The sequence below is a fragment of the Pezoporus wallicus genome, unplaced genomic scaffold (assembly GCF_028554395.1).
Source record: "Pezoporus wallicus isolate ANWC-B61680 ecotype Strahan unplaced genomic scaffold, APGP_CSIRO_Pwel_v1 contig_4055, whole genome shotgun sequence".
NCBI lineage: Eukaryota > Metazoa > Chordata > Aves > Psittaciformes > Psittacidae > Pezoporus > Pezoporus wallicus.
Window position 1 is genome coordinate 48,221 of NW_026642952.1, and position 128,296 is coordinate 176,516.

At 38.9% G+C, this 128,296-nt stretch overlaps 1 protein-coding gene across 7 annotated transcripts; it reads right to left on the reverse strand.

The window, feature by feature from the left end:
• Positions 1-25,307: 25,307 nt before the first annotated feature.
• CSNK1G3 (casein kinase 1 gamma 3) lies at positions 25,308-85,569 on the reverse strand. Of its 7 annotated transcripts, none has more exons than XM_057433300.1 (13): positions 85,312-85,514; positions 80,619-80,659; positions 72,817-72,886; positions 62,352-62,500; positions 60,166-60,400; positions 50,805-50,890; positions 50,589-50,673; positions 45,694-45,842; positions 44,562-44,657; positions 43,848-43,943; positions 38,275-38,381; positions 37,887-37,910; positions 25,308-26,390 (listed from the first exon to the last, which is right to left on the reverse strand). In XM_057433300.1, the coding sequence occupies exons 1-13, from the start codon at positions 85,487-85,489 to the stop codon at positions 26,336-26,338; spliced, it is 1,371 nt and encodes a 456-aa protein (XP_057289283.1). In that variant the 5' UTR covers positions 85,490-85,514; the 3' UTR covers positions 25,308-26,335. The 7 variants fall into 7 exon arrangements, with proteins under 7 accessions (XP_057289283.1, XP_057289278.1, XP_057289282.1 ...); XM_057433301.1 differs by lacking the exon at positions 25,308-26,390 and adding an exon at positions 29,515-30,049 and having other exon boundaries at positions 85,312-85,569; XM_057433295.1 differs by lacking the exon at positions 43,848-43,943 and having other exon boundaries at positions 85,312-85,569.
• Between the last annotated feature and the right edge of the window lie 42,727 nt (positions 85,570-128,296).

Consider the following 128,296-nt stretch of genomic DNA (forward strand, 5'->3'; position numbering starts at 1 on the left):
CTTGTGTTTAATTTGCTCAAAGGCTTGTTGCTGCTCAGGGCCCCATTTAAAATCATTCTTCTTCCGGGTCACATGATAGAGAGGGTTTGCAATCGAACTGTAATTTGGGATGTGCATTCTCCAGAACCCCACAGCACCCAAGAAAGCTTGCTTTTCTTTCTTATTAGTTGGTGGAGACATTGCTGTTATCGTGTTGATCACATCTGTGGGGATCTGTCTACGTCCATCTTGCCATTTTATTCCCAAAAATTGAATCTCCTGTGCAGGTCCCTTGACCTTACTCTGTTTTATGGCAAAACCAGCTTTCAGCAGGATTTGGATTATTTTCCTCCCTTTCTCAAAGACTTCTTCCTCTGTATCGCCCCACACAATAATGTCATCAATGTATTGCAGGTGTTCTGGAGCTTGCCCCTGTTCCAGTGCAGTCTGGATCAGTCCATGGCAAATGGTAGGGCTGTGTTTCCACCCCTGGGGCAGTCAGTTCCAAGTGAACTGGACACCCCTCCAAGTAAAAGCAAACTGTGGCCTGCACTCTGCTTCCAAGAGCCTCCTCCAAAGGCTGAGGGACTTTTTCTCTCTTGCAATTGCTTTGTCAATTCCCCCTTCTCTAGCAAATGATCCCAGCTGCTTGGCTTCTGTACCTTCTAGTTCGTGACCATCGGCCCCATTCTCCCAGCATCGGAGTAACCAGGTGATGATGTGCTCCCCTGGTTGACGGGTAAAATCTTTTTGCATATTCCGCAGCTCGGTTGAGGTCCGAGGTTGAGAAGTTACCTCTTCTTCTTCTTCTTCGTCATGTGATGATGACTCCTGATCAGATTCTGGACCAGGTGGTGAATTCATTGGTTCTTCATCTCGCTTCACCCTTCTTGCCTCCTTTTTGCTTGTTCTCTTGAAATCAGGAGTGGGCAAAACACACTCTGTATGCGTGTTAGCATGGTGATTCCCATCACCATCAGCAAACAAGTCTCAACAGCATTAAAAGGCCATTCAAAAAATTCAAAACTCTCAAATGTAAATGGTCTGGGGGGATGACTAGGAGGGTAAAAGGATGTCTCCTTCACAGGTTGAGCACCTGAGGAGGAGAAAAAAGATGTGTAATTGCTAAGCACCTCCGTCATATACCTCCCAAAGTATAAAGGTGGTGACCACACTGGGAACATAAGCCAGATCAGTTTCATGATCAATGATTCTATTGTATTACAAGTCATTACCATAAAGTACAATGGGATAAAAACCTTAGCCCAAGCCCCACACTTGAAAAACACTAATACAGCAAATACCGGATGGACGTAAGATATGATATACTGAAACTGTGAGATCAAGAGGAAAAACCTTGAGAGCCAATAAATCAGCATTGTGACGAGTGACTATCAATCCAGTCAGATCTGTTCTTATCTCAACCCCTCGTGCCCCACGTTGGGCGCCAAAAAGAACTGTCGTGGTTTAAACCCAGTCAGGTAACTTGTTCACTCACTCCCAGTGAGTGGTGCCGAGCTGACAACAATCGAGGTCCGTGTCCGTCCCCCCCCCCCCCCCCCCCCCCCCCCACCGGGGCTCTCCCCTTCCCCGCTCCCAGAGGAACGGGGAGGAGGATCGAGAGAGTGCAACTCCTACGGGTTGAGACAAGAACAGTCCAGCAACAAATCACCACCGCTACTATCAGCTAAAACAATGATAAGGGAAAATAACAAGGGAAGAGAATACGATACCACCGGCCAAGAAAGCGAGTTCCACCCGGAAGCCCCTGTCCTTCCGGGTAACTCCCAGTTACCCCCACCCCGGCCATGACGTGCTGTGGTATGGAATACCTCCCCGACTAGCCCGGGTCAGGCGCCCCGTCTCTGCTTCCTCACAGCTTCCCCTCCTCCCTGGCAGAGCATGAGCCTCACAGAGTCCTTGGTCAGGGTAAACATCACTTAGCAACAACCGAAAACATCGACTTCACCAACACTGTTCTCAAACTAGAAGTCAAAACACAGCACTGCACCAGTTAACACAAAGGAAAAACATGACTGCTACTGCTGAACCCAGGACAGTAAGATATAAAAATAATCAGAAATAGCTCTGATATGGAAAAATGATTGCCAAATGTCCTCCTTATGGATGATATTATTCTCAAAATAACTAAGGGGGGGGGGGGAAGGCATTGTACTCCCCTTCAGTTTGACATCTCATTTACCCTCTTAATGCCTCTCATTCATTTTAACCTTGTTTAATCACGATATTGATTTTAAATATTTTGTTTTCTGAGAATTCCAATGAATGTGACAGTCCTGATAATGGTCTATGCTATGTGAATCCCTGTCAATTATAAACTAGTTTCAAAGCACTAATGACACTGAAGTACATCAGACATTAACTGTTCTTAACCTAAACCAAATACGTAAACGCAGTGTCGAATAGTTGTATTCAGGTTTCTCACATTTATTTTTTTTCAGTGAACATTTCTAGAAGATCTTTAAAATATGGCAAGCTATTCATCAGGATTTTTGAAGTTGTACAAGAAAGGATAACATAAACTGAAAAAGTTTAAAATCAGGAGTGGACTAGGAGTCAATAGATCTTTGGAACATATTTCAGCTCTATCCTGCATCAGAAAAAATACACTGAGGGGGGAAGGGAAATCTCATTTCTGCCTTTTTTTTTTTAATTAGTCTTTCTTTTTCACAGTTTAGAAAGTTTCTGATAAAACATGTGTTTTCTTCTGTCTCAATTGTAAAACAATAAAGCTACACGGAAAGAAGCAGATAACTAAAGAATCTTACATTTCTTCTTTGAAAATAAAATGTAATAAATATTACAGGGATTGAATTTGTTCACTTTAAATTGTGCATTAGAGGCAGATTTATTCCCTTTCTCCTCAAAAATAAATATGAATACAATGGCAGGTCTTAAGCCCTCAGTATTACTCCTCCATGCTGTTTCAATGCAAATAGTGAAACTATTTCTAGAAATTAAAATCACTCTTATAAATGGTGGTTAGTAAAATCAAACGTTGTCAAATATTGTTTTATTCTTCTTTTGTTCTAAAACGGGCTCAAACTTAAAGAGGGGAAGTTCAGGTTAGATATAAGGAAGAAGTTCTTTACTGTGAGGGTGGTGAGGCAGTGGCACAGGTTGCCCAAAGAGGTGGTAAATGCTCCATCCCTGGTAGTGTTCAAGGTCAGGCTGGACAGAGCCTTGGGTGATATGGTCTAGTGTGAGGAATCCCTGCCCAGGGGGGTTGGAACTAGATGATCTTAAGGTCCTTTCCAATACTAACTATTCTAAGATTCTATGATTCTAGAAAACTTTACCCGAACAAAATTCAAGAAGGTATATGCTGGTTTTGGTATAAAAATGCAAATCTGCCAAAATGCTATATGCTATTTTGGCTTCATAGAGACCAACTGTAATCACAAATTCAATCAAATTTCCTAGCACTGTCTGCACAAGATAAACAGTTACCTCTCTTACTTAGAGGTATGTTTCAACATTTTCAGATGAGAAATATTCATGTGTTCATGCAGCTTTAAGACATTCTCCAAGTTTCTGATTAGTTACTGTCTCTGGTCATTGAAGAAAAGTCAGTGACAGAGCTTATTAGTAAAAAAAATATTAGCATCATGAAAGAAAAACATAATAGATACTAAAGGAAAGAGTGGAAAGGCAGCTATAGAGAATTGCATGTTTCTCAAGACATACGGCACAAAGGACACTGATTAACAAATACCATATAAACCAGAATATTCTAAGTGTGTTATATGTAAGCCAAAGCTTCAGGGAGTAAGATAATTTTGTTTCTTTCCCTACTAAAAAAGTATAAAAGTATAAAGTAATCATGATTGATTGATTAAAAAAAAAAATCAGTCTCTGTTTCAATCTTCCTTGTTTTATAAATCTTTAAGGCACCTCTGCATTGTACCTCTTGAGTTCATTCTTCTCATACAGTATGATTGCCTGTAACTCTGTTACTCTGAGGCTGAAGACTCAACACCCAATCTTCTGTTAAGCTGAAAAGAAGAAAATCTTCAGTGATCTTTGGTTTTATAGAAAATCTACTGTACAATTTCGAATTAGATTTTGACACCATTTTTTCCCAGAGCAATGGGGTGCACACATGCACCTGACCCAACATTAATAGTCATATAATTTAGCAATTCAAGTAATTAATAATTTGCCCCATTATCTTCCATAGCAATTGATGTCTAGCAATCAGTACACATACAAGTTTACAATGCTAATTTTGTCATTTTAGAATAATCATCTAGGACCAACATAGCCTTTGATTTTCTAGCAAACAAATTTCTTCTGTTTTTGAACTACAGTCCTGAAATTATCTCAAACTGACCTTCAAGTATATTACAATCATCACCCTGCATCTCTATTGTGTTTCTTGAGAGTTTGCTTCACCTCTGCTTCAAGCTCATTTACTTTCTCAGTAGAAATCATGTCTCCGCTGAGATAAGAACATGTTAATTTTACCACAAATTTAATCCAGAAACTTTTTGCAGTGATTTCAAACAGCCAGTTACAAGACTTATTCTGATACATAAGGAGTTAAAAAAGAAATTCATTAATACTTTCCTTATGCATAATCCTACAAACCTGTAGTACACTAAACCAGATAATGGTATGTTGCCTTATTTCCTTAGTTCAAGGCTTGATTACATTCTGTAACATGGAAAATTCCTATGCATTTTTAAGTTTAAACCAACATGTTTAAGTTTAAGCCAATATCTGAACCAATATTTAACCGATACCTAAACCAATGTTTAAACCAATATGTTTAAGTTTAAACCAATATCTTGCATATGCGAAATATTGCACATCTGTGATCATATTCTCATCTGCTAAGAATGGAAAAGCTTTTTGAGTTATTTATGGGTTTCATGTTTTGTGTTTCTCCTTCTCTCAAAGTACCTTTTATGGTCTCGTGTATAGTCTGAAAACATGTTCATTCAAGTGAGCTGCTGTAGATTTCAATTTTCTGAAAAGTGCCTTTTTAGCCAGCTAACTTCCAGTCATACCCCTGTTTTCGCTAGACATAAATAACTTTTACTAACACATGGGGAAACACCATAGACTAAAATCTTCCAATCTCTCAGAAAACAGACATCTAAAAAGGACATCAGCATCAAGCAACTGTTGCACAGATGATGAGAGACTGAGCCATCACATCTCTGAGAAAAGCTAACCACTTGCCCTCATTTAAAGAAGCATTAGCAGTGCCTTCCAACAAAAAGTCCACTTCTTTTCCACAGCCATATAAAGGGCATAGATTCAGAATTCAGCTGCCTGTTCAGATCCTCTTAGCACATCTGAGATTGTCAATCAGGACACAAGAAAAAATTAAGTTAAGGTGGGATCTGCATGACATGCTCCTGCCTTCATATCCTTATATTGCTGTGGAAACCATTCTACAACTATTCAAATTACATCTACAGAGAAAATTGAAATAGTGTCTCTTCTTTGAATCTATGCACTACTATCCAAACACCTGGTTTAAAATCTGTAAGATTTTTCTGTAAGAATATATTATGTATATTTAACATTCATAATCTCCTGTCAAATTTTCAAGCAATAAAAGTGAAAAATATTAATTGCAATTTAATTTAAATTTTATGCTAATTGTCAGTGACCTTTGAACCTTGGAAGTTGTGCTACTATCCACGTGGCAATGTAATTATGGAATTTTATTTCCTATATGCTGTAAGCAATGAAACTGCTTTAATTGACATGATATATATTTGCAATAACTTTTGTTTAAATTAAAAAGCAATGACAATTTTAGCTCTCTGGAAACTATTTTTATCAAACTGGTTATTTCTTTAGAATAAGAGATATGCAGAAGCAAACACTTTGCAGAATGTACAATATATGTTTTAAATCCTAGTGTAGTTTGTATGCATGCCATTTATATTTAACACTTCCATACCTCACAACGATGTACACACACATAAAGACAAATCCAATCAGATCTAGGCTGCCTTCAGGAGATTTTACTTTCAGCTGATTTTTGATTGATTGTTGAACATGCTTCACAATGACTAAGTGGGATGCCATTTTATGATCCAGTATCAATGCTGCAGTGCACCGCAGATGTCCAAAAGAGGGTTACAAAATAAAATAAAAGTAGTTAGTTACTTTACTTTTTTTCCTCCAATTTTTAAAGGGCAATCTATATTTAGCAAGCAGTCCTGTTGTGCTTTCAAAGAAAAACAAACATCGCTGATTTGTTTCTTTCTTATTTTATCTTTTTTCTTTGTCCCCATACTCATAGAATAAGTGCTAGAAAGCAAACTACAAATAGAGTTATAACATCATACCAAGGAGGATGTTTTTGTTTGGCACCAATAAAAAAAAAAAAAATATTTTGCCATCTGGAAACAGGTATTTTTCATGAATTCAGGTAAATTTCAGACTAGCCTTTGAAATAGTCACAGGAGCTGCTTTTGTGGGGAGTTGAAGTGAATCTTTGTAATCCCATCCCCCAAACTGAGCATGCCGAATTGCATAAAATATTTTTCTATTGCCAGAAAAATCACAATAACTTCTAATTTTTCCATTAATGTAAAAAGAAGTGTTCTTTGAAATTACCTTTTATGTTCAAATGGTGCTAACAACAGAAGCTACGTACTACATAAAGATGGATTGAGGAACAATGAAAAGAATGAGAACACTCACAACTCAAAGGTCTTGCTCTCACCCACAGCACAGGGCCTCATCTGATCTCGCAATGGTTTATCCTGCTGTGACTGAATAGACTTCATTAAGCTTCATCCTTTATATAAACACAAATGAATACATAAATAGAAAGCAAAGAGTTGCACAGATTTTACACTAGAAAAGGGGGGAAGGGAATCTTAATCAGGAAGCAGCCAGCTACAGCTCCAGTTTTGCTTTCAAAAGCTATTCATATACTACTTAGCAAGAAAGCTTATTTACATCATAGCTGCAAAGTAACAAAACCAGCACAGTATTGTAAAACAGTAGGGAAATTTTGCCTGTCAAAGAAATGGCATTTCTCATGTGCAATGAAAACTTAGGTCTTTAAATTAGAAGCATTAAACCATACCAGCCTTTTTTAATAATTTCTTTTTGCTCCATGTTAAGTAAAGAACTCTCTTCTTTCTTGGATCCTTTCTTAGCAGCACCAGTTAGTCATCAGAATGTACTTAGGACTGATACTCCACAATGAGCCAGTACCACCCCTCTCACTCCAGCATCTTTTCAGCAAACTGTATTTGGGAAAAGAAGATATAAAAAATAGAGAAAAGAATAGACAATTTCAAAACATAATTGATTTCTGTTATGCTGAAAAAATAAACACATTTTTGTCATCAATTATTTTACTGTAAGTAGCTTCTCATGAACTAATCCCTTTTAAAAATAAAACAACAAAAAGGTCTGTAAGATAAATTTTGTAAATGCCACAGAAGCCCAGGATAACTCAACATACCTGTAGCTATATTTACTCAGCAAACAAACCTTCGATTTGTAATTTGCTTCTGATGTAGCCTAAAAGCACTTTATTATATTAAAGCTTATTGATGCCTGTAAGGCCTTTTTACCTGCAGCTATTTCAAACTTAGTGAAATAATGCAACACTAATCTCTAAGACTTTTATTCCATAATAGATGTTTTTCTCACTAAATCAATTCAAAGGCTAATTGGGGTGGAAGGTGGCTATCTCTAGTGGTTATAAATACATTTGCATTACTATCAATCTTTTACACGACTGATGTTTAACGAGGCTGAACAAGAACTCAACCTAGCTTTGGACGTTGAAACTCCGTGCAAACTCGTAGTCAATGCTGCCATCACATGGAAAAACGGGAAAAAGAAGAGTTTTCAGTTCGGGCTTCTCTCTCATTCTTGCTTCCCAGCTAGCACACACACAAGATGGCAGGGATGCAAAATGCTCTCATCAAACTGATTATTTCTTTAGAATTGGAGATACTCAGAAACAAGCATTTGGAAGAATGTACAATATATTTTTTAAATCCCAGTGTATTTTCCATGCAAGCACTTATATCTCCATGAATGCCATGTATGTTTCCATGCATGTCCTGTGCATTCCAAGGTCCAAGCAGCTCTTCAAGAGTGCAGATACTGCTGTTGCCTAAACATCCTCAGCTTCACTGGGCACCTGAAACTCAGCCTATTACCATCTACCATGTTCAGGAGTGTAACAAAAGGCAGCATGTACCCTGTGACAATTTAAACCAGACAGGCCTCCCCTCAAGGTCTGGACAGGCCAGAAAAGGTTATTGGTTCCTTCAATGTATCTTGGACCATTATCTATGTACATACATTCTAAGTCACTCAAAACATCTGTAAGTACATTCCATTCTCCTGTCCAATGAACAGGCTCTTGTCGCTTTATGAAATAAACTTGATTACACACACAATCCAGGGGAAAAAGACAAACGCTTTGCAGTTGTACAGAGACCATAATTTAAAGTGCTATATAATAGTCCACAAGTTTCAGGTGTCAGAGAGAGACAAGAACCCTTAATCCTCATCGTGTGACCATCTCCAAAATATTTACAGACAAGGCTGTTTATGGCATTCCTGTGAGCTAGGTAGAACAGGATATCCAAAATACAAAAGTCCAGTTTCCCTTCCCAAAACAAATTGAGTTTGACTGGAACAGGTGACAAGGCTTTCCTTAGACAATAAACTTAAATAAACATTTTGTGGCTGAAGAGTGTTTAAAACCATTTTTATAGCTTTTGCCTAATAAGAAATACATAGATATGGGAAATAAAGTAGCCATTTTTCTACTAGAAAAGTTACTTGGGGAAATACTTGTTTTCTTTATTTGGTTTGTCTTTGAAACAATTAGATTCATTTAAGTGGGCTCAATGACTTTTTCCTCCATGCATAATTTCTGCATGGACAGCTTGAAATAAAGTGTATCTTCCTCATGAAGAAAGGATGATCTAAGCCAGCTATTTAACATACGCCTACAAATCTAACCCATCACCAGCCAAACTGTTGAAGGCATTATCCACAAAAGGGTCATACGGAGTGAATGGCAAATGCTTAATAAGCTAGCAGCCAATACAACCTTTATGAAGTTACAGCATTATTAGGTGCTCTCTAGTGTTTTACAACCAGAAGCTTAAAGTGGCCAATTGCTGATACAGTAGAAGACTGGGTTTATTGAAACCAGTTATTATGATTCCAGAATTCTGCTTTCATATGCCTAACTGTAAACAGTTCATAATCCATAAGTTATAGTGTTAAGACAGCAGGCAAGAAACTTGTATTCTGTTACTATTGAGCATTCTTACATAAAGTGTCAGAAGACAATTTCCTCTATAAATATTAATGCTGTAGCATAATACTTCACCTTGCAACTGAAGGCAAGCCTCTGTCAATGAATACACAGGCTAAAATGAGTACTGAAATAGAAGGGAAAACAGCATCATGAAGACAGACAAAACGAACAAAATAGTTAGAATTAGTTACAAACACATATGCATAATGGTAGTTAATAGCACTTTCTATAACTACAGTGTAAATTTCCACTGTATTTTAAAAGGAATTAGAGGATATAACTGTCAGATGGTCAAAAAAAAAAAAAAACAGCAAACAAACAAAACAACTTAGAAATCTTTATCAAGACTTCAGCCAGGAATTCACTTTGACAGAAAAGAAAGACTCCTGAAGAAAAGTTCACTTTAGGAGCCCTGTATCCAAATGGGCCATGAACATTACAAAAACAACCAAACTCCCCTGAAATGTAGTGCACATGCTGCAGCATTAGTATTGCTCCTTTCATGTATTCCAAGATCACAACTTGAATAACTGACATCTTGAATTTATGGCTCAAGTACTTTTAAATGAAGTATTTAATTAGAAGACAACTGAATATTAATTTATTTTACCAGAAACAAAGACCTTCACTCTTCACTAAATGTTCCAGAAAATGACCAGTTGAAGACAAATCTAACTGGTTTGCACAGTGTAAGCAGATGTGAAAAATGAGAAACTAAGTACAGATAAAATATGCAAGTTGTCAAAATAGACATTCCAAATATAAAAAGGGTAGAGATAGTCCATTCCAGATTATTTTCCCTGACATTGTAAAATACTGCAATGCATTATCAACAGCAATAAAAAAACAAACAACCAAACAAACAAACAAAACCACAAAAAAACAAACAAACAAACAAACCAAAACAAAAATAAAACAACAACCCTAGAGCAAAAATAAATATGGAAAAGAATGCAGCACTGAATGTGAGGGCTGGTTAACATGCCAGTGCAACCAAGACTATGATCAGAACCTGCCAATTCAACTAATGTTGCAGCTGTTTACGAATTTCCCTACCACTGCTATGTCACTATAGAGGAGAAAACATAGAATCATAGAATACCAGGTGGGAAGCTACCTCAAGGATAATCTGCTCAAACCTTTCTAGGTAAGCATGACCTAGGATAGATGTCCCATCACCCTGGCCAGCCAAATCTTAAAAGTGTCCAACATTGCAGAATTCACCTTTTCCCTGGTGAGACTATCCCAATGGCTGATTGCTCTCAGCGTGAAAAAATTTTCCTTCTGTATCCAACTGAAATGTCCCCAGGAGTAACGTGTGCCCATCACCCCTCATCTTTTCCATGTGACTCCTTGCAAAATGGGAGTCTCCATCTTCTCTGTATCCAGCCTTTAAATACTGGAACACAGTGACAAGGTCTCCCCTGACCCTTCTTTTCTTCAGGCTGAACAAATCCAGCTCTCTCAGCCTTTTCTCATGCGGCTTCCCAGCCCTTGGATCATCTTTGTGGCCCTTCTCTGGACCTTCTCCAGCATGCTGATATCTTTTTTGTATAGCAGGTACCAAAACTGAACACAGTATTGAGATGTGGCCTGACAAGCTTTGTGTGCCTTAGAGCTTTCACTGCTATTATGCAAGAGCTGAACTTGTGATTAGTAGTTGGATGTTTTACAGGTAACAAAACTACCCCAGTCAAGTGGTAGCATTTTATGATCTTGCATTTTGAGTACCAGCCTCTGAAATTCTACTATTATTGCACAGAATTACAAGTTTTTTAATACAGTAGGGTTAATGCATATTTTCAGAAGTAAAAAAAAAAAAAAATTAAAAGAAATAGAGAGACAAGGGTTTGAATAAACTCTGCTGAACTAATCTAGGAAGGTTAACAGCAGATTTTCCAAGCATGTATTTCTAAAAGAAGTACATGACAGTTAACCCAGTGTAGAATAGGAAAGCTGAAGTCAAAGATGCTCTGGATACATGTAGAAGTTGGTGTTCAGAAAGCAATCAGGCAACGTAACAGAAGAAAAAATTCACTGAGGCCATTAAACTGATAAATACTGCTTGTGACTGAGAATGTGTCTGAACTGTGGAAAGCTGAAAGAGGCAGCTACTGGGGGAAGCATCACTATAAGCTTTCCACCCAACCCATTCTATGATTCTATGATTTTCTGACATTCTTTCTTAGGTACCTGATAATGATCACTGAGGGTGACAGACTGCTAAATATGCAGGTAGTCTGATGCAACAGGGCTGTTCTTGCAGTGTGACTTTCAAAACATTATCTGTTTTCACTCTTCAGTCTTAATTTGAATTAAGCATATTTGGAAAAACTACATTTGGAAAAAGTCACAAAAATTCATTAGAAATGTCCCAGTAATTACCTGTCTAACACCTGAGACCTGCTCATGGTTTCTGATGGCTATCTTGGTTTAAATACACTTCACTAAAAGCTTCACAGCTGTTGAGTCAGACAACCAGTGTCATCACATGGAACACTGACTAGAACTGATCAGCTGAGTTTCCACACAAACTGATTCTGTGCCTTTAGCTCTGCACCTTCTTCCGTAGATTATGATAGCTCACTACTACACTGGTCTTAGTTATCATGCTTGCTAAGGGAAGTACTAATGATCACACAGCATCAGTGAAAAAACTGATGTTTTACTTATGTTAATAAGCAATGTTTAAATTTAAATCTCTAAGACACTTCAGCAACCATAAAGTTCAGTGTATGAGTATTTATAAGTTAAAAATTATAGCAGCTGGCTATCTGTGCTTTTGTTTTATTTTGTTTTGATCATTTTAAACACTTTCTGTAAAAAGAAAGACGGTTTCTACTGCATGGTAAGATCATCCACATGGAAGCAGATGCACATTTTTTGTTGAATTGGGCCCTAAATTGTACCACATTTTATCAAGCAGAAATGCCCTAGTTTTGTTGTACTACATTACCATCTATTAAAACAAAATGGGAATCTTTTCAGTCTAACAGCTTTCCTTAAAAGACTCTCATAGGCAGGTTTGATCTTTACATTATGAATACCATTTCATTGTATGCTCTCACATTTATATTACTGCTTAACATGAACTGTCACTGAAATGTGACCTGACTATTTCTATCTATATTTATTCATGCCAAGGTTTCTGCTTAATGGCTGTGGGGTTGAAAGTGTAGTATAGTTACTGTAGGAATAATATTTCCTGATATTTCTGACAATGAAGGTCATGCCAGCTTCACATAAAAGGAAGTGTACTTTTTCATGATTTTCAGTTGTGGGATACATTTTAAATTACTTATTATAATCACCTATAGCAGTGTTGGCCAAAACTGCTTTTTTTCCCCAGCTCCCTTTTTTGTCTTTTAAATCAGGCATATAGATTACTGTCAGTATTGCCCTGCCTACAGAAAGAAAATACCAAATATTCAGATTCAAAACTTACTGAGCAATACAGCTGAAATAAAAAAAGCCCAAACGCATTGCCTGAGTTCTATTCATGCATTCTTATCCCACTGGCAAAATAATTTTACCTTTCTAGACTAAGCATTCAAAGAAAGGAACCCAGAGAGATCTATAAACTTTTAAGCTTCATGTTCTTATTCAACCAGATCAGTAAGAATAACTGCACAAATCTAGTTCCAGGATGAAAGATGTGGTTGATTTCTCATTCAGTTTATTGGCACACTAGTACCTCAGTTCCTAGCTGGGCGTCTCTACATAGCAGCCATAGCTACTGTGCTAATTCCTGGATTACACACTTGTACAGTAGATTTCCGAAGTTATTAGAAGGCTCAGAGCAATAGATATTGCTACCATAAAAAGACAGCTACTGAAATCTTGATCCCATTTTTCTAGTTAAAAAATCAGATGTTTTTTCTTTAAGCAGATAAATGCATTTAGACATACGTAGATGTCATTATTTGAGCTCTGTAAGCATGCTTGCCTGCTCACCAAAAATGCTCTGCTGTACAGTTTAAAGTAATACCATTTCAATGAGTTGTGAACCTTACAAATATTTGTAAGATAGTTTTTAAAAAAACAAATTTAGCCTTTTTGTGTAGACTAGTTACATGAGACACCTATTGAATGCCTATTCCTAGGGTATCAACATTTACAGCAGTTTAACATACTGAACACAAGATCAGTAATTGGATTGATGTTTTGTGTGTGTGTGTTGCTTACGGTTTTGTAAGCAATACAATTTAGCTACGAAATGAGGTATTTTCTAAAGCTTCTATTCCATTCCTGGTTGCAGTTCCTAATAAGGCATCTTTTATTTGGAAATAACTTACTATTTCAGTTACAAAGCACATACACTGAGCCTTTCAAATGTCCGCTCTACAAGGCAGCATTGCAGCACAGCTGAAATAAAGGAATTTCCTTCATTTTTTACAGAATAGAAGGAATTATGTACAAACCAAACAAAAAATGTTAGTTTTGTGTCTGCACAAGTGGTTTTGATCAGCAAAACACAAAATGTTTTGGTCCAGGTTCTCTCCCTCAATAGCTCCATGTCACCTATCCTAGACAGCCCAGCTCCTGTGACACAACAATAATACCTCCTTATTCCTCCCTTCACATAGGGAATTAACCCTGCTAAGAAGTTGGAAATCTACCTGCCATGCAATTAGCTTGGGAAAGAGAGCGAAACATGAGTATCTGGTGAGGGTGGTTGTACAAATGCTTGTTGTCAAGGTGTTACTGTCATAAAAGGATCGGCTGAGGCAAACACTGTATTTGTGAAAACATGGAACTTGATGGAAACAACCTCAAAACTAACTGCAATCCAATCAAAGCATGTCAGCTGCAGCCAATGAAATCCAGCAATGCTGACGAAAAGAACATTATATGAAGATGGTGGTGAGGTCATTACTATTATTTTGACAAGAAATACACAAATTGCAATTAGTTGCAGTACATCATTGCCCACTGTTGCACTCATATGCAATTTATAATTATGATCATTCAAAATATTAGATTTTCAAATATGTATATATCAGTATGTATATGTAATATTAGTATGCATTGATAAGCATCTATATAAATATGTATTAATATGTATATAAGTTAAATGATCAATATGTATTAATACGTACATACATAATTCAAACGAATGCATAGTACTTCAGCCCATAACCCAAGTTTTGAGCTCACCCATCAAAATACATCTAGCAACCTGCTAGAATATTAACTGTGGAACTAAATGGTAATATTGAATGCTATATTTCCAAGACATGGATGTTCACTGTTATGTATGGTATTTGTAGACTTAATATTGAGAAGCAGTATTACAGAATGGTTACAGAGTGCTCCTAGACAGGATTACACAAAAGCCAAAACAGTTTGGTTGCTATTGACATGCTTCTTGGCACGGTTAAATTCTGCCTCATGGACCAAATTCAACACCTACATAGTGTTATACCTCTTCTCTAGAATACATCCCTTAAAAATTATTTGACTTTGGAAGAATGCAGACCAGTGACCTATATGCTATCATTTGCACGGATGACCTGTTAGACTGCAATTCCAACATGAAATCAAATATCACTGTGAAGTACCTTTAATATGCTTCCTGTATTAAAAACACAGCAGTTGCATACGACTAATTAAACTTCCACATCAGCTGTTGAAGTTGCATGGATCGTATTTATTTAGTGTGCCAATAGCTCACCCAAGTTCATTTATGATAGGCATACCCTAAAGAAAACCTTTGTGGCCAAAAGTCTGAATAAAATAATTTCTATCAGAACACAAAATTACCAATCAATAGAAATCACTCTAAAATGGTTAAGCTTTAATATTAGTATTGAATTGGTTTCATTTTCTGGATCATCCAGATGAACATTAGGCAATATTGTGTTGTTTTTAAACAGAACATACATAAGGATTGGATATATTCTTTTTTTAAATATATCAAAGTCTGGTAGGCTTTTAACCTACTGCCTCTTAATTTTCCCCCTCCTATTCCTTTACAGACAGTATGCTTAATTTAATTAGTTTTATACAACAATCACACTCAATCTTAGTGCAGGAGTTTTGCCTTTGAAACAGCAATAATTGTGTGTGTTATGTGTACAAATATATATGAATTTTAAAATCTGACTTTGGTCACAAAAAATGTTTGATGCCTTAATCTCTAAAGTATAACAGCAATGTAGCACTGGAATGAACTGTCATCACAATTATAGTCCATATTATGAAGTCATCACTTTATAAGGTACTGGAATGATGAAGTATAATTCAGATCTCAGAAATTACATACATTTACCAATTCATCTGCTATGCAGACAAGATGTACTTCTTAATCAGGTAAAACTTTCAGATATAAATTTTGTGTGTTTACGGTGATGAATAAAAAAATTTTAAACTATCAGATTTACCAAAATGATCATAACAAATCATTAAACATTCTCATCAGGTTAAAGTTAAGACTGTACTTTTAACTGTAGTTTTGTGCAGTGCAGGAAGATGTGTAACACAGTACTTACTTACCACACATGTGGTAAGTACTAATTCAATAGCATAGCTTCCTCACTCTTCTCCAGAATGCTATCCTTACTGGGAAACATTTCTTCAGACCAATACATATTGTCTAAATTTTTGCACTGAATTTCGTAAATATCATTCTTCCTAAAAAGTGAAGAGCACACATGTCTGTTAGGAGAAAGAGTCTAGGACTCCAGCAGTCTTTGGAATAAAATTATTAATCCAAGTTTCTCTAATAAAAGGAGAAACAAGTATTAAAAGGTCCATCACACTTGTTGTTTAATTATCCACATAATATTATGTAAATATTATTATTGGACTTCCCAATCTGATCAATGAGGCCAATCAGAGTAATAGCAAAATTAAGCAGAAATTACTACGTTTTCTCTAAAAAAATCCCAATTTTTCTTTAATATGGCCATAAAGAGTTCAAAGTGATACCGAAGGAAAATAACCACACATTTCCAAAGCAGAGTTCTTAACTTATGCCAAGAAACAGTAAGAGAAAAACGGTAAAAAAAAAAAAAAAGCTGACTTTGCATTTTTGGCATCATCTTTCTTGGAACTGTTTTACATCCAGTCAGATAACTGTGTTTTTGGTCTCCATTCAATTTGATTTAATTATCCATAGCTATCAAGTAAAATCTATTAATACTACTCAGAAAGATTTGTTTTAAAACCATTGTATATACAATGGTCCTCTGAGCAAACTAGACATTTATCACAAGACTTGGTACCAATCATTGCATTTATCTTTTTGGAAGGTTTATCTTGCTAGTTCTTAACACCTATCAACACAACAAACCAACTGAGACCAGTTACTCTGTACTGTCCTCATAACACATCAGATTTGTAAGCACTGACAAGAAACCTCTAAAGATTGAGTGCCATGTAGTCAAAATGAGACTCAACATGAATCCAGCCCCCATGACATTAAAGAAAAAGCTTTGCATTGCTCATCTGCACAGTAAATTGCACCCTGTGTTAATACATCTGCTAAGAGGAACTACCTGGCATATTGACAGTTTCCTCAAAATTGGCAGATGTTTTTTAAAAAAGCAGTTAGCAATTCCTTTGTAAAACAATGTGGCATTTACAAAACCTGAAATCTCACCTGTCATTCTGATGTCAAAGTACTCTTTCACAATAGTTATTGTAATTGTTTCAAAAGTTATACCATATATTCTTAAAAGGTGAACTAAAACAGAAAAAAAGATAACAGCATCAAGCAAATAAATAGAGATATATATAGCTCATAAAAGAATAACTACAAAATATCTGAAAACAGGATATCTAAAATTAGTTTATCACAAACAAAAATGCCCCAGAATTCAGACAGGAATACTTTTTGTTTTGTTTTTCGTTTGTTTGTTTGTTTGTTTTTTTCTGGAATACTCACCTACCTGTTATTTGCAAACTGGACAGGAGGAACCCCAGCAGCACAGTCCCTGAACTGCCATCAGATGTGAACTAGAATTATGAGCCATATCTACCATAAAACCACAGAATGGTTTAGGTTGAAAAAGACCTTTAAATATCACCTAGTCAAACCCTCCTGCCAGGGGGAGGCACATCTCTCAGAAGATCAGATTGCTTGAAGCCTCATCAAACCTGATTTTGAACATTTTTAGGAATGGGTTATCCACAGCATCCTCGGGCAACCTGTTCCAGTGCCTCACCACCCTTATAATAAAAAATGCCTTCCTTATGCACAGTCTGAAGTCACCAAGGCTTTAAGCTGCGAACCCCGCGGAGGCAGCCTGAGAAAGCACCCTTTGCTGACCACCACCTTGCACCAATTGACAAAGATGGTGTCAGGCTTGTGTTCATGGGGACTCCCCTCTTGTCCCCATTGCAAGAACACCATCTTGAGTGCTGCAAGGTGGAGAAGTCATGAGGATGAGAAGGCACTCTCCTCTTGTTTCCTTCTCTACTCTCCCACCACCTGTGAGTAGCAAAGGACAGGAGCACCTCAGGGCAAAGCTGGCAGGGGAGAGCAGAACAGGCAGCGAGTGTGTGATGTGCAGAAGGACTTTGCCCACCCCTGTGGTGCATCATCCAAGTGCCAAAGCAGACCTGGATGGAAAGAATCACAGATGCACAGAGCACCAGGTGCTGGAGGCAGCTCTTGATGCATCCCTGAGGATGAACTCGAGTGGCCAGGAAGCTGCGGCTGAACATGCCTTGCACTCTGGCTGCAGAGACACCTTGACTCAGGCTGGGCTTGGGCAATCAACCACCCCTCCCGCTGTGCCAGGGTGCTGCTAGGCCCATGGGCAGGAGTGGATGTGCCAGGGCAGACAGCACAGCTGCAGGTGAAGGCTCCCGCTGATACCAACACACAGACATGAATGCAAATCGAAGACAGCACTGCACTTTTATTGAATAGAGGGACACCTGAAAAGCAGCAGTCCCTTAGAGGTGCAGGGCATATGGTGTGTCTGGGGATGCAAGAAGAGTGGGCAGGCACCTTACCAACATGGCCCAGACTTCAGGGCAGCCAAGCAAGGCAAAACATGACTAGGGACCACAGACAATATCCTGGGGGGAAAAACTCCTCCTGACTGCAAACGCAGGGCTCCAGTGGTGTCTTCAGGTCACAGAAGCAACATCTAATTGCTGCAAGAGCAGCAGGAACTTGCCCAGAACAGCCCAGAGGAGCCCTGGCAAGAGACTCTGCTCAGTGCTACACAGGAAGGCAAAAAAAACCCGGGGACCTGTGCCAATCTGCCCCAGGGGAAAACTACTTCCTGACTCCAAATTGGCGATCAGCTGTTCCATAAGCATGTGAGCAGGACTCGTCCCCTGGCCCCACAGGCTGGTCACACCTACCAGGGACACCACCACTGCCTGACTTGCATTCACTTCAGGGGCATCCCAGAATGGCAAAAAAGCCCTTGCACAGATCAGCCTTAGGGACGAGAATCCTTCCTGTGCCCTGCAGGACAGCAGTGGGTGCTCCAAAGCACTGGGAAGGTGCTGGCTCTGATACAATATCCAGTGAAAAGGCAGCATTGGGCACCTCAAGGTGTCAGTGTGCTTCTCACCTCCCCAGGAGCTTCTCTCCATTCCCTGAAGGAAGGTTGCAGCATCACTGCCATTTGAAGGTGGCCCTGCCATGAGCTGAGATAGCAGCAGAGAACCTCCAGCAGCCCTGTTCAGCCTCGCATCTCCCTCCTCAGCCCCTCCAGTTAATCCCAAGAAAAATAAAAATTAAGCATATGAGAACTGATTATGTCCTTAAAATCTCAGTTACTATCATTCATCCTGAAAACTTAATGTGAAAGATATGCTCAGAAAATACACTATTTAATTTGATAAAACAATCAATGACGGTGCAGTGTGGCTTAATTCTTGATTAATGATTCTGCAATGATGATTCTGCAACCTCATATTTGAAATATCGTCCAAAAAAGCTACTGAAAGCTCATGAAAAACTACTGAAAAAATACATGGTGGTGTACTTTTAAGCATTCAGGTGTTAAAATTCGAAGTCTGAAAAATTCAGTTTGAATTAAAAAAAAAAATCCACCATGAACTCAAAAAATTTTTACTTGCAATAATTCTGTAGATCCATAAAAGTACAAGCAAATGAAAATATTTGCTTATGAAGCAAAGTGCTAAGTCTTAACTAGAAGCCTAGCAACTGATTTTACATATTAACATTGTTCTCAAGTAAATATGCCCTTTTTATATCATATCAAATAATACAAGCGAGCAATCATCTCCACTGAAAAAAAGGTTGTGACTGGAGAACTAATTACCAGTCTTCCTTTTGTAGATAAAGATACCTGGCAAAATTAAAGACACATTTATTGCGTATGTCACAGTACCTGTAATGGTTTTTATTCTATCTGGCACAGACAGCATAGACTTTAATCCACATAGACCCTGAGTAGATTTCCTAGTTACAAACATGTGCATTGATGTCTCTTCACTCTATTGTCATCATTAGGTATATTAAATCATATAACAATAACACCAGTTAACTAAGCAGACATAACAGTAATTTTGAGGTAGCATTTTGAGTAACATGGTTTTGAATTCCTTGCTGTCCAAAAATTTTAAAACTGTTCATAACAATTAACAGCTTCCATTATCTCATCCAAGACTGTAGGAAAGGGAGAAAAAAAGGCAAGTTTTACAAAACTATATTTATTTTTTTTTCTTACATTTAAACATGTATTCCTTTTTAGATACCCAGTCAATATTTACTTTATTAGAGAGGAAAAAAAAAGGATATAACTGCAGATCATACTGGCATAACCAGAACATACCTGCATTAGTACTGACCGCTTTACAAGAAGAAACCCTTCTTCAGCATTAAAATCAAGCACTTAAAAAAATATTGCTGAAAAGCAAGTGCCTCAATACTAGTCATGTCAGAAAAAAAACCCAGCTTTTATGTATTCAAATATTTTAAGTTCATAATACACACACTTTCTTATTATGTGGATGGAGTTCAGATCATACAAACACTGTACAGATCAAAACCCTCAAAATTAAGTGTGTGAGAAAATTATAAATCAAATCTTACAAAGCAACAAATTTTGTCAAGTACTACAAAGAAGGATATGTTTTTGTATAATAATGGTCAAGTAACCTACCTTTTCTGCTCAAATAAAAACATAGAAATAATTTCATGATTTTGAGACAGTAACACAAACTGTTGGAGTGGAAACTTACAACCTGCTATGTCTTTGTTGGCCACATTCGGGTATTTTAAAGACAAAGTTCAGATCAAAACCAGTAATAATGACAACGATCAAAGTATACATATGAGCACTTAATCTAAATAATACTCTTCTGGCTGCTAAGGAAAAATAAATTAAAAAATACAATTAAAATCCTTGTAAATGCAATAATGAATTCAAAGGCGTGCCCTTATTTTAATACACTTTAAATGCTACCACAAAACAGATTAATGTATGCCAAAAGGTGTGAGTGGATTAAAAACAAAAACCAGCTACTTAGTTCAAAGAATTATAAAAAATTGAGATAATCTGAGTTTTGGTCAACAAATACACCTAGTCTCCTCTACCTTTCACACACCTTCTTCAATAACTGTGCTCTGGGTTCAGCAGTAGCAGTAATTTTTCTGCTTCTTGGTAGCTGTTCAGTCCTTCATTTTTGACTTTCAGCCTGGGAACAATGCTGATAACACCGACGGTTTTAGCTGTTGCTAAGTAATGTTTGCTCTGACCAAGGACTTTCTGAGGCTCATGCTCTGCCAGGGCGGAGGGGAAGCTGGGGGGAAGCAGAGACAGGACACCTGACCCAAACTAGCCGAAAAGGTATTCCATACCACAGCATGTCATGCCCAGTATATAAACTGAGGGCAGTTACTTGGAAGGGCTAGATCGCTGCTGGGGTTGGGCTGGGTATTGGTCGGCAGGTGGTGAGCAGTTGTATTCTCTTCCCTTGTTATTTCCCTTATAATTATTATTATTACTGCTGGTAGCAGTAGTTGTTTGTGTTATACCTTAGTTACTGGACTGTTCTTATCTCAACCTGTGGGAGTTACATTCTTTCGATTCTCCTCCCCATCCCTCTGGGAGCAGGGGGAGGAAGAAAGAGGGGGGAGTGAAGAAAGAGGGGCTCCGCGGTTCTGAGTTACCGGCTGGGCTTAAACTATGACAGTTCTTTGTGGAGACCAACATGGGGCCTGAAGGGTTGAGATAACGACAGATGTGACCAGAGTGTGTCTAATCGTATCTGTGATAAGCATTCATTGTTTTGGATTAATAGTCACTCGTCACAACGCTGATTTATTGACTCTCAAAGTTGTTGCTCTTGATCTGAGTTTCAGCATGCTGTACCTTACTTACAGCTGGTATTTGCTGTTTTATCAGCTGGGGGGCCTGGGCTAAGGTTGTTGTTTCACTCTACTTTATGGTAATGACTTGTAATACAATAGACTCATTGATCATGAAACTGATCTGGCCTGCATTCCTACTGTGGTCATCACTTCTATACTTTGAGAGGTACATAATGGAAGTGTTTAGCAATTACACATCTGATTTTCCCTCCTCGGGTGGTCAACCTATGAAGGAGACATTCCTCTTAACACCCCCAGCTCCCCCACCAGACTATTTACAGCATCATTTGGGAGTTCTGAAGGTTTTGAATGGCCTTTGGGTACCCTTGAGACCTGCCTGTTGATTGTGACGGGGATCACCATGTTGGCACACATACAGAGGGTGTTTTACCCACGACCATTTCGTCTGATCTCAAAAGCTAAGCAGAGGTGGGGCTGGGTCTTGTCTAGGGTTAGATGACAATATAGGAGGACCAAGAGATTTTCCCTGAGGCTAGACAGTCACAAGTGGCAGGGTGTGTGGGACAGTATGGGCAAGTATCTAGGCCAGTGGGCCCCTCCACTGCTTTGGAACTTCACCACTGAACAAGTGCAAAACCCAGAAAAATTAGTAAAACACTTAAAAGGTGTGTTGTCATCCTGATCATACCAGAGGGGGACAAATGGCAACATGCTGGGGCCTGGCCTATGCTTACAGAGCCCTGTGCAACACTATCCAGCACCTTCAAAGGAAAAAAATGTCTCTGGATCTGATGACAAAGCAACAGACAGAGCAGCTACTCCAAGTATAGCAGCTACACCAGCATCAGTTACAAGTACAGCAGCTATTCAAACCCCAACAGCAACAGACAGCACAGCTGCTGGTGCTGCTCAACCCCCAAGCACACCAGCTGCACCACGCCCGACAACAGATACTGCAGCCACTCCAACCACAATGATATCCACTGCAGCTAAACCAAAGGAGCAGTTCGTGCCAATATCAGTTGCCTCTGTAGACAAGGATGAAAAAAAACAAAGAAAAAACACAAAAAGCATCCCATACAGTGAAGAAAGATGAAGAACCAATGCACTTACTAAACAGGACAGCATCTGAACAAGAGTTATTATTATGTGGATCAGAGTAAGAGGAAGAGGCAACTTCTCGACCCCGGACTTCAACCGAGCCATGGAATATGCACAAAAGATTTCACCCATCATCCAGGGGAGCACATCATCGCCTGGTTGCTCCGATGCTGGGACAATGGGGCTGACGGTCATGAACTAGAAGGTAGGGAAGCCAAGCAGCTGGGATCACTTGCTAGGGAATTGGGAATTGACAAAGAAATTGCAAAAGAGAAATGGTCCCTCAGCCTTTGGAGGTGGCTCTTGGCAGCTGTGAAAGAAAGGTTTCCGTGCAAGGAGGATGTTAGGAGTTGTTTGGTCAACTGGACCACACTAGAGAAAGGCATCCAGTCTCTGAGGGGATTAGCCATTGTAGAGATGATCTATCATAGGCCAGATGCTGGGAATGCATCCATAGATCCAGATGAAGTTGAATGTACATGACCCATGTGGTGGAAATTTACATGCAGTGCACCATCATCATGAGCCCACTCACTGGTATCAATAACCTGGCATGATGTAGTACCACCAACAGCGGATGAAGTGATTCGCCAGCTCCAAGAGTTCAAAGCCAATCTCACCCCTTCCATCATTTCAGCTCTGGAAAAACTGTCCCAGGTGTTCAAACAATTGAGAGACGACCTATCCCATCTATCCAGCTCTTCACGTGTACCAACCCATGTTTCAGCTATTAACAAAAGGTGTCCTACTGCTTGACAGAGAAGATATAGAAGGTACATGCCCCAGGCCACCCTATGGTTTTACCTGCAGGATCACGGAGAAGACATGAGGAAGTAGGTTGGAAAACCTACCTCAGCTCTGGAGGAACAGGTGCGTGAACTGAAGAGAAGAACAAAGGTCAAGGCCGATCATCCCATGCAAGATGCGGCTTCAGTCTCTGGTGAGCAGGCTCCCAGATGATTCAGGAAGAGCTGATTTTACTCCAGCTTTTGTGATAAAGAAGACTAATCCCTTTCTACAAAATGTAAGAGACCAATATTGTGATCACTATTAGAGGAGCCCTGCCTCTAGCCAGGTGGAAGTAAGGGACAATCGGATTTACTGGACTGTGTGGATCAGATGGCACATCAGCCCCACGTCAGGTGGCACAAAGAACTGTCATGGTTTAAGCCCAGCTGGTAAACAAGAACCACACAGCCGCTCACTCACTCTGCCTCCTTCTTCCTCCCCCAGCTACTGAAGGGATGGGAAGGACAATCAAAAGAATGTAACTCCCACGGGCTGAGATAAGAACAGTCCAGTAACTAAGGTATAACACAAAACCACTGCTGCTACCACCAAGAATAATAATGATAAGGGAAATAACAAGGGAAGATAATACAACCGCTCACCACCCAGTAGCGATACCCAGCACAACTCCAGCAGTGATCTAGCCCTTCCCAGGTAACTGCCCTCAGTTTATATACTGGGCATGACGTGCTGTGGTATGGAATACCCCTTCGGCTAGTTTAGGTCAGGTGTCCTGTCTCTGCTTCCTCCCGGCCAATATCATGGACTGGATGAACTCAGCAGCTTTCTAGGGACTGGTCCATGATCTCTCTATTTGTGTGTGTGTGTGTGGGGGGTATATATATATATATATATATATATATATATACACAGTTTCATACACAGTATGCTAGAGATTGGAAGGAACCTCAAAAGATCATCTAGTCCAATCCCCCTGCTGGAGCAGGAACACCTAGATAATGTTACACAGGAATGTGCCCAGGCAAGTTTTGAATGTCTCCAGGGAAGGAGACTCCACAACCTCCCTGGGCAGCCTGTTCCATATATGTATGGAAGAGTGATGATATATGAGACAAGAGTGATGGTATATTGAAAAAAATTGAGATCTGAGCATGACATGAATGGTATGGAATAAGGGGTGGAAACTGTCCTGCGTTCAGCTGTAGCGGCCATTTTTCTCCTTCATAGTAGCTAGTGTAGTACTGTGGTTTTGACTTCCAGCCTAGGAACAATGCTGATAACACCAACGTTTTTAGTTGTTGCTAAGTAATGTTTACTCCGACCAAGGCCTTTTTGAGTCTCATGCACTGCCATGCAGGAGGGGAAGCTGGGGGGAAGCAGAGATAGGACACCTAACCCAGACTACCAAAGAGGTATTCCATACCACAGCACGTCATGCCCAGTATATAAACTGAGGGCAGTTACTTGGAAGGGCTAGATCGCTGCTGGGGTTGGGTATTGGTCTGCGGGTGGTGAGCAGTTGTATTCTCTTCTCTTGTTATTCCCCTTATAATTATTATTATTACTGGTGGTAGCAGCAGTGGTTTTGTGTTATACCTTAGTTACTGGACTGTTCTTATCTCAACCTGTGGGAGTTACGTTCTTTGCATTCTCCTCCCCATCCCTCTGGGAGCGGGGTGAGGAAGAAAGGGGAGGAGCGAGCGAGCGGCTGTGTGGTTCTGAATTACCATCTGGGCTTAAACTACCACAAACTGGCAGCTAAACAAAAGTACACTTCTGTCATTATGGCTTTAGAAGAAGCACATATTTTCTGAAGAAGAAAATACAGAATGAGCTGCCTTGTCTACAGAACTGCTGCTTTCATACTGCAAGTTCTTCACTGGACAGTGGGGAAGGATCTGACACGTCTTCCATCCTACTATAGTAGTTACACTACCCTGAAAGACAAGAAGTTTCCAGGAAAAAAAATCTTGTGAAATTTTTGGTGCTATAGGCCAGTACTCAGAGGAAAAAAAATCAAATTCACTTCCATTGCCTTTGTTTTCTAAATTATAGAATAATTTTCAAACAGATGTCTAACATTACATGGCACATCCATATTTTAAAGATGTTGTCAATCATCAATTACCTTAGTGAACGAATAGGCTTTAATACTGATTCTACTTAAACCAGATTCATCTTTCTTCTGTTAGAATTCCTCTGTAGATTTCTTATCAAGGTACTTCAATTCTGCTATTATTACTGGAAGAACAACTTAAATTATACAAACGTGTATTCTTTATATAAAAACTCCTGTTATTTGAACTTTTCTGCAATACTATTGTAGGCATAATGGCAGCAAGTTTTCAAACCCAGAGACATACTTTCTTTTCATTAGTTTCAATAGTATTTAGACAACTATCACCAGTTAAATCAGCCTCCTCAGTATCTTTAGACAGTGACTTTACCATGATATCACAGAGAGGGTTTAATGCAGATACAAACTGATTACACAGTACTGGATAACTGGGACAAAAAGAAATCAATGCAGGTGTCAGAAAAGTAATCTTGAGTTTGTAGCAGCATAACAAAAGCAAGTAACAGATCTATGACACCTGCCTTCAGATAAGACATTGCTAGTACTTCCTAAGACAGGATAAATACTTTTCCAGTTTAGTTTTGCTGAAGATACTGTTCATTTGTACCATTTCATTGGTCCATTTATTTATGGTCAAAGAAGCATTCATACTTGACAAAACCTTAAAGCTTTCAGAAAACATGAATTAAAGAAACAAAAGATGGATGCAGGAGAACCAAATCAAAGCACATAGGCATGACATTGTTTCTAAGTGAGGCCTTGGAAAACATGTGGTCATTACAAAGGTTTGGTGGGATCTTTTTGTTTTTAACATCACAAGACAGCAGTTGAACAAATAAACCATTTCCCATGTTCTGCCTGATTCTAGTCATTTGTGGCGCTGAATGGCTTTCCTTTTCCTCCGCTTGAAAAAACAGCAGCACCTGCAGATGTGACATGAATTACATATGACATAAAAAGAAATCACAAAACTAAACTGTTTATTTGCTTCAGTTGAAGTATGTGGTTCAGGTATAGCCAGCAGAAGGAACACATTAAGCTCTATTGTATGAGATTGATTTATTACTGAAAGACACTGAAGTGTAAATATTTTTTGACACATTTCACCTTTACTTGAAAAAAGTATCGCATAAAAAAAGCTATAATAGAAATTAAGTTTAGACAATTGTGTGAGGGTATCAAAAGCATGAGCATTATAGTCTGACTTAAAATTTTGAGAATAAGGAATCTTCTATTACCTCAGTACTCTTTCACATTAACTGGTAATACACCAAACTGAAGCCTGAGCTTCAGGTTGTATCACCTGAACCACAGTTCTAACCAAGTGCACTTCTAACACTACTGTTGCTAATACAAGAAAACAATTTCACCTTCCTTTATCAGCCAAAACTTGGGAAAACTTTCCTGAAGGTTATTCCCCAAAATAACTTAAAAGAAAATGTTCATAACAATATAATTAATGTTCTGACTCGGTGCTGTGATGATGCTACTGCAGTGAAAAATAGCACCTTTAAGTTGACATTATTTCTACTGCTTTATTGCATACCACATGAATGAAACTAAACTTGGCAAACTGCAAATTTCACTTAGTAAATAAAGGCAATCTGAAAGTAACTGAAAAAACAAAACAGAAGAAAACAAACTCACACCACTATAAAAAGAAAAAGAATTAGCTGGAGTTAGATAATACAGAGGATGATTGCAGAAGTCCAGAAAGTGTTTTTGAAAACAAAGAGGAAAACAATAAATGCACAAAGAAAACTATTTCATTTACATGTAATTTTAGCCTTACAGAAGCACAGAATGGATTGAGCTGAAAGGGACCTTAAAGATTATGTAGTTCCAACCCCTCTGCCATGGGCAGGGATGCTGACTTACAGTCACCAGTCAGCACAGTTCCCACAGGAAAATACCTAAGCCTTTGGAGCAATATAACAGGGAATGAGACCTTAACTATTTCCCTTATTGCAGTGATTTGAACAAATACACTGCTTTAGACCAGACAGATTTTTGCTATTTTTAATCTGCTATGAAATAATTTAGAAGTTACTGTGCAGCAACGGCCTCACAATTAGCTGGCCAGCTACACATCACTCGGTCATAGAATCATAGAATGGTTAAGGTTGGAAAGGACCTTAAGATCATCTAGTTTCAACCCGCCTGCCACGTGCAGGGTTGCCTCACACTAGACCATGCTGCCCAAGACTCCATACAACACAACTCCTTGAACACTGCCAGGGATAGAGTTCCTTGGGCAACCAGTTCCACTGCCTCACAAACTTCACAGTAAAGAACTTCCTCCTTATATCTAACCTGAACTTCGCCTATTTAACTTTGAACCCACACACCTGTGTTCTGTTGCTACAGTCCCTGATGAAGAGTCCCTCTTCAGCACCCTTTTAAGCCCCTTTCAGATACTGGAAGGCTGCTCTTGAGTTCTCCAAGCAGCCTTCTCTTCTCCAAGCTGAACAGCCCTGAACTTCTCAGCCTGTTCTCATGCGGGAGCTGCTCCAGACCCCTGATCATCCTCATGGCCCTCCTCTAGACTTACTCCCAACAGCTCCATGTCTTTCTTATGCTGAGGACACCAGAACTGCATGCAGTACTCCAAGTGGGGTCTCACAAGAGTAGGGCAGAGGGGCAGGATTGCCTCCTTTGACCTGCTGGTCACACTCCTTTTGGTGCAGCCCAGGATACGGTTGACTTTCTGGGCTGAGAGCACACACTGAAGTTGGCTTGTGTTCAGTTTATCATCTACCAACACTCCCACGTCCTCTGCAGGGCTGCTCTGAATCTCTCCTCTGACCAACCTATGGCTGTGACTGGGATTGCCGTGACTCAGGTGAAGAACCTCTCACTTGGTTTGGCTGAACTTCATGAGGTTGCCACTGGCCCACCTCTCAAGCGTGTCAAAGTCCCTCTTGATCCCATCCCTTCCCTCCAGCATATCAACCGTGCCACACACCTTGGTGTCATCAGGAAACTTGCTGAGGCTGCATCAATCACACTGTCCATGTCACCAACAAAGGTGTTGAACAAGATCAGTCCCAACACTGACCCCTGATGAGCACCACACTCTCCGGTTGGACATTGAGCCGTTGACCACAACTCTTTGTGTGCGGCCATCCAGCCAGTTCTTTATCCACCAAGTGGTTCATCTATCAAATTGATGTCTCTCCAGTTTAGAGAGAAGGATGTCATGTGGGACAGTGTCAAATGTTTTGCACAACTCCAGGTAGATAGTGTCAACTGCTCTGCCCTTGTCCATCATTTCTGTAGTCCCATCATAGTAAGGCCACCAAATTGATCAGATAAGATTTGCCCTCTGTGAAGCCATGTTGGCTATTATCAACCACTTCATTGTTTTTCATGTGCCCTACTTAGCATGCTTTCCAGGAGAATTGGATCCAAGATTTTGCCTAGTAAAGAGGTAAGACTGACTGGTTTGTGGTTTCATGAGTCTTCCATTTTCTCCTTCTTGAAAATGGAGTTATTTTTCCCATTTTCTAGTCATCAGGAATTTCACTGACTGCCATGATTTTGCAAATATGATGGACAGTGATTTAGCAACTTCGTTTGCCAGCTCCTTCAGGACCCACGGATGGATTTCATCAGGTCCCATGGACTTGTGCACATTCAGGTTGCAAAGATGATCTTGAACCTGATTCTCTCCTACCACATGCTCTTAAGTCTTTATTGTCCCAGCCCCTACAGCTGCCTTCCAATACTTGAGCGTCGTGGTCAGAGCATTTGCCAGTGAAGACTGAGGCAAAGAAATCATTGAGAAGCTCAGCTTTCTCCAAATCCAGTGTAGCCAGCTCTCCTGGTAGCTTTCAGAGAGAGCCCACATTATCTCTAGTCTGTCTTTTGTCTGTTACGTACTTATAGAAGCCTTTCCTGTTATCTTTGACATCCCTTGCCAGACTTAACTCTGACTGGGCCTTAGCTTTCGTGACCTGGTCCCTAGGTTCCTGGACAATGTCCCTGTATTCTTCTCAGGCTGCTCGTCTTCCTTTCCACCTTCTATAATCTTCTTTTTAACTTCTAATTTTTCTCATCAGCTCCTTATCCAACCATGGAAGCTTCATGGCCTTCTTGCCCCATTTACTTCTTCTTATGCAACACCCAGCTCCTGACCACCACCTTTAAAAACAGAAATTCCACTTGGGAAAGTATTCACAATTTTCAATCAAAAGTGGACATGCAAGCTGTCTACCTTAGGTTGCCCATTGGAGTTCTGTAGTTTGGTTACCGAATTCTCACTTGCAGGCGCTATACACTCAAGTTTGTTAAATCATGAATAACCTATCTATGAGTCCTTAAGTTCACCAGGCATTTTATGTTGCTAAAATTCAAAAGTAATCCTGTTGATTTAGTTTGGAATATGGCAAATGGGGAAAGCATTTGAAAATGAGGGACAATAAGGGTCTGAAAATAAAGTTCTACGAGGGATGAGAACAACATCCAAAGTAAGGGGACACAGAAGTTACCTTCTCAAAATCTCCAAGGCACCCTGTTGCTCAGTCACTGAAAAAGTAGCAGTGGACAGAAGCAGACCAGAGCTGCTCCGAGAATTACATAACTTTCAGTAGGAAAAAAACTTTCAGTAGGGAAAAAAAAAAATTGGTTATTGGTGGAAAGAAAGCCCAAAATTAAAATTCAGTAAGGGGAAACTACATAGATACATATTTTTTTTTACAGCTAGCAGAAATACACCATATTAACTTTAAAGTACTTCTAAGACAGTCATAACTGTTTTTCAAGACCACCAATTGCAACTGAAATATCACCCTACTAAGCCTTTTTCCTAGCTTCTATCTACAGACACTATCACTTAAGCTTTGAATTTATATGCACATGCATGGAGTCCAAATTAGTTTAATCCACCTTTCAACCCAATCTTTTCCAAAGTATTTTGTGTATGTATACATAACAAACATTTTTATATATATATATATATATATATATATATACACATAAAAAAAGGAAGTACAGTACCCCCTCCCTTTCAATGTGAGTTATCCTGTGATCTTGTAAAGAGGAAATCCTGCCTTGGACTGTGATGCTAAATCCATTTTCTACCTATTTCAGATTAGCAAGCCTTAAAGAAAGCTTACAGAAAATTTTTGTCTTGATTCATAATTTTACTATATACAGAACACAGGTTACAAATAACTGCAGGGAGATGTAAGTGTGCAGACAGTTAATTTATATTCTAGAAAAACAATCCAGAATTTTAACTCTTCTCTGTTTAACTGTATTTTGCTTATATGGAACATGTCTCAAAGAATAGCAGATCACGCTTTTTAAATGTTCAGGACTGAGTGGATCTGCTGGGTAATTTAAGGACATTTTAGGTTTTCTTGCTTTCCTACCCAGAAAATTTTGATCCACCCCTGCTGCAAATCTGATACTCTCCCTTATTATTCTCCATAGCCAGTTTAGTTTGCTACTTCTCTGTCAACCAGAGAAGAAGGGCATCATGCAATGGAGAATTCAAGAGATCTATCTTTAAACAACATAAAGCACTGTTTTTTTTTATCTCCTGGTCTTCTGGTGTTTGCATAATACTATACTTTCTGTTAAGAGTTGTATCACCTTATTGGTTAGTTGTTTTTTTTGTGGGTTGGGTTTTTTTGTTTTGGTTTTGTGGTTTCTTGCTTGTTTGTTTTTTTTTTCACTTGTTTATGTGGTTTGTTTGGTTGGTTTTGTGTAACAACTACTCAACTGTACTCTAGTTCAGGGAATTTCACTAAATGCTGAAGACTGTATTTGGTGTGAGAAAATAAATCCCTTCTTAATATATATTATAGCTAAAAATTGTTAAAAGAATGCAAATTCCATAGAGCACTGCAAACCACACGACTGGCTTGGAAACTTACTGAAATGTGAAAACCTAGAAATGCTAGACCTGTCAAACCATCCAAGGCCAAATAAATGTCACTTTAAAATATATACACATTAACACGGGAGTAAGACAGATCAGACTACAGTGCCTGGTAATAAATTTTATGGAAGAGACGTAACCCTCATACTAGAGATCCATATGCATAATCTCTTGAAGAATATAATTTATAATAGAAACGCAGACATGTTCCCAAAAATAGTGTCACTAGAAGGAGTGTCATTATCACTTTCAACACTCATTACACTGCTTGAAACCATACTTAAGACTACAGATAGAGGCATTATTAATGAGTATTAAAGCACAAATTTATCATATTATTCAATATGCATTCCAAATGCATAACAGATTTGATTTGAAAATTTCTGTTTCTAGGAAATGCTCTTTTATTTCTCTTTAAACAAAGTATTTAATGACCACTCACCTCTTCCTCTATATAATATAAAACATATCAGGAAGTATAATATCAATTAATAAAACTCAAAAAACATCTTTTCTGGTAGAATCTAAAGTGACTTTTCAGATATTAGCTAAGGTAGCAATCTCAGTATTATGGTTACGAACATTTCTTGTCCTACTACATTATCATGCCTTTTTTCTGTTAAATACCCTTCGCTCTACCACTTGAGCAGACCCTTGGCACAAGAGGCTAAATCAGCTTCAGTTCTCATTTGTGTTTAGATAGCTGTGTTTTCATATTTGTCTCCTAAATGGGGCAGCAATTTAAACACCTATCAATAATCACAGAATCACAGAATCATAGAATAGTTAGCGTTGGAAAGGACCTTAAGATCATCTAGTTCCAACCCCTCTGCCACAGGTAGGGATACCTCACATTAAACCATCTCTCCCAAGGCTTCGTCCAACCTGGCCTTGAACACTGCCAGGGATGTAGCATTCACAGCCTCCCTGGGCAACCCATTCCAGTGCCTCACCACCCTAACAGGAAAGAATTTCTTCCTTATATCCAATCTCAACTTCCCCTGTTTAAGTTTTAACCCGTTACCCCTTGTCCTGTCACTACAGTCCCTAATGAAAAGTCCCTCTCCAGCATTCATATAGGTCCCCTTCAGATACTGGAAGGCTGCTATGAGGTCTCCACGCAGCCTTCTCTTCCCCAGGCTGAACAGCCCCAACTTTCTCAGCCTGCCTTCATATGGGAGGTGCTCCAGTCCCCTGATCATCCTCATGGCCCTTCTCTGGACTTGTTCCAACAGTTCCATGTCCTTTTTATGTTGAGGACACCAGAACTGCACACAATACTCCAGGTGAGGTCTCACAAGAGCAGAGTAGAGGGGCAGGATCACATCCTTTGACCTGCTGGTCACGCTCCTTTTGGTGCAGCCCAGGATACAGTTGGCTTTCTGGGCTGCAAGCACACACTGCCGGTTCATGCTCATTTTCTCATCGACCAGCACACCCAAGTCCTTCTCTGCAGGGCTGCTCTGAATCTCTTCTTTGCCCAACCTGTAGCTGTGCCTGGGATTGCTCTGACTCAGGTGTAGGACCTTGCATTTGCCATGGTTAAACTTCATAAGGTTGGCGTCAGCCCACCTCACAAGTGTGTCAAGGTCCCTCTGGATGGCATTCCTTCCCCCCAGCGTATCAACCGAACCACACAGCTTGGTGTCATCGGCAAACTTGCTGAGGGCGCATCAATCCCACTGTCCATGTCAGTGACAAAGATGTTGAACAAGACCGGTCCCAACACTGATCCCTGAGGGACACCACTCGTTACTGGTCTCCAGCTGGACATTGAGCCATTGACCACAACTCTTTGTGTGCGGCCATCCAGCCAGTTCTTTATCCACTGAGTGGTCCATCCATCAAACTGATGTCTCTCCAATTTAGAGACAAGGATGTCATGTGGGACAGTGTCGAACGCTTTGCACAAGTCCAGTTAGATGACGTCAGCTGCTCTACCCCTGTCCATCAGTTCCATAGCCCCATCATAGAAGGCCACCAAATTGGTTCAGGCAGGATTTCCCCTTAGTGAAGCCATGCTGGCTGTCACCAAGCACCTTGCTGTTTTTCACATGCCTTAGCATGCCTTCCAGGAGAATCTGCTCCAAGATTTTTCCGGGCACAGAGGTGAGACTGACTGGTCTGTAATTCCCCGGGTCATCCATTTTCTCCTCCATGAAAATGGGGGTTATATTTCCCTTTTTCCAGTCATCAGGAACCTCACTGACTGCCATGATTTTGCAAATATGACGGACAGTGATTTAGCAACTTCATTCGCCAGCTCCTTCAGGACCCGCAGATGGATTTCATCAGGTCCCATGGACTTGTGCACGTTCAGATTTTTAAGATGGTCTCAAACCAGATCCTCTCCTACAGTGGGCACAAGGTCTTCATTCTCACAGTCCCTGCGTCTGCCTTCCAAGACTTGGGTGGTGAAGACAGAGCCTTTGCCAGAGAAGTCCGAGGCAAAGAAGCCACTGAGAACCTCAGCCTTCTTCAATTCCTGTGTAGCTAGTTCTCCTGGTAGCTTCCGGAGGGGGCCTACGTTGTCTCTAGTTTTTTGTTTGCTACGTACCTGTAGAATCCCTTCCTGTTATCCTTAACATCCGTAGCCAAGTTTAATGCTAACTGGGCCTTAGCTTTCCTAACCTGGTCCCTAGCTTCCCAGACAACATCCCTGTACTCTTCCCAGGCTGCCTGCCCTTGCTTTCACCTTTTATAAGCCCCTTTTTTCATTTGAATTTTCCTCAGCAGCTCCTTATCCATCCAAGGAGGTCTCCTGGCCCTTCTGCTGCACTTCATTCTAGTTGAGATGCATCACTCCTGAGGTTGTAGCAGATAATCCTTGAATATCAACCAAGAGTCTTGGGCCCCCTGCCCTCTAGGGCTATATCCCATGGAACCTTCCTAAGCAGGTTCCTGAAGAGGCCAAAGCCTGCTCTTTTGAAGTCCAGGGCAGTGAGCTTGCTGCACGCTCTTCTCACTGTCCTGAGGATCTCGAATTCGACCATCTCATGATCGCTGCATCCAAGCCTGCCCTGGAGCGTCACATTTCCAACGAGCCCTTCCCTGTTGGTGAGCACGAGGTCAAGCATGGCACCTCTCCTTGTCGGCCCCTCTATTAATTACAGAAGGAAGTTGTCTTCCACACAATCGAGGAACCTCCTGGATTACTTGTGCCAGGCCGTACTGTTGTTCCAACAGATGTCAGGGTGGTTGAAGTCCCCCACGAGAACAAGAGCCTGTGAGCGTGAGGCTTTTCCTATCTCTCTGTAGAGTGCTTCATCTACAGGTTCTCCTTGATCAGGCAGTCTGTAACAGATCCCCACAGTAATGTCTCCCATAGCTGTTCTCCCTTTAACCCTGACCCAAAAACTCTGTTAACGGATCACCTGTCCCCAGACAGAGTTCCATACACTCCAGCCTATCCCTAACATAAAGGGCAACTCCCCCTCCCCGCCTGCCAGGCCTGTCTTTTCTAAAGAGCCTGTAATCTTCCATTCCAACACTCCAGTCACAGGAGCCATCCCGCCATGTTTCTGCGATGCCTATTATACCATACCCCCGTAGATGTGCACACATCTCTGATTCCTCTTGTTTGTTCCCCATGCTATGGGCATTTGTATAGAGGCATCTGAGCCGAGCTCCAAATGAAGCCTGAAGGCTGGAGTGGCTGGAATATCTCTGCATTGCTCCAAGAGTTTATTATAGGTGCCGGCAACTCACTGGGTTTGTTGTGATGGAATGATGCCCCCCTCCCCCAACACATCTAGTTTAGAGCCTCCTTGACCAGTCTGGCAAGCCTCCTACCAAAACTGCTCTTCCCCCCTGTAGATATGGCCTACAAACTTGGGTCCCATGTCCAAGATGCCCAAACTTTAATCTTTCAGTAAAGTGAGAAAAAGAATGCAAAATGCAAAAAGGACAGATCAAACCATCTTTTCCTGTTTGACCATTTCTGTCATCCCATGGGAGGGCCTTTTGTTTATCCAAATCACACATGCTTCATAGAAGCAACTGGTCTGATGGCTAGCAAAGAGTTAAGGAAGAAGGCTAACTGATCAGTGATAACTGGAAGACCATCTGTTCAGTATCAGTATCAGTTCAGAACAGTGATCAGGTTAGTCTTTTCCCTATTTTACAACTCTAGTTGTTACACTCAGTAGTAACTGAAATAGGGATGAAAGCTACTTTTGACAAAAACAACACAAAAAAAAAACCCCACCCAAAAAACAAACACACACACACAAAAAAACTCCCACAGCTCACTGAAAAACCCAATGCCCAACCCCCACTGTTAAGTCATGCTTGCTACTTATACACAGCAACAGCAAAGATGCATGAAGCATAAGATTTAGAATATATGCTGCATGTGAGTGCTTAAATACACATCAAACAATGGAAGTGTTGGGTGAATGTCCCAAAACAATAAAATGCTTACTGAAAAAAAATCCTTATCCTTTCTGATTTACAGCATCCCACTGAAATTGTAACATAAGATCTAATATTCAGCTAAACAATATTTGTTTTCATAGTTAAAAGTCACACAACAGGGCACCATTTCTTCAGACTTTTAAATGAAGACATAGCCACGCTAAGCTTCTAAAACTATGAAAACATCTAGAGCAAAAAATGAAATGTTTCTAAAAAACATCCATGCTCGTCTCCTCTAATTATGAGGAAATGTTACAAATCAGGTATCAGCTAGAGATGGTAGTTTTGTTAATATTTTCAGATGGAGAAAAGATTATGGAAGAGGCACAAAGTGAGAGGCTTTTGATACAACAGCTTCTTAAAACAGAAATGTCTATATCACAGACATAAAAAATACTGATACTTGAATTTCCTCATAATCTTCAGCAGCGTAAGATCTACAAATAGATGTTAAAATGTCTCACAATACTTTTTGATATCAAGCTTCTAACTATAATATTAAAATGTAAAATTACTTAAACCTTCTAAAGTACTATTACTGATAAAAAGATGCATACCTATACACTGATGTCTGACAGCAATGCTGGGTGTGTGTATTTCTTTAATTACTGCCAAAATATAAAAACTAATCTAACCACACAAAAACTAAACCAAAATAGTGAATGAGGAAATTGCAGTTTACATAGACACCACTGGAAAATTCATCTGTGTGTTTCATATTGAAAAAGATTAAAGAGTAGGATACTGAAACTAGGTATTTGTCTGTAACAAAACCTGTAAAGACTATGCTATAAAGGATAGCATATTTGTCTATCAGTTATTCCTATCAGAGGAAATGAGCTTCTATGCTTTTAAAGCAGCTGCAGCACCTTGGCTTCTGAGAATTCTCTTACTTTCTGTGGATAACTAAGTATAAATTTAGATTGTGGTAAGCAGTACTCAAAACTTTAGAAATTCAATCTTTTCCTGTGTGTACATAAACTGGACAAAAGGAAGGTTATCACAGCATTTATCCAAAGGGAAGGGGATTGCTCTATGTGCAGTCCATCAACATCCTTGCTTTTTGGGGTCTTTTTTTGCTTTAAATATATATATATAATATATAAATAAGAAAAGTGAATTCCTGCCATAATAATAATAATACAGTACTCTGAAGATGGCAGGTACAGAAGTGGTCTTACCAGTGCTCACAGAAACCTAGTGCACAAGTGTGGCACAAGAGACACCTCCATTCACAGTTTTTAACTACACATGCACATAAATCTTATATACAAAAACCAGAATCTGCAGAACAATAACTTCAAGAAAAAAATTTACTTTGAGATATTTCACTTTATCTAAAACTTGGGAAAATAGCTCCTACAAAATTTATTGCTATTAATGAATGGTTACTGGGTTGATATGCTAGTGATTTATCTCTCATACTTGAGTGCCTCTATTTCATGATAAACTAGATCCATACCTTTGTAAAATCCTATTTCAAGCTATATTATAGAAAAAAACATCTTGAAAGTTATACTGCCTTTAACTATGAAGAATATTTTGCAAGTCTGACTTTAGCACTCAAACATATATGCGTAAGTTGTTCATCCCATGTTAACAGACCTTAATATTTTCCCATTTTCATTACACTGTGACTTTAAGGAAACCTGAAGTTACGTTTTAGTAATTTGCTAGCAGGTTGTCAAAGACTAATACTCTGGTAAATACTATGCTTCAGAGACAATGGGCAAATTTCAAGTATTTTCTAGCATTTGTTACTTGCTTATAAAAATGAGTTATTATCTAGATGTTAAAATACTAGTTGAATGCTACAACATCTGGAAAGAATGTTTTTCACTCTAAAACAGGACAGCAAGTAGGAAAATATTCTACTACTCACTTAAGAGTATTAAATAAAGTACACTACAGACTACACAACTTAAAAGCAAGGAAGATTTGAAGCAGGCAAAACAGCTCCCGAAGGTGTAACTGTAAAAATAGTTTTTTAATAAAACTTATTATGTGATTTTCAAGTGGATTTGTTATTTTAAAGATTTCTGACATCAGCTGTAAACCAACTAACAAAAACAAAGCCCCTAGGGCTACTTTTGCCTGCATGTGCTGTAGAACTCACCACATGTTCAACACTTTCTGGCAGCTATACAGAAAGAGTGTAAGAGGAAAACAAGAGAATCAGAAGGAACACAGAGGTAGAATTTTACATCTTTCATACGTAATTTGATAGTCAGAAAACTATCTTAAAATAATTATTTCAAAATTAATTGAAACATCAAAAACACATGCACTTCTCTAGTGTAGAGATGTGTTACTGAGGGCTTAGCCTAAAAAGCACAAGTCAGAAAAAATCTATTATTTAAGTATTTAAAGCCAAAATTGAGTATAGCACTATAGTTTTGCCACCCACCAGTGGTATTTTTTAAATATCTTTTAATTACTATACAATAAAAATTTTGATTCAGCTGAGCACACAAGATCCTAAGAAAATAAAAAGATGGACATACTTAGTTTCATCCAGTACTTCTACTTCTGCAGGAGCTGTGATGGGTGCATTTGAATGGCCTGCAGTTGGGTCATCTGTGTTCAGTTCTCCATTTGTTGAGCTTACTACCTGAAATCACAAGAAATACTTGAAATTATGCTAATGCCATAGATACATCTTCAAAAAAATGGTCATTTTTGTTTATTCCATAATTCTTTTTATTCCAGTAACAGTATCTTTTCCACGTTCTATTCCTGCATCCCTGCACTCCTTTCATTCTTCTTTCGTATCTACCAGCGGAACTGACAACTACATGGCAGACTCAAAGTGAAAGAACTAAGCAAAGCAATTCTGTTATCAGGTTTGCTCATCTCCCTCATGTCTCTTCAGAGCCTTAAGGGAAGGTGCAAGCCTCTTTCCTGGTATCAGTTCAGTCAGTCTTGTCTTACCCTATCTCTGCTTCTTTAGTAAAATAACCTACAATGCCAGAAGTTAATTCCCTGTGACATCAGTAAACTATTTTGCAATTTGACCAAAAAGTGCATTTGGTAATAGACTGATAATGCACGGTAAACGAAGCAGTGAGAACACTTGTACACACCTGAACTTGGTGCACACAGGTTTAAATTAGACCAACCATTACACTTCTCTCTCTCTAACTACATGCCATTCATCTCAAAACTTATCATGACACAGGTGGAAAGATATGGGAATGTAACAAAACTGAATCAGAGTAAGTCACCTGGAAGAGTGTTTGCACTGAAGGTATGGTACACCAAATTCTGTAGCCAGGATGTACCATAAACAAGGTACAAACAAAATGCATCATAGTGGATCTACATTAAAAGCTGTAACTTTGGAAAAGAAGAGAGAATACCCAATACACAAAACTAATACTGCTTAAACAGAAACTTTTAATTTCATTTCTCTACTTATGACTTGAGTTGGACTGGATTTTCTCAGCAGCCTAATAAAAGATGGGAGGCATAATTAATCTCTTTAATAGATTCGTATACAGTTGTCGAGAAAAATGCGGATATTGAAGCTACATTTCTGCACCTAAAAATTTTGTTGACTAAAACTACATGAACATTTTTCAATGAAAAGTCACCAAATTTCACATAATTCAGTTTCTGAAGACTAATATTTCAAACTAAGTTTCAAATTAGAAGTGCTGCAATGCTGAAGATTAACTCAAGGTACCAAATTATATATAAATGGAAGATTAATCACTAAACTGAAAAATATGAAACAACTAAGCACTTTGATAACAGATCTTATAATGGTTTAAATTTAGTTTCTTCAAATTTAATCAGTTCTTTAAAACTTTAATTTGAAAAGCACACACATGAAGAAGCACATGCATCATCTTTCTTGCTATCCTTTAGGCATATGGCAAACAGAATACTAGCCCTGCTACCTAATAAGAAGACATATCAATTGTTGGAAAGGGTAGTTTCTTAAATATATGGTCCTTCAGAAGCCTGACAAGGGCCGCTTAAAAGACAACAGAGGCAAGCCTGAATACCAGTTCTCAAGATAGTAACAGTAAATCTAGCTAGTCCCATGTTTTGTTTTGGATTAGTATGTAAACTAATCTTTTATTTGCTATGCTGAAAAATAACTCCAAAAGTCTCTCATAAACCAAAATTTTGCTGGTTTTCATGCTTAAAATTACAATAAAAAATTGCAGTACTTTGAAAAAGACATAGATATAATCCTTTTTTTCATTACCCATCTCAGTCACTGAATTATCTACTCTTCAAATAATAAAGCTGGCCTTCAAGCCCAAGCAATTCTTTAGTGATACTACAGAATGCTGCATTTTACCTTCAAAAAGTTTCCAATTAAGACAAAAAAGAATAATAAAAAATAAAAAAATAGTTACACTAGAATTAACTTTTTTTAATTCACAAAAGCTTAGGGAAATTGATTTGTTTCATCTAATTCACAGCTATCTTGACTTCTTTAAGGAGAGATGTCTTGCAATTTGTATCAAATATCTAACCTTTCAAGCAGTTCCTAAGAACCTTTCAAGCCCTGTGGCACTGCACAGGGAACTCTTTAACCTGATCTTTTAATTTAACCTCCTTTTAAAGAATTTCCAAATGGGAAAACAGAAAGAATAAGAGAAAGGAGACCAGCTAGCCAGTCATGAAAAAAAAAAAAAAAAAAAAAGAGAAAAGATTAGTACAGTCATTATGAGTGCATAAGCAGTTTGCAGTTCATGCAGAGAAGGAAACAGTTTGGTGTTGTGCAACTGACATTTTTGGGAACTGAGCCAAGTTTACAAGAAGACAGACACAGGAAGTAGCTGAATAAACTCCTGGTAGGTACAAACTACTTTCATTAATAAGGCTACACCAACCAGAAAAACGGGCTGGCATACTACACACATACCAACATTCAGTTCACTTCAATTTAAAATATCACAGTGAAGAATCATAGAATGGTTTGAGTTAGAAGGGACCTTAAAGATCATCTAGTTCACACCTTGCTGCTACAGGCAGGGACACCTTCCACTAGACTACGTTACTCCAAGCCCCGTCCAACCTGGCCTTGAACACTTCCAGGGATGGGACAGCACAGCTTCCTTGGGCAAGCTGTTGCAGTGACTCACTACCCTTATAGTTCTGAAGAATTTCTTCCTTATATCTTATCTAAATCTCCACTCTTTCAGTTTAAAATCATTCCCCCTTGTCCTGTCCCTATATGCCCTTCCTTGCAAAAAGTCCCTCTCTAGGTTTCTTGTGGACCCTGTTTCGGTACTGGAAGATCTCCGTTGAACTTTCTCTTCTCCAGGATGAACAAGCCCAGCTCTCTCAGCCCACCTTCACAGCAGAGGTGCTCCAGCCCACTGACCATTTTTTGGCCCAACTCTGGACTCACTCCAACAGGTTCGTATCACTAACATACTTTAACAACCTTCTAAAAAAGGATCTTAGAGACAACACCAGCAGTGGTATTGCAAATGACTAGTAGCAGAGACCTGAAAAACATTCTGTCACTTCCAAATTACCTGCCAGGTTTTTTTTTCTTCTTGCAGAAAAATGGATAATTCAATGGATCTCAAAGATGAGCACTGACTCACTAATGTTACAGAAAAAAAAAATACACTTGAATTTCATACTTTAGACTCAACCTTCCTTTGAACAATTATCTGTGGCACTTTTAGAACTTGTCTTCCTGGGGGCACTTAGGAATTCAGCTAAACTAGCCAGCTAATTGTCCGACTTAACAGCATGATTCAGTCAGAACCACTACAACAAAGGGGTATTTGACAACAGTCAAGGGCTCAAACTTCAAAACAAAATTGAAGATACTATGTGGTTTTGTAAGTGCCTTTAATGAGAAGCATGACAGCTCCACAATTAAGATGTCTTGAAAATAGACTTAATCTTCAAAGACAGACCAAGTGGCTGCACTTCTGAAAACTGCACTTTTTACATGGCAACTGCTTAGTCTCAGGTGATCTAAGGGATCTGATCTCAGAACACCCACATTCTTTGAGAATGAAAGGAGGAACATTATATTAACATAAAGGAATAGTACTGGTATTTCCTAGAAAATATTTTTCTACTCCCAAAGAGTGTTTAACATCTATTACAATGGAATAAATTCTCCTGCAACTGTTACATTCTACCTGAGAAAAAATAAAAGGTTTCTTAAGTGCTCCAACTGCCAAAAGAGCAATATGTTATAAATTTTGGAAGTTCCAGTAATTGGAATTTAACAAGTTAAATATCTATTTTTCTAACCTAAAAATTAAAAAAAAATAAGCAATTTAATAATTTTGGAAGACACAATTTTGAATTTAGTTTTGATTCAATTAATACACTTCTCAAAAGATAAATTACTACTTTTAAAACTAATGTTATTGAGGGAGCAAATGCACTTCAAGTTAAATATCCAGGTAAAGTTTTAGAAAAGCTCCTTAAGGCAAGAACAGAACAATTTTTAAATTTTTCCTGATACACAGTGATTAATTATTATCTGATAATTTTCTTATATGACAGCAGTTTCTAAAGCAGCAAAGTTTAGAAACTGTAAAGTTTGAATTGGGTTTCAAAGAATTTAAAAGATACGGAATTATCACACTGATGAGACTACAGCACTGTTTTCTTTACCCCTGGATTTCTCGTTCTTTCTTCAAGCATTGTCAATTTTTATCCAAAGTAAAACTTCATGAGAAACATATGTAACTTAGGATTGTCAGAATCAACAATGCAGCAGACAAAGAAAGTATTTTTTTCCTGTCCTGGTTTCTTCTGCGATAGAGTTAATTCTGTTCCTAGTAACCAGCACAATTCTTGTTTTGTCTTCAGTCTGAGAGCAATGCCAGTAACACACTGAAGTTTCAGGTGTTTCTCAGTAGCACCTACCCTGATCAAGGACTTTTCAGTCTCATGCTCTCCCAGTGAGGAGGGGCACAAGAAGCCGGGAGGAAGCAGAGACAGGGCACCTGACCAAAACTAGCTAAAGGGGTATTCCATAACACAGCACATAATGCATTGTGCATCACTGCTGTTTATTGTTTTTTTTTCTCCCTTTTCTGTTTTAGTTTTATATTCCTTTCCTTGTTATTTCCCCTATCATTATTAGTATTACATTGCACTTTATTTCTATTATTAAGCTGTTCTTACCTCAACCATGGGTTTTACATTCCTTGGATTCTCCTCCCCATCCTACCCAAGAAGGGAGGAAGGCAGTGTGAGAGAGTGGCTGCACGGTACTTGGCTGCCAGGTGGTTAAACCATGACATTTTCCCAGATAACACTTTACAAAGCTAAATAATTTTAATTTTGGAGTGAAACCCCAAAACTTCATATAGACTTCACAGCTAGCATTTTGAATTCTTCTATAAAAAACTTCTATTTCTTGAAATATTATTCCAACCATCTTACCCCTAAATATATTCAAAGAACAAGACACCAAATAATAAAATTATGAGCAAACCAGGAAAAAAAGCTCTTTAAAGATGAAAAACACTAATAACAACGAAAAAAATTGTTGGTTTCTATTCATTTTCCATTGATAAGTGTTAAGTATTGCCCTGTGAAACATTCTTCTAGTCAACTATTGTTTGAACAAAAGTAGCAGAGTTTAAGCAAAAATCACTACTCAACACTTTGAGGTTTGCTTAAAGAGCAAAAATCATAACCACAAATGGTTTGTGTTGGAAGATCATGGAGTTCCAACACCCTGCAATAGCAGGGGTGGGGGAAGGCTGGACAACACTGGATTCAGTCAACAGTGGTTTAGTTGTTAATACAACCAAAGAGCACATCAAAAGTCTAAACTTCAGTTGCTTGCCCTGATCTAAATCTATATTCCTTCAAAAAGAGAAAGCTCCGTTGGTTTAGCTGTCACTAAGAAACACATATCAGAAATTCCACATACATAAAGATACACAGTTTTCTGTACCTGATTTTATTTCAGCTAGGCAACTGTGGAGTAGGGAATAATAGGAACATTCTGAACATTACCGGAAAGAGAGCTTAATATGAAAATAGTAATCCTGTCATGCACTACAGGAAACTAGTATTACATAATGTAAGATGACTGATTAAGTCATGCAAAGAAGAAGAAAAATACCTGTACTGAGCCACCATGTCTGTCAGCTCCTAGATGAGTTCTTAAATGATGTGGATTGGCTTGCTGTGAGTCCCAAGCTGCCCTATGATCTGTTGACTGTCATTTTTCAATGCATGAGGAATATATGAAAAAAAAGAAAAAAAATCCAAAAATTAACAATTATACATGTATTATTTTTAAAAAGCACAGAAACACTAATTCCTCTATATGCTGTACATCAAGATTTTATGCATACTTATGTATGCCTACACATGCATTTTCACACAGCAGCAAAGTAGCTGAAACTAAGAAACGAAGTCCAACACAACCCTGTTATTTAGCTTAAATAAAGGGACACAGATCTAAATTCCTAATGCTTTTACCACCTTGGTCATTACCCTGGCTAAAAAAAAAAAAAACAACAAAAAACAACAGAAAAAAACAAAAGTGTAAACATTTTACATGCATGTTAGAACCTCAAGAGATGATATAGCATATAGGGAAGAGACAGTGATTAAAACTGAAAGAAGTATCAGTATGTTGTACCATAGCACCAAACAAGCAACCTTTCAGGACATTTTAAGGTCTAGAGATGTAGAAATACACTAATAAGGATCTACTTAAACCAAAGACAAAGAGTCAATTTTATTTTGGAGTTTTAACAAAAGCAACAATATACCACAAATCGTTAGGCAAAAGACAAAGCAATGCTGATACTTATATGAGATACTTTACCTGATTTTTAGATTGTTGCATTTTATCTCTGTGTTGATACACTTCTCTGTTTGAAGACAGTGCAGGGTCTGAATGTATTGAACTCACTGGAGTAGGCTACAAATATAAATAATACGTAGCAAAAGGTAATTCTAAGTCTTACCTAAAGTAACTGGTTTGTAATAGAAATTAATTAAAATTATCAAATTAAAGCAAAATCTTTACTAGGTATTTGCCAACACCAGTCAGAAAAAGAGGGCAAACCAAGACTTACATAATTTTAGAATTAGCAATTCTGACTACATCAGATGTTAATTCTCTGAAAGACTCTAGGCTGATTATTTTCTGCAGGTAGCCCTTACAACATTCTGGTAAAAGCCTGAAAGAAAGGCTTGAAGTGATTTTTAATGCTAAACACTGAAAAAAGATTTAGCAATAAAATACTATGATGCTTTCAGAGAATTACACAAGAAACTTGTCTAATGTCTAATTTGAACTAAACTAATGTCTAATCTGAAATTGTCGAACTTATACACAGAACTCCCTTCCCTATTTATTAAAAAGAAATAAGGAAAAATTTGAGGTGCTGCAAAATTAATCTTGTACCCACAAACACTGCATTTTCTGTAACTTTAGATGTACTGTGATGGAGACCAATATTCTACGTCATATTTGAATAAAACAATGCATATAGACAATTTCTTCATAACAAACTGATAAATATCTGGAGTATATATACCTCAGGCGCAGAGAAGTGGTTCCTCTACATGCTGAGAATACTGGGAGCAAGGAAGTCCCCAAGGCAGGAAAATGCATGCAATAACAACGATCACCTACAAAGTTTTAAACTCCTTTGCTTTAAACTCCTTCAACACAAAAACCAGTCTTGAGTTCCTATAACCTCATTTCGGATTGAACAGATATACTTTGATGTTAAAGAGTGTATGTTTGAAAAGAGACTCAATATGAAACATCTCAAGCTGAATAATGATGTTTGAAAATGCATCTGAAAACGGGTTTGTCATAGCAGCTGTTCACATCTATAACAGCAGCCATGAAATGCACAGTATTCTGAAACTCAAGACTAACAATGGCTCAAAACTGACCACACAAAAAAACCTCGCATATTACTAGTACCTTATACTGTACTCACCAACTGTTTGCCAATCCAGTCATATTCATAATCAAACACATAGCCTTTCCGATCAAGTAAGTCTGTGAAGAGCTTCCTTAAGTAGTCATAGTCTGGCTTTTCAAAAAAATCTAGCCTTCTTACATAACGTAGGTATGTAGCCATTTCTTCTACATAAATAAGAAATGTACATAATTGCCATACCTGTTTAAAAGGCACTCAAAAATCAAAACTTACTACTACATTTTAAAGTAACTTCTATCTCTCACCATAATATCTGAACAGTTGTTCACCACGAATCTGTGACTTACCAGAAACGTTACAGAATAGTAATAATATTCTTCAAAATAAATTGCCATATTCTAAACATATCTTACCAAGCAACCCCTACACTAATTTACCTGTCAAGATCTTCCATTCAACCTTCCAGTCCTGATGCACAGTGTGCCAAAAAGTGGAGAATCACCTCTACTTTCCAATTTTATTTTTCTTTTCCGATTAATTTTACAAAGACAAGCCTAAGAAAAGGAAAGAAGGGGGTATACGAATCTACAAGGTAGTCTCGTCTCTCAAAGAACATCTGCTACTGGAATCTAACCATTCTTTATTTAGAGGATCTACATATACCACAAGTGGGCAACGCCAATTTCCCTCACAAATAATTCAGTATAGGCTCTGTTGAGCTGTAACTGTAGTATGACGATGGAAGGCTGAAACAGTGCTGAATGCTTCAAGCATCAAGCTATGTGAAGGTGTTGAGCAGAAATAGCAATTATCCTATAGAGAAACACTGCAGAGAAATACTAATGTTACCTGAGCTTTTGCAGAAAGCTGGTCAGATATGTCAGTTTAATATCACTGTTTAAATACCATGTCAGCATACAAATGGAGATGCATTCTGGGAGATGTTACATGGATATTATAAGATTCTCCCAGTAGTGGAGATAACCAGGAAGATTCTGAAAGAGCCAGGACCGGTAAAGATAACAGGAAAGAACTTTCCTAGTCATTAAAGTGTATGAAGTAGACTGCACACTAGCTGCCAGAACCTAACCAGGCTAGCTAAGACAGAAGTTCCAGCGCAAACTTCTTGGCAGGTTAGTAAAGCATACAGAAGTTCCATTCTTGAGAATGGGTTTAAGCCATGAAAGGCTTCTGAGAAAACAGCTGTAAGGAACAAGCATCCTAATGGGTAGAATAATACAAGAATCCAAGGGCTGAAAGGGAGGACTCATGAATATCTGAAGCACAAGCTTCAAATCCCATACAGAAGCTGCTCAGATATGTGACTATGTACAATACTATATGACAAATGTACATTTTCAGTAACTCCTTCAGGAGCCAGTGAAATTAGGGGAATGTGGAAATACAAGTCTGAGAAAACAGCAGATGGTAATAAGAGATAAATGCTAATAAACTTTCACAAAAGACCAAGTTCTACAGGTCCTTCCACTGCAGAAGATATTCACACTGTAGTGGTTTGGAACAGAGTTCTGCAAAAGCTTCTCACAATCTGATATGGATCAGGTGAAGCACTTGACCTGAGCCCTGGGACATTATTTCCAGTGGACAAATCTCTTAAAATCTAACTTGTTTAGGAAGCTTTGTAGCTCATAAAAGAGTGGGAAACCACCCACTGGCAAGCCATTCTGAGAAATGACAACACATTCTCAAGTCAAAAAGGCTTTCGCATGGTCCCAAAGTACATGAGAAGCCACCTGTATGTGACAAGAAAGTCACAAGATGAATGAGGTCAAAAGTAGATGCCACATGAACTCACTGATCCTATGAAAGAGGTATGTATGTCAGAAGCAGCCCAGTAGTATCACTGTACACTCACCCACATCGCATTCCAGTAAATTTGGAGAACCCTACATTTTATAGTACAAACAAGGTGCTGTAAGAAACCCATCTTCCGACAGAAGATGGCTGAGAAGTGCAGAGGCAGTGCTAAGATGGAGCTATTCCAAGTTGAACTTCTTCAGAGAGAGTGGGGTTGAAAGAGGGACAAGTGAAGGTTTGAGGCCAGCTTGATAATAAAAAGTTGTGAGGCAACATCATGTTGGTGCTGTCAAGAATGCACCTCAGGACCAGGGTGCCAAGAAAACCCAAATTACTTATTTCTGACAAAAACAGAGTATTAAGTGCTATTTTTTAGCAGACAGAGCACTGCCTAGGAGGAATTCCTTGGCATCTAAGGGCTACTTCAGCATACAAGCAAAACTCTTCAGGAATTCTAGCCAAGGAGGTCAGCTTTTCAAGAAGGCAAGGAGAAATATTCAGACATTGCTAGGGACCTTTTTAACCATACCTTCTCAATGTAAAGTGGAAACAAAAGCAAGCAAGGCATGTCTTCAGAGGAATGAAGGTTGGATCAGAGACACTTAATTCACCTGAATGTGTCACAGCTGGCTGATTCCAAAAATCAAACACCACCCTTATCATGCAATGGATAAAGAAACTCCAGAGTTTAAATCCTTGCTCATATATTATATGAAGCTTTAAACAGCAGCAGTGTTGCACACTCAAAGACAGTACAATTCCACAGAACAGAGGATGAAAATGGTAGGTATTATACATGTGACAGAGACCAAATTATCTTTCACTGATGCTAGTGTTCTCTTGCTTTGTGGACATAAATCAGCTATCTCAATCTGCAGGCTGACTGAAATGAATTGAAATTATTTTATGTTTTGAGTGACAAGACGGATAGGAAAATATGGAAAATCCTCAGATACCTAACATGCAAAAACTTCCACATACAAGAACATATTTATTATAAAAATGTGCTATCAAAGAAGTTTATCTTTAGTGTTCTTCAAGGTCAAGTATCATTTCTCTGTTTCATTTTCAATCCTGTCAACAAGCATGTACATGATTAAATTTGGTGGAAACAGTCACTAGATATATGGAGCTACTCAGGCATTATTATTTCCAGGAATTGCACCATATACACCTTAAATTACATACTTAAAGGATTCTAGCAACTAGGTAAAAATCAACATGTAAGATGAATGCGTTCCTGATGCAGGTGACTTACACTACAGAACAGGCTTTTCCCTCTGCATTTAAACTTTCACTAATTCACCAAACATATGTTCAGACACTTGCTCTAATTTCTGTAACCAAAGTCAATTTCACTTAATTTTTTTTTTTTTTTAATACACAGAAGAAAGTGAAATGCAAAACATAAGAAAAGTTGATAGTGGACTCATTTTTACCACAGGGTTGAAAAGAATCTCAAAAGGTCATCAACTACATCACCCTATCTCACATCCTTGTCTGTCTGGTTTGTTTTCACACAGCCTAGTGAAAGAAGTTCCACAGTCTTCCTTGTAATGGCAATCCCTTTGTGTTCACACTATACCTGAAACACAGGAGGAGTTCAAATCTAAACTGTTTTGAATTACATCCATTACATTGTTGAGCTGCTGTGGACGTAGCAAAGCGATCCCTTTCATGTCTGTAGTAGCCAAAAGTTACAGAAGAACTTCTTTCCCTCACAATCTTGACTAAAACAATCTTTATTTCTTCAAGTCTTTGTTGATAAGTCTAGCAAATATTGCACATAAGAACTCCCACTTCTCTATGAGATACCCTTAAAATAAGACATATTTTCTTCAAGTAGAGTCCCCAAAATTGAACACACTTCTTTAGCTGATGCTTTGTGGAACCAAGTAGAGTGGAAATGGCAATTCATGTGTCTCTCAGGCTATACCCTGTTCATATAATCTGATTTAGTATACAGTTTTGGGATTTTTTTCCCCTTTTTTTAATACAGAAGCATGATACTGTTCACTTGCACTTACTTTGGAACTGATTTTAAGTCATTACCTAAGTAATCATTCTATACCCAATAATTCTTAGTCTGGATTCAATCTTACCTTCATATAGTACCTTGAATATGATTTACTGAATTATACTTATATTTTTAAGGCTGTATTTTTAATCTGTCAGGATCCTTCAATTCTATTCCCACTGTCAAGCCTACAGATTTCAAACTTACCATATGCAATTTTAACAAACATTCTCAATTACACAAAGTTCTCAGATACTGAACAGATACAACATAGATGTCTATGCAATACCATTTAATGTTTCATAGATGTCTATGCAATACCAATTCAGCAACAACGTACTTCATTTCAAATTGGTTTACACTCTTCTTCCTATAGTAGATTCATCTTGGTTATTACTTCTGAGGATATTTAAAAAGAGCATCAAAAACAAATGTTTAATGTTATAACATTAAACATCTGCCTCCTGTCCACAGGGCCCACTGTGAACAGGAATTCCTTCAACAAAAGGAAATCAAACCACTCAGAGGTATTCTCAGCAAATCCAATGATATTCTCAGCCTATCAATGATATTGCAATTACTTTTCAGAGTGTTTATTCTGGAAAAATCATGTTGGTGTCATGTGCATGTCCCCCCGTGCCAAGCTGGTTAACCCAACTTTTTAAAAATGTCAAATTTGTTTCTCTCCAATTTTCCAATACCTCATCAATTCTTCATGCACTTGAATTAGAAGTGACACCTAAAACTACCTGCAAGTTACTTTAGATATTATTTCAAGCGGGTCCTAATGCGGCTTGTTTTAAAAATGGGTAAGCTATCAAACTTGAGGTGCAAAATTTTATGTGTGAAGATACAAGTGTAGTCAAGTTGATCATCATAAATGTATGTATAATTTTTTAATGTTTCTTTTAGAAGAAGCTATCTTTGAAGAACACCAGCATTAGCTTACTGCCACTTCAAAGAATTATTCCTGTATCTATTACCATAGTACATAATACACATATTTGGAAGCATTATTATATTTATTTTTAAAACCATATATTAAACAACTATCTATGCCAGTTTTGTTTTCTAAATCAATGTCATGACATTAACTTTCATTAACAGTATGCATTACCTGGGAAGCTTTCACACAATACTTCTATAGGGGTTGCTCGTTTTGTGTCCCCAATTTTCTGGTAGCGTTCTTTTAATGTATCGGCCTATGACACAAGAACAAAAGAATCTTTTGAAGTTATACAGTTTGCAGGCAAACTTTCAAAAAGAAAAAGATCATAGTAAGATAAGATGATGATCTGAAAACAGGACAGAGGAAGATATCAAAAACCACTACCTTTAAACCTTGCCATGGAAGGCTTCCTCTGAGGAAATACATAAACATATGTCCTAAAGCTTCCAAATCATCTCTTCTACTTTGCTCTGAAACAAAATTCAAATTTTATTAGAACATTCAATCTCCATAGTTTTACATTATATTTAAAAAATCAGCTTCCACATTATGTAAAAATAATTGGGAGTGCAAAATAATTGAAGTCAAACTGAGCGCATGGGGGCTTCTTGTGTACTATGGACACCCTTAAGAACATAGCTAAAACAAAAAAAAGCAGCTGCAGACTGCAGATATATTAATCTCAACAGTACTTGAAATGGATTATCTTGCTGAAATGAATTCTTTTATTTTAAAATGTATTTTGAGCTTTTACATACACAATTGGGTTTTAACTCATTTTTTTTTTACCCATTAGCTGTGAAATTGAAACAATGTAAGATGGCTTTAAATGAACTCATTTTTCCTCTAGAAAATCATGAAAAAGATGGTCTGTTCCTCAGGGACACTTATGGAATTTCTGAGTAAGCTAAAGGTGGACTGAAGAAGGCTCAAAAGTCTTATTATTTAATCAGAAAGCAACACAGAGAGAGGCATGTACATACAGCCTGCTCTCACTCCAGCTGAGTTAAAAGCTAAGTTACATAAGACATTTAGCATAGGTACAATTTTTCATCTGTAGTAGAGCAGTGTTAGTCCATATGCTATCCTGATGCAACCACATAGATTAAGAAGAATGCAGGAATAAGCAGTAGAGTTCCGTGCCTCTCATGAACTGGAGTCAAGGAAACATTGATTCTAGTAGAGTATAAATCCTGTACTCTTTATGGGATAGGCTGTACAGGAAGTGAGTGTTTCATAAGTACTGTTCATGATAAATGTTATAGGCAATGCAGTGTGCTTTATATACAAAATAAAAATAAAAAAATCAAGCATACAAAAATGTAACTAGTGTGTAACATATGGCCCATCGATGGGCAACACTAAGGTACTGGACACAACACAAAAATGTATTGTAAAGTTCTATTTGGTCTTTCCTAAGGGGTAATAATTCCTCTCTTTTGCATTAACTTCTACAGGTCACACTGATAAAAATATTAACCTCTTCTTCAAAAAAAACACCACCACCAAATAAACCAGCCCTTATTGAGGCAATTGTTCCTTCACTGGGAGTCCTTTCTACAAAATGATAAAACTCTCAATCTTTACCCTGAAATGATTTCTAATTAAGGAGATCTTTTAATTTTTTTTCATAAGCTTTGGACCACTGAAGACACTTCTGTAGGATAGTTTTGTGGGAAATGCTTCTAGGATACATCACTGAATTCACAATGCCCTTAAGACTCCTCTATGTGAAAGAATTTTGTTGTTTGTTTTAATTTGGGGGAAAGGGTATTGTTATTTAAATCCACTTGTTCTTCACTGATCAATTTGGAGGAATCAAATATCCTTTCCTAGGGATGGAATTATGGACATTATCTACCTGGACTTGTGCAAAACATTTGACACTGTCCCACATGACATCCTTCTCTCTAAACTGGAGAGACATCAATTTGATAGATGAACCACTTGGTGGATAAAGAACTGGCTGGATGGCCGCACACAAAGAGCTGTGGTCAACGGCTCAATGTCCAACCGGAGAGTGTGGTGCTCATCAGGGGTCAGTGTCGGGACTGATCTTGTTCAACACCTTTGTTGGTGACATGGACAGTGTGATTGATGCAGCCTCAGCAAGTTTCCTGATGACACCAAGGTGTGTGGCACGGTTGATATGCTGGAGGGAAGGGATGGGATCAAGAGGGACTTTGACACGCTTGAGAGGTGGGCCAGTGGCAACCTCATGAAGTTCAGCCAAACCAAGTGAGAAGTTCTTCACCTGGGTCACGGCAATCCCAGTCACAGCCATAGGTTGGTCAGAGGAGAGATTCAGAGCAGCCCTGCAGAGGACGTGGGAGTGTTGGTAGATGATAAACTGAACACAAGCCAACTTCAGTGTGTGCTCTCAGCCCAGAAAGTCAACCGTATCCTGGGCTGCACCAAAAGGAGTGTGACCAGCAGGTCAAAGGAGGCAATCCTGCCCCTCTGCCCTACTCTTGTGAGACCCCACTTGGAGTACTGCATGCAGTTCTGGTGTCCTCAGCATAAGAAAGACATGGAGCTGTTGGGAGTAAGTCTAGAGGAGGGCCATGAGGATGATCAGGGGTCTGGAGCAGCTCCCATATGAAGACAGGCTGAAAAAATTGGCGCTGTTCAACTTGAAGAAGAGAAGGCTGCATGGAGAACTCGTAGTCTTCCAGCGTTTGAAGGAGGACTACAAGGATGCCAGAGAGGGACTCTTCATTAAGGACTGTAGTGACAGGACAAGGGGTAATGGGCTCAAACTTATATAGGGGAAGTTAAGGTTAGATATAAAGAAGAAGTTCTTTACTGTGAAGTTGGCGAGGCACTGGTGAGGTTGCCTAAAAAGAGGTAAATCTCCATCCCTGGCAGTTTTCAGTGCCAGGTTGGACGGAGTTTTGAGTGACATGACCTAGTGCGTGGCATTCCTGCCGACAGCAGCGAGGTTGGAACTAGATGACCTTAAGATCCTTTCCAACCCCAATTACTCTATGATTCTATAAAAGGTAATACAATCAAAAGATGACAAACACACAATAAAACTCCAGTGTACACAGTCTTTTTTCTTTCAAGGAGGTCACCTGAACCTAGCTAAATAAATAATAAACTAATATCTTTATATTTAGTTGAAAAGCTATAGAAAAATTAAATCATCACAATGGGTTGATTTTAGTAAGAACCAGAACCTCATTTAGCAGGCTATTTCCAGAAATTATCCTTTTTTAAGCATACACAGTAAAGTAACCATAACACATGTCAACAGACATTTGGTCATTCATTATAAACACTGCATTCCCCTCCATTCCACTCCAAATAAAGTTCTAATACTTCCTATAGGAATGATGAAAGCATAGAAGCATATTATCTGGATCAGAAAACACATTATTAGCTACCTGGATGATTACACAGCTTGATACACAGACTCATTACTGTAATCACAAAGTAGACAGCAAGTCTACACATCCTGAACTGTCAGTCTATAAAAGTAAGCAAAAATAAATTTGAAAGTTATCCTGCAGAATTTGCAGTTTTACTAAAAATGATTCCATACAATAATATAATTTGAGAGAAAGAATAGCACTCATTCCTGTCATGGATCAAGCCCAGCCATAACTAAGAACCACGCAGCCACTCTCTCACTGTTCCCCTTCTTCCCGCCCTGCTCCTAGAGGGATGGGGAGGAGAATCGAAAGAATGTAACTCCCATGGGCTGAGATAAGAACAGTCCAGTAACTAAGGTATAACATAAAACCACTACTGCTACCACCGATAATGATAAGGGAAACAACAAGGGAAGAGAATACAACTGCTCCCCACCTGCCAACCAATACCCAGCCCGACTGAGCAGTGATCTAACCCTTCTGGGTAACTGCCCCCAGTTTATATACTGGGCATGATGTGCTGTGGTATGGAATACCTCTTTGGCTGGTTTGGGTCAGGTGTCCTGCCTCTACTTCCTCTCAGCTTCCCCTCCCTCCTGGCAGAGCATGAGACTCACAAAGTCCTTGGTCAGAGTAAACATTACTGAGCAGCAACTAAAAACATCAGTGTTATCAGCATTGTTCTCAGGCTGAGAGTCAAAAACACAACACTGCGCCAGCGATTAAGAAGGAGAAAAATGACTGCTACTGCTGAAACCAGGACACTTCCCAAATAAAATGAGGAACCCTGAAGTCAATAATTCAAATATAAAAATGAAGTTCTACACCCATTTTATCATAAAGACACATCATATGCCATGCTGTTAAGAATAACAGGAAAAAATAATAATTTGTATCCTAAATTAAGGAAGCAAAGATTTATTTAGCTCAGGTTGCATTAGAAGCATTGTTTCATGTGATTATGGATTTACAAGGTTAGCTTACACAGAAAAAGGTATTTGTCTATAGCAGCTAGATTCCTGCCCCTCAGGTCCAGTGATAACTCCACGGGTACAAGAAGGAGACTAGGGGACTTCCCATGGGGGTCACAGATCTGGAAAAGTACTTCACTCTGCACCACTGGCTCAGTGACATGTAGAAATTGCTAGGACTCCTGGAGGCCTACCACCACAAAGCACAGCCTGTACCTGCAAAAACACTGGTTTTCTCCAAGATTCTGGAAAAACTCTGTGATTTAGGCTAATACAATTCCAGGTGCAAGCATTTATTTGTAATAAAACAATGCATTAAAATTGAACCAATGTAGAATTATTTTTTGCTGGTTTAGGTTACAAAGAAGTCTGTCCCCTAGATAACTGATGTTAAATCTCAATCATGACTGCTCTGATAACACAGTAGATCTGCTATAAAGCTAAGGCTGTGGTTCTTTTGATTTTGTACCAAAAGTACTGTTTAAAGTAGTTGACTTCATTTGGCCTTTAAATAAGCATTAGAAGAGCTGAGTTGTTTCATTCCCAAGAGTCTCGGGATCCATTGTAAAATAACTCCCCTTTGCGCCTTAGCACCACAAAGAAAAGACCAACACAACCAAGGACAGTGGTTGTCACAGAGACCATTAGAGATAGCCATATTAAAGCAAATTCATGTGACTATACTTTCTGTAGCCAAGTATCTTGGACAACAATTCAGTACACTGTTTTTCTGGATTTAGAGAAATCCCCAAACTATCAACAACTTAGATTTCCAGTAAATACAGAAATTGTAGGACTTTTACAGATGCGCATTTTTGTCTTCCTTAAGCTTCCAGTCAGAACCTACATTCTCTGGGATCCCTCTCTTCCTTCATGAAAATGAAGAGGCCCAACTTAAACACATACAGCATGGGAAACTAAAAAGAGTTAGATACGTGCACAGGCCTGCACGGCTACAATCTTACTGGCATCACAGACATGTGGTGAGATGGCTCCTGTGACTGGAGTGTTGGAACAGAAGGGCATAGGCTCTATAAGGAAGGACAGGCTGGGGAGACATGGAGCAGATGTCATCCTCTATGTCAATGACCAGCTGGAGTGCAAAGAGCTCTGCCTGGGGATGGATGAGGAGCCAGTCAAGAGCTTATGGGTCAGGATTAAAGGGAAGGCAGGGAGAGGGGACATTACAGTGGGGGTCTGCTACAGGCCACTCAACCAGGGCGACTGAGCAGATAAGGCCCTCTACAGGCAGACAGGAGCACCCTCACATTCACAAGCCCTGCCTTCATGGGGAAATTCAACCACTCCTGTACCTGTTGAAGGGACAGCGCAACAGGGCACAAGTAATCCAGGAAGTTCCTGGAATGCCTTGATGATAACATCCTTTTTCAAGTGAGAATCCAATTGTGAGAGGCGCTGTGCAGTATCCTTGCTACCCTTGAGTTCAGGAGAACTGATTTTGGCCTCTTTGGCAAGTCAGGCAGGAACGTCAAGAGGCCTGTGTGGATGAACAAGGAGCTCCTGGACAAACTTCAGCATAAAAAAGGAGGCCTACAGAGGGTAGAAATAAGGACAGGTAGGCTGGGAGGAATGCAGAGAAATAGTCAGAGCAGCCAGGAGTTAAAGCCCTGACAGAATTAAATCTGGCCAGGGACATCAAGGGCAACAAGAAGAGCTTCTGTAGGTATATTGGTGATAAAAGGAAGGCTAGAGGAAATGTAGGCCCTCTCCAGAAGGAAATGGGTGACACAGTCACCTAGGACATGGAGAAGGCAAAGATACTCAATGACTTTTTTGCCTTGGTCTCCAACAGAAGAGCTCCAGTCATGCTGCCAAAGACAGAGAAGGCAAAAGTAGGGACGGGGAAAATGAAGAACTACCTGCTGTAGGAGAAGATCAGGTTCAAGATCATGTAAGGAATGTGAAGGTGCACAAGTCCATGGGACCAGAAAAATTCCTGCTGACTGGAAAAGGTAAAATTTAATACACTTTTTTAAAAGGGGAAAAAAGAAAGCTGAAGGGTACAACAGGCCAATCAGTCTAACCTCAGTGCCTTCAAGGTCATGGAGCAGATCCTCTTGGAAACCATGCTAGGCACTTGGACAATAACGGGGTCACTGATGACAGCCAACATGGCTTCACTAAGGGCAAATCATGCCTAACAAATGTGGTGGCCTTCTATGGTGGAGCTACAGCATTGGTGGATATGGGAAGAGTGACTGATGTCATCTACCTGTACTTGTGGAAAGTATTCAACACTGTCCCACATGACAACCTCGTCTCTAAATTGGAGAACTATATGGATCTGATGGATGGACCACTCAGTAGATATGGAATTGGCTTGACTCAAGGAGCTGCAGTTAAAAGCTCGCTATTCAAGTGGAGACCAGTGACACTCCTCAGGGGTTGGTGCTCAGACCAGTGCTGTGCCTTTCTGAAATCTTTACAGTGATGTTGGTAAACCATGCAGAGAAGCATGACCTCATGTAATGACTCTGCTTCAGTTCAGACTCAGATCAGTGGTTTCTGACCTCATTGTTCTGCAGACATTTCTTGGGTGACAACTCATCAACAAGATCGCTGAGGTCTAACAAACACTGAACACTATGAATGGGAGCTCTTAACTTTCATGGCCTCTCCTTCATGTGGAGTTTGGTTTTGCTGTATGTTTGTGACTCCCCTCTAAAAATGTAGTATTTCTTTAATTTGTGAAGCAGGACGTATAGAATGCCATCAAAACTTGCACAAAATTGCCAAGGTCCGCTCCTCTGAGGAGTATATAGAAGGTGACACAGAGTTACTGAACTTTGTGTAGACAATAGATTCAATAATCTTTTGTTCCAGAAACTGACTTCTAATTAAGGGTTTCTGTTTGTTTTGTGCCAAGCTGGGAAACTGTATCTGAAATAATTCTGTTTATGTGAAATGGCTTTATTCAGATCACTGTTTGAAGGAAATACAAATATTCTGCAGCCCTTAGCATGTGACTGGTGTCCTTGCTTCTATAAGGTAATTTCTCTCGGGGACAAAATTTCTCCATGCTTCATAGAATCATAGAATGGTTTGGGTAAGAATGGACCTTAAAAGATCATCTACTTCCAGCCCCTCTGAGATGGGCAGGGTTTCCCAAAGCCATGTCTAACCTGGTCTTGAACACTTGCAGGGATGGAGCAGTCGCAGCTTATCAGGGCAACCGCACCACCCTCACAGTAAAGAACTTCTAAATTCTAATCTAAATTTCCCCTCTGTCACCTTAAAGCCATTTCCCCTTGTCCTATCACTACACGCCCTTGTAAAAAGTCCCTCTCTAGCTTTCCGGCAGACTTTAGCTACTGAAAGGCCACAGTAAGGTATCCCTTGAGCCTTCTCTTCTCCAGGCTGGAGAAGCCCAGCTCCCTCAGCCTGTCTTCACAGGAGAGGTGCTCCAGCCCTCTCAATCATCTATGTGGCCTTACTCTGGACTCCCTCTAACAGGTCCACACCCCTCTTCTGTTGGGGGCCCCAAAGCTGAATGCAGGGTGTCATGAGAGTGGAGAAGAGGGGCAGGATCACCTCCCTTGACCTGCTGGCCATGCTCCTTTTGATGCAGCCCAGCACACGGTTGTTTTCAGGGCTGCGAGCACGCATTGCCAGCTCATGTTTTGTTTCTCATCAACCAGCACCCCAAGTCTTTTTTTGTGGGTATACAGTTGAAAGCAAAGATAGATACTAGCTACTTCAGAGCTGACAGCTAACAAAATCAACTTTTGGAGGCTACGGGTCCCTGATTGTAGAAGATGAGTATCAGGTGTTTTGATACTGAGTTTGGCCTTCCTGAAATTGCAACAGAAGAGCAAACTGGGTAATTGTTTCTCAGCTGCTCAATGGCTATAAATCCACTCACTATGCTTAGCAAAACACGCTGCATTCCAGAAAGCACTGTTGCATTCCACAAGACCTGGTTAAATACTAGATATTAAATGAGTTTCTTTGACAAAAATATTGTTTAAATTTTAGTATTCCTCATGTGTAAGTAAAATAATATACACCAATGCTTCATATACTTATCAGAAACTCTCTCAAATACCCATTACTTTAATTAATTCTACAATTTCCACTGAAGTAACTAAAAAAACGGGGGGGGGGGGGGGGGGGGGGGAAGGATTGTTTAATCTGGAGAAAAGAAGGCTCAGAGGAGACCTTATCGCTCTCTACAGCTACCTGAAAGGAGATGGAGCGAGGTGGGTGTTGGTCTCTTCCTCAAGTAAGAAGAGATAGGACAAGACAAAATGGCCTCAAGTTGAACCAAGCGAGATTTAGATTGGCTATAAGGAAAATATTCTTCACCAAAAGGGTTGTCAAGCACTGGATCAGGCTGCTCAGGGAAGTGGTGTAGTCACCATCCCTAAAGATATTTGAAAGACGTGTAGATGTGGCACTGAGGGACATGGTTTAATGGTGGACTTGGCAGTGCTTAGCGTAAACGGTGGGTAGTTAGCAGTTGGGCATTTTCCAACATAAACGATTCTATGTTTCTACATGTTAACATCAATTCACCAGCTACAGCTGCTAACCACAAACTACCACAGCCTGACTTTATTGATAAAGCACCTTATTACTATTTAGAAAATGTGAATGGTTTCTCATTTGCCATATTAATACAAAGTAACTGTGAGAGCAACCTAATTAGTGGTTACCATGCAATGTTAAGCAACTTGTTTACACAAATTCAAAGGTGTCAAACCTGTTTTCACTAGAAAACCTCTATATAACTGGAATAAACAAACCTAAAAAAAGACTGCTTTGAGTGCTCACACATTATTATTTAATAATAACAACTTCTCTATATATATCTCCTGCCATTTCTTTCATGCATCATATTCACAATACTCACATAACTTTTAACTAGTCTGACAAAACCTCATTAACAGTATAAACATTAAAAACCACTAAGAAAATCAAGAAATCAGCATAAAATATAAACTACTTTTATTCCAGTACCTGGTGCGTTTCAAAGGGCTCAAAAAACAGGCACGGTAGAATTGAAAAAATATGTTCTTGCAATCTTTTCACTTTGGTATCTTTAATAAGCATACCTACCTGCCACCCACCCAACCTGCTATGGTATGTTTCTAATGTGAAGATGGTATGATACAGAAAGATACACATCATCTTTCTTTTATGGATATCTGACAAAAATAACTATTGTTTGCTGAGACATAAACATGACGATTAGCAACGCAGAACATCATATTCCCATAAACAGTATTTCTGCAAGGACAAACTGTAATTTTGCACAGTACACAAAACTTGCAGTTATTATGACTATACACTGAAAAAAATTACAACTTGAAAACATGATGATTTCTGACAAATGACAGCTGTTGCATTCTTTCTGCACTTAAAAAGCATACATACCTTTTCCTAAATGTGTATTTATACTCATGTATCTAGCTGTTCCTGTAAGGCTCTTGTGTTCCCGATATGGTATGTGCTTCTTTGTCTCTGGATCTATATACTCCTTTGCCAAACCAAAATCTATAATATGAATGCTTTGCTGTGTTTTGTTTCCAGGTTGTCCTATTAAGAAGTTCTCAGGTTTTACATCTCTGTATATCAAGTTCTTTGAATGGACATATTCCGTGCGAGAAATCTAATAAAAGAAAGAAACGATAGTTTAGTTTAAGCTTCTGGCTGCCACATTAAGTTGTGGCAGAAGCTAAATAACTTACATAGACTTTATATTTAGAGGAAATCACCCTTCCCATCACCTGAAAACCTAAGAGATACTGCTCTTAACAAGGTATTTCCCTTTTAAAGTCAATGAAAATTGTGCACATTTTTTAAGAATGTGAATTACATCAGAGTGATTTGTGTCAGCAACTCAGGGGTCCTAGTGATCATTGCACTTTGTGTGGAGATGGAATCCCTTGTGATCATTGTGCTATGTGCAAAGGGTATGATAAGTGTCCCTGTCAATACCACAGTGAGGAGGAAGAAGAAACAAGGGAATAATTCCCCTGGGTCAACTGCAATATTGTGCAAAGAAATGTTTTGTTCATTGTTTAAATTGCATGAATGTTCTTGGGGGGGGGGGTAGATAACTTAGAGATATGTCCTGTTACAGAACGTTGTGAAATCTGTGCGCTGAACAAATAAACACATAAGGAGTGGAATTTATGGGGGCTAAGATGGCGGTCAGACTTGCGATAGACATAATATTTCTTCACCCGGAGACAAGACCCCAATAACAGGTGGAGAAGCCCTGGAAAAGAAGACAACAGGATTGGCTGAAGAAGCCCGGGAAAAGAAGACAACAGGATTGGCTGAAACCCAAGAAGCCCGGGAAACCAAAAAGTATAAGAGACTATCCCCAGAAGTTCCCCATGTGCATCTTGGGCGGAGCGGAGACTCCCGGCGCACCCAGTGCTGCTTGCTTATTGTCTCTCGATATTAATTATAATAAAAATCAATTAAAACAGATTGGCTAGGTTTTTCTTACAAGATGACACAGTACATGGTATACTGGAAACTTTCACACTGGACATGAGATACAAATCAAGTATAAAATAGAAGTTATCTTCTTTAAGAACAGCTGGTACCAAGCATATTTTGTGCACATTAAAACTAAAACAAAAAATTATGCCATCAAGTAGTGAGCAGCAAAGTTCCATCTGGACCTATTACATGTTAAAGGTATAAACAAGAGAAGCAATGGGAGCTCAGCAGTATGCATATAACCTCAATTCTAGCCAGATCATTTTCTACCAAAATGTATATATTCAGGAAGAACAGCAAGTACTGAATAAAGATGATCTGTGATAATCTGAGCATTTTAAAAAATGAACTTTGCCATTCTGCCTGTAAATAAGCTGAATGTTCTATAGTTGCAGGACTGTTATACAATTACAGTCATGTTTTAAACAGCTATTTTTACCCTGCCTGGTAAAAAAACTACCTATTTAGGGAAGTGGAGCTTCAGTATCACTAATTTTTCACAAGAACTTATTTAAAACGTATTCTATCAAAGTAAACAATGCAAGCCTTATTTCCCTTTTCTCTCTTTCCACATCCACCTATCACCAGATGGGAACAAAATCAGGAAAAAAAAAAAAAATTCTTTGTTTAATAATCCTATCCTATTTTAATATTTCTGTATGGGTTTGTGGATTTGATTTTTTGTTTGCTTGGTTTCTTTCTGAGAATGACTAGGAAATATATTTATGCTACTTTAGGAGTCCCATCATCCAACACCTTTTGTGAATTAAAACTATTTTTATTTCAGAAAGATTTGGGATTAATTTTTTTTTCTAATTGAGTTCATTAAACTAGAATTCATTATTTCAGATTGTGATTATGACAAATCAGAAGACACAATGAAACTACATTCATGCAATGGTTCTTGAACAAAGTAACTAGAACAAAGTAACTGAAAGTGACATGACAGTCTTCCTACTAAAATTGTATGGTGGCTCTTTAAAAGCCACCAACACCAATTTTAAACATGGGCAGTGCAAGTCTCTTAAATGACAAAAGCATTTAATCCATTGAAGACTGACTTAGTTATTCTAACGAAAACTCAAATTAAGATCTATTCTACTTACCAACTGTATGGCTATCATAAGAACGGTTTTAAGAGAAAATGTCCTACCACACAAGTCAAATAAATCTTCCAGACTAGGTCCGAGCAGTTCTAGCACCATAGCATTATATTTGCCACATGGGCCAAAATAGTAAACCTGAGGTATTCCATCTGTAAAATAAAGATAGGAAGTAATTATAAGGGATTAAATAAAATCAGTGAACATACGAACAAAATTCCTACCTGATTTCAAGCTGATCTGAAGCTAAAAATACATTTTTCACACAAAAGCAACAATAAAACCTCATTAAAACTACAGCTAAAAGATAAAACAGGAGTAATGGAAATAGTACCAGTTTCATTGAATATTTTATGAGTTTTACACATTTGACTTGTGAAAGACTTAAAAAATTAAAATCAGAAGGTTTCAGGTTAACTGTAAATTGAAGCAGGATTTTAAAAAGGTATGAAGAGAGGTTTAAATAAGATCCTTCCTAAAAAAAAAAACGAAAACCAAAAACCAAAAAATACCACATTTAAATTTTTTAAATTAACGCTACAACAGATGTACATTCAGGAATAAAACTACCATATCTATAGAAATAATTTAAAAATCAAAAAAAAAGATTATTGAATCCTCAAGTTTAAGGAGACATTAAGTCTGTACTTTATAGCTTCATGTTGCCACCTACCTTTAGAAATCTCAAAGTTCAAAAGTATCAATATTCAAAGACTTATGATCCAGTTTCACTTTTGCCTTTTTGTATATATGGATTGTGTGACTATATAATTCAAAATAACTTGATATCATTGTCTCTATTGATCTTGCACTTCCCCATACGCATAAGACCTCTTCCTCATTCAGTAGAATAAATTTTCTTCACTTAAAGCTGGTTAGTTGAGATTTTTTTTTTTTGCTCTACATTCTCTGTGTCTCATTTACTCTAAATATCCAGTTCCCTGAAACACATTTTTCCTTCAATGTGAGGTTTTTTATGGTCTTCATTGTTACATTACTGTACTACACAGAACTAAAAAATCTATTTTGAGAATACCCCCTAATGAAACACTGGATTTCACTTTCCTTCTCTGGAGATCAGATGCAAGTTTAAAAATGAAACCATCCCTAACTCTGGGTGGTTTCTGAGGTACATCAAAAATCCCAAGTTTTTCATACCTTATTACAGTACTACTTACACTCAGGGCACAGATTTATAATTGTGTCCACAATAGCTCTGGGTTAAACAAAGAAAAAAAAAAAAACAACAACAACAAAAAAAACACACCAGAAAAACCCAAACCCTTACTGTTTTAGCAAACTAAAAGCAAATTAACACAGCATTTTTGAGAGCATATTCACTAAACTCTTTTCCTAGAATTGACAATAATGAAAACATAACCCCTAAAAATCCAGTTTAATTGTTCAATAATCTGCAGAGTAGACCTTCCATTTATTTATAAAATATGTATAATCATACCCATATCTATAATAATATACTCAACACACACAATCATAACCATTTCAGAAAGACTGCACAAGAGTAGCCTATTACTACTAACAAAAGAGCACAGATCACATTGCACATCAGAACATGGTACAAGGTAGTGTTCTTAATTTTAAAAATATCATCCCTAATTATAATTATCCATAATGATAATGGATCAGAAAATATATTTGTACACATAAGAGGATACCATAACTCTAGAATTCAAATTTTCTGCCTTTACTTTCTGGCACGGTGTAATTACACATGGAAATGTGGATGTACGTGCAGCAACAAATTAAGTTATCCAACAGATGTACAGAAACTTCAGTCAAAAAACTAAAACAAAACCCCAAACAAATAAAACACACCAGAAACCACCTAAGCATATAAAGAGAAATAAAACACTGGGAATTTGGAAGGAGGTATAATGACCTGAGAATCTCTGCTCCTGTATTTGCACATTTAAAGACATTAACTCCAAATCATTCTCAAGAGACATCAGTTTCCCCTATTACAACTGCATCTGCTCTGTACCTTTTTGTAACATTTTAAAATACTAAACACACTTCAAAAATACAAAAGCCAGAAGACTGTTGTTACCAGCTTCCACAAGGCAGCTACAGAGTACTTTGTCTAAGGTTCTCCATGTTTATAAAATAATTTCATATTAAGAGTTCAAAGTACTAGAGGTTTGTGATGTTGTTTTTTTAATCAAATAGTCTTTTTGCTTTTGCTTAAAAACAATAACGTAAGATCCTTCTGTTACTTGCATTTTTTTCTTCCTGTCCCTAGATCGCCAGAAGTCAGAAAGTAACGTTAGGAAAAGCGTATCTAAGGTATTTTTTTCCAACAATAAATATGCAAATGTAAGCTCTTTTATACAAGTCTTTAAGAAAAATGGGTTAAATAAGAAAAACAAGGAAACGAAGAAATCTTTTATTGAGAGGATTGCAATACTTATCACCAATTAAAATCATGTATTTTATTTCCATTTTTAATTAGTCTGGCTTCAACACTTAAGCCCTCAGGTGTAAGAAGATAAGAAGGAAATACTGGGAACTTGTATCACACATTCCAGCCTTCCTTCTGTGAAATTACAGAAGTCGGTGTTCTTGCATATCTTGCTCAAAACCAGATTTTTTAAAAAAAGAGGTACCTAAATTAAGCGCAGAATTCAGTACTAGTCACATTGATGTCACTACAAAGTTACAAGTAACTCCCTATTCTTTCACCAATTAAGAAACTTACCTGTGGCCAAAAAACAGTGTCACATACTCCCACTTCATTACTAAAACACCTAATTCCTTTCTATGTTTACAACTCAATACAGTGTCCTTATTTTCAGATTTGAGTCACACCCGCTTATTTCAAGGTACTTACACTAGCTCACAAATAAAACATTTTAATTTTAATGGACTCAATTTACTAAAGCCATTTACAATGCTTTCTGTGACTGTGTATAAATTATCATGTTAAGATAAAAAAAACTGCGCATCAAATTAAAAAAATATTATCAAAATAGAAAATCATGATGAAAATACAAAATAAGGGCCTCCAGTTAGTAATTTGGTCCATAACTCTATACTTTGCAGTCCCTATGGTATTTTACTATTAATTAGTAAGTCAGACTTTTGCTTTACATTCAGAAAGTAGAAACAGAAAGCAAGTGTTGTTCTCTTTTCTCCTGTTTTCAGCTTAGCAGTCTGTCAAGACGGGTTTATCACACAAATGCTTTAGTTTTTTTAAAGCTGACGGGGCTGACTTCCTCTATAAATCATGACAAGATATAAACATTAGAATAAAGAAAACATTATTAGTAGATTACAACTGTATCTGCCAAACATCTTTAGAGAAATCCAGTAGAAGTTATTTCTAATTCGTGACTGTTATCCACCATGGCTGACATCTTTTTCAAGAACTTCAGCATCAAACCTGATTTAAACCTAAGGCTGAACATGCTGTTCACTGCAATTATCTAATGCAATACACACGATGACTAGCATGCACACAGACCCATGCTAAAGCTTTTTGCTTTAATACAGGTATCAGATATACAGCCACAATTACTGTATTTTTGTGCTCTCACGCACGGAGGAAAAAAAAAACAACCACAAACCCCACAAAACACACACACACACAAAAAAAAAAAAAAAAACACAAAAAAGAAAAAACCTTGCTAAACAAACACCAGAGACTGACTGCTTAAGAAACACATAAACACACAGGTTAATGGCAATACCACTTGCACTTAACCTTGTGTTCCAAATCTACCACTGACTTACTTTTGAAACATATATTGACAAAATATCTCTACAAAACAAAACCTGAATTTGTAAAGCTATTAAGCAAGTAAGCAGCTTTTTAATGCGTTCTTGTAATACTAGTTTCCTTTCAGAGTTTCGTCTAAACCAGTCAAGAAGCACACCTATTGATGTGATTTGTGTTCTGTCTTATTGCTCAGATTGTCTATTAAATCAGATCCATAATTGCCAGTAAAATACACAAGTCTCCACCTGCAGAACAAACTGGTTTGTATTCACTGATTTATTTTTAGCTTTAATTTTCAGATGTAGCAATACATTGGACACAACAAAAAAAAAAACAAACCCTAAACTGAACAGATTGAAGATTTGCTGTAACAGTCATCTTTTATGGCACATTTGTACCAGTACCCTGCAAGGACACAGTTCAACAACTTGCCACAAACACAAGTATTCCTACTAAGCCTGCAGAATCTGGCCTGAATCCTCTGAAAGTAACCGACTGCAAAATCCAGCACAGTGCCATATATGACTTGAACTGAAAAAGCATACACAAAACCAAGCTTACAAAAAATGAAAGCAGCATACACAGAAGCCCATACAATCTCCAGAAATTTAGCACTTTATGGCTAATGAAACCATGATGATTCATGGCAATGTAAAACTCGAAACATGGAATAAGATGCCATATAAGAAGTATGACTTCAGCACTGCTAAAATGCCATGCTTGAGGCATATACACAATACTTACACTATAGTTCTTATTTACAAATATAGGAATAAGTTTGCAAAAAACAGAAAACAGCAATGTAACAGTCAGATTTTTCTAGTACAATACATCTAATACAACCGGTTATTTAAATTACTAAAACAGAATTAGTCATACGTTTTTATTGTAAATTTTATTAAATCAAATACACATCTAACATTGTGGTTCGTGAACTGTACAATACAGCCTCCTTCGAAATTACAGCTACCTATTATATTTTATACAAAAAACACTGATTGAGCTCTGAAATCTGTATGTGATGTCACTTTCAAAAATTAATACAAATTTTTGCATTCTGCCAGACCTATGGCCAATGATTATTGTTTCTCAGAAACATTAACATGCACCTATATAAGCTGTATCTGAATTTAAGCATTACCATTCTTACCAGATCCCTTTCACTTACTATAGGGAAAAAAAAGTACTTTAAATATAAATTGAGAAAAATCTTTATATTTCCTTAAGCTAAATGCTAGAAAGCACTGGCATAAAAAGAGAGACTGCCAGCAGCATTTCCTCTAGCTTTTGTTGGAATACACTTAAAAAAAAATTAAATCAAGTTATCATCATCATTCACTTAGAAATAACTATTGTCAGTTTCATATTAATAATTGAGCAGCTTAACTTTCCTGTTAAAGGTGTGTCAGTAGCTGACTTAGCTTTTTCCCCAAACAACTAACCACAAAACCACAGCAGTCACCAGTACAAAGTAACAATGCATGTGAACAGATACCTCTTCAGTCAAGAGATTCATACTTATTTAATAGAGATTAAAAAATACTTCAGCTAACTGCTTATTGTTTATTTTCCTACATAACTCCAGTCAAAGTCGAACAAAAAAAAAAGTAGTATAGCATTACTAAAAAAAAAAATTAAAAAAAAACAGTTTTCCATTTAAAAGAAAATTCTCAGTTACCTATGTAAGAGCATAGCTTAAAAAAACATTCATGTGAAATCACAAAAAAAAAAAAAATTCACTCTGCATTTATACTGACTGACAACATATATGGACAGCTTATGTAGTGAGAGAACTCAGACACACAAATAAGAACTCATAAAACATTATTTACATATGGAAAACTAAGATTACCCTGAACTGAGTTACTTGCTAACTCTGCTAACAGCATTTTGTCTTCAACTTTCATTATTACTGACTGTTAGACACATAATGCAATTGACTTAGAAAATAAATTATATTCTAAAATCTGAAATTCTACTGAATTATTACTGAAGTATATTTAATATACTGAAATATATACTGAAGTATATTTAATTACATATTGGGAGCGTTCAAGTAATTAATATGTTCACACAAGTATCACAATCTTCTTTTCAAACTCACTTCAAACACTGGTAACTTTCCTAATTTTAATCCTACAACAGCAACAAGTGCAAGATGCCAATCCCAAAATATTTCAAAAAATGTAAAATGACATAAGTTATTTTACATTGTTTCTATAAGACCCATGAACAAAAATGATCAGTTGTCACATTAATCTAGCTACAACTTACTTCTAGCACTACAATCAAGCAGAATTGCTGTTAATGTGCTTCCGCATGATATTGTAAAAATCAATCCAGTAAATAAATTACAACCTATCAACTGAAAAAATAATTAAAAAATCATAATACAGTGATGATAATTTTATCTTGGGAAGAGTTAGATCAGAACAGATGCTGACACACTGCAATGAAACTATGCTGTGCTGCATTTTTTTCCACAGGCTGAAGTGGAAGGCAGGGGATGAGCTAGAGATATCTCAATAGCAATCTGAAATCCCACTGGCTTCTCCCACACACAAGTAGCATTTTTAGTGGTTCACAGTGAAAGATTTAAAAATTAAATAAATAAATAAAATCACCTACCACTATCTTAAACACGAGATACCTTCTTCAACACAGAAAACAAGGGAAAAAAACACGAACTATGTTACTTTTATACACAGTCAATACAAAACTGTGTATAATACATCGCATAACAAATCAGAAATTCAAAATATTTCAAACTGACTTGACTAGATTCTCAACAAAACCCACCAATCTGGAGAATCTTAACATGCTCAAAATGCTTTATTACTGAAATAGTGACCTGACTCCACTCTTCTGTAACAGCACTTGACCACCATGCACAAATGTTTTCCATGGCTGCAGCTTCTCAAGATTATGTGCAGACTTGTTCTTATACCAACAGCCTTTACTACTGATATTACCCAAGTATCGGTAACAATTTTTGTATCTTCTAACCCAACAGTAACTACTTCTCTCCCACTAACTAGTATAATTCTGTTGTGTCTAAGGCAGGCCCTCATGACCATAAAATGGAACAACTTATTTTAGATAGCAATGCAGAGTACATTTACCATGCAACTGACAGTACCAAACCACAAAGGAGATTCTCATGTAGAGAATGTAATACGTAGTACTCATTTCACACTAGCCATAACCTTTTAAAATCAACACCTTTCTCCATAGTGTACTAATACATAACTTATACACGCACTGGCTAAGAGTTACCCTGTAACAAGGGTAACCTCTGTAACAAGAAAAATGTCTAGTTAACACTTCCAGTTTTAAAACTGGAAGTCAAACTTCAGCTAAAAAAAGAGGCACAAAAGAAATTAGATAACATTAACAATACTGAACATCTGCCTTCTTTGAAACAATGCAGCAGTTTCAGAAGTCAGATAATCCACAGCTGAACAGATCTTTTGTTTCTTTCAAAAAATTACCTCAAATGAAAAAATAAAATCTGACAATATACACCCCTTGTTGCTATAGACAAGTACTATAGGAACAGCCTGTTCTTAGTAAAACAGCAGCATTTCAGACACAATCTGCACTAAGGCAGGTTAAGCAGCAAGAACTGCCTGCCATTCTTTTGTTCTGCTTTCCAGATGGGCAAGTACAAGTCTTCATTCATGTGTAAAGACTTCCAGACATTAATATTAATGACCTACAGAGTTATTGAGAGATGTTATAAAAATCAGACCATAAAAGTTAAATAGTTCTTAGTCTTCAACAAGAACAATACATAACTTCTTTAATGTCTACACAGACACCTTATTGCAAAAGGCAATTGAACCATACAGCAAATACCTGCCTGTCAAAGAAATAAAGTATTTTAGAAGGTTTCACTAATAAGGTTTTTAAATTTGAAAAATTAAAAAAAAAAACAGACACTGTAAGAATAAGTAAACTTGTAGATGGCAAATACTTCGTAGTAGACAAATGCCTACTTGCTCCATCAAGGGCACTCAAAAGATCAGAGTAAGAACTGAGATGCTCTGTTGAAAACATTTAAAAGGTAAGATAATGTGCGCTCAATAAATTTACTTGCTGTCAGGAAGATATTTTGGAAAAATAACCTTATTTTCTTCTAGAACTATTCATTCACATGTTAATGCCTCTGCCTCCTCCCCATGCCACCCCCAAATAAACTGATATTTCATAGGGGCTAGAGGTATTTCATTCCTTAGGCTTCAGGTTATTTCACACTAAGCATGAACAGTAGCATAAATTGTGGAATTAACAGTTCTTACTTGTGAAAAATGAAGTTTTGCTTCCATGAAATAATGGCTCTGCTTAGAAATTAGTGAAATAAAAGGGGGTACTATCTGCTTTTCACAAGTTGCTTCTGAAACCATTTTTTAATAGTTACTTGCTACTAATACACATGTACGCATATATACATGAGAAGACTAACTGGGAAGGCTATTTAATATAATGAAGTCCACACTTAACTACAAATCTATCAGTCAAACTACAGTAAATCTTGTGTGAATAAACAAAAACAGATAAGGAAAAGACTACTTCACCATGATTAAGAAAGCCTACAAATGTAGATTTCTATAAGCCTAGAAGCTAAGAAGCTAAAAGGCTCCAGACAACTGGAACTGCTAGCACAGTGAGTAATTATTTATCAGAGAAACCTATCTGCTTACAATAACATACTTCAAATTTCTTCCACCATCAATAGCTGTTTTACACCTCATACAATGGACTCTTCTGCCACCTGCACAATGTGCAGGTAAACATTTAGAAGGTATCTGCTGCTCAATAAATTTTCCTTACTTGCTGTCAGGAAGAAATTTCTTTTTCATAAACTTTCTTCAGTTTACTCTCTTACAAAAGTACAACTACTGCCTATAAAGCAACGCTATCTATATGGGCAGATCTGCATTTAGAATCTCCTGTTCTATATAGGAGGTGTTAGCTGCTTCCTGAATTTATCACTTTCCCCTACTATGTCTTTTGCTATTTTATATGGCTACACTTGGTTTTCACAATTGGGTAATGTCCCTAACTCATGGGTTGCTATCTCTCATTAGTTAAATAGTTAAGATCCCTGCTTTACACTTACTGATTATTTCACAATGCTAGTCTAGACTATGCTGACTTCGTACAACTACTTACAAATAACAGACATTATATATCCTGATGACCTTCTCCAATTAGCAAGCATATAAGACTCAGTCGTTCTGCAACTTGACTTTCCATCCGTGAACAGGAATAAACAAAGTTATGTCTTGCAAAGAGTTATCTCTAAAGACTCCCAGCTGCAGAGCATTCCAACTAAATCATCCAAAAAAAAAAAAAAATTCTATACAAATCCAGAGTATGGGAAAGTATGTTTCCCTAAAGAGAAGAGTACAAAATTTTGAAAGCTACCTAGGGAAACACTCTCCAGTCTGTCATCAATTAATATATGATCCTGAATTTTAAGTAAAAAAAGTAAAGGTAGTACTTAAAAAGTATAAAAATTCATTCTAACACTCACTTTCAAGGCAACAAAATGAAAGTGGTACAGACATGCTCATTTTGTATTTCCCAGCTTTCAGAGATGACTTTTCAGCTTAAACAGTATTTTAGTGTAAGTTTAAGCATAACTTTAAAATCAGTGTTAAAAAATCCACTTGCCTTTGATAATAAAAATAGAAGTGTGGATAGAGAAATCAACTATTAGTACTCCATTTTATATAATCAATTTCTACATTAGTAAAAAATGGAAAAAATAACTAACTACATGAACTATGAAAAACTATTCCAGGAATCAAAGGAACACTTTCAAGGAAAGTATGCAAGACTTTTTTTTTTTTCCTAGGATATAACTGGTTTAGGGAAAATTCATACTTACTTTCATAGTTTAAGAAGCTTCATATCCTGCTGATGGCATACAATTTTGTGAAAGGTACAAAAATATGTGAGAAGTTTTAGATATAGCTCACATGTAAAAGCAAAAGGTGATAAAAGGTTTGAGGCAACCATTATAAGAATACTTCTGGGTGTAAAGGCACCAGGGGGAGTGAAATGAGAAATTAAAAACTTACACTGCATTTAAACTTTTTAGAAAAGTATTAAGATGCTTAAAATTAGTAATCAGCAACATATACTGTATGAAAATACTGGAAGTAAATAAAACTGGGACTGAAGGTGTTCAAATATCATAGCACTTTAAACAAAAGTGTGATTAGTAGATTAGCAGTTTGATCATTTACAGTGCTTATTCAAGGAGACCACACTGGGAATATTCTAAGACTGCTTAGTTTTAGGTATACCCATATGCACACACATCCTGTGATATTTAAGACTTATTTAATAAGCCTTAGGATTTCACAGACACACTTTAAAAGAGTAGAACAAAGATACTTACAATATTAGAAAAATATATACATTATCCACTGACTCATGAGGCTTTCTTCTGCTTTAATTGGAACATGTTGCCCAGAGAAGCTGTGGCTGCCCCATCCCTGGCATTGTTCAAGGCCAGGCTGGATGGGGCTTGGAGCAACCTATCTAGTGGAAAGTGTCCCTGCCCATGGCAGAGGGGCTGGAACTAGATGAGCTTTAAGGTTCCTTCCAACCCAAACTGTTCTATGATATTATTAAATAGACTTATGCCCCTAAATCAGAAAACTGTCAAAAACTGATTCTGGATTACATCACAGTAAAATGCATGATACTGCTTTTTACCTCCAGATCCTAGCTGCTTGTAGAATCTGTATTCCAAATGTAGCTGTGGTGCTCTCGACTTCATTGGCTCCTGATTTAAAAACAAAAACAACATTTAAAACAAAGCCTCTCTGCCAAAGCCTGAAAACTAATACAGTTACCTCCTACCAGCCAAACTAACCCTATGGCTTCCAAGTCATATGGAAAGGCTGAACGTTTCTTCCAAAATGACTGGAAATTAAGCAAGTAAAAAACCTAAACCTCAGTCAGGTGAGACTAGAGCATATAGGAATACCTACATCTTGTATTGCTCCACAGGACTGGGGGCCACCATGCAAACCCAATCACAGGCCCACAATGGAACAGTTAAACAATAATCTATCTCTCCAAATCATATGGGTGATGCGTCATGCAGCTTAACAGATGAAAAATACTCTCCATAAATTAAAAGCTAAATCTTAATAAAAAACGAAGTTTTGTTTTAGGACCTTGGGGGGGGGGGAGGGGGGAGGGAACAAATCTTTCCACCAAAGAGTAACAGTTAGCAGAAATCAAGTAGCATTATTGTATGCTGTAAATCCAAACCAACAAAAAATGCGTCAGAATAAGTTTTTAGTTTAAAGCTTTCTTCTCCCCACATAATTTAGGTAAGTTAATGAAATCTTAATTCTGCGTTCTATATACACAGATGTAACAGTCTCACAGAATAAAGTGATTGAGATCAAGCACACTAACAGACAACCAGCCTAAATGAATACTTCTTGAGTATTTCCCTTAGCAGAGTAAAGATATTTATCACAAGATTCTTAAAACAGTTTCCTACATCATCTTTTAGAATATATGCCCGGTTTCTTGCAATATGTAACATCTTCCACTGCATCAGTATAATCCGGACATTAACAGCGTATCATTAAGTTTGAGTAAGGTGCTCATCTTTTTTGTTATACCATCTTCTCTAGAAACCAACAGCTCATTGCCTGGTGTTGTCTTCCACTGGCACATCTAGGCCATAGAAACCATAAGACAATGTGCAATCATGAGAAACTTACTCCTTCTCCTCAACCCGTCTCCTTCCAACATGCAGGTGTTTCAAAATGCACTACTATTACAGCCAAGCAGTACAAGTAGTACAAGTAGTCCCTGGTACTGTACATTTATGCATTTGATTTTGCCAGGATGCCAAAGGTTGTGGCCCAGAAGTAAAGAGGTGTCAATGTAACAGTTTCTAAGATAGATAGATAGAGTAAATAAATAAGTAAATAAAATGCAACATATGCTTTTTGTGCTCCAGTGCATTCATTCTAGCTGAACACTGAAATTCTTTGCAAAAAAGGAGCAAGCACTTTTTAAAACAAAGAGGTGCTGATCCTTCACAAACTGAATTACTAAGGCAAGACTAACTGAGCCACCAAAAGCTTGAAGTTTATAACAACACACTATATTTACCTCCAGGTATTAAAGACAGATATCCCTTAACAAAATGCTTCACTGTAAACATGGGCCTAATCTTTAGTACTCAGCTTTCAGAGGTGTAAGTAAATCCACTATGAAGCATCCTACTGAAACATTTTAACCTACTGCAAAACCACACAAACGTAATTACAAGTTTGCCTTTAGTATTACACAAATCTGTATACCACTCTCTACACAGTCTCTAAATAAAGCCTGCAATTCTGCCTGCTAAGAATAAAATATTTTAGTCCATAAACCTGTCTGCTGCATGTCTGCTGAATATACTAAGACAAGACACTGGCTTATCAGCAGTTTGACTTTATTCAGTTGTATAGTTTTGCCTTCAAGTGATATTACATTAATAACTTAATTGCCACTCAATGTTACAAGATGGTCTCTCTATAAGGGTGAAAAATAGCTTGTAGATATTAAACCTATTTAAATTGAAAAAAAAAATCCTAGTGAAAGGAAGCAGCTTCCAATTTTTGACATACACATCTAAACATTTTCAAATCAATGCTACCTGTTCCAGTCATCAGCAGGAAACAGTTCTGATAAGGCTCCAGAAGGCAAATGTTTTAAAATAGTTAAGTCTACTTGACAAGTGCACACCAGCCAAACGCTGAAGTTAAACCCTGTCTAGCAGAGAGACAACACTTCTACTCCCTCCAGGAATGGTGAAAAAATGTGGTAATGTGTACTTGTAGTCCACTTATTGGCTAAAAGTCTTCTAGAATTACCTTATTTTTGTAAGGAGGCTTAGGTGTCTTCCTTACTGTTGAGTAATTCCAAACATACTAAGGAAATACAACCTTATGTTCAACACAACTTGTGAGAGGGCAAGCACTGTAAGTTCTTCACGTAAAATTCGTTTTGTTCCTGTACAACTGACTTTGCAGTATGCAGGGAACTACTTATAAATGAGAAGACAGATGGATAAGAATAGATCAAGACAAAGGTAAGTTAAATGTAATCTTCCACCATAAGAGTGAAGAATACACCACCATAACTAAACTTTTATGAATAAGTCTAAAAAGCTACTGAAGAATTAGAACAATGGCAAATAATGGATCTTTCCTTTTTATTAGAATTTTAGCATCTAAAAATAAGTTTGGGAACATGTAACTGCTCAAACATCATGTTAATCCCAGAGGACTCAGAAGCCAACTCTTCCTCATACCGAAATAATGTATTTTGTTTACTTAAAAAAACTCTCAAGTCTTCTTACAGAAATAACCAGAAAGAACTGTTCCAGGATTTCTGTAATGTTCTGCACACAACCTCCACTACGCTACTTTTATATTCAAGTCTAATAATTTCAGTTTCTATATTAAAAAAAAAAATAGCTTCTTTTGTCCCAGCAAAACAGCATTTCTCTCTCTTAATGAGGGACTGAGGGTTCTGCTGCCTTCAAAGAACTGATACATAATTTATTAAGCACCAGCTACTTGAGCAGCAAAAACAAGAACTCCTCAGTTCCTCAGAAAGGTTCTTTTGAACCCAGTGTTTATGCTTTTTTTTCTTTTGTAGGATGCATTCAAACAAAAGGGTAAAGACACCTGAAATGAGAAATCTGTTTCAAGTTCATAATGTGTGGCGGTTTTCCGCAGTTATTTTTGTGCCCAATACAAGGAGCAAACTACTATACAGTTTTCAAGATATGCCACTTCCCTGCTGAAGGGCTCTAAGAAAAGAGGCAGTTTACTTACTCTGACCTTAAGGTTAGAAATCAGATCAGTTTAATAAACAGACTTACACTTGATTTAGATTTACTACAGCCTGCAAGAGATGTTCTGAAATGCCATCATTCTAGACTGCACTGATTTTGTTACAACAAAAAAAGGACTAAATAAAAAATAAAACACAAAACAAACAAAAAAAACAAACAAAAAAAACACCACGAAAGCATTCCAGCCTTGGAACTAACCACTATCTTCTTTCCACACCCCCCACTTAGAATTTTAAGGACTAAAATGTTAACAGTTACATAATTAACAAATCAGTGAGTTAAAGATTACAGATTAATGAGCAGTACCTCATGCTTGCTATCTTTCACATTAAGACAGAAAGAAAAAGAGACCTATTTCCAGAAGCAGATCAAGCAGAATTTCTTTATTTAGTATTTCTGTAGTGGCTAAGCATCCTGCAGAGGAGATAAGTCTGGGCTATGTAGAAATTTGTCAAAGGTAAAGGGAAAAAGAATGAGGGAGAGGGAAGAGCTGAATACAGAATAGGAGGTTTAAGTGAAGTAGAGGGTCTTATAATAGAGGAAGCAAATTTAACAATAAATGGAGTGGAGGAAAGGTATAATTCACATATATCAAATCCTTATTGCTGAAGAGCTACCTGATCACAAGAAACCAATTTGTATATTAATAGACCATCAGAAACATACAAACACGACTAGACAGTGCACAGCTGATAAAGTCCAGGTCTTAAGGGTTTCATTCCAGTTCTTTAAAAAGTCTGTTCCAGCCTTTCAAAGCTGAGTATCTGCCCAGACCATAATGAAAGAGCCAGATTAAGATCCTTAAACTGAAACCATTTTACCAGAATAAATATATGCCTTTACATAGAAACTTTATATATTAAAATGCACACATTGTATGACCCTCAGGTCTCACATAAAAAAAAACTGATTCAACAATTTCCTTAAACCAGTAGGTCATGAAGTTGCCATAAGCATCATAAACAGGAACACACAGGTATAATTTGTCCATAGGGGAAATATTAACAGAATGTAAAGTTTAAGTCAAAAGAGTAGTTATAAAACCCACTTACATTTAACATCAGAAGCACACCTGCAAGATGCTGTATAAATGTAATCATTATAACTCATGCTCTTGAGAGAAACCTATACAATCCTCCTGCACTACACTGTTACCATTTATACACAAAACATCTGGCATAGGAAATGTCTTGCTGCTCACAAGAAAACAGTAAGTCGGCAATGGAATACTACCATGATGAATATTATTTTAGGATGCTGCAGGGCAGATATTACCACAGCCATACATGCCAAGGGTAACTCTGCAAGCTAGAATACATACATAATTCAAGTAACCGATTCAAGAGGTCTAAACCTGAACTATAGAGGTATAAAAAAGAGGAAATTAAGAGTGACTCATTTAGAATAACAAATATTGAACATAGGCCTAACTACTCTCAAAGCACAAAGGGAATAAGCCCAGGATTACATTTTAAAAGGGAGAGGACTGTACACCACAAGCAAATGCAACCTACCTACCTGTTAGTAAAAAGTCTTGGCACTGTCTCCAATAGGAGAGAAAAAAAAAAAAACAGCAAAAAAAGCAAAATTCAACTAAATCCTACAATTTGATGCAGCTCCCTTTAACAGACTGAACCTTGTAGAGAAGAAAGATATAAGAAAAAGAAAAAAAAAAAGAGGAGGAAGAACCATATTAAAAGAACCCACTAGTTCTACCTGCTAGCAAATGTATTTTATAACTTACAATGATGATGCAAGCTCCAGTGTTGATTTTGCTCTGTGCCTGGCAAAATCTTGGAGCAGATTCTCCTGGAAGGCATGCTAAGGCACATGAAAATCAACAAGGTGCTTGGTGACAGCCAGCATGGCTTCACTAAGGGGAAATCCTGCCTGACTAATTTGGTGGCCTTCTATGATGGGGCTACAGAACTGATGGACAGGGGTAGAGCAGCTGATGTCATCTAACTGGACTTGCGCAAAGCATTCGACACTGTCCCACATGATATCCTTGTCTCTAAATTGGAGCGACATCAATTTGATGGATGGACCACTCAGTGGATAAAGAACTGGCTGGATGGCCGCACACAAAGAGTTGCGGCCAATGGCTCAATGTCCGGCTGGAGACCAGTAACGAGTGGTGTCCCTAGGGATCGGTGTTGGGACCGGTCTTGTTTAACAACATCTTCGTCGCTGACATGGACAGTGGGATTGAGTGTGCCCTCAGCAAGTTTGCTGATGACACCAAGCTGTGTGGTTCAGTTGATACCCTGGAGGGAGGGAATGCCATCCAGAGTGACCTTGACACACTTGTGAGGTGGGCTGATGCCAACCTCATGAGGTTTAACCATGGCAAATGCAAGGTCCTACACCTGGGTCAGAGCAATCCCAGGCACAGCTACAGATTGGGCAAAGAAGAGATTCAGAGCAGCCCTGCAGAGAAGGACTTGGGAGTGCTGGTCGATGAGAAAATGAACATGAGCCGGCTTCAGTGTGCGCTCGCAGCCCAGAAAGCCAACCGTATCCTGGGCTGCATTAAAAGGAGCGTGACCAGCCGGTCGAAGGAGATGATCCTGCCCCTCTACTCTGCTCTTGTGAGACCTCACCTGGAGTATTGTGTGCAGTTCTGGTGTCCTCAGCATAAAAAGGACATGGAACTGTTGGAACAAGTTCAGAGGAGGGCCACGAGGATGATCAGGGGACAGGAGCACCTCCCGTATGAAGCCAGGCTGAGAAAGTTGGAGCTGTTCAGCCTGGAGAAGAGAAGGCTGCGTGGAGACCTCATAGCAGCCTTCCAGTATCTGAAGGGGGCCTATAGGGATGCTGGGGAGGGACTCTTCATTAGAGACTGTAGTGATAGGACAAGGGGTAACGGGTTAAAACTTAAACAGGGGAAGTTTAGGTTGGATACAAGAAGGAAATTCTTTCCTATTAGGGTGGTGAGGCACTGGAATGGGTTGCCCAGGGAGGTTGTGAATGCTCCATCCCTAGCAGGGTTCAAGGCCAGGTTGGACGAAGCCTTGGGTGATATGATTTAGCGTAAGGTGTCCCTGCCCACTGCAGGGGGGTTGGAACTTGATGATCTTAAGGTCCTTTCCAACCCTAACAACTCTATGATTCTATGATTTTCACTGTGATCCCTTCCATCTGTTGTTTATTGCAAAGACACTACAGCTTTTCATGCCACTAATGTAAGAGGATAACTCAAAAAATTAACTACATATTCAGAGTTCAAGCACTAGTAATAAATTGCAGACATACTTTACTACACTGGTTCTTTAGTGACTTTGAAGTAAATTAGTCAATAATGATGCATCAAGCTTTTTCTACAGTTCTAAGATTGAGTAGTTTGGAAACAAAGTGAAAGCTGAAAAGCATCTTTGAATGTTTAAAGGGGTTGAAATAGTAGCCGAGTTTTTTAATAGTTACATATATAATGAAATGGTTTCGCCAAAACCCACTGACCAAAGTTCTCTTGCTCCACATCAGGAGGTAATTAGTGATTAAATAAAAATCACTACCTTGCAAACTATGCCTGAATGTGCTTTATAGTAAACAGCCTTTACCTGGAAGAATTTTCAGTCCATTTTCAAGTTTTACTAAACATACAGAATAAGTTCAAGATATTTTAAACCAAAAGTAATTTAAATCTGGTGTAACACATACATACACATCCTCAAAACTGCACCCACTGTTTCTCCTTCAAACTCTAAACTTGAATGCCTTGAAATCTGTTAACTACTTTTGAAATAAAAATTGATATTGCTACACTTGCAATATTTACAAATATTTTTCAGGAGTTTGTGGTATGTATTTGTAACACTTTTCAGATTCCCCATCTAAAGCCATGTATTTCTGTTTCCATAGTTTACCTCTCACTTTATGGAACCTGAAATTCACCATACTGTTCTATGCAAAATTTTCTGTTCTATTGCAGCAAAAGGAAATTAATGTGAGACCTAAAAGCCATTCAATAACAGAAAGTAAACAACTGAATTTCACCCTGAAATACATTGGTTACAAAAAAAAAAAAGTCATTTACCAAGACGTTAAAAAGTAACCAGGAGCAAAACATGAAGTAAACTGAGTAGTCTGGATGAAAGCATCGGAATAAAAAGAACAATGACATATTAACAAAGTATTCATATTTACCATGCTTTTAAGTGAAGAAAGCATTTTACACATCATTGCAAATAAAACATGTCTACCAAAACAGATGTACAATTCCAGTGATTACAAATTAAAAATATTTTGGGGCAGGAATAAGGGTATTAAAATAACAGGCAGTCTGCAGAATTTCCAGAGCTTCTCTGTAGTCACCTGAAGTTAGTCAGATTCACGTTAAATTTGGTGTTCCTCTACTTGTTGCATAGAAAAGAAATCTACTAAGATACCTGCTGAGCTCATCCTTGATGCAGCAGTTAATCATCAACTTCACAAATACAGACATAGCTGTGAGAACAGTTTTTATTCAATGTGGACCAAGAATATAATTTCTATCATTAACTGCTTTCATCTAGTCAATTGAAAACATACAAGACTATTAAGGATTTCAATTAAAGAAATCAAACCACTAAATATGAAAGGAAAATTATGATTAGTTTCTTATCTGAAATACTTAAAAAAAATAAAAAAACGAACTTACCATTTTAATTGCCACATATTCATTTGTGTATAGATTTTTTCCTTGAAAAAAAAGAACAAAAAACAAAAATGTGAGACATTGGCTTTCCTTTTCAAGTAAAATGCCACTAAAACCTTGAGAAAGCCTTTGAAATATTTTTGATTGAAGGTGCTAGGTGTCCTGCTAGTGATTTAAAAAAAAAAAATGTGGCTTTATTAGCCAGATACCATACTTTGAAGAGAACTTTATTCTTGAATAGTGTAAAAAGTGGCAGTTTCAGCTATTTCATAAAGTTTGCAAAATTTTTATACACTAGAAGAGTTGAAAATTGGTAAACTACTATAAGTAGAATGTGATATTCTACATTTCCATATTTATTGCTGATAACTGTTTTAACATTTATTTTTAAATTATCATATGGTTTTGGAACACCAGACACTGATTAAAGTTAGAATTAACTAGGATTCTTTTTTTCCCTCAATTCTGGTATTTAATAAGCTTAAAGTTACAACAAACAGGACAAGGGTATTAATGAGTTAAATGCTTATACCATTTGGAAAATGCATCTTCTGATCCTAAAGTGATTCTGTAACTGGATAAGCATATTTCAACAAGCATTACTTCAAATTGTATGCACTGACTAAGTATCACACAAGCTTTACAGGTGCAGAATTAACAAACAGCAGGCAAAGAAAAAAATAAGTTGTCACTTCTAACACTTTTCACAGAATCACAGAATCCTAAGGGTTGGAAGGGACCTCAAAAGATCATCTAGTCCAACCCTCCTGCAAGGGCAGGGTAACCTAGAGTACATCACACAGGAACTTGTCCAGGCGGGCCTTGAATATCTCCAACGTAGGAGACTCCACAACCCCCCTGGGCAACCTGTTCCAGTGATCTGTCACTCTCACAGTAAAGAAATGTTTCCTGATGTTCACATGGAACCTCCTATACTCCAGTTTACACCCACTGCCCCTTGTCCTATCACTGGACATCACTGAAAAAACCTAGCTCCATCATCCTGACACTCACCCTTTACATATTTGTAAACATTGATGAGGTCACCCCTCAGTCTCCTCCAAGCTAAAGAGTCCCAGCTCCCTCAGCCTCTCCTCATAGGAGAGATGTTCCATTCCCTTAATCATCTCTGTAGCTCTGCGCTGGACTCTTTCAAGCAATTCCCTGTCCTTCTTGAACTGAGGGGCCCAGAACTGGACACAATATTCCAGATGCGGCCTCACCAAGGCAGAGTAGAGGGGAAGGAGAACCTCTCTCGACCTACTAACTACACCCTTTCTAATGCACCCTAGGATGCCATTGGCCTTCTTGGCCACAAGGGCACATTGCTGGCTCATGGTCATCCTCCTATTCACCAGGACCCCCAGGTCCCTTTCCCCTTCACTACTGTCCAGCAGGTCAGCCCCCAACCTGTACTGGTACATGGGGTTGTTCTTCCCCAGATGCAGGACTCTACACTTGCCCTTGTTGAATTTCATCAAGTTCCTCTCTGCCCAACTCTCCAGCCTGTCCAGGTCTTGCTGAATGGCAACACAGCCCTCTGGTGTGTCAGCCACTCCTCCCAGTTTAGTATCATCAGCAAACTTGCTGAGGGTACATTTAGTTCCCTCATCCAGGTCGTTGATGAAAATATTAAACAGCACTGGTCCCAGCACCAATCCCTGAGGGACTCCACTAGTCAGAGACCTCCAGCTAGATCCTGCCCCATTGACCACAACTCTCTGCCTTCTTCCTTCCAACCAGTTCTTGATCCACCTCACTACCTGATCATCAAGCCCACACTTCCTTAGCTTATCTATGAGGATGCTGTGGGAGACAGTATCAAATGCCTTACTGAAATCAAGAAAAACCACATCTACTGCTCTACCATCATCCATCCACCTAGTTGCTTGCTCATAGAAGGCTATAGGATTGGTCAAACATGACTTCCCCTTGGTAAAGCCATGTTAGCTGCTCTTAATGACCCCCTCATCCTTGATATGTCTAGAGATGGTGTCAAGAATAAGTTGTTCCATCAACTTTCCAGGGATGGAGGTAAGGCTGACTGGTCTATAATTACCTGGGTCCTCCTTGCCTTATAGACCCGCGTGACATTTGCCATTCCCCAATCCTCAGGCACCTCTTCTGTTTCCCATGACCTACCAAAGATGATGGAGAGTGGCTCAGCAATGACCTCTGCCAGCTCCCTCAGCACCCACAGGTGTATTCCATCCGGACCCATCGATTTATAGATGTCCAGATTACTTAACTGATCCCTAACCCAATCCTCATCTACCAAAGCAAACTCCTCCTTTATCCTGACTCCTTCCGGGGCTATAATTATCTACAGTCTTCAAAGGAGTTCTGTGCATATTATTTTTACTGAGAACCCTTCCTCTTTTCTATGTACTGTTATTCAGATCTGAATATCCCATGTTTAGCTCAGTTTTGTTAAAGAAGACAGGGAAAAGATCTGGACCAAGGCAAAATGGTTCCCTGTGAAGGCAGTTACATTTATAGTCAAAGACTATGATCTCAGCTCTAACACTTCTGAAATACTTTCGCAAAGCTGAAAAAAAAAAGCATTAAAATCAGATGACTGTTAAGGAATCAACTTCACATGCACAAAGTTACCTGAGGGCTCTACAATAATAAACTTAGTATCAGCATAGGCAGCATGCCCTAATCTGACCACTGAAAGCATGGATAATTCCAAGACCTACCCACAGACTCAAGTGGCAATCCAGACATCTTCAGCTATTTCTTATAGTCATTTGAGCTATGTTTTCGATAAAAAGTGTGCTTTGTCTGAAGCACATCTTCACTGCTTTACAACTTTATTCCTCCTTTAAGTTTTTAAGATTCAACCCTAAGATACATGCTCAAAACATATTCCTGTTTGCTGGAGTACATAAAACAAAGCGCTTGTGTACATCTCTGTAGGAAGGATGCCCACTCTAAGTTACTTGCTACAGTAATGTGAATGCAAAAATAAACTTAAATCAGAATCTGTAATACCAATTTTAACTCCTGCTTTCATAAACTTAGATTTAAAACATTTTGCCACACAAGTAACAGTACATATTTGAAATATCTACTATATATGCAAATAAAGCAGACATTAAAAAAAGAAAGGCTGCACTTGTCCTGGTAGCTGATGCAGGACAGTACACTACACTATTAGTTTCCTCCTATTCCTTTTACTTGTTTGTCATACTTTATTTCAGTACTATTAGCCTTTAAGTCTTAACTACTTCAATATTGTATTTAGAATGAAATAGATTATTTCACTGTATCTGCTGCAAGCAAATGAGTTAATCTGATATTGATCTGAAATAGATAGTCAACTCTGCACATGTACATTGTGACCAAGATAACTGACAGGAAAAAATTTAACTTCATTAGTTTACAGTTGCCTTTAGTAGTAAATGTGACATTACTGGTTTAGTCTATGGAGTGGTTTAAAAGAAAAATTATCATTCAAAGCCGGTTTAGAAAAGTTTAGGGAAAGCTGAAGGCAATTTCAGCTTGACTTGTGACCTACAGTGGCACGTAACACTGTAAAGGTCAAAATATATCAATCTTGTTTAACTATTAATAGGAATAACAAGAGTACCTCTTATTGAGACTGTGTTAAATTCACTATTCTCAGTCAGAGCTCCAGCAATGTTATCTTTCACTTCTCTACAGTATTAATAAGCTAAACTTGCTTACATTCTGAGTCAGACTTGATAAGGCCTCCAGAAAGCACTATACTAAAAACACGTTACATTTTATGCAAGCACTATACTAAAAACATTGTCTGAAGGACAATGAGTAGTAGTTCTATCAGAGGCAGAAAAATCAACAAAAACACAACAGCTACACACCCCTCCACCCTACTTTCTAATCCATCTCTCTTTAAAGCTTGAAGCAGTGCACTAACTCAAGACTTCCAGGAATACTGGAATAAATTTATTCCATTAAGTGTCAAGTTACATCTGCTAACACATCCAGAATCCCAGCTCTTGAAAACCCTGGCTAATCATACTAACATATGTGAATTTAAGCCCCCCAAACTAAATATATAGTCTTCCAAAAGCACACGCCCACTATGTAGTCTCTATTTTATCAATCAATGGGGAACTAAATGCCTGAATTACCTATCTCCCAGATTCTCTCTACAGACGGATTCTCAGAACCCCTGTGTAACGGCAGCTCATTCTGCAGACTCACTACAGTGCTGCTGATGGAAAGGAAATCAAGCAATCCATATGCCTGCTGCTATTAAAAACACTGTAGCAGCTCCTACATGACACCTCCAAACCACAGTTCTGTAAGCGAGACCTGCAGGAGGAGGACGTGTTTCACATACACCTAGCTCCGACTACACCTAAACAAACTGCTTCAGGAGCCAGGAAAGGTAGCAAAACACATTAGCCATGAAGTAATTTCCAGCATCTTGAAAATGGCAACTGACTGAATTTAGAATAGCATAGCACGTATTTACAGAAGATTTTTAGTCCCAGAAATTCTACCACTACAGAGATTCTTATGTGATAGAACTTGCCCTTGCCAAGGTCAAGCCAGAAAAGATCTGCAAGGCAAATTTAACCTATCTGAAGCCTGAAAGTAGCTTGAAGAGCTATATGGTGTATTCATGTAGACATTTTCATGCCTGGACTGCATAAAATGGTCTCAAATAATGTAAACTGAAATAAAGAAAAAAGAATCTTACCTAACCGTAGTTCTCCAAAATTACCACATCCAATTTTTTTACCAACTCTGAAGTTTGGGCCAACCATTAACACTCCAGAATTCGAAGAACCAGTTCCACGTGAATTGTGGCCTGATCTCCCACCAGGCCGTGCCATTCGTTCATCTGGCTTGTCCTTGTCTTTCTTTTTATTGTCCATGCCAAGTTTACGGTACTCCACCTTGATTTCTTCTTCCTTTTAAAAATCAGTATAAGCAAAGTCCAGTTGGACAACGTGAGGATTAATGTGAAGTGCCCAGCTGATTACTGGCAGTAAGCAGTCAAAGGCAGCATGCTCATCCCATTCACAAAACTTTGGTAGTATCTGTAGTAAAAACATATCTCCAGAATGCATACCACCAGCAATATTTACTAGTTTTTAGAGGAATTCTGTTAAAAGAAAAACACAGTTGTTCAGTACAGTAAGAATCTTGTACAAATTACACCTCCCTTCAACTAATCATACAATTGAGCTATAACCCATTTGCTTTACCTTCATGAAAAGTATGAAGATCCTTCATGAAAAGCACTATTGTAAGGTTAAAGTCTCTGATCCCTGATGTACAGTCTCCACCTTTCTAGCAAGAGCTACTAGCATAACTGAAGAGAACTAAAAATTCTCAAGGCTTACTGAAACAATTGAAAAAAATGAAATAAAACCACAAAGAAAAACCCCATGATAAAACACAAACCCTACAAAACTACCTCCTGAGTAAGTAAACACACTTAAAATTGACATGTAGACACTCATCACATCTTATGCCAGCTCCACAAAAGAAAGCATTTTATCTCTTGTTCCTCCCCCTGCCCAAGTAGTATCTGTTGATCTAAGGAAATGCTCAAGCTGCACAGTTATTGAAGATACAGAAAGATATTCTAACTTCAAACAATTCCACTATCTTTTCTGAATTTTAATTTTGGAGATGCCCAATTTATGAACTCATGACAAGGACATTTCAGTTCTTTCAGTAACTCCTACAGTCCTTTGCCCCACTTAATTAAGTCATATATTTGCTTCCCCACTCCCCTTGTCCATCATTTGGCATCATTGCCTAGACACTAATTCCAACACAGATTTCAGCAAAAGCATAGTATCAGCTTACTACTTCAATAAAGAATGCCAAGAAATCCCAAGAAAGCTTTTATTTTTGTGTTATCCATAACAATAGTAGATACTGTTTTCTATTTGCCAACAGTGGTTTAAAACCCCCAAATTAAGAAGACAGTTGGCTACTAGATGGGCAAAATTTCAGGGTAAGTTAAATATCTGTTCATAACTATTTTGCTACATTTGCTTCAATGTCAAGAATACACTGCAGTAAAAAAAAAAAATTCTCTAAAAGTAATGTAATTTGTGTGATGCCTACTTTAAAGATAGTAATCAGCAGCATACTTTAAACCCTTTGATCTTAAGACCCCTTCATTTCTTAAATCCATTTCTCATAAAGTCATTACTCCCATCATAGCTTATTTATTACAACATTAAAAAAAAAAATCAAAGAGCCGGTAAAGATACCAAAGAATATGAACAACCATAAAAATAATTGCATCTTCTGAATCATAATATTCACAGCAGGGTCATAACTAGGCAATATTTTAAAACCACTAAATCAACAGCTGACCAACATATAACCTGTACAATTAAAACTTGGTTTGAAATCAACTGAAAACCATAATTACAGGTTCCAGCCCAAGCAGACTTAATCCAAAGGAAAGGATTTCAGCAGAGAGTCATAAATGTAGTGGTGTGGTGTGGTATGGTGTAGACAGAGGCATTTAAGATAAAAATACAAGCATGTTTGGCTACAACACAATCTTGACAGTTCAAGCACCACCACTAGATATCCTAAAATCCCCTTCCAAACCACTGATCTTAGACGAATATACTCAGGGGGAGGTAATAGGCAATTTTTTCTCATTCACTATGCTACAAAATCTAAGAAAGAAATAGGAAAACTAGAAATGGAGTGTGTTGAGGTAGGACTTCAAGAGCACCATTTAGTACTTAGAAAGAAGGCCAGTACCTTTGATGCATCAGAATGCATAAAGTACCAAAGAAAATAGACTTATGTTCTGTATCTGACTGGCTCTCCAGGGAGAAATAACAATGTACACAACCCTAGAATTTTTAGTGCCAATACACAGGCTTCATGGCAAATAGAAGCAATGCATCTAAACACAGCATATTAGTGTCATCACCAAAGGGTAAAAAAAGCAGAGTTACTTACACAATGCTTTGGTAACCTCAGGAGCAGTCGAAGGCCAAACTGTCACTATTTTCCACATACCAAAATCTTCGTAACACCAAACAATGAAAGACACACTGGAACAGTGAAAGGCTCTAAGAGTTCATACCAATGGGCTCCACAAAAGAACACAAGGACTACAGAGGTGACTGGGTGAGCTAATAGGATTCTTAGCTTTTAAGTTTTCCTTAGCTTACCTGAAAGCACATATACAATATCACATGTCAAATGAATTTAAAACTGTATTCTTCTAACACATAACAACTTCATCGTAGAAGCATAACACAGTCCTAGTTTTCTCATTTATTTCAGATTTCCCCTTTTGGTCTTTGTATTTAACTATCACGTGAGCATAGCATGTAGCTCACTGAGCAGACAACTGCTATAACAGGCTGGGTGCTGAGGGTGCTGAGAAGTCATCAGTAACATGGACTAGCAAACAGGCAACATGAGGACAAAGGGCATGAGAAATCCAGTAGCAGCACTAAGGCAGTAGTGATCTCTTAAAGCAGTTGTAAACCAGAGAAAGTCTATTATCATTGGAAAAGCTTCCAATCTCACACTATTTCAGCTCACGTAGCCAAGCTAGAAACTCAAGGCCAGATTATTTAGTATTTATCCAAAGCATTATTAGCTGCTCCGTGTGCATGCCTGTCCAGAAGAACCCTAGCAGTCAAGACACTGAAGCTTTGCCAGTAAGATATTAATTTGTGCAAGTTTTTTTTTACCTATCTATAATCACAGAGCTTTAATTTCTAAAGTATGAACCATAACCAAGCCCACCCCTTAATAGTATTAAGTTGACAGAGATGAAGACTTGCAATACATTTAGAATCTTCATTTTAAAAATATCCTACATGCACACTCAAATACAAATTGTTGTATTGTGGAAAAAGGTAAGATAATTTATTAATTGAAACAGCCAATTTGGAACAGAATCCTAAGAAACTATTGCCAGTATTTTTTAATTCCAGTCTTCATTCTGAATCACAAGATACAGCAGGGAAGTTTTAGTTTCAAAAACTGAGCTCAGTTATGACAAATCTCTTTTTGCACTTCCCCCACTTTTGTTTAATCTTTATCTTTAGTGAGGTGTCCATCCAGACATTTTCTCACTCCCCCTTCTCACTGGAGAACCAGTAAGATATTCCACCTCCTCAAAAAGAGAAGAAAATAAGATGAAAGAGCTCATGGTCAAGATCAAGACAGGGAGATCACCCACCAATTAGTCACAGGCAAAACAGATTAGACTTGGATAACATTTACTGCCAATTAAAATCAGGTAAGATAGTAAGAAACAAAAAGGTTTGAAAGCACCTTTCCCCACACCCCTTCTTCCCTGGCTCCCCTTCACTCCTTCATTTCCCACTCCTCTACACCCACATCCCCTTCTATAAGTAGCAGAGGGGACAGGAAATGGGGGTTTATGGTCAGTCCATAACAGCACCTCTCTGCTGCTCCTTCCTCCTCATGCTGTTCCCCTGCACCAGCTTGGGGTCCCTCCACAGGAGACAGTCCTTCAAGAATTGCTTCAGCATGGGTCCTCACTATGCAGCACAATTCCTACCAGAAAACCTGCTCAGTGTGGGCTCTTCTCCACAAGCCATAGCTCCTGCCAGGAGGCTGCTCTGGCAGGGACTTTCCATGGCCTGCAGCTTCCTTCAGGATCTATCCACCTGTTCTGGTGTGGGGTCCTCCATGGGCTGCAGTGTGAATATCTGCTCCACCGTGGAACACCATGGGCTGCAGGGATACAGCCTGCTTCACCATAGTCTGCACCATGGGCTGCAGGGGAATCTCTTCTCTCATGCCTGGAGCACCTCTTCCTCTCCTGCACTGGCCTTGGCGTCTGCAGGACCTTTTCTCTCCCAGCTGCTGTGCAGCCTTTTTTACCCTTTCTTAAATGTTTTTCTGCAGATGCCACCACCTTCACTCCTGGGCTTAGCTGTGCCCTGCAGCATGTCCAGCACAGGACAGCCCTGGCCTCTCCTCACAGATGCCACTGCAAGCCCCGCTACCAGCACCTGGGTGCAGACATCTGATGGATTTACAAACTCACAACTCACGTCTTTCAAATTTGTAAAGTTTCAAAACCTGTAACTGCTTTTTGAAAGCCACAAGTGCTTTCCTTAGAAGAAATAACCTACCATGCACTTTTCAATTTAAGTATCCACTGCTTCCAGAACTTTTGTCTGCACTCAGACCCATCACAAGCTGCTAGCCAAGTGGCACTTTAAAAACTGAGAATGCAGTAATAGAAAAGATGTTACAATGCATTCAAGGGATAAACATAAGCATTAGCTTCAGTATTCACTAAGTAGCTTAGTTTTGCAAATAATACTATCATTTTGAGAGCAAACCACAAAGCAGAAAAAAACACCCTAATAAAACCCAATAAAATACTTTAGAGTAAGTAGTAAATAAACTGATTACTGAATTCTTTAAAAAAAAAAATCTCATGTTTAAGTACCACTTTATTGACTGCTTCACTTAAATTTAAGACTACACTGCATAAAACCAAATACCTTAAAAATGTACATTTCAGTTTCCAAAAATGCACCTATTACATGGACAAATCTGCTTATGGTAACCTATGCCTCCCCACTTTTGCTGCTGAATCAACAGATATATCAATTACACTACAGGTATGCTTTCTTATATGCACTGAACTTAGCACCTTCTATCACGTTCCTGCTAAACAAACATTGTAAGCACAGTGTATTTTTCATATGCTACATGTCAGAAGCCACACAAGTATTGCTGTCACAAGTTTCTCCAAGACACAAATACTCTTTTACAATACTTCCTAACAAAATAACCTGCAGCGACTTGAAATAATTAGAGCACTACTGCAACAGACTGTTGAAGATACTCTCTGAGACTCAATCTGGAGTTCTAGAAAGCAGGCGTTCTTTATTGCAGCGCTGGGCACTCACAAAAATCATTTTGCAAAGCTGAGCACGCCTGGAGTCTACAAGCAGCATCCATATATCCAATAAACTTATGCATATTTACAACCTTTCCAGGAAATGCTTTATATATTCACTAGATTTCCTGGAACTAATTTTAATGCGCATGTGCATTTTAATTACACATGCACTTTCTTGCTGAGTGGTGGTCTTGAGGGGTCTTTGGTGGTTGCTGATAGTCTTCCTCACTGTGTCCGCTGACTGACCTCTGTGTTTGTGCATGTGGAAAAGACTCTTGTGAATTACTTAACATCTGTGTCTGCATTTTAGGTCAGTTTGTTCTGATTTGCTCCTTCTTTCTTTATCTTAAGGAACTGGCCCCATCTGTCTTAGTCATTCCTTTCTTATCTTCACACCCACTTACTACAGGGGGGTGAACTGGCCCCATTTGTCTTGGTTACTCCTTCCTTATCTTCAAAGGCTACCCTTGTTTTATACATACCCCAAGGCTGCACCAGCTCATCTTGCTCTCAATAGAGCAGTCCCAGTTTACAACCTACCATCTTGCTCTCATCAACAGAGCTGTCCCAATTTACAACCTAACATCTTAGCTTACAATTAACGAAGAGGTTTTCATTTACAACTTAGCATTTTAGCTTACAAGAGCACATAAGACTGTCTTCATATTCCTGTACAGCTCCTGTACAACATTTTATGAAGTATTTACTTTAGAAATACCAAAGGCATTCATGGTTTTATTTATTTACACTGCACTTACCTATGACAGAGTTATACTGTTGATGGCAGTATCTTTTCTTCACCATAATGGTCACATTCTAGAGGAAAAGAAGACTATTGGATTACATAGCCAGAAAAGTAATTAGATCTTAATTAGAAATTAGATCTACAACCCATATAGGTTGAGGATAAAAGATGAAACAGACTAGAAGAGCCACAAGGAAGCATTGAGAGTAACTGAGATGCAAAAATCAATAGCAGCTAATAGAGGTATTACTTATTGGATGGAATTTAATAGACTTTCCTAACCACTGTAGAGACACTACCTGAAAAGCAAGGAGAGGACCGGTGAAGACGAGCAAGAGCGAAGACATTAGCTAGACACGTTTCAGTTGACTTAGAGCAGTTATGCACCTAACACCTGCTCAGTTTTAGAAATATAAATGAAAATCTATGGCAAAAGACAGCCAGGCTACTGGTTCACATCAACACATGACTTAAATACAGAACATATAGCCAAATTAACCAAACAAATATAATCTTATCCACAGGACTACAGTAATACCATCCCCAAACAAATTCCCAATTTGCAATGAAGTATGTGAGGACAACTGCATTTGTTGGGTCCATACAGAATTAACTATTTCTGCCAGTACTGGCTTTACCACATTTGATGTAAGAAGTTGTCCTGGGTTTAGCAGGAGCAGCCAATTTTCTCCTTCTTGGTAGCTGGTGCAGCGTTGTGTTTTGACTTTCAGCCTGGGAACAGTGCTGATAACACTGATGGTTTTAGCTGTTGCTAAGTAATGTTTACCCTGGACTTTGTGAGTCTCATGCTCTGCCAGGGAAGAGGGGAAGCCGCAAGGAAGCAGAGACACGACACCTGACCCAAACTAGCCAAAGAGGTATTCCATACCACAACACGTCATGCCTGCGGGGGTAACTGGGAGTTACCCAGAAGGACACGGGGTCTTCTGGGTTGGAATCGTTTTTCGGCGGGTGTTATCGTATTCTCTTCCCTTGTTATTTTCTCTTATCATTGTCGGTGGTGGTAGTGGCGGTGATTTGTGTTGTACATTGGTTGCTGGACTGTTCTTGTCTCAACCCATGAGAGTTACATTCTTTCGATTCTCCTCCCCATCCCTCCAGGAGCAGGGAAGTGGGGGGGGGGGGGGGGGGGGGCGGGGCAGGAGGAAAGAAAGAGGGAGGAAAAGGGGGAGGAGTGAGTGAACGAGCTGGCTGGCTGGGTTTAAACCACAACAGAAGTCAAAGGCAAAACTTACCAGCTTGGATTCACCAACACATTGGTGTAACTGAACTGCTACCTCTGGAAATACAGTAGTTACTCCTAGCTCAGCAGGGTTTGCTCAGTTCTCTGCTCCATTAAATGAACATGCTATAATTAACCTACAAGCATTACCCCTTTCAAACTTTTGTGCACTTGACCTCACAACTTCATTAATGTTCATTCTGCACTGCAATAAGTGATTAGATACTTCTTCAACAAAGCCAAGGCAAGGACTTAAGGGACCATTTCCTTAAGACTGTATAATGGTTTGATAAGCAATTTAGTGATATTTGAAGACAGAAGGACAGCTACTTCTTTGAAGGGACATTTTTACTCTACAGAATAGGTTTTACATATCAATAATTTGCACACGAAGCTTGCCTTCTTAATAGATGAGGAGACTCCAACTGGGAAAATCCAGCCTGTTTGAAATGCTTGTTTTGTACTCTCTCTGCTGCATAAAATTCTACATGACAAACGAGTTTTAATGGAATTATACAGGTGTGTAAACAAAAACAATCTTTCAATTCACCACCATACTCTATTTTTTGTGTAAACTGATGTTGTGCAGTTGTGTAATTCTGAAGAACTCAGAACACTGAAAACTTTGTAAGAATACGTACAGAACCAAACATACAGAAATTAAAATTAAGCAAATATCTCTCTGCCAAATGATTTCACTATATGAAAAATTAATTTTTTTTTTTCCTCTAGCAAATAGATTATGATCTCTGAATGATTTATACTTGAAGAATATTTACTTAAACAACTAAGGAAAACTGCCTGAAGGAACTAACAAAAACAATGTAATATTATATACATCGTAAATAAATGGGTGAAAAAAATGTATTCAGGTTCTATTCTGTTTTCTGTTCTATTATACACTCCATACATTCAACAGCTTTGCTGCTATTGCTCCAAATTCACACATCACCCAAAAGAACAAATCATATACTTAGGAAACATATGCTGCTATAGAAAATCCATGAAGCAAAACTATCTTTACCTAAACTGACACTGGAGAAATTTTCCTTTGAATCTTCTTAATCTTTTCCTCCTTGATTCAGTATTCAAAACCTAACAGAGCAGTGCAACACCAACTATAAGAAAATAGGGTAATTACAAAAAGTCCCGAAAGTTCTATCACATTTTCTAATCATATTTCTATTAAAGTTTTCCTTTTTCAAGTGCCCTGGTAACAACTGCCAGTTCTTTAGGTTGCATCACTACCAAAGATCATACTTATCCACTCAAACACAAACTTTCACATGTGCTGGTGAAAAAAAAACAAAAAAAGCCCCATTTGGGCTGGCAATTTTAAAGCACTGTTTACTTTTATCATCACACCAGTATCTCATATTTCTTGCACAGCCACACTCATGTACGAATATTCCCTTCAAAGTTTCCTTTACAGTCAAAGTCAGATTATTGCCAGAAAACAGCAGGCTGCTAAATTTCAGATTCTAATATTGGCACACAGGAAGCAGCACCACCTAGGTAACATTTTAGACATCTCTAAAATACAAACATACCTATCTACACTTCTCCCTGGACATCAGCTGAAAACGTCCCAATTAACACTACCAGATCATATGCCACATAAGCACCCTACTCTGCTGATGTGTGATGAAGATTTTCTAGAACCCAATATAAGTAAGGATAAAATATTAACTCATTTAAGCACCTTATTAATACAACTCTGAAATGATTGAGCCTGCAGCAGCACCACCACTGTAATTATGTGCAAGTTTATATATTCTGACATTAACATTCTAATGTGCAAGTCACCTTTAAAATAAAAACTTAGTAGCTATTTCATTCCTCTTTCATGTTCCAGATTTACTTTGAAATAAAACTATTAGGACAACATTAAATGTGCTAAATAAAATATCCCACTGTCCAGAAGTGACAAAGTTAAATGAAACATGCAACTGTAACTGCTCCCGTAAGTATCAGTCACATTAACTACAAGATCCCACACCACTGCTAGTATCAGTATACTAACATTTTTCTCTAGTTTTAGAAAAAGCATACAGTAGCACAAGAAAAGGGAGGAAAAGAAAAGATTCATGAAACAAAAGGAAAGATGGTAAAGAAACACCTCTGGTTTAAGCACAATGCATTTAAGAAAAAATCACCCAGGCTCCTACCACTTTCATACATAGGATTTTCTCACCCCTCAAGCCTTCTATAATATTAACCCATTTTAGATTAACAGAACAGTTTTGCAAAGCAAAAGAACAGAATTCATGAATTTGGGCATACAAATGAGATTATCAGCATTCCTGAAAATGATCAGTGTTTTAAAAAAATCTATTTGTTCACTTTTACAGATTTGAAAAATTCTCCCCATACAACATTAAGTTTCATGCATTGAATGAAATTCTACATACACAAGCCTCAGTCCACACACACACATGAATGAGAGTTCACACAAAGAAGCAGCATAATTGAAAAGGTAAGTCCAAATGATTTATTCATGAATGAAAATTTACAGAAGCAAACCTTCTAAAAAGTCAGGTTTTCCTGTCAAGTTCTGTATATATTAAAAAAATCCAAAATTACATTTCTCTTCTACAGCATCAACTGCCATAATTATTTTCAATGTCCATAATTAGTTCAAGATTCTAGAATAAACTTTCAAATTTGCACATATATAGCTATTTCCCTAGAGAAAGTTCATCAGCAATGATATGACCACGTATAATCCTTCTTTACTACACAACATCGAACAGAACACCTTTATTGACACATTTAAAAAACTCTCCCACTATAAAAACTAACCAAGATGCATCTTATCTTTATTGAAACTTGTTTAAAAAGCCCATTTTAGTCAAGGTACTGTAATTTTTCCTTGTGCCAAGTTTAAAGTCACATGAAGAAATTTGAGAGCTATCAATATCCAAACTTTAGCATCTGATCTGTACATTTAATTTTGTCACTCAAATGACTACTACCTAACCAACAGTAATGCAGCCTTCTCCATGACCCAGCTGCTAGTTCTGGTGAAAATACTGTCACATCATTACGACATAGCACTCAGGTCACCCTACCTCAATACAATTCTTCTCCAAATGACAGACCAAACTAACAAAGTAACAACTAAGATCCCTGAGCAACCTCTTCATCTCTATAAACGTATTAACAACTGAAGACTGCTATTTTCTGTTCAGTACATACATATTCATATTTTCTCATGAACCTAGAAGAAAAGTTTGGCCGTAATCCACAAATCACACTTCATTATAGGCTTTCAACACAAAATCCCACCAACTTCAATTTAGGACTCCACACAAGCAAATGAACTTACATGGTTCATATTTTTGTGCACGCATTCTTCTCACAGGATCACATAATCATCACTTCAGAGTACAGTTGAATGTTAGTTTTCAGAAAGGCATGGTATAACACAATGAATATCTTTTTACAAATCTAATAATGACAGCATTAAAGCTTAATTCCTACAGAGCACACAAAGGAGGTTACTGATGATTAAGCAGCATTCCAGTAAATTTTTTTCACTTCTCCGACACCACCCCCCACACACTGAAACGGGCTATGCTGTCCGCAGCTGACACAAAGCTAATGCTGTACTAGCTAATACTACGTAATGGATGCTTCAATTTTCTACATTAAGCATTGTACCATCAGCACTCGACTGTTATAGCAGAACAACTGAAAGGTGTAGATCAGCTTAAAGCTAGGCCAAAGAAACTGTAAAGTTGAAGCCATCTGAAAGTTAGAAAACAAAGCAAGGATGGCATGACATTCCATCTAACACCATAATTACGTTTGAAGACGAAATTAAGCACAATAGTGAAGCATTCCAGCACTATATGGCAGAAAAAAGAAAAAAAAAAAAATCTAAAAGTGCAAAAGACAATAATTCTGTTTCCAGGTTAGAATTTAGACAGGATAAGGTATATTGTGCGCTTCAGCATTCCAAAGTGATTGTAAACACCAGTTTTCAAAATTAAAAGTATATTTAATTCACTGAGATGAATTCTTTCTCACCTTTATCTTTAAATACATGGTCACATCCTACTGTAAGAATTTAAAGAAGAGACAAATTCAAGTTATTTTAACTCTGGAATCTTCCAACTTGCAACTTCAATCACATCACACATTAACTACCATGCAGCTACACTCCTGAAAAACAAGCATAGAAAACAAGACATCACATACTCATGCCTGACAGATCATGATGGGATCCCATGAACTGGCTGGATGGCTGCACACAAAGAGTTGTGCTCAATGGCTCAGTATCCAGCTGGAGACCAGTAATGAGTGGTGTCCCTCAGGGGTCAGTGTTAGGGGGCAGTCTTGCTCAACATCTTTGTCAGTGACACGGACAGTGGGATTGATGCAGCCTCAGCAAGTTTGCCGATGACACCAAGCTGTGTGGTTCGATTGATAAGCTGGAGGGAAGGAATGCCATCCAGGGGGACCTTGACACACTTGTGAAGTGGGCTGATGCCTATCTTAACGAAGTTTAACCATGACAAGTGCAAGGTACTACACCTGGGTCACAGCAATCCCAGGCACAGCTACAGGTTGGGCAAGGAAGAGATTCAGAGCAGCCCTGAGTAGAAGGACCTGGGGATGTTAGTCAATGAGAAACTTACTGCCGGCAGTGTGCGCCTGCAGCCCAGGAAGCCAACCATATCCTGGGCTGCATTAAAAGGAGCATGACCAGCAGGTCGAAGGAAGTGATCCTGCCTCTCTACTCTGCTCTTGTGAGACCTCATTTGGAACGTTATGTGCAGTTCTGATGTCCTCAACATAAAAAGGACATGGAACTGTTGGAACAAGTCCAGAGAAGGGCCACGAGGATGATCAGGAGACTGGAGCACCTCCCATCTGAAGCCAGGCTGAGAAAGTTGGAGCTGTTCAGCCTGGAGAAGAGAAGGCTGCGTGGAGACCTCATAGCAGCCTTCCAGTATCTGAATGGGACCTATAAGAATGCTGGGAAGGGACTCTTCATTAGGGACTGTAGTGATAGAACAAGGGGTAATGGGTTAAAACTTAAACAAGGGAAGTTTAGATTAGATATAAGGAGGAAGTTCTTTACTGTGAGGCTGGTGAGGCACTGGAATGGGCTGCCCAGGGAAGTTGTGAATGCTCCACCCCTGGCAGTGTTCAAGGCCAGGTTGGACAGAGCCTTGGGTGACATGGTTTAGTGTGAAGTGTCCCTGCCCACATCAGGGCGGTTGGAACTAGATGATCTTAAGGTCCTTTCCAACCCTAACTATTCTATGATTCTATGAAAGTGTCATGGTAATACCAGCAGTATTGAATATTATTCCTTTTTATGAGGCCAGACCTCCAGAGGGATATACTGAAATTTCACAGGCTTTGACAACACAGAACTACTGAAAACATGTTTTTGTACCTCTGCTTTTCCTCATCCTGATCTTATCAAAACCTACTTGCCCTCTCAACTGTTCCTGAATCACTTCCTACAAAATCGGGGGGGGAGTGGAGAGGGAGGAAAAAGAAAGTCTAGTAAAGTTTTCTACAAAAAACAAAAAATACTGAACATGAAAATATCTGGTGTAAATTAAAAGTTCCAAGAACAAAACAACCTCTATTCTACTGATTCCAGTTTTGCCAGGGTCTGATAGAAATTATCTAGTTACACCAATTTTAATTTAAAACAAAATTTCCATGCACTAAAATGAGAAAATGTCTGTGTCTTGATGAGGGCAGTGTAGTTAAACTCCTAATTTAACTACTTAGGGAGACTGAAACAGAAGAGTAAGAAAATCGTTTCTCAAAAGCAACATTAGGACAGTTTAGCTCTCCACAGATTAGTGTTCAACACCCACAGAGCTTCACTGCAGCAACTTCAGCCTGTTGGGTATCTTCCATGTTTCCACAGGAATTCCCAGGCCTCCCCGTGTTACATCTTGACCATTATTTTTTGCAAAACCCCTCTTTTTCCCCCACAATAAAATTCTTACTTTCACTTTCAGCAAAGAAGAGATATGTACTATAGTTTGCCCAGTATCACAAGTCAGAAGCTGAACAGCTGTCAAGCTACTAACCCACAGAAAAGGTAACATCCATCCTTCACTGTGGATAGTTGACAAGTATCTACTACTACCTAAATTGGGTTTTATGAAGCTTATAGGTACATATTTTCAGAGGCATAAAAATCTAAGCTTGGTTAAAACTGCCCAGTATGTTCCACATTTGTATAGGCAGCAGATGAGAGAACTGCAGATACAAAAATCTATTTCCCTAAAAAACGCCTTTTTCTTCTTTCCCCCCTGAGAAAATTCCACGTGTGTGATAACAGAATTTAGCAGTCTTACTAACAAAAATGAATTATTTCTTTCCATCCTTCTAATGAGTGAATTATTTCTTACCATCCTTCTAATTATCAGTTAGTTTGGAGACAGTGACTCCCAAACATCTGTTAGCTTAGGATACTCCTTGTCTGCCAATCCTGCTCTGCTTGCAATAAATTTTGTACGAAGGTCACACTGTTTCTAAATCTTTGCCATCTATCAGGAACTTGCAGATACGATTGGTTTCAGTAAATTTGTGAGAAGACTACTTACTTCATCTTGAAGACCCCTGCCCACGACCATCGGAAGGCAGTGCATAAGCATCAAAAGGGAGAAGACTTATGATAATGAGTACCTAAGCTAACTGCAATATCCCCGCCGATCTCTCGGGAACCTAATGAATATGCCTGTTTCTGTGTAATAAATATCTGCTTGCTTAACTCCTCAGTGTGCAAGTTAGGAGGAGCAATCCCCCTTGCACCCGGCGCTGCAGTAAACATACCTGCTTTATAACTCTCTTTGAGTTGTAGAGTCTGATTCCATACTTCAAACCTACCTGAAATATATAAGTCTTATTTGTATGTCTGTTATGGTCTTCTAAGATCTACAGTTATCTGAGTAAATGCTTTTTGCAAAGACAGTTCTAACTGATCAATATGCCTTCTCCTATTCCTAACTACAGTGCACAAGGCAGCAATAAGATATAGGCACACAAACAGCAAAAAAAAAAAAAAAAAAATTTGCCATCTTTCCATACTTATAGGGTACACAAATATTGAATAAAATACCCCTATCTGAACAGCCAAAAATCCAAAAGTGGATATTATCTATCTTGTATTAAAAAGGTTTCCTAAACTGCATGCTAAGCTTTTTTTTCACATGTAGATACGCTCAAAAACAGCTAAAGGAATAAATAAGGGAGACAAGAGGACAAGAGTGGATGAAAGGTAAATGTGAAATGGGAACCATGTACCATGAAATGAGTTCAAATGTGTCTCTTTGTGCAACAGATAAAGGATAATGCAGTTCAGTAAGTACATTAGGAGAATGCACTAATAAACACAGATGTGTAATATTCTGAAAGTGTTGCATATAATATTGACAAATATTCTCTGCATATCTTCTTAGAAAGACTCCACCTACTCATTCATTTAAGGTAATGAACATATCTATTGAACCCTAGAACTAAATACACAGGTGAGCTAAATCTGATCAAAACAAATTAACCTGTATTTTTTTAACAAAGCTGAGTATTACTTACTAAGAGTTTCAGAATTTCCTTTGAAAGTACTGCTTTGAAAAGCTAAGTAACCAGAGTGCAAACCAGTTCTACAGCATAGACCAGTGTGTAATGTTTCCTCTTCTATATTCTCCATGTGCAGAAGAGGAGACATGAAATAAGCAGCTTACCTAAGGTCAAGGGGAGGGACAGATGTTCCAGTCACTGTCTTATCTGTGATCATCAGTCTTGCTTGTAACTACTTTCTTCCTAATGTGCTTTCATTTATAACTGCTTAGCTTAAATACATACGTGCACTGCACTATTTCAGCTGTGGCCCCATAAAACCCTAGAGCCCCAGTGACAATGACTAGAAGGCAGAACTACACTCAGAAGCTGAACAGCAGCAGGCTTAATTTCACTGCACTGGTTCTGCAGCAGCATTGAGGAAGCATTAAAATGCCTGCATTAAAAAAAATAAATAACCAAATTAAGGATTGCCAGAAAGTATATGACAATTGGATAAGTTACTTTTTTTACTTTTTAATAGATTAGATAAAATAATTATATAGAAGTCTCAAAACATTTCTGAAAGAATGTTAAAGGTCCAGAAGCAAAGCAAACATGTAATTCTTACACTTCCGCCAACTCTTACAGGGTACATTAGTTGCTCCTTGGGAGTATATCATCCCATTTTCATTGATAAATAACCTCTAGATATCACAATCAGTTTAAGATCACCTAACCACAGCCTCCTTGTGAAAAGCATTATCCCACTCTTCCCCTAAGCACACTGACAGCTCTTTTGCTCAAACAGCTGGGGGTGGGGTACACAAGACTGACTGAAAACTCTTGCTATTAGTTTCCAGTTGAATCAGTGAAACTGTAAATCAGCAGCAACCCAGACTCGTTTACAACTCCATTCTTCCTGTGTTTTCTGTGTGCCTTTAACCGCATTATTATTTTTGTGTATGCCATTCCAAAGTAATCAGTTAAAATCAAAAAGAAAAACCTAAGGAACAAGAAGTAGCTATATGTTTAGTCTGCAACAGACTGAAAAAAACTGATTAGCTAGTATGAGTTATTAAAAAGAAAAAACAAAAACCAAAACAACTTAGTTAATACAGCTATCAGTACCCTTTCCTTCAGATAGTCAATTTTTATGTAACTTCAAGATACTGGGAAAAAAGAACTACTGACACTTCCCTTTTCTTCATATTTAATGTATCGTTTAGTTATGACTTTGATATGACACCAGGAGACTCCCTAAAATTTTATTAAAACACAATTTTAAGACAAAAGTAAAGATGTTACAAATACATGTAACTTTGATACTTCTAATCACAGAAACAACTTAGTATAGTCACAACTGAAGCATAAACAATCCTATTGTCATAGGGGACACTCTGCAGATGCAAGTGAGACACTAAACTTTGATACCCTGTGTCAGCTTTAAAAATGTATTTAATCTAGTTACAAGACTATTAAAAAGTGAAAAATGACAAGAAGTAAATTCAATCTTGCTAGTTGTACATGAGTAGGCTGGATGAGGAAATGTTGCTTGCAGGTTCAGGGACTTTTAAGAGAATAACATCTTCAAAAAAACATTAATACAGGGCCTACAGGTCTTCCAAACAGGTTGGATCTTATCAACTAACCTTGAATACCTTTATCTTGATCACACAGGAAAAAGCGCTTCAGGATACATGATGTATCTGGCATTCTAGATTCTGGAATTAATTTACATTTTATAAGCATTTGTTTATAACAGTACAGTACAAGACAAAAATATTCATTTCATTAGCTGAAAGTCATTTTCAGCTGATGAATTTGTATACTGTTTGCCAAATAATTCCTCTAATTCAGGCCAGCACAATAAAATACCTCTCACTTCCACTGCAAATACTGTTTCACTTGTTGAAACTTCTCCGTTCAAAAGAAACTGACAAAAGGATGCTTAGGTCAGCAGAAGGCTTCTCCTGAAATATAGTTCACAAAGAAACCTCAATCTCATCTTTTCCTTCTGAAAGGAAATATCACATCCCAGCGCAGTTCAGGATGAAATATGCCTGCCAGGAATTTATTAGTGTTCAGAAAAGGTGTGAGTGTACAGGCCAGATAAATTGCTTACCCCTGCAAGTAGTCATAATGCAGGTAGCAACACCTAATACACTGTCGTGGTTTAAACCCAGTCAGGTAATTCATTCACTCACACCCCCCCCCCCTTCTTTCCCTCCCCCTACTCCCGGCAGGACGGAGAGGAGAATCAAAAAGAATGCAACTCCCATGGGTTGAGATAAGAACAGTTTAGTAACTAAGGTATAACACAGATCACTACTGCTACCACCAGTAATAACAATGATAAAGGAAATAACAAGGGAAGAGAATACAACACCTCATCACCAGCTGACCGATAACTTGCCCCCCCCAGCCCCGACCAAGCACCGACCGATACCTCCTCCAACCCTGCCGTCTCCCAGCCCTTCCGGCTAACTCTCCAGTTACATCCTGGGCATGACGTGCTGTGGTATGGAATACCTCTTTGGTCAGTTTGGGTCAGGTGTCCTGTCTCTGCTTCCTCCTGGCTTCCCCTTCTCCCTGGCAGAGCATGAGGCTCACAAAGTCCTTGGTCAAACCAAAACATCTTTGTTATCAGCTCTGCTCCCGAGCTGAAAGTCAAAACACTGCACTACACCAGCTACCAAGAAGGAGAAAAATGACTGCTACTGCTGAACCCAGGACATACACTTAACAGTGTGCCTCACTTCTGATAGCGCTTAAGAACATCCAAAATAAAGCATAATTTTGCACAGTGTACATTTCTAACCAAATATGTATTTACAAAAGATCTTACATGCAAAATGTGTATAAGAAAAAAAAACTTCGATTATATTTCAGCTCCCTTTACACACAGCATATCACTTTTAAGACCCATTAAGGGTTTGCCAGAGAAGCCTGAAAATAAGCTTTCTAAAAGTTTCATTGCAAACCACCTGAAACAACACTCTTGAGATTTTTAAAAACTAACATATATTCAGAATGCGTTTGTAAATAACACTTAGATAAATAAGCACTGGCAGCTTAGTTTGCCTCTAATCTGCTAATCAAGCCAGTACAAATGCACTCCAGCAACCTGCTTCTGCAGAACGGTGAAACGAACCTACACCGCCACTAACTGCTCGGTGGAACTAACCACCGTCAGCAGCGACGAAATCGGCTTTCAGCCAAAAAACCGAACCCGCCGCGATCAACACTCCCTCAGGGGAAGGCAGCCGAAGCCACCCAGGAGAGAAGCGACATGAACGCGGGGAGCCGTTCCACCGCCCGCAGCGAGCTGTCGCCCTGCTCCGCGCCGCCAGTCACGGCCCACGCTGAGGCGATGCCCCCGGCCGACTCACCCGGTGTCCTCCCGCCTAAAGGAGTGGGCGCAGCGAGGACTCGCGCTGGCTCCGGTACAGCCGGCGCCGTTCCTGCCACCTCGCCAGTCCTTCCGACCAGCCCGCACACACGGGGCTCTGCCCCCAGTCCGGCTAGCGAAGCGAGGGGAAGGGATCCAGTTAAAAGGCCTCAGCTGAAGGGGATGCTGCGATCAACGCCCCTCCGAAAGGCGGCCCAGGACAGCTACCTACCGGCAACTGCTATGGCGGAGCGTGGGGAGCCGGCTGCACCGTAGGGCGGGGATGAGGTTCGGCGGCCTCTGTGTCCGGCCACAGAGTGGGCACCGCTCCCTACCCTAACGTCAGAGCTCAGAGATGGGTTCTGCGGATAAAGCACACCCTGACGGCCGCGCCTAGGTAGGGGGCAACCGCGGCTACAGCCCGCATACTGAGGGGCGCGCGTGGGCGTGGCCTTCCTGAGAGAGAGGAGGGGGATCATGAGGCCGAGAACCACCGGCGCCTGCAGCCCTTCTCGCGAGAGATTGACAGATCATTCTGGCCAATCAGAAGGCGAGAAGCACAGGCCAGGCCTCGGGAGAGGGCAGAGCTTGCTGGTGGGCAGAGGAGGTAACCAATGAGGGAGAGGCCGGGCGTGGCGGTGTGGCTGGTGGATGCCGCCTTAGGGCGGAGGGACGGATAACGGTCGCTCTGAACCCGGGGTACGTCCGCGGTGGGGATGGAGTTGGGGCGGTCCTTGGGTCGGGGTTGTGGTTTAGGCCGCTCCTCGCAGCCGGTCGATTCGCTGGTCCCCCACAACTGCGAGGTCCGTTTCCAGAGGAGGCGCACGCTGAGTCTTCCCGCCGCAGCTGCTCGTGTCCCTTTCCTTAAGCATCGGTGAGCTGCTGCACTTTGCCGCTCTCCTCAGCAGGCGCAAAGGTAGCTGGTTAAAGTGGGAACGGCGTATAGAGTCTGCCGTGTGACCGGGCACGGCTGAGTCCCTTGTAGAGGAAAGGCGGGTGCGTCTGGAAACAGTCCTCTGATGTCCTCTCCACTAGTCTTTTGAACGCCAGTACCCTTCCGTGCCGGAATGCTCACGTTTGGTAGTTTCTCAGCAATGCTATTACACATCTTGTAGTTCTCTGGGCAGGGAAGAGTAGTATTTAATATACTGAGGATCTAAGGTTTAAGGGTGGGTTGGCTTTTTTGGTTTTTTTTTTTTTTCTGTTCCAGTCGAAAGCTTAAAAATAGTTTTAAAAGTTTATTAACAGCTTTTTTCTCTTTGTTTCTACACATTATAAATACAGAGGAGAGCATGAAAAGAATAACGTGGAGCTTCTGACAGATTTAAGTATTGATTGTCCAAATAATTTTTTTAAGGAAAGTTTGCATCTTTCCAGAGCTTTCTAGAAATCTTTCCAGGACAAAGTATTAATATAGCCACAAGAGATTTTACAGAAGTCATTCTCTCAGTCTGCTTTTCCTACACGTATTTCCTAGTCTCAATTGAAATTTAATTACTTTTGCCATCAAATCTCTATGGGCAACCTGTGCTATGATACTCCCATTAAAAAAGATATGCTTGTCTTTAAAGGTAATCTTGTTACTTAAACCTACTGATAATTGCCTTGAGGCAATCGTAAGGGTCTTTTCCAATCTTAATGATTCTGTGGTTCTGTAAAAGGGATGAGCAGAGCAGGGATGACTGCAAGGACTTCATAGAATTGTAGAATGGTTAGGGTTGGAAAGGACCTTAAGATCGTGGGCAGATCTCCCACTAGACCAGGTTGCTCAAGGCCCTGTTCAACCTGGCCTTGTACACTGCCAAGGCTTTGGCTGACGTCCTCTGCCCACAGGAGTCCTTGGATGGCTTGCAGGAGTGCTTGAGCCCTGGCTGCGGGACCCTCTCTTGGCCGTAGGGAGAAAGGGCTCCGCTGGACTCCTCCAGGTTGAGAGCACAGGCAGCGCTGCCCTCAGCTGACCAGCCCCTGGCTGGTCATGGTGCAGAAGGAGAAACCCCTGCCAGGGTCAGGCTGCGACCGGTCTCTCGGTCCTGCTGAGATGCCGCTGGCAGCCTGTTGCACATCGTCACAGGAGGGAGCTCCGCAGGCTGTGCCTAGGGCATGGCCACCAAAGCAGGAACACCTCGCACTAGACCAGGTTCCTGAAAGCCCTGTCCAACCTGGCCTTGTCCAGTTCCAGGGATGGGGTAGCCACATGTTCCCTGGACAGCCTGTTCCATTGCCTCACCACCCTCAGAGTAAAGAACTTCTTCCTTATAGCTAACCTAAGACTCCCTTTTTTAAATTTTAACCCATTGCCTCTTGTCCTGTTGCTACAGTCCCTGATGAAGGGTCCCTCTCTGACATCCTTGTAGGCCCCTTTCATGTACTGGAACGCTGCTGTTCTCCACGCAGCCTTTTCTTCTCCAGCCTGAACAGCCCAAACTTTCTCATCCTCTCATCCTTTCTTCATACAGGAGGTGCTCCAGTCCCTGATCATCCTCATGGCCCTCCTCTGGACTTGTTCCAACAGCTCCATGTCCTCCTTATGTTGAAGACACTAGAACTGTACACAGTACTGCAAGTGGGGTCTCATGAAAGCAAAATGAAGGGGTAGGATCAACTTCTTTGATCTGCTGGTCACACTCCTTTTGATGCAGCCCTGCACACGTTTGATATCTGAGCTGTGAGTGCACACTGAAACCGGGTCATGTTATGTTTCTCATCAACCAACATCCCCAAGTCCTGGGAGAACCAGAGCTGCTCTGAAGCACTTCTCTGCCCAACCTGTAGCTGTGCTTGGGATTGCCCCGACCCAGTTGTAGGACCTTGTGGGAAGTTGTAGGAACAATGCAGACAGGTTTGTGTTGTTTTGCATTAAAGTTTTCCCTCTGTAGCAGGTGGTTTCATCAAAGAGTAAGCATATACTTAATTCCAATTAGTATTGCAGTATCCTGTGAGACACATAAGCAATCCACCTTTACAAGCAATTAAGCAGAGAGAAAAACAAGTCTTGCATTACTACAATTCCAGATTTGTAGAATCTGTTGACAAATTTTCTGTCAAGTTTAATCAGAAATGGGCTCTTTCTCATTATACTCATATGCTTTCCTCAACCTTTTCTAAACAGGCAGTCATAATATAATAACAAGTGGAGACTTACTTTTATATAAAAGCTGGAGGGTATTTTTCCAGTTAAGTTATGGTTTCTGACTTTTAAAAAAAAAAAATTCAATTCCTTGGCCTTTAGTTCAGCTCAACAGATTACTTAATAACCTATCATTCTAGGATTTAGGTAAACAACATAAGGCACAATTGAAAGATGTCTTCCAAATCTCAGAATTTTAAACAAAAAGTGCATCTCTGGGGTGCTGAGAAGGCTGCAGTGGTGAAGAAAGTGGGTGACTGCTACATGTAAAATGTGTTTCTACTCTTATTCATTGTGAACAACACAGATAAGCAATGCTGTATGTCAGGTACATAAAACAAAAAATCAGTGTGGTGGCTTTGATTTTATAATGTTGTGGTTTAACCCCAGCTGGCAACTAAGCCCCACAGAGCTGCTCCCCTAGCCCACCTCTTAGTGGGATGAGGGAGAGAATCAGAAAAGTGAGAAAACTTGTGGGTCAGTAAGTGAAGCAAAAGCTGTGCACGCAATCAAAGCAAAACCAGGAATTCATTCACCACTTCTCATGGGCAGGCAGGTGTTTAGCCATCTCTGGGAAAGTGGTGCTCCATCATGTGTAATGGTGACTTGGGTAGACAAACAACCTCACTTTAAATATCTGCCTTCCTTCTTCCTCCCCCTGCTTTATATGCTGAGCAGGACACCATATGGTGTGGGGTCAGCTGTCCTGGCTGTTCCCCCAGGCTTCTTCTGCACCTCCAGCCTGCTTGCTGGTAGGGGGTGTGAGAAGCTGAAGTACACTAAGTAAGCACTACTTAGCAATAACAAAACCAGCCCTGTATTATCAACACTGTTTTCAGCAGAAATCTGTAACTAGCTACTATGAAGAAAATTAACTCTGCCCCAGCCAAAACCAGCACAAATGTGATCTACCCTGCAGTATACATGCATGAATGCTGTTCCAAATGGAGGAAAAAGTACTTCAAATGTTTCATCCTGGACTGAGCATTATTGCTGTCATGGACTCCTTTGAAAATTCCTGCACACGCAGCAAAATAACAGCTTGCTAGATACCATGCTTCTTAACTTTTCAAAGTTCTTTATTTTTAGGAAGCACTTTCTCATAACATTGACAAGATATTTCATTCCCTGTAAAATTACAACTTTCATCATTTTGCACTGAGATTTCAAAAGCCATTTACAGAAGCCTACACATTTTCATTTATGCAGTGTTTCCCGTTGAACTCATTCCTCCATGCCATATTAATATATTTAATTACTAGATACTAGTAAATTAAGAACTTGCACTAAAAACCCCCACAGGCATGACTTCTGCTTTTTATGTATTACAGTTCAGATTTCCCTTAAAAACATCTTCCAGTTTGTTAAGATCTTTGTTCTTTTTGCACATGTGGAAGAAATAATCATAGAATTCCTCCTAACATTAGATGTTTTAAACTCATATTCAGTTCTAGATATTGGTCTTTTTTCCACTGTCATATGACTTAAGCCAGTCAAGCTCATTTATAATGATTGCTCTCACTGTGGTATCTTGAGCACAATTCTTTCAGATTTCTGCCACTCAGGATCCTGTAAATTAATCCACATGCCTAAGAAGATCTCAACACCTAAAAATAGAACTAAACAGGCAGCAATATAAGCTGCTGCAGTAAATTCTTTCTTCTGGATCACCCAAATGAATTTTGACTACCTTAATATTTTTGTTCTAGACCAAGAGTTCCCAGTGTATGATACAAAAATTATTGCAGAATACTAAACTATAGAAGCGTTTAGCAAACTTTTAGCCCTGTGTGGAGAGGCAGTGGAGAGAGTCTATTCCTGGCTGCCTTAAATGTGTGCCTACAAACAGAGAAAATAAACAACACTGGTTATTTTTCATTTGTTCTAAAGTTCATGCAGCTTGGCAACACACACTGTTTGTGAAGGAGAAAGCCTTACTTGGCTGCACTTTGCAGACTGCAGATTGGGGTTGAGGTACACTTGTAGGTTCGAAAATTTCAGGACCACAAGGAGCCTTTTATAGTTTTCTTCTGAACGTAGAGAGGGCAGCAAGGAACCTGGACTTGTTAAGACCATGAGAGAGAAAGGTGCGGATTGTCTTCTGCTGTGCTTGACTGGGGCTCAGCAAAGAATCAGGAACTTGTGTGATTGCATGTGTAGTACTGTCATTTCTATCGTGACAGCAAAAACCGTGCCCAGTTTGAGAATCCCTGTAATACATCATCCTTATACATCATAAAACTTCAGGAAGTTGGCAGAATGTCATTACTTTAAATAAAAAAGCAAACACAGGCTTTGGCTGTTTATGCAGTCTGACCCACATACAAATATACTACTTTGTTTCCTTAATCCAAAGTTGTCAGTTGAGCTGACTTCTCAGCAGTCTCCCCAGAACTGCTTGTAACCTGAGAGGAATACTGTTGCGTCAGCAAAGATGTGAAAAAGTGCTATGATCAGGCTGATCTCTTCTATGCTAATGGACAATAAGGAGTTTTTAAAAGCTGGTGGAAATCAGTTGCACAAAAAAAAGCAGAAAGAGGACATGTATATCTTCACTGGTGCCTTGTCTGAACTGCATCAAAATCTATTTTAGTACAGCTGAGGAAATAACCCTTTAAATCATATAATTAAACCATTACAAGTCATAGAATCATAGAGTCATAGAATGGTTTTGGTTGGAAGTGACCTTAAAGATCATCTAGTTCCAGCCCCCAGGTAGCTCAAAGCTCCATCCAACCTGTCCTTAAACACTTGCATGGATGGGGCATCCATGACTTCTCTGGACAACATGTTCCAATGCTTCACCACCCTCATAGTAATGAACCTTTTCGTAAGATCCCATCTAAATCTACCCCTGTCCATCCCCTTTTGTTTGACTACCACATACCCTTGTAAAAAGTCCCACTGCAGCCTTCATGCAGACACCCTTTAGGTACTGGAAGTCTGTGTCCTGTGTTCAGCTATAGCAGTCATTTTTCTGCTTCTTAGTAGCTGCTGCAGTGTTGTGTTTTTCACTTTCAGCCTGGGAACAACACTGATAACACCGATGTTTTTAGTTGTTGCTCAGTAATGTTTACTCTGACCAAGGACTTTCTGAGTCTCATGCTCTACCAGGGAGGAGAGGAAGCCAGGAGGAAGCAGAGACAGGACACCTGACCCAGACTAGCCAGAGGGGTATTCCATACCACAGCACATCATGCCCAGTACATAAACTGGGGGCAGTTACCTGGAAGGGTTAGATGACTGCCCAGGTCAAGCTGGATATTGGTCAGCGGGTGGTGAGTGGTTGTATTCTCTCCCCTTGTTATTTCCCTTATTATTGTTATTGGTTGTAGCAGTAGTGGTTTTGTATTATACCTTAATTACTGGACTGTTCTTATCTCAACCCGTGGGAGTTAACATTCTTTCAATTGTCCTCCCCATCCCTGCGGGAGCAGGGGAAGGAAGGAAGGAGGAGTGAGTGAGCAGCTGCATGGTTCTGAGTTACGGGCTCGGCTTAAATCACAGCAGCCTGCTCTAAGGTCTCCCCTGAGTCTTCTCCAGGCTGAACAAGCCCAAATCTCTCAGCCTCTCTTCATAGCAGAGGTGCTTCAGCCTTCTGGTCATCTTCATGGCCTCCTCTGGACTCATTTCAACAGGTCCACATCCTTCTTATGTTAGGAGCCCCAGAGCTGAACACAGTACTCCAGAGACGACTAGAAAAGGGAAATCACCTCCATTGACCTGCTGGCCATGTTCCTGTTGATGCAGTCGAGCATACTGTTGACTTTCTGGGCTGCAAGTACACACTGAAGCTGGCTCATATTGAGCTTCTCATCAATCAACACCCCAAGTCCTTCTCCTCAGGGCTGCTCTCAATCCAATTGTGCTTGGGATTGTCCCGACCCAGCTGCCGGACCTTGCACTTCTCTTTGTTGAACTTCATGAGGTTGGCATTGGCCCACCTGTCAAGTGTGTCAAGGACCCTCTGGATCCCCTCCCTTCCCTACAGCATGTCAACCACACTACACAATTTGGTGTTACCAGCAAACTTGATAAGGGTACATTAGTCCCACTGTCCACATAACCAGCAAAGATGTTGAACAGCACCTCTCGCATTACTGACCCCTGGGGAGCGCAACTCATCACTTGTCTCCACTTGAACGTTCAGCCATGGACCACAACTCTTTGAGAGTGACCATCCACCCAATTCCTTATCCATTGAGTGGTCCATCCATCAAATTCATGCCTCTCCAATTTAGAAAAAAGGATGTCATGTGGGACAGCGTCAAATGCCCTGCACAATTCCAGGTAGATGACATCAGTCCCTCTTCGCTTATCCACTAAGGCTGCAACCCTGTTATAGAATGACACAGATTTGTCAGGCATGATTTGCGCTTAGTGAAGCTGTGTTGGCTGTCACCAATCACCTCCTTATTGTACATGTGCCTTAGCATAATTTCCAGGAGGATCTGCTCCATGATCTTGGCGGGCACCAAACTGAAACTGGCATGTAGTTTTCTAGGTGTTCCCTTCTTAAAAAAAGGGTGTTATATTTCTCCTTTCCCAGAAGAAACTTCACCGGTCTGCCATGACTTCTCAAATATGATGGACAGTGGCTTGGCAACTTCATCCGCCAGTTCCCTCAGGACCCGAAGATGCATCTCATCAGGTCCCATGGACTTCTGCATCTTCAGGTTCCTTAGATATTCTTGAATTTGATCTCCTGCAGCAGGCAGTTCCTCATTCTCCCAGTCCTTGCCTTTGCCTTCTGCAACTTGGGCAGTGTGGCTGGAGAACTTGCCAGTGAAGACCAAGGCAAAGAAGTCATTGAGTACCTTGACCTTCTCCATGTCACCCATTTCCTTCCAGAGAGTGACCACATTTTCCCTTGTCCTTTTCTTATCACCAATGTACCTATAGAAGCTTTTCTTCTTGTCCTTCATGTCTCCGGCCAGACTCAATCCTGTTGAGCTTTAGCTTTCCTAACCTGATCACTGGCTTATCATGTCAAGTGAAAGGACTGAAAAGGCCACACATGTGAGAATCACTTGATGAGGTACAGAACACAGGCACTTTGGCAAAATAATAGAATTACCAAGTTTGAGATAGTGAAGAGTGATCTCATTCTTTACCTAAGGCTGCTTTATGTACAGAGTATTTGTTTATTTTAAACATTTAATCAAAGACCCACTTCAGTCAATGGTAATCACTTTGTCATTTATCCAAAAGCTTGAACAGAAGTTACGTAATTTTTCAGTTAAGTAATAGTCACAGCTCAAAGTTTAAGGAAAAGAAAAATGGGTAGAAAAAAAAATCTGCAGAATTTTTAAGGGGTATTTGAAAATATTTCTGCCCCATTAGCACTTCCACAGTTAAGCTTCCCAGTAATTGTTGAAAATAAAACTAGATCCTTGTGTTATCATATTTAGAAATAAATGTATTGATTTTATTATAAAGATACTTCTTTAATTCTATGATTCCAGTATAATTAATTTAATTAAAGCTGATACAGACTTTTAAAAATGGATCTTTCTTTTATTAAAATAGATTTTTTTAGAGTAACTTTTTCTTTCAGTGGTATAAACTTCCTTATATTCTCTTTACCCTATTTTCAATGTTTTAGAAATTAAATCCATAACTCTCCAAGTTCAATTAAAAAAAAAAAATCCAGCAAACAAACAAACAAACCTCAAAAAAACAGAAGAAATACTTCTATGATGTAAACATCTTTCATATTTTTCATGCACTACACTGTTGTGTTCTCTCTTAATGTGCGAGTACAAATGAACTATTTATGTGTTTCAAGGTATTCTACGAGATTCCCGCTTCCTTTTATAACAGCAATTAGTCAAGTCCTAGGGTTTTTAAAATGCTGCATTTGTTAATATGTTACAAAATACACTATAAATTGTACTTGGTTTCTATGCCAACTGCTAAATGATTCACAATGTGGCTTCACCAGTATTTGTAGTTCTTCCTAGTCCTTTATTTGAAGAGGAGCAATGAATAGTCCTTTGCCTGAATGTAGATTCTTACCCATTTTACCCCCAATATCCACCCTCAAATCATGTTCTCTGGTTTATAAATTGTTTGAATTCTGTCCTAGAAGATCAATAGTGAATTAGTGACAAATCACTAATTCTTAGTGCACAGAGAGTACAAACAAAGCAACTCTTCTGCAATGCAAAATTTGTTTTCCAACCATTGCTCTAACTGCTGTTCCCCGGTAACTGACTCTTCCCCCTAACCATTTCCAGACAAGTTTTATGGACAACAAAGCAAACAAAAAAGTTTTTAGAAGCAGCTGGTAAAAGAACAGAATAAACTTTTTTTCTTTTTTTTTTCTATAGATATTTCTGCCTCCCTCTCATCATCTCTTAGAGCTGTTGCTCTTTCCCACATGTCAGATGATGGCCTTCGGTGTTTTCCAAAGGAAATCCCACCACTGTCTCTATTCTGTCTGCTTCCCATGAAATTCTTTCAGTCTGAGAGATCAGACAAAATATTTCATAATAGTACTAAGTTAATTTGTTAATTAGGTCAAAGGTCACAAAATGCAGTAGATGATCATTTAAATAGAAAGTATGTGGGGGAACAGACCTATACTCAGATGAGGGGACTCTTTATTTCTTTTTTTTTTTTTTGCTGAATCACTCCAGCTCTTTCCCAAAGCCGCTTACTTTTCTCTCAGTGTCATATAACATTATCAAGAATATCTGAAATATCTGTAAACCAGATTTCTAGCATACATCAAGAGCTTCCTCCATTTCAACACAAAAGACTCCTGTGCGCCACCTTTACTTAGGAATCTTTTGGAGTCTGTATCTGCCATGAATTCTGTGTATTCTGTACCTTTAACTATCCAAAATCGCAAGGGTTCCTTTAGAACTTTACCCTTACATACCAAAACTTATGCCATTTGTGTTCCTTATTTACATTTCAGGAGTCATTTTCCAGCCTTGTTCTACAAACTGTGAGTAAATTTCCATTTCCACCTTTATATAAAACTGGTTATATTTATGGAAAAAAATAATGGCAAATGATGAAGGTGCTCAAATCTGTCACTGTACTGAGCATGCAGAACAGATTCTACAGGTTTTCCACCTTCTACTTTGTGGCTTTCTAATTCTCCACCAAATCAATAGCATTCCTCCGATTCACACTAAAAATTTTTTCTTATCTTGAGGAATTGATCATAAACAGAGCTACATAGCAAAATTATGGCTGTGCTACCTAGACCAAGTGGGTTTCATATAGTAGGAGCTAGAGAATTCACTGAAGATTTGTATTGCATTATACTTACGGAAATGGATGGGAATGCATATTTCTCATTAAAATGTTAAAGAGAAGCAAACCATATCTGTCATCACCTGATCTTGATTTCCTGTTGGAAATAACTAGTTTTATAGTAGTAAAATTCATACTCAGATTTGTATTACTTTTGTTTGGTTTTCCAGATATAAATATTGCACTGGATTGATCACTGAATTTATACTTTCTCTGAATGTTGAGATCAATGAACTATATTGCACAAACAGGAGATCAAGGCAGAACCTGGCCCTAAAAACCAACTTTGCTGATAACTTGAATTCAAAAGGAGATTATCTCGGCTTTATTTATGTTTCTATCTATGCTGTGCATTTCTTAAAAGATTCTTCCACAAATTATGAATTAGAATGCTTTCACCTTTTGTTTGACAATTAGCCCTAAAGATGCCTTATGTATCTTTTTAAGATAAGACTGTTATATTTCTAGACATTTCATTCATATGGATTTGGAGGCCAAAGTAAGATTTACTGCTCCATCCAGAAATAGAAACCATTTATACCATTAGGTGGAACATACAAGACAAAGTACTAATTGCTTGCCTTCCTTAATATCATTGCCTTTTCGTTAATTCAATAGAAGTCTGATTTTAAGGGTTCCTTATGTGCTCTGTGTTAATGCTATTATTATATAATTTATTATATAATTTTCTCCTGAAACTCAGTGATGATGTGCCAAAAACACAGCAATTTCCACAGAACTTACCTTCTTTATTCATGAAAAGTAATAGTATAGTCAGTAAAATGCTACGCTCAGGGGATGATGATTACCATGACAAGATCAAGGACATTTCTATGAACTGCATTTCTGTGAAAATCCTTGCATTTGTAATCTACAAATTCTGGAAGCTGCTACATAATAAAATTGGATTGCATGGGAGGGGTAGAGAGATAAATAGAATGTGAGGGGATTTTTATACAAATAGGTTGCTATATTTATATTATTAGACATTCAATTTTTTTGGGGGGGGGAAGTGTGTTTTTTTTTGTTGTTTTTGGTGGGGGGTTGTTTTGGTTTTTTTGGTGGTTGTTTTTGGGGTTTGGCTTTTTTTTTTGGTTTTTTGGTTGTTTTGGTTTGTTTTTTGTTGTTTTTTTTTGTCAGTGGGGAGAGTGTCCCAGGAATTTAGATATTACTTTAATCAATTAAATTGAAGAAAGTATTTTTTTGTCAATCCAAAATCATATAAGCAAATTTCTAGTTTTACAGATTACACTTTATCCTTACTTATTGCCTATCTTTAAAGATTGCAAATGTTAAACATATTCTGATTTATATTCCTATGTAAGCAAAGGAGGCGCTGGAATATAACTATCTTGAACCAGCTAGCAGATCTCTGAATTGTCTAGCTCATATATTTCTTTATTTTCCCTCCTTTGCTTTCTGAAGCCAAAGATGTATCACTGCCCAGAGGTATCAAGGCATACTTTCCAGTTTCATCTGAAGTTCACTTCCCTATTCTGTTAGGAAAAGTACTTTGAAAAGATACATTGCTGCTACGTTGTATTCATGGCAATCCCATCTGAAGAAACATCCAGGACACACTGTCTTGGAGTTCATCTGGCATTTCAACTGCTATGTAATTCGGTCTTTTAAGTGTTGTCCAGGAAGGTTTACCATTACAGCATCTGAAAAATCAGTGGTACACATTTCTATGATATGTCTAAAATGTAAATCAAGCTTGGATTTGTATGGCTTTTGTTTTTAAGAAGTGAAGTGGCATTATAAGGTGAAAAATTGAATGGTGACATTTATCTAAAGAAAATTGGAAATTCCTTCATCTTAAGCCAGTGTACCACTGAAGATTCATCTCTGTGTATCATCTAACTCAAAATTAATTTACTCTTTTAAATGAGTAAGCAATTTACTCCTTTCAAAACTCTGCATTTAAGGTTTTAGGGTTTGGGTTTTTTTGTGGGTTTTTTTTTGTTTTTTTTTTAATTCAAATTGAGCATAAGTCCATATCTTTATTTCTCCTTGTGGCAAAAGAATATTGTAGTTTTGGGTAGATCCACACTGCATAAAGGCATTTAATCCCAGTTCCACTATATAATTTATGTTTCAAACAAAAGTGAGAATGTCCATTCCATTGACAGTAGGACATAGAAGCTATCTAGCAGGATGTGGCTCTCTGAGGTTTTTGAAGGTGTGGAAATTGAGAAATAATGACAATAAGTATTAGGACAAAGAATGGGAAATATATTCTGCTAGGAGAAGAGAGGGCAGCAGGATATGCCTTAAGGAGTCTGGACCAACATACTTGTTGTGAGAAAAGCATATCTCATCTATTCCTAGTGTAGTTAATAAAAGCTCTGGCAGTATGAAATGTATACATTCTACTTCTTTCCCTCTGAATCAGAAAAATGCCAAAAGGAAAAAAGTATAAGGATCTGGGTTACCAAAGCATCACTGAAGTTCACAAAATATAAGCAAGGAGCTATATGATTAACCACACAGGCTAGACTGAATACTGTATGCTCCTGAATTAAAGCTAATGAACTATCCTTATGCCTGGAACAGTCCGTCCAGACTCTAGAAGAAAAGTAATGAAGAAAAAGGCTTGGATTCTATCAGGAGATATCTGTAGCTGAAAATAGATGTCAAAGGAAAAAGAGTGGAATAACCTTAAAGGACCACTCCAAGCCTTGAAAAGGTTTCAGAAATAACATCCCCCTATATTAGTATTTTCTAATCTTTACAAGTATCTGTGTCATTCTGCCCTGGGGTGTGACATCATCCAAGTTTTATGATCTGATCCGTTTTACATCTGTTTATTCCTAACACAAATCCTGCGGAAATAATTTCACATTTTACTTCCACTTGTAGTTTTAGGAACATTTATAATTGTCAATAATGCTGTATTTTTCAGCAATATCAATTTAAATGTGCTGAGTTATCTTTCCATTGTAAATTCTCTACTGCTATTTCTATTACAGTAATCTCATGGACTAGAGCCTTGTAGAGAAATAATTTGGAATCTATGTGAAATTCATTACATGTTCCTATCAAGTCATAGGCTGTAGCACTGCTTGTGGTATATGCTATATTGTATACTGATAAATGTATATTTTACATTTATTGTGATAGCTTTATTTCTGCTATTGTTATTCAAATTATATAAACTTCCATATACTCTACAAAAATTCTCTTTACATAGAGTGAATTCTAAACTATTTCACTAGTTATGTGCCTTTTATATTTTGTCTGGCAAAGCTAATGTAAGTGGAACCATAAGAATTTGTAGAAATTATTAAGTCTTTTCTTCATGCTATTCAAGAGCTGTTAAGCTGATACCCTATCCATTCTCAGACAGCACTGTGAAAACTATTAAAGCAACTCTTACCAGGCTAATTTCTCAGTCATTTAGACCATTGTGACAAACACACAAACAACAAACAAAACCAAAACAAAATCCAGCTAAGCTATTACAGCAAGGTGAAATACTTTCTTGTGCCTACACACAATATTGCCAGAATTAAATAGTGTTGCTTACCCAGTTTATTTTTAACATTCAGCCAAAGGATAGAAGAACAGAACATTCTTCTATTTTCTATCTGAACAAAGTTACTACTATGCAAAGGAACCACTCACCCCCTCAGCTTTATAGCTGAGGTTAAAGAATCAGTTGATAAGATAAAACCAAGGCAGAAATTCCTTAGTGTTTAAAAATACAGAAACTTGTTAAATTATCCCTTGAATACAATAAAGTGAAAACTCACTGCAAATAAAGCAGATATAAATATGCAGGTATCCTGTAAAATGAGACATTTTAAGTGGCTGCTTTTTCAGCTTTAGCTTGACTGGGTAAGTCAGCATTATCCAGTGTATCTTTTGTTGTCAAAGTATGATTCTTACTAACATCCTTCAGCCTGAGGACTTCATGTCATCTTCATGTCATCTTCATGTAATCTTGCATAATGCCTCAGGTGGAGTCCACCACCCCTCAGTGCCAACGGGAATTGTGCCCTTAATTTCAGTCCCAGAAATTCCTATTTGGACCCTGGTTACATGCACGTAATAGGCAAATCATTCTATTCTAGACATCCATTCTTACTGTGACATGATTTCACATTTTAAAACAGGTAAAGCAACAGTACATGGTCCTCATACCCTATAAAGAGCTTGCTTTTACTGATAATACACAGCATCGGTAAGACAGTTTTATCACATTCTTTGGATGAATAAACTCAGAAAAAACAATCTGCAAAATTCCTGCATTTAAACAAATATTTCTAGTACCATTTCAATATTTTCAGTGGATTGCCATAACCCTAAAACTGCAAATCGGAAAGAAAAAAAAAAAAAAATTAAAGAACCCCTGGAAAAAAATATCTGCTTCTATGATTTAACACTCTCTCATTTCAACAATACAAGTAGCATTTTCAGTCCCTTTGGAACATGCTTTTAGATATTATTTTAATTTACACTGCTGTATCATTCACTTAACATTTTACCATTAAAATCTTATCCAAAAGAATGACAAGTACCAGAATATCCCAGAAATACTTTCTGAATTAGCAATGAATATAAGCTTCTAGAATTCAAAATAAATATATTAAATTCTTAGATAAATACTTTTTTTTTTTCCAGACACTGAGGTCTTATTGATTTATTGTAGAGAAATTTTTGGAGGTTGGAAATATTAACATACAGCAGAAGGGTTATTTGCAAGTATTAACTTGTGAATTCATACAGTATATTTATTCACCCCAGAGGTGGAATGATATGGAAGTCATCTTCTTACCACTTTGCATTTTACTAAAAACATATATCTTGAGAGCAGTGACTTTTACAATCTAGTTATTCTGGTTGCATTCCAGATTCTTTCTATTTTTTTCAGGGTTATTCAGACGATGCAAACTTAAAAATACAGGCACTGCTAAATTTTGCTTAACTGCCACTTTAAGAGACTATTACTGATCTTTGTACATCATTTTTAAAGTCTAATAGCATTTAGACTGAAGGCAGTGGCAAAACCAAGATTTCTATGTCAGTAGTGTACCAAACAGATAGGAAAAAAGGTAAAATATTCCAAAACAAATTATATCTTGTTTAGTCTTTGGATACTGCCCAGTTTCAGGAATTATTTAAGACTTTAAAAATGTTCCTCTGACACTGCTATGCAAACAAGTTTAGAATGGAAGAATCTAGTCTTGATCACTTTAAAACCATTAGAAGGTGCAAGTAAGACAAGTTTTCAAGTATAAATTCTTTGAAGTGGGAAAAATATGCAACATACAGGACATTCAGTAATATCATATTCTATAACACAAAATTAGGCACTGTTATTTGTATTAAGTAGTCTCCAGCACTTATCCTAGGCTTACAGTTAAGTGATGATTCTTGTCAGAAGTGTGCTATGCCCGCAAGAAAATTGGTAATTGATTTACTTTGGTAGTGAAGAAGTGAACAAGAGACTTTTTTTTTTTTCTCTTTAATACATGTCAGCATTTTGTACAAAGAAGCCTTGATCCTTATTTGGAGCAACTAGGAATAAATACAAAAAAAAAAAACAAACAAACCACCTATGGTTGATTTACAATAGCTCTGTAAGTAGCTCTGATTCTGTGCAGTCTCATGCTGTTCAACACTGTAAATATTTAAATAGTCAATATCCATGGCCATTTTATCATGGAAAATAATTACAATGGCCGTATTTTATACTTGCATGAAGAACACTGAAAATATAGAGCTATGTGTTTACATAATTTTGTTTCAGTTTCCTGTAATATTTCTTGAAAAGCTTCTAATTTCTATTTCTATGAGCTTCTAATAACTAATACCAGAAATAATACTAAAAATAAAGTAAAAAAAGTAAATATAAGCTCCTTTGTTTAGCTCTGAGAAGTACTGTAATACACTGTCAGAAATCCTAGGGACAGCTGAAAAGCTTTTCTTAGAGAACACTATACTGAGCATAACTCCAGAAGCATCAAAACAGGTAGCACAGTTGTCTAAGCCAAATTTATAGCTCCTAGCCCATGAGGGACAGCTATGATTTTTTCTCACCTTTTTTTTTTTTTTCACCCTTGTGAAAAATCATAGAATCACAAAATGGTTAGGGTTGGAAAGGACCTCAAGATCATCTAGAAAACAACTGGGATTTTTTTTTTTTTTTTTACAAGACTAGGAAACAAAATCAGTAATTGTGTCCACATCTTGTGCTGTCTGCACTTCTTTTTGATAACCATTTTAAATACAGGTAGCACCTCTAGCACTGTCAACCTGGTAAACTTTCCAGCATAAAAAGAACATATGCTTGCATCCAATGCACAAGCTAATTTTCAGTCAGATTTGGGTACTTGACAAAAACCTGATCATGCGGTGCACCAAATAATTTTGCCTTTTCTGCATTTCATTTTTACTCACTGCACAAAAACTCAGAAGCAATTCAGCTTCTTGAGAAGATATCTATTTCACTCCTGTACAATGTTGCATTTTGACTCTTCTTCCAATCCACACCAATATTGTAAGGAGCCTTTGAGAGATGTCAAAGTAAGCAACTGAGTCAAGCTTCTGGTTTCCATGTCCTTATAGACTGGTTTCACTGAGCACAAATATGTTGAACTCCAAAGGCAAGGTCAGGAACATCAATTTTTTTTCCTCCTTCCCTCTCTCCCTCTCTCCCTTCCCTCCTTCCTTCCTCCCTCCTTCCCTCCTTCTTCCCTCCCTCTCTCCTTTCCTTCAGTCCTTCCTTCCCTCCCTCCCCTCTGACCTTCCTTCCCTCCTACCCTCCATCCTTCCTTCCCTCTGTCTCTCCCTTCCCTCCTTCCTTCACTCCCTCCCCTCCCTCCCCTCCTCCCTTCTTCCCTCCATCACTCCCTCCCTTCTTCCTGCCTCCCTCCCTCCTTCCTTTCCTCCCTCCCTCCCTTTCCTTCCCTCCCTCCCTCCTTCCCTCCTTCACTCCCTCCGTCCTTCCTTCCTTCCCTCCCTCCCCTCGCTCCCTCCTTCACTCCCTCCTTCCTTCCCTCCTTACTTCCCTTCCTTCCCTCCCTCCTTCCTTCCTTCCCTCCTTCCTTCCCTCCCCCCTCCATCCCCACCCCCTCCTTCTTTCCCTCCCTCCTTCCTTCCCTCCCTCCCCTCCATCCCCACCCCCTCCTTCTTTCCCTCCCTCCTTCCTTCCCTCACTCCCGTCCCTCCACCCCCCCCTCCTTCTTTCCCTCCCTCCTTCCTTCCCTCCCTCCCTCCCACCCTCCCTCCCTCCTTCCTTCCCTCTTTCCTCCCTCCCTCCCCTCCTTCACTCCCTCCCTCCTTCCTTTCCTCCCTCCCTCCCTCCTTCCTTCCCTCACTCCCCTTCCTCCTTCCTCCCTCCCTCCTTCCTTTCCTCCCTCCCTCCCTCCTTCCTTCCCTCCCTCCCCTTCCTCCTTCACTCCTTCCCTCCCTCCCTCTTTCCTTCCCTCCCTCCTTCCTTCCTCCCTTCCCTGCCTCCCCTTCCTTCCCTTCCCTGCCTCCCTCCCTCCTTCACTCTCTCCCTCCTTCCTTCCTCCCTTCCTTCCCCTCCTCTCCCTCCTTCCCTCCCTCCCTCCTTCCTTCCCGCTCTCCCCTCCCTCCCTCCTTCCCTCCTTCACTCCCTCCCTCCTTTCTTCCCTCCCTCCTTCCTTCCCTTCCTCCTTCACTCCCTCCCTCCTTCCTTCCCACCCTCCCTCCTTCCTTCCTTCCTCCCTTCCTTCCCACGTTCCTTCCCTATCTTCCTTCCCTCCTTCCTTCCCTCCCTCCCCTTCTCTCCCTCCCTCCGTCCCTCCCTCCTTCCTTCCTTCCATCCTCCCTCCCTCCCTCCTTCCTTCTTTCCTTCCCTCCCTTCCTTCCTTCCTTCCTTCCTTCCTTCCTTCCTTCCTTCCTTCGCTTTTTCCTTCCTTCCCTCCTTCCTTCCTTCCCCTCTTCCTTCCCTCTTCCCTTCCTTCCATCCTTCCTTCCCTTTTTCCTTCCTTCCCTCCTTCCTTCCCCTCCCCCCTCCCTCCTTCTCTCCCTCCTTCCCTCCTCCCTTCCTTCCTTCCTTCCTTACCTCCTTCCATGTCCCTCAGTAGAGTGAAAGCCTTTAATTCTGCCTTACTGGTGAGGAAGGATGTGCCACATAGAACTGTTTTAAGCCTCAGGCAGGATCATATTGCCAGATTTTTTTAAACATGTCAGAAAAAAAATGCAAATACAAAATGATATCTCAATGGTTATTCATTATGTATTATACTTTACCCTCTGAATCAGTTACAACTAGTGCTGTAATGCAACACCATTCATGGGTGATATTAGGAACAATTCCTACAAATTTAGCTGATGTTGGACCATAATTTTAGAAACCTTCTCTTAAGACTACTGGGAAGAAATCCTTCCAGCCACATCATAGATGGATGTAGTGTAAGACAGCATAATACAAAATATGAAAATGAGCAATCCAAAAAGGCATTAGGAACAATTACAATACCTGCGGAGACAGTGTTCTCACAGGAGAATGGATAATTGGTACATAAACTCTGAAAATCCTGAAAGATACAGCAAGGCCGTGAGAGGCCCGAAGAAGCCTAAACAAGCAAGATAAGAAGAAGCTGGATTTCACCGAGTTAATGAGAACTGTGGACTGTTGACAAGCTTTCGAGGTCAAGTTCCCACACCTGTGCTTAACCAATTATGTTAGTCACTAAGGGTCTTCAGGACATGTATCCAATCATAATATACCAAATCGCTGTAAGTGCGTGTAAGAAATAGTATTTAAGGGGTTAAAGCTTTGTAATAAACGGCTTTTTGTCTGATCATATTGATCTCTGACTGAGTACATATATTTTCTGCGGCAAATGGCGCCCGAGCAGGGACCCCCCATATTTTTCATATTGAAACTGAAGGAATTAAAGCGCGTGGCACTGAAGAAAGTGGAAAACGCGGAGCCGCAGGGACGTCAGCTGGGTTTGATGCGGCAGGACCAGGATCGGGAGGTAGTCGCCTCGGAACGGAGCCTTGTGAGCCCAGAAGACACTGCGCAGTGCAAATAAGGTAACAGCCGACGGGGTCTGGAAGAGGGTTAGGATGGGGAGTCAATTAAGTAAAGAAAAAATGGTCATCCTTAAGCTCTTCCAGCATATCCTCTCAGTGAGAGGGATAGAATATGACGATAATCTGCTAAAAAGATTGTTGCTCTGGAGTAAAGAAAAAGAGCTGATCAAGGGGGTTAATGAAGCTTTTGATCTCGGGACTTGAAAAAAAAATTGGGGCACGCCTGTGGGATCAAGTTACTTGTGGGTTTAAGGAGGCGAAGTCTCTTGCTGCCCCCTGGTTACTACTAAAAGGGACTCTAGCCGCAATGAAGGCTGAGAAACAGGCAGCAAAATCCGTTTTTACAGCTCTCTCTGACTCGCCTTCACAACAGCAGGGCTCGGCACCCACATTAGATTCAGCTCCCGGTGCTACAGCCATGGTAGTGTCGTCTGCTTCAGGCATAAAACATTCTGGGCAAAAACTGGCGCACAGTACAGTCTAACTCCAAATGATTGTCTCAGAGTGGCTGCAATTTTATTAAGTCCTTCACAGCTCCTACATTTTAAAAGTGGGTTTGAGGAGCTTGCTGCAAGAGCTGCAGATGAGAATTCAGAGTGTAATCCTCATCACCACATCACAGTGTTTCATCTGAAATGTTACTGGGAAAGGGACAATTTCACCCTGATGGAGTACAAGCTTGTATGAAAATTGAAGTTTTACAGCAAGCACAGCAATTGGCTTTAGCTGCTCTGAAAGCTATGCCGGAAGTGGGAAAACCTAATCCTTCATATACATCAGTAAAGCAGGGACCTACTGAGCCATATATGCAATTTATTGACAGATTGACAGAGGCTATCGAAAAGAATATTGATCTGGCATCTAATGCTAAAGAATCCATGCTTATGTCTCTGGCTATGGAAAATGCTAACCCAGCTTGTAAGCATATTTTGCAGGTTTTGCCAAAATCTGCTGGTCTTCAAGAAATATGGATGCATGTTCTAAAGTGGGCACAGCACAGGAAAAGGCTGGATACATGGCTACTGCCTTTGCCGCTGCTGTTAAACCCCTTCTACAACAAGGTCAGGGTGATCGTGGGGGTAGTAAAGGTATGAGATGTTATAATTGTGGACGGATGGAGCATTTTAAAAAGCAGTGTACTGTAAAGAAAACCAGTTCAGCAACCTGCCCCCCTCACTGTGGTGTTACTGATTTTGCAGACAAATGTATTAAATGTGACAAATTTGGCCACAAGACAATTGAATGTCGTTCAAAGTTTAAAAAGACAGAACCCCTTTGGGAAACTTGAATGTGAGTGCGATGCCACCCTGCGCGATGACACAAAATCAGGGTGTCTGGACTGCTTCCCCTCTGCCACTGCAGGGAGTGCCGGAGTGGACGTAGCAACAGCAATAGATTTTACCATAACTGATACTTCTGTTCATTGTATTCCATCTAAATTAAATGGGCCTCTTGGTCATGGGTTATGTGCTTTGCTACTGGGACGATCATCAACATCAAGGAAAGGAATCTTTGTATTACCCGGTGTAATTGATGCTGACTATACTGGAAATATTGGGATCATGGTGCAAACACATGCTCCTCCGGTCAACATCCCTGAAAATTCGAAAATAGCTCAAATCTCAAATATGATCTGACCAATCTCATGCCCCTTTTAAAGGGTGAGTCAAAGGCAGAACAAAAGAGTTCTATCAAAAGCTCAGTATGAGGCCTTAGATCACATCATGACAAAAATCACTAGTCTTGTCCCAATTGTCAAGGCCAAGCAGCAGGTATAGGCCTTGGAGTCAACCCTCGAGGCCTCCAGCTTTGGCAAATGGATGTGACTCATGTACCCTCTTTTGGGAAATTGAAATATGTCCATGTTACTATTGACACTATTCTCTTACAGGACAAGCTATTATTGAACGAACACATCAAACTTTGAAACAGTTGTTGGAAAAACAAAAAACGGGAGAAGAAGGATGTACACCAGTAGCAAGGATACAGAAAGCTGTATATGTTATGAATTTTGTGCAATTGACAGGAGACTTTAATGACCCCCCTGCTATAATACATGGTCAGGCATTAGGTTCAGGTTATATGACTAAAACTCCGGGTATTCTGGTCCAGTACAAGGATTTGGAAACCGGCATTTGGAAAGGTCCTGCAGAAGTAAAACTAACTGGTTGAGGTTATATGTGTATAATTACAGATTCCGGTCTGCGGTGGGTGCCAGCTCAACGGGTGAAACCCTGGAAAGAGTCAGTACTACCCCAGGACAACCCCCCTTGTCAGTGATTGAATTAATTGAAATTTCAGCTTAGGGCTTCCGTTTTATGGATGTTTTCAGTCCTTTTTATAGTGAAGAGAGCAATCATTTTTATGTTAAAGTAAAAAACAAACAAAAAAACCCAAACAGAAAACAAAAAAAAACATCCACCACCCCCCCACCCACCCTCCCGAACCTACAGCGAGACAAACACGGGATACAGGCATATTGTGTGCGTTTTCGGTGGTGGGAAGGTCTTTCGTATGTTCTTATCAGGGGTATTGGGCATACTGTGACTCATTTAATACAGTCTCTCTGTGATACTCATGAACTAGAAGTTGGTAAAAATAAGTATGTCCAGGTTTCTATCAACCTTTGGAGACCTTTGTAGATATTGCTGGCCACTTCTCCCAACATAGGCTGGCCACCTGTGTCGGAATGAGTGTGCATTTTCGTCAGAATAAAAGCCCAAGCCTCATGCGCTGTGAGGGAGGCAGAGCCTCTGCGGGGACGCCTGCTAAGGTTGAGCCTGCCACCTCGCACTGCAATGATGCTTCTCGGAGTGTTAGAAAAGGGTGAAGTTTTTACAATAAAATAATCATATAAAATAGTAAAATGATATTTGAGACATTTATAAATCAATAGTGAGGCTTTGCATATTAGAAGACATTGTAACTTTGCCGTTTTGTATCATAGTTACTCTATAACTAAATGTTACAATGGTAGCCTTGGTAGCAAGAGCTAACATAACTATATATGGTGAGGGGAGTATGGGTGTATTTAGGGAAGTATGTATTGTAAAACTCTACCCAAGCAGAACTTTTAAGATAGCCAAAAAGGGCATACCAGAAGCATCCTGGTGAAGATAAGAGAATGCTAGTCCCACAAGACGATTGGGACCTATCCAAGTAGAGAAAAGGTGAAGAGGACAACCTGAGGAAGACTTCTTACTTCATCTGAGGAAGACTCCTTACTTCATCTGAGGAAGACTCCTTACTTCATCTGAGGAAGACTCCTTACTTCATCAGGGCAACCACCAGAGGGGGCTGCGCAAGCGCAAAAGAGGCTGATGTAATAGACTGATGTAGCAATCCTTAATGCATATGTATTAGTCAATGATGTAATCTGTGTTGAATATACAAAAAGGGGGAGATGCGGAGACAGTGTTCTCACAGGAGAATGGATAATTGGTACATAAACTCTGAAAATCCTGAAAGATACAGCAAGGCCGTGAGAGGCCCGAAGAAGCCTAAACAAGCAAGATAAGAAGAAGCTGGATTTCACCGAGTTAATGAGAACTGTGGACTGTTGACAAGCTTTCGAGGTCAAGTTCCCACACCTGTGCTTAACCAATTATATGCTAGATGCAAAGGGTCTTCAGGACATGTATCCAATCATAATATGCCAAATCACTGTAAGTGCGTGTAAGAAATAGTATTTAAGGGGTTAAGGCTTTGTAATAAACGGCTTTTTGTCTGATCATATTGATCTCTGACTGAGTACATATATTTTCTGCGGCAAATACCAAACAAGTGAAAAATAATATCTCCTAGTAAATTTATGCACAATTGCCTGTACAATGTGAATAGTTACCTAACTTTGTTTCCTTTTTAAAGGTGAGGCAATTCAGGCATGTATTTTCAAAAGTTTTTGGATTGTGGGTAGTTGAACAATATCGACTGGAATCGGTGATAGCTGTAAGCTTGCAATACTACAAAAAATCATGACCATTTTTTTTAAAACTAGATATCCAGAGAGCAAAATGCACTAAATATGCTATTTATAAAAAAGTGTCCATATATAATATAAGCTGTGCTCCCAAATGTTTAGCCTTAAAGTTGGAGCTAAAAACCAGTTTCAACTTAATACACTACAGTCTGTACTGATGGCATTAATAGAAATACATACTGGGTTCCTGCAGTTTTATCTCACAGACACTGAATTACTATGAAACTATGGTACCATGTACATTTCTTGTGGGCTATTTTTCTATGCTTTCAATATTCTAAAATGTTGTAAAAATAAACAGCCATTTCTCCATTACTTCTCAAATGATGAGAAAATCCTTATTTTTCTGTAATACGGTGCTGTCATGGGTTAAACTTGGTTAGCTGCCAGATGCCCACCCAGCTTCTCTCTCACTCCCCCTCCTCACCAGGCCAGTGAGAAAAAGACAGAAAAGCTTATAAGTTGAGATAAAGACAGGTCAATCACTTACCAAGTACCATCATGAGGAAAACAGACTTGACTTAGGGAAAATGGAACAGATCCTCCTGGATCTCTTTGTCAAGGCATACAGATAACAGGGAGGTGATGAGAAGAGAGCTAGGATGGCTTCACCAAGAGCAAATCGTGCCTAATAATCTAGTGGCCTTCTATGACAGAGTCATTGCACTGATGGATAACAGAAGATGCCACTTGCCTTGACTTCTGTGAGGCCTTTGACACAGTCCTACAAAACGTCTTTGTCACTAATTTGGTGAGACACTTTTTTGATAAATGGACTATGCAATGGGTAAGGTGCCATCTTTTGCAGGGGGAGAAGCAATAAATACTATGTGACTGTTGTCAGGTGCTTCTGTGGTTCCTAACACTTCAGCAACCCCTGGCATCTTTGCAGCTGCATGAATTTCCATCCTCTATTCCACTGACATGGTTAGTACAGGGGCATTGCAAATGTGCCTCTGTTTCCTCAGCACATCATGGAGGAGACCAAAGGACTTCACTAGCACACCCTCCCTCCAACATCAGTGAATTGCCCATAGACCTATCTCTAGTGAACCAGGTTTTATCCCTTTCTCCCTTGTGGAGCTCTGTACTAAGCGGAGGAGGTCCTCTATCCGGGGCTCACTCATGCATATGAGCTCACTGCTGCCATCGATCCTGGCACAAGAACAGGGCACAGCCTGCAGCCTGGCACCCAGGTAGGGTGAAAAACATCTAGGCAAGACTATGAAAGCATAGTAAAATACCAGCCTTTGGTGGTGATAGGAAGATTTTAAAAAGTCTTTACTGGAAAAGGTTAATGGTGACGAGATTCTTGGCACAGTTAATATCTGTAACATGAAGCTGAAAGTCAGGCTAAGGCCAGGAGAGAATGTCTGAGAATAAAGATTCATGGCCTCATTTAATGAACTGCTGAAGCCAAAAGGAGAGAAATCACATGCCATCTGCAGACACAAACAGCTCTCAACCAGTGTGGTTAGCCATCT

Bases quoted from the DNA above. Each gene is read 5' to 3' on its own strand.
- CSNK1G3 (XM_057433301.1), bottom strand. From the start codon at position 85,489: ATGGACAATAAAAAGAAAGACAAGGACAAGCCAGATGAACGAATGGCA. The intron at 72,887-80,618 runs GTAAGTTCGTTT...TTTTTAAATCAG, and splicing joins AATATGTGGCAATTAAAATG to GAGCCAATGAAGTCGAGAGC. The intron at 50,674-50,804 runs GTAGTGGTTTTT...CTTGTGTCATAG, and splicing joins TTCCATGGCAAGGTTTAAAG to GCCGATACATTAAAAGAACG.